At 46.1% G+C, this 144,179-nt stretch overlaps 1 protein-coding gene across 1 annotated transcript; it reads right to left on the reverse strand.

The window, feature by feature from the left end:
• Positions 1-8,889: 8,889 nt before the first annotated feature.
• Positions 8,890-99,616, reverse strand: LOC144602452 (mucin-6-like). Its single transcript, XM_078415599.1, has 31 exons — positions 99,547-99,616; positions 98,427-98,667; positions 93,128-93,254; positions 84,552-84,642; positions 83,420-83,529; positions 80,092-80,299; positions 79,023-79,145; positions 76,385-76,505; positions 74,392-74,530; positions 74,079-74,183; positions 70,579-70,651; positions 61,254-61,348; positions 56,222-56,354; positions 53,164-53,301; positions 50,699-50,863; positions 45,549-45,643; positions 43,157-43,289; positions 38,571-38,820; positions 37,095-37,147; positions 32,461-32,570; positions 31,653-31,709; positions 30,837-30,843; positions 29,314-29,383; positions 27,351-27,492; positions 27,152-27,262; positions 22,328-22,513; positions 19,631-19,870; positions 18,114-18,270; positions 10,573-10,713; positions 10,181-10,243; positions 8,890-8,894 (listed from the first exon to the last, which is right to left on the reverse strand). Exons 1-31 carry the CDS (start codon positions 99,614-99,616, stop codon positions 8,890-8,892), a joined length of 3,759 nt encoding a protein of 1,252 aa, XP_078271725.1.
• Between the last annotated feature and the right edge of the window lie 44,563 nt (positions 99,617-144,179).

Below are 144,179 nucleotides of genomic sequence, written 5' to 3' on the forward strand. Positions count from 1 at the left end.
CAGAAGTTGCAGGATCAATTTATCCCAAAGAGGAGGAAAGATTCCAAGGGGAGTAAGAGGCACCCGTGGCTGACAAGGGAAGTCAAGGACAGCATAAAAATAAAAGAGCAGAAGTACAACAAGACAAAGAAGAGTGGGAAGCCAGAGGATTGGGACTCTTTTAAAGAGCAACAGAAGATGACTAAGAAGGCAATAAGGGGAGAAAAGATGAGGTACGAGGGTAAACTAGCCAATAATATAAAGGAGGATAGTAAAAGCTTTTTTAGGTATGTAAAGAGGAAAAAATAGTCAAGGCAAATGTGGGTCCCCTGAAGACAGAAGCGGGGGAATTTATTATGGGAAACAAGGAAATGGGAGACGAGTTGAACCGGTACTTTGGATCTGTCTTCACTAAGGAGGATACAAGCAATCTCCCAGATGTTCTGGGAGCAATCTCCCAGATGTTCTAGGCCAGAGATCCTAGGGTGACGGAGGAACTGAAGGAAATCCACATTAGGCAGGAAATGGTGTTGGGTAGACTGATGGGACTGAAGGCTGATAAATCCCCAGGGCCTGATGGTCTGCATCCCAGAGTACTTAAGGAGGTAGCGCTAGAAATTGTGGATGCATTGGTGATCATTTTCCAATGTCCTATAGATTCAGGATAAGTTCCTGTGGATTGGAGGGTAGCTAATGTTGTCCCACTTTTTAAGAAAGGAGGGAGAGAGAAAACGGGAAATTATAGACCAGTTAGTCTGACATCAGTGGTGGGGAAGATGCTGGAGTCAATCATAAAAGACAAAATTGCGGAGCATTTGGATAATAGTAACAGGATTGTTCCGAGTCAGCATGGATTTATGAAGGGGAAATCATGCTTGACTAATCTTCTGGAACTCTTTGAGGATGTAACCAGGAAAATTGACAGGGGAGAGCCGGTGGATGTGATGTACCTTGACTTTCAGAAAGCCTTTGACAAGGTTCCACATAGGAGATTAGTGGGCAAAATTAGAGCACATGGTATTGGAGGTAGGGTACTGACATGGATAGAAAATTGGTTGACAGACAGAAAGCAAAGAGTGGGGATAAATGGGTCCCTTTCAGAATGGCAGGCAGTAACTAGTGGGGTACCGCAAGGCTCGGTGCTGGGACCGCAGCTATTTACAATATACATTAATGACTTGGATGAAGGGATTAAAAGTACCATTAGCAAATTTGCAGATGATACAAAGCTGGGGGGTAGTGTGAACTGTGAGGAAGATGCTATGAGGTTGCAGGGTGACTTGGACAGGTTGTGTGAGTGGGCAGATGCATGGCAGATGCAGTTTAATGTGGATAAGTGTGAGGTTATCCACTTTGGTGGTAAGAATAGGAAGGCAGAGTATAATCTGAATGGTGTCAAGTTAGGAACAGGGGATGTACAACGAGATCTGGGTGTCCTAGTGCATCAGTCACTGAAAGGAAGCATGCAGGTATAGCAGGCAGTGAAGAAAGCCAATGGAATGTTGGCCTTCATAACAAGAGGAGTTGAGTATAGGAGCAAAGAGGTCGTTCTGCAGTTGTACAGGGCCCTAGTGAGACCGCACCTGGAGTACTGTGTGCAGTTTTGGTCTCCAAATTTGAGGAAGGATATTCTTGCTATTGAGGGCGTGCAGCGTAGGTTTACTAGGTTAATTCCCGGAATGGCGGGACTATCATATGTTGAAAGACTGGAGCGACTAGGCTTGTATACACTGGAATTTATGAGAGGATGAGAGGAGATCTTATCGAAACGTATAAGATTATTAAGGGGTTGGACACGTTAGAGGCAGGAAACATGTCCCCAATGTTGGGGGAGTCCAGAACAAGGGCCCACAGTTTAAGAATAAGGGGTAGGCCATTTAGAACTGAGATGAGGAAAAACTTTTTCAGTCAGAGAGTTGTGAATCTGTGGAATTCTCTGCCTCAGAACGTAGTGCAGGCCAATTCTCTGAATGCATTCAAGAGAGAGCTAGATAGAGCTCTTAAGGATAGCAGAGTCAGGGGGTATGGGGAGAAGGCAGGAACGGGGTACTGATTGAGAATGATCAGCCATGATCACATTGAATGGCGGTGCTGGCTCGAAGGGCCGAATGGCCTCCTCCTGCACCTATTGTCTATTGTCTATTGTCTAAAGGACAGTGTTTACATTTGTACCAAGCCAATTCACCTACAAACCTGTACATCTTTGGAGTGCGGGAGGAAATTCTCGGAGAAAGCGAAGTTCTCGGAGAAAACCCACGCAGGTCACAGGGAGAACGTACAAACTCCGTACAGACAGCGCCCGTAGCCAGGATCCAACCCGGGTCTCCGGCGTGGAAAGGCAGCAACTCTACCGCTGCGCCACCATGCCATTTTTATTTACAACGACTGCAACATTAGTTCAAAGAAAAAAATGCTTTGCAACATTTCCCCAATTCAAATGTAAGATTTCAATGAATGACACATTTAATATACTGTGCAAAAAAAAAATTAGAAAATGATTTCCTACCTGCTGGTGTGATTACAGGAGGAGTTCCTGAGGAACAATGTCAGACAAGGTTTCAAATCCAAACTTTGCAGACGGATACTTACACTTTATGAAGTTTACATTATAAAAACCCTGAAGCAACACAACAGGAACTGATAGTCGTGCACACGGTATAAGGACACCACAGGAAAAAAGCATTTGCTTATTCAACTCCATACCACCTCTGTTTAGGGACTCTCCAGCTAGTCATAAGATCATAAATGATAGGAGCAGAATTAGGCCCTTCAGCCCATCAAGTCTACTCCATCATTCAATCATGGCTGATCTATCTCTCCCTCCTAACCCCATTCTTCTGCCGTCTCCCCATAACTCCAGACACCCGTATCAATCAAGAATCTATCTATCTCTGCCTTAAAAATATCCATTGACGGCACCCACAGCCATTTGTGCCAAAGAATTCCACGGATTCACCACCCTCTGACAAAAGAAATTCCTCATCTCCTTCCGAAAGAAACGTCCTTTAATTCTGAGGCTTTGACCTCTGGTCCTAGACTCTCCCACTAGTGGAAACATCCTCTCCACATCCACTCTATCCAAGCCTTTCACTTAGTCATCTAGCCCCACTCCCCTGGCATTTCCTTACATATTACCATTAGCCTGGATTGATATCTGGAAGTATGATGTTGTGGCGATCAGTGAAACATGGTTGCAGGAGGGTTGCGATTGGCAATTAAATATTCCAGGATTTCAGTGTTTCAGATGTGATAGAATCGGAGGGGCAAGAGGTGGGGGTGTTGCATTGCTTGTCAGGGAGGATATCACAGCAGTGCTTTGGCAGGACAGACTAGAAGGTTCGAATAGGGAGGCTGTTTGGGTGGAACTCAGAAATGAGAAAGGCTTAGCAACACTTATAGGGGTGTATTATAGACCGCCAAATAGGGAACGAGAATTGGAAGAGCAAATATGTAAGGAGATAGCAGATATTAGTAGTAAGCACAGAGTAGTGATTGTGGGTGATTTCAATTTTCCTTACATAGACTGGGAATCACATTCTGTTAAAGGGCTGGATGGTTTGGAGTTTGTAAAATGTGTGCAGGATAGTTTTTTGCAGCAATACGTAGAGGTACCTACCAGAGAAGGGGCAGTGTTGGACCTCCTGTTAGGAAATGAGACGGGTCAGGTGACGGAGGTATGTGTTGAGGAGCTCTTTGGGTCTAGTGATCACAATGCCATTAGTTTCAATATAATTATGGAGAAGGTCAAATCTGGACCAAGGGTTGAGATTTTGGATTGGAGAAAGGCTAATTTTGAGGAGATGAGAAAGGATTTAAAAGGAGTGAAATGGGACATTTTGTTTTATGAAAAGGATATAATAGAGAAATGGAGGATATTTAAAGGTGACATTTTGAGAGTACAGAGTCTCCTGGAAAGGAAAGAATAATAAGTTGAAAGAGCCGTGGTTTTCCAGGGAAATTGGACACTTGGTTCGGAAAAAGAGGGAGATATACAATAAATATAAGCGGCAGGGAGTAAATGAGGTTCTTGAGGAATATAAAGAATGTAAAAGGAATCTAAAAAAGGAAATTCGAAAAGCGAAAAAAAGATATGAGGTTGCTTTGGCAAGTAAAGTAAAAGTAAACCCCAAGGGGTTCTACAGATATGTCAATAGCAAAAGGATAGCGAGGGATAAAATTGGTCCATTAGAGAGTCAGAGTGGACAGCTATGTGCAGAGCCGGAAGAAATGGGGGAGATATTAAACAATTAATTTTCTTCGGTATTCACCGAGGAGAAGGATATTGAATTATGTGAGGTAAGCGAAACAAGTAGAGTAGTGATGGAAATTATGAGAATTAAAGAAGAGGAGGTACGGACACTTTTGAAAAATATAATAGTGGATAAGTCTCCAGGTCCTGATAGGATATTCCCCAGGACATTGAGGGAAGTTTGTGCAGAAATAGCAGGGGCTATGACGGAAATATTTCAAACGTCATTAGAAACGGGGATGGTGCCGGAAGATTGGCGCATTGCGCATGTTGTGCCTTTGTTTAAAAAAGGTTCTAAAAGTAAACCTAGCAATTATAGACCTGTTAGTTTGACGTTTGTGGTGGGAAAAATTAATGGAAAAGATACTTAGAGACAATATATATAATCACATGGATAAACAAGGCCTGATTAGAAACAGTCAACATGGATTTGTGCCTGGAAGGTCATGTTTGACTAATCCTCTTGAATTTTTTGAAGAGGTTACCAGGGAAATTGATAAGGGCAAGGCTGTGGATGTTGTCTATATGGACTTTAGTAAGGCATTTGACAAGGTTCCACATGGAAGGTTGATTAAGAAGGTTAAATCGTTGGGTATTAATAGTGAGGTTGCAAGATGGATTCAACAATGGCTGAATGGGAGATACCAGAGGGTAATGGTTGACAACTGTATGTCAGGTTGGAGGCCAGTGTCTAGTGGAGTACCCCAAGGATCTGTGTTGGGTCCACTGTTGTTTGTCATTTACATTAATGATCTGGATGATGGTGTGGCAAATTGGATTAGTAAGTATGCAGATGATACTAAGATAGGTGGTGTGGTTAATAATGAGGTAGATTTTCAAAGTCTACAGAGAGATTTGGGCCTTTTGGAAGGGTGGGCTGAAAGATGGCAGATGGAGTTTAATGCTGATAAGTGTGAGGTGCTGCATTTTGTAGGACAAATCAAAATAGGACGTACAGGGTAAATGGTAGGGAATTGAGGAATGCAGTGGAACAGAGGGATCTGGGAATAACTGTGCATTGTTCCCTGAAGGTGAAGACGGCGTTTGGTATGCTTGCCTTTATAAATCAGAGCATCGAGTATAGAAGTTGGGATGTAATGTTGAAATTGTACAGGGCATTGGTGAGGCCGAATCTGGGGTATGCTGTGCAGTTCTGGTCGCCAAATTATAGGAAGGATGTCGGCAAAATGGAGAGGGTACAGAGGAGATTTACTAGAATGTTGCCTTGGTTTCAGCACTTAAGCTACAGAGAGAGGTTGAACAGGTTGGGTCTTTATTCTTTGGAGCGTAGAAGGTTGAGGGGGACGATAGAGGTTTTTTAAATTTTAAGAGGGATGGACAGAGTTGACGTGGGTAGGCTTTTCCCTTTGAGAGTGGGGAAGATTCCAACAAGGGGACATAACTTCAGAATTAAGGGACAAAAGTTTAGGGGTAACATGAGGGGTAACTTCTTTACTCAGAGGGTGGTGGCTGTGTGGAATGAGCTTCCGGCGGAAGTGGTGGAGGCTGGCTCGATTTTATTATTTAAGAATAAATTAGATAGGTATATGGATGGGAGGGGATTAGAGGGTTATGGTCTGAGAGCAGGTAGATGAGACTAGGTCAGAGAAAGTGGTCGGCGTGGACTGGTAGGGCCGAACGGGCCTGTTTCCATGCTGTAATTGTTATATGGTTATATGGTTATAGTTACTTATCCAGCTTCTTCTGAATGTTACCATCGAATCTTCCTCAACTGCACTCCTGGCTGAGTTTTACTGATCCCAGCCATTTGCTGCAAATAGAAGCTTTTCCTCGTGTTATTTTTGGTCCTTTTGCAAACTACTTTTGTCCTCTGTCGTCCTGACCCTCTCTTCCTCTCACTATCCTTCGTGATTTTAAGTATTTCTTAGTTGTGCTGTGGGCTGCATGTTCTGAGGAGTTCAGCTCTCGAAAGCCTCCACAGCTTTCCTCAAACATGGCAGCCAGCTACTCCATCAGAGGGCGGGCAATGATTTGTAAAGGTTCATGTTACAGCAACGGACATTGCAAAACACGAGCAGGCCTTTTGGCTCAGCATGCTGGTACCAAACATAATATCAATCTAACTAATCTCATCAGTTTGCACGTTAATTATATCCCGATACTTCCTATTTGTTCCTGTGTCTGTCTAAAAGACTCCTGGATGTTGTCGTTGCCTTTCCCCATTACCCCTGGCACCTATTACTCTCTGTATAAAAAACCTTTCCTTGCACATTTCCTTTCAACTTTCACCTTACACTGATAGTTCGTCCAGTGAGGCCGCCAAATAAGAAAGGGATGATCACCTTGTTGGCAGTGTACTGCAGGCCCCCAAATAGTCAACGGGAATTAGAAGAGCAAATATGCCAGGAGATTGCAGGCAGCTGTAGGACTAATAAAGTTGTCATGGGGGATTTTACCTTCCCCAATATTGACTGGGAATGTCAGAGTGCAAGATGTTTAGGCGGGACAGAATTTGTCAAATGTGCTCAGGAAAGTTTCGTCAGGCAATATATAAAGGGCCCTGCAGGAGAGAGGACAATGCTTGATCTAACATTGGGAAATTGGGAGGGGCATGTGGATGAAATGTTCATGGATGAGCCTTTTGGGACCAGTGACAGGTGTTCTAGTCGGTTTAAGATAGTTATGGATGGTGAAAGAACAGGCGCACGAATTAAAGTTCTAAATTGGTTCAAGGCCAACTTTAAAGGTCTGAGACAGGAAGTTGCTCGTTGATTGGTGTGGGTAGTTTGAAGAAAAGGGAACGTGTGGAAAGTGGGATGCTTTTAAAAGTGTCAATAAGAGTCCAAGACATGCATGTTCCTGTTAGAGTGAAGAGCAAGGCAGGTGGACTTAGACAAGGGGAGAAATTGAGGCTCTGGCCAAGAGTGAGAAGGCGGCATGGGAGAGGGATAGGCAGCTGGGATCAAGTGTATTCCTGGTGGAGTTTTGGGAACTGAGGAGCAAGCCAAAAAAGTAAGTCAGGAGGACAAAAAGGAGACAGGAGATAGCTCCGGCAGATTTTAGATTTTTTTAGATTTAGAGATACAGCGCAGAAACAGGCCCTTCGGCCCACCGGGTCTGCGCTGCCCAACGATCCCCGCACATTAACACTATCCTACACCCACTAGGGACAATTTTTACATTTGCCCAGCCAATTAACCTACAAACCTGCACGTCTTTGGAGTGTGGGAGGAAACCGAAGATCTCGGAGAAAACCCACGCAGGTCACGGGGAGAACGTACAAACTCCGTACAGTACAGCACCCGTAGTCAGGATCGAACCTGAGTCTCCGGCGCTGCATTCGCTGTAAGGCAGCAACTCTACCGCTACGCCACCGTGCCGCCCGCAGGCAGTATTAAGGATAACCCCCAAGAGATTTTATGAACATGAAGGGGAAAGGGTAACCAGAAAGAGAATGTGGCCCCTCAAGAATCAAAGCGGTCAACTCTGTTGAGCCACAGGAGATGGGCAAGATTCTCAATGAGCATTTTTCCTCTGTTTTTACCGTGGAGAAATATATGACGACCAGGGAACTTGGGGCAGTCAATGGAAGTGTCTTGAGGGCAGTCAGTGTTACGGTCGAGGGGATGCAGAAGGTCCAAAAACGTAAGAAGGTAGACAAATCTGCAGGGCCTGATCAGAAATATCCGAGGACATTGTGGGAAGCTAGAGAGGAAATTGCAGGTGCCCAGGCTGAGATTTATGAGTCATCATTAAATACAGGTGAGGCGCTGGAAGACTGGAGGGTGGCAAGTGTTGTGTGTCTATCTAAGAAGGGCTGCAGGGAAAAGCCTGGGACTATAGGCCAATAGGTCTAACATCTGTGATCGGAAAGTTATCAGAGAGTGTTCTCAGGGATAAGATATATGCATTTTGATGGTCAAGGGCTTTTGTATGTGGGAGGTCATGTCTCACAAATTTGGGTTTTTCGATGATGTAACCAAAAAGGTTGATGAGGGCAGAGCTGTAGATGTTGTACATGTGGATTCCAGCAACGCATTTGACAAGGTTCCGCATGGTAGGCTGGCTGGAAGGGTAGATCGCATGCGATCCCAGGAGAGATAGCTGAATGGATAGAAAAGTAACTTCATGGAAGGTAGCAGAGGGTGAAGGTGGAAGTTTGTTTTTCGGACTGGAGGTATGTGACTAGTGTTGTGCCTCAGGGTTTGGTGCTGGGCCTATTGCTGTTTGTCATCTGTATCAATGATTAGGATGAGAATGTACATGGCATGATTAGCAAGTTTGAAGATGACACAAAAGTGGGTGGTATTTTAGATAGTGAAGATGGTAGTCAAAAATGGCAGCAGGATCTTGATCGGTTGGGTAGGTGGGCTGAGGAATCTTTGATGGAATTTAACACAGAGAAATGTGAGGGGTCGCATTTTGGTCTACCATGGGCAGGACCTACACAGTGAATGGAAGGGCGCTAGGGAGTGTTGTAGGGATCTAGAGGGATCTAGGCGTGCAGGTACATATTTATTTGAAAGTGGCGTCACAGGTAGATAGGGTAGTCAAGAAAGCTTTCTCCATATTGGCCGTCATCAGTCAGAGTATTGAGCATAGAAGTTGAGAGGTCATGTCACAGTTGTACAAGACATTGGTGAGGCCACATTTACAGTATTGTGTTCTGTTTTGGTCACCTTGTTAGATGAAAGATGTTGTTAAGCTGGAAAGGGTACAGGAAAATTTTAGGGGGATTTGCAAGGACCCAAGGGCCTGAGCTTTAGGGAGAGATTGAGCAGGCTAGGTCTTCAGTCCCTAGAGCGCAGGAGGATGAGGGGTGATTCTTATGGAGGTGTATAAGACCATGAGAGGAATAGATAGGGTAAATGCACAAAGTCTTTTACCCAGAGATGGGGAATCCAGAACCAGAGAACATCGTTTTAAGGTGAGAGGAAAAAGATTTAATAGGAACCTGACAGGTAGCTTTTTTATATAAAGGCTGTTAGGTATATGGAATGAGCTGCCAGAGGAGGTTGTTGAGCCAGGTACTATCACAGTGTTTAAAAAAGTATTAAGACAGGTACATGGATAGGATAGGTTTAGAGGGATATGGGCCAAACACAGGCTAGTAGTACTACGGTAGATGAGCATACTGATTGGCGAGGGCTGTTTCTATGCTGTGTGACTTTATGACTCTATGACCCTACTCCCATGTCCTCTAGTATTTACCATTTTCCACCATGGGAAAAGGACTCTGACATCTAGCCTACATATGCCTCTTGGAAGTTTATCAGGTCACCCCCCAGCCTCTGAAGCTCCAGAAAAACCTATCCTTAGAGCTAATATTCCATAACCCAGGCAACATCCTTATGAATCTTTTCTTCCCCCCTCTCCAAAGCGTCCACATCCTACCTGAAATGTGGTGATGGGAATTGCACATTTTACTCCAAATGTGGCCTAATGTTTTATCAAGCTAACAACATGACCTCATGACTGTTATATTCAGCACCACAACCAACCAGTAAAGAATGCCTATGCCTTTTTTACCTCTGTCTACTTGTGGCTACTTTCAGGGTGCAATGGACTTGCACCGCAAGATTTCTCTACACAATAATTGTGTTATGGGTCTGGCCATTTACTGTATAATATTCTAGCTCTTGAGCTCTATCTCTCTGTTCAAAAAGCCCAAGATGTTATCCGCTTTTATTGGACATTTCCTTTCTTTGTCCTTCAACTTTTAACGAACAAAGGACTCAAATCCCTCCCTCTATTATTTTGAGGATGGTTTCAAGTGCCAGAGGGCTGAAGGATCAGGGTTAGGGGGATTGGTTTCTAAGGTTTCAGTGGGCAGAGAATGGAAAGGCAGGGTCCTGGGGGGAGAGAGATAAGCAAGACCAGGGATCGCCAGGAGTCAAAGGATTTTGAGGATTTGATAAATAAAGGAAGCATAGGGGAGAAAATTGACAGTCACATTTTTAACCAAGAAAAATGAAAACACTCTCGACTTACCACATGATACACAATGTTTTAAGTCTTCATTAAAGTATTCATCTTTAGCACAAACATAGCAACCTTTAAAAAAAAACAAGGAGTTTCATAACTTCATGCAGACTGTTGAAAAGTTGAATCACCAGAAAGCAATTTCACTCCTTAAGTAGAAATGTATGGATCTGTATCTGACAGTACAGAAACAAAACTTTAGAAATATATGCCAAACAATTTAATTCGTATGAAATCCTCCAATTGTTGCACGTGACAAAGTTCAGTATTAACTGAAGGTTTTGATTCACGTTTATTCACAAAAATAATTTCCTTCATTAGGTCACATCTGCCTTTGTTTTAGGCCAACATTTGCGGTTCTCTAAAGTTTCTAAAAGTTGGCGCAAAATCAATGCTCTTACCCTCCATGTTGAACTTGCCGAAAATGTGAATGTTGGCGGGGCACTGGCATGGTTGGTAGTGCCACCTAGTTGCGCCAAACTGAGCAATTTTAGCCAAGGTGGAGTCCAGCTTCCCAGTGTTGAAGTAATCACAGTACACCGCTGAAATAAATTAGAAAATTGTATATCAAAAACACCGTGAATCCCTGAAGCAAAACTGTGCAACATTTTGAGTTGAGTCTTTTCCAGAACGGAAGAATTTCAGATGCGATGGAACTGTCATATCTCTTGAGAATTAAACTCTTTTATTTTAAACTTTTGTTTATTTAGTTTTCTTTTACTTTTTAGTATTTACAATTCACAGACTCTCACAGACAGATCTTCAGCATGTTCTTGTGTAGGAAAGAACTGCAGATGCTGGTTTAAACCAACGATAGCCAGAAAAGGCTGGGGTAACTCAGCAGGTCAGACAGCATTTCTGGAGAAAAGGAACAGGTGATGTTTCAGGTCGAGACCCTTTCTTCAGACTGAGAGGCAGGAGAAAGGGAAACGGGAGATATAGACGGTGATATAGCGAGATATAGAACAAATGAATGAGAGATATGCAAAAAAAGTAACAATGATAAGGGAAACAGGCCATTGTTTGCTGTGGGCTAGATGAAAATGAGTTACAGACAATGAAACTCACCAGGACGAAATTGAAACTAGTATAATAACTAGGATGGGGGAGGGACAGAGAAAGAGAGAGAGAGAGAGAGAGAGAGGGGGGAAGCAAGGGTTTCTTGAAGTTAGAGAAATCAATATTCATACCGCTGGGTTCCAGGCTCCCAAGCAAAATACAAGGTGCTGTTCCTCCAATTTGTATTTGGCCTCACTCTAACAATGGAGGAGGACCAGGACAGAAAGGTCAGTGTGGGAATGGGAAGGGGAATTAAAGTGTTTGGCAACTGGGAGATCATTCTGTTCATACTGTGTTCTTTTACTTCAAGTAAAAATTAAACGACAGGAAAGCACAAAAAGGCTCGGTCATTGAACTTCAACAGGTGGAGAGCATAATGGTTGGTCGCATCAAGGCCTGATTCAGCAACATGAACAACCAGAGATGACAGAGAATGGCATATATTGCTGGCACATCACAGGTACTGACCTAGCCACCATTGAACGGATCTACAGGAGGTACTGCCTCAAAAAGACAAGCAATATCATCAAAGAACCACACCACCCCGGCCATACTCTCATTTTCCTCCTACCATCAGGAGGAAGGTTCAGGAGCCTGAAAACCATGACCATCAGGTTCAAGAACAGTTTCTGCCCTAAAACCATCAGGCTCTTAAACACTGCACAACAATCATCTCAACATCTAAGAACTTCAATGAATTGTCTTTGCTTGCAAAATGGTCTTTGGTTTCTTGCACTACTATTACGGATATTAGTTTATTGAATTTTTTAAAATATATATATATTATCTGTGTAATGTGTTTCTGGGCCTGTTAAGCTGCTGCAGGTAAGAAATGCATTATTTTGTTGCCGTTACAAATGACAATTAAACACCGTTGACCCTGAAGCTTGTGGATGATAATGCAAATGTTTTTAAATCTTTGAAAAAAAATCGATTATTAATCAAAACACAATCTGCTTTAATTAAAGTAGAGCATAACATATCCAGGGAGTGTTGGGGAAGTCCATGGATCTATGCAGGTAGCCATGCAGGCAGGCAGGTACAGTGGTGAAGAAGGCATACACAATACTAGCCTTCATTAACTAGGGTACAGAAGAAGAGCAGGAAGGTTATGGTGCAACTTCATCAAACTTTGGTAATCTTGGTTGATAGATTGGTTAAATATTTCTTTCGTCAGAGGGTAGTTAATCTGTGAAACTCCACAGAGGGCTGTGGAGGCCACGCCAGTGGATATTTTTAAGGCAGAGATAGACAAATTCTTGATTGGAACGGGTGTCAAGGGTTATGGGGAGAAGGCAGGAAAATGGGATTAGGAGGCAGAGATCAGCCATGAATGAATGGCGAAGTAGACTCGATTGGCCGAATGGCCTCATTCTACTCCTAGCCCCACAACTGAAGTACTTACTGGACAGTTATGGTTACCGCACAGTAAGAGGATGTGATTACACGGCAGAGGAGATTTATCAGGACATCAAAAGCAAACTACTGGAGGAACTCTGGGATTAGGCAGCATCTGTAGAGGGAAAGGAATGGTCGATGTTTCAGGTTGAAACCCTGCACCAGGACTGTCTTCTCTATGGACTCTGGTCACTGTGGAAGTAGAAAGGAATGGGGATAGGAAGATGTGACTGGTGGTGAGATCACGTTGAAGGTGGTGGAAATGTCGGTGGGCAGCTTTCTGCAGAAACCATGCTCTCCGCAATGCTCACCCTTTCCCATTCAACTTGCCGGCCCCTCCCCAGGCACTTTCCTCTGCAACCACAAGGTATGTCACACCTGTCCCTATTCCTGCTCTCTCATTTCCGTCCAAGTATCCCAGCATCTCTTCCAGGTAAAACAGAGATTCACATGCACTGTTTACAATCTGGTTTAATGCAGTTGGTGCTTCCAATGTGGCCACCTGTACATCGGCGAGACGAAGAGTAGACTAGTAGACTTGGAGTCGTTCAAGAGGCAAGTCAAGTTTTATTGTCATATGTCCCCAAACGGAACAATAAAATTCTTACTCGCAGCAGCAGAACACATTTGTAAACATATAGTATAAGAAAATAACTGCAGATGCTGAAGTCTGAAGAAGGGTCTCGACCCGAAACGTCACCCATTCCTTCTCTCCCGAGATGTTGCCTGACCTGCTGAGTTACTCCAGCATTTTGTAAATAAAACATTTGTAAACATAGTACTCTGTAAAACCCATAATAAACAAGTTCAGTATACAGTATATATATGACTTGATTCGCCTCTTGAACTATTCCAAGTCCATCTAACCAATGCTGTGTAAATCTGTCCCATAACTTCACTGCTCTTGTATTCTATGCCTCAGTTAATGAAGGTATTCACTCTCCTTGAATTTACAAAATCTAGGCCTACTTGTTTCTGCTTATCATTGTTTTACTCTAAATCAATAAACCAAATGTGATGAAATCCTGACCCCAAGATATACCCACCACCCTCTTTGTGAAAACATTGTCCCTCAGTTTCTATTAAATCTTTCCCCTCTCACCTTAAACCTAAGACCCTGAGTTCTTGATTCCCCTATCCCGAGTAAAAGATTGTGTGCATTCACCCTACCCATGCCCCTCCTGATTTTACACAGCTTTGTAAGATCACTCCTCCTTTTCCAATGGTCTAAGGCACAGGTGTCAAACACAAGGCCCGCGGGCCGAATGCGGCCCGCCACGTCATTTTATGTGGCCCGCGAGAGCTTAATTGTCATTGGTCGTATATCTTTTAAGTTACAGACATTTTTAACTTTCAAACTTTCATTTCTCAACACATTTTTCCAAGTTGCTGTGCGTCTGACGGCACCACCTTCAAAATGGCGGCACTGCCCTAGCAGCTGCCGCTCACCTGCGGTCCATTTGTCTTTGTGTTTTTGTTGTTTTTTTTGGGTCTTAATTGTAGTTGTGATGTGGTGTTTTTGTGTTTGTGTACTATGTGTGTATGTGGGGGGGAGGGGGAAACTAACACTGTAAATAGATGTCCCTTCAGAACGGAGACCCGACCTTTGTTTTCTGGGCCGTGTCTCCGTTCCTGCTGCGGCCTACCATCGGCCCAACTCCTGGAGCTGTCGGCCTCCGGGGCTCTGGTTCGCGGAGCCCGCGGATCGGACTTACCACCACCGGAGCCGGCCGTCTTCGGAGGCTGCGGGAGCGGCTGCGACTGCGGCTGCGACTCGCCTTAGGCTCGGGCCGCGTGGATGCCGACATCGGGAGCTCCAGCAGCGGCAGCGTGTTCGCCCGCCCCGGATCGCGGGGCTTGGGGCGCGGACATTTCACCGTCCGGCGCGGCCTAAGATAGGCCGCGGGATATTTCTCTGCTGGGCGGGGGCTTCAATGTCGGGAGCCACGACCGCCCCGACGTGCAGCAACAGCGGCAGCAGCGTGTTCGCCCGCCCCGGATCGGACTTATCATCGGCGGAGCCGGCCGTCTTCGGAGGCTGCGGGAGCGCTGCGACGCGACGCGCCTTGGGCTTGGCCCGCTGTGGACCGTCCGGTGCGGCCTGCAACCACAACAACCTGACTGCGGGCGAGGACAGCAGGAGAAGGGAAAGACATTGTGGCCTTCCATCACAGTGAGGAGAGAGAGGACTGGAGGAGACTCACTGTGATGGATGTTTCTTTGATGGATGTTTCTTTTTTGTGTGTTTTTGGGGTTGGGTGGTTTGAGTGCCTATTTAATGCTTTTATTGTTGGACTGTGTTTTTGGGGGTTTTGGGGTGTGTGATTTGAATGCCTATTTAATGCTTTTATTGTTGGACTGTGTTTTGGGGGGTTTTTGGGGTTGGGTAATTTGGGTGCCTGTTTAGTGCTTTTATTGTTGGACTGTGGGTGATTGAATTAACATTTTGTTCAAGATGGCCGCGCCGTTGTGTTTGGCTGCCTGCCACTGTATGTTTCTTTTTTTTTCCTAGTCAGATGTGCAGCACTTTGGTCAACGTGGGTTGTTTTTAAATGTGCTATACAAATAAATTGACTTGACTTGACCACAGGCCTCTCCTCACTCGCACACACAAGATGGACGCCGTTAGCGGAGCCGCCCGTAATCACCGCCTCCCCTCTCCTCAGTCTACCACACCCGTCTACCACACTGTCTCCCGAGCAGGAGGGAGATGGTCGGACTGATGGTCCGCTCATCCGGCCCTTCAACCCACGCCACGGCGTCCTCGAGTCCCCCCTTCCACCGATGGCGGCGTCGACGAGGGCCGCTGCCACCGACGGCACGTCGCGACTTCAGACTGCGCGCCTCCCGCAGCGCCCCTCTCTCCTCTCGCTTCTCTCCCCCTCCCGACGCGCTCAGACCGGCCCCGCCCGCCCGCCTCGAGTAGTCCCACCTCCGCTGCCCGACTCCAGTAGTCCGGGGCTCCCTCCTCCATGCACGCTCGGTAAGTGCCTTTCGCCGCCAACGGGTCCACGGAGGGGAGTGGAGGGGAGTGGACGTGGGGCCGAGTGGGGGGAGGGGAGGGGAGGGTGGAGGAGAGAAAGGAATTATGGGGGGAGGGGAAGAGAGTGGGGGAAAGGGGGGGGAGTGAGAGTGGGTGAGGAGAGAGTAAGGGGAGAGTGGGACTGGGGAGGGGGACAGCGGGGGTGGTTGGGGAAGAGAGAGCGGGGGTGGTTGGGGAAGAGAGTGTGGGGGTGGGGGGAAGGGGAACAGTGGGGGGAAGGGGAACTGTGGGGGTCTGGGAAGAGGGGGGAGGGGGGGGTGGGAGGAGCAGAGAGTGGGGGTGGGAGGGAGAGTGGGACTGGGGAGGGGGGGTGGGAGGAGCAGAGAGTGGGGGTGGGAGGGAGAGTGGGACTGGGGAGGGGGGGGTGGGGAGGAAGAGTGGGGGTGGGAGGAGCAGTGAGTGGGGGTGGGGGAAGGGGACAGTGGGGGTCAGGGAAGAGTGGGGGGGGAAGGGGACAGTGAGTGAAAGGGGGAGGAGGGGGTGGGGGAAGAGGGAGGGGGTGGGGAGGAGGGAGAGGAGAGGGGGTGTGGTGATGGGGGAAGAGAGAGTGGGGGTGGGAGGGAAGGGGGCTGTGAGGGTCAGGGAAAAGGGGAGAGTGGGGGGAGGGAGGGAAAGGTGGGTGATGGGGAAGGGGACAGTGAGAGTGAAAGGAGGGGGAGGGTGGGGGGAGGAGAGAGGGAGTGTGGGGGGAAGGGGGGTGGTGGGGGGAAGGGGGACAGAGTGGGGGGAGGGGGACGGTGAGAATGCAGGTGGGGCTAGTGGGTGGAGGGGAGGGTGGGGTGGGAGGGGGTGAGGAGAGAGTGGGGAGGCGGGGGTGGGTGAGGAGGGGTGGAGGAGAGGGGCTGGGGAGGAGAGAGTGGGGCGTGAGAGGGGCTGGGGAGGAGAGAGTGGTGGAATGGGGGGTGGAGGAGAGTGCGAGTGGGGGTGGGAGGGAGAGTGCTACTGGGGAGGAGGGTGGGGTGGGGAGGAGGGAAGAGTGCAGGTGGGGAGGAGGGGTGGGGGGAAGGGGACAGCAGGGGTGGGGGGGAGGAGGGGGTGTTGGTGGGGGATGAGACAGTTGGGGTTGGGGAGAAAGGGGACAGTGGGGGTCAGGGAGAATGGGGGGTAGGGAGAGGAGAGATAAGGGGGATTGAGTAGGGGGTTGAGGCTGCTACACCAATACAGGAGAGGCTTTGGGTCCAAGGCTCCTCGGTCACACCTTCTCCCCTTCCCTGTACCGCCTTTAATTGCGCTCCCCCTCCCCTGGGGGAGCACGGCACCACAGTGAAGGAGAAAGAAGAAGGCCGCTGGCAGGACGGTGTCAGAGGCTCCCTCTCCCCTTTCCCTTCCTCACCCACCCCTCCCCTCTACCACCTCCCTTCCTCTCCCCCCCCACCCCCATTGAGATACTTTTTTTTTTTAAGAAACAATTTATTTTAAAGAAAAAACGCGATTTACCCAGGTCGCAATGGAAACCCTACGAGGAACTGGTCAATGTGCTTACATATATTTTTACATTTATGTTAATGCATGTACAATATTTGTTCATTTCAATAAATAATAATCAAATGCAGACAGTTATTTAACAATATGTTAAAGATTAGTTAAATTTATACAGTCTTACAGTTACAACCGGCCCTTTGAGGGCAACCATAATGCTGATGTGGCCCGAGGTGAAAATGAGTTTGACACCCCTGGTCTAAGGAATAAAGTCCTAGTCTGTCCCGAGAACTCAGACACTCGAGTACTGGCAACATCCTCATAAATCTCTCTGCAGTCTTTAATGGCATCTTTCTGTAGCAGGGTAACCAAAACTGAACAAAATGCTCAAAGTGCTGCCTGACCAATGTCCTGTTTCACTGTAATGTAACATCCCAACGTCGATACTGAATTCTAACTGATGAAGGCCAGCATGCCAGAAGCCTTCTTCATAACCTTATCTACCTGCGATGATACTTGTAAAGGCAGAACAAAATACACATAACATTGTAAAGGATTTGAGAAATACGTGGGACTGTGTCATTCTGTCAACATCTGAAAAGTACATCAGAAAAATGAAAAGATAGACAGATAAGTGGCATAGATAAATAAATTTAACATATAGTCAGGTGGATGGCAATATATTGTGTAGGAAGGAACTGCAGATGCTGGTTTAAACCGAAGGTAGACACAAAAAGCTGAAGTAACAGCGGGACAGGCAGCATCTCTGGAGAGAAGGAATGGATGACGTTTCGGGTCGACACCCTTCTTCAGACTGAGCCAGACAGACCACAGGCTGAAGAAGGGTCTCGACCCGAAACATCACCCATTCCTTCTCTCCAGAGGTGTTGTCTGTCCCACTGAGTTACTCCAACTTTTTGTGTCTACCTTCGGCCAGTATTAGGAAATAAATGATTTTGATCAGGAAATTTCATTTCTGTTTTGGAACTTTGGCCGATTGTTTGTGCAATGAAATTGACTTACGGCAGAAGTCTGGGGTCCTCCAGTCGATGCAGACACCAGCATCGATGCAGGCTTTAGCGTAGACAGCCACAGCATCACAGAGACACTCGCAGTCCCCAACCAGCTCACAGCCACACGCATCTCGAACGCAATTATCATAATAAGGCATTCGGTAAACCTAAACCATGAATTAACGTGCAAAAGTGTGCAAGTTAAGTATAAGTAATAACTATAGCTGGGCTTTGCTCTTTCTGACTGATTGTACACGGAAATGTTCAATTTATCAGTCAAAACTATTTGTACCAAATTTTAAAGTTGGATAATAAATTTGATGTTCATTATGAATTCCTGGCCAAACAATATTTTAAATTCTGTACTAAATCTCTATTCTGATTCAGTGTGACTGCTCCATTAAATAGCAGGACTACTTCACCCATTAAAACTCAGGGTGTTCCTTTCTCACCCAATACCCAGGGAAATTGAGCGTGAGAGTTGGCCATCATAGAGAGGAGCTTTGTTCCAGGATAGATAGTTATTGGCCTTTCCCTTGGCAGAGAAGTCTTTCTCCAGGGGGCAGAGATTTAAGGCAGAGGGCAGACCAATTAAAGACATTTGGAGAATTTTTACACTCACACAGTGGTTCAATTATGGAATGCATTTGAATGGATGGTGTTGGCAGGCACCCTCACAATTACTAATGGGTACGTCCATGAACACTTGGAATGCCATGGCATAGACGCCAATCACCAGATGCTGGAAGATGGGGTGACAATGGGTCACTACATGATGATCAGCACAGGCTGTGTGACCTTGAATCTATAGGATCCTCATATACTTCCTAAACTGTTGGGACTGAAACTAAACACTAACTCTGGTGGAACCCCAACAACTCTTCTATGAAATTTGAATGAATGAATGAATACTTTATTGTCACATGTGACGCCACTTTGCTTGCACACCCAAGGTATGCAAAGAGTCACCACATAAAGGGCGCCGACCAAGTTACAAAGCATCCCGCGCCAGGTCCTCCCTTGTTCTCACCCCCACCCCCCCACCCGCTCATGGCAGTTCCTCCACACCGGGTCCTCCTTTGTTCCCCATAAATGTCATCGTCTGACCCCTCTCACCCTGGCCACAAACTCTTTGAAGCATTTCCCTCTGGACTGTCAAAGCAGCCACAGCCAGACATAAAAACAGCTTTTTTCCACGAGTGATAGTTCTACTCAATAACCAAAGTCTGTAGTCCCTTTTTTGCTCTGGTTTATTTTCACCCACATGTTTAGACCGTAATGGTGTATCCTTATTGTTTTGATGTGTTTATGCTTTATTCTTAATTGTTAACTGTGTGTTTGTGTTGTCATTTGTGAGCGGAGCACCAAGGCACATTCCTTCTACATGCACATACTTGGCCAATAAACTTATTCATTCATTATATCCCTGCTTTTGTATTTTATTTCTGTTCCTGCATTGCCTTTATCCATAGTTAGTCTGGCACAGAAATACAGCGCAGTAATAAAGTAGACAATTAGCATACTTACCAATTTGTGACATGATTCAAACACTTTACTGTTAATTAGAGCACACATCTTTTCAGCCCTGGCAAAACGATACGGATTTTTATGACATGGAGTTGCGACTTCAGTGACATCGCTGCACATGGAATCTTCCTTCCAAGAGTTTGCGAAAACCAGTAAATTGGACACTAAATATTTGTTCTGGGTTATATATTCATCGTCCACATTACCATTGTAATTACCGCACAGCCCACACACTGCAAACTGAGAGAAAGAATTTCACTTCATCAGATATTAATTTGCTGTTACAATTATTGAAAATTTAAAATGGATAAACAAAAATGTGCTTGTGAAACTGGTTCAATATTGTGCGCTGTGAATTTGCACGCACATATTTAATGAATTTAAGATTCCAAAAAACACATTTAAACACAGGCAAGGCTATGTTTTTTGTGCTGTACATGACCTATATCCAGCAGGGAAAGTAGAGTTCTGTTTCATCAGTGTGAGCTGGATACAAATCAATATATTTTGTTGGACACAGAATGCTGGAGTAACTCAGCGGGATAGGCAGCATCTCTGGAGAGAAGGAATGGGTGATGTTTCAGGTTGAGACCTTTCTTCAGACTGAGTGCCAGGGGAGAGGGTCTAGAGATTTAGAGATACAGCGTGGAAACAGGCCTTTCGGCCCACGGGGTCCGCGCCGCCCAGCGATCCCCGCACATTAACACTATCCTACACACACTAGGGACAATTTTTAAAAAACATTTGCCCAGCCAATTAACCTATATACCTGTACGTCTTTGGAGTGTGGGAGGAAACCGAAGATCTCGGAGAAAACCCACGCAGGTCACGGGGAGAACGTACAAACTCTATACAGACGGCGCCCGTAGTCAGGATCGAACCCGAGTCTCCGGCGCTGCATTCGCTGTAAGGCAGCAACTCTACCGCTGCGCCACCGCCACCAATATGGAAGGGTAAGGTGTGAAAACGACAGATCAAAGCAGATGGTGATAAGGAAATGTAGATTGGTTTATCGTTAGCTGAGGGGAAGGTGACAACGAGGGGTACAATCAGTAATATTCGATCAGGGGGACAGTTCATCTAGTCGGAGAACTAGGATGGGGGAGGGACACAGAGAGAGGGAAAGCAAGGGTTACTTGAAGCTAGAGAAATCATGAATCCTACGGTGGGATTGTAAGCTACCCAAGCAAAATATGACGTGCTGTTCCTCCAATTTGTGCTGGGCCTCACTCTGACAGTGGAGGAGGCCCAGGATAGAAAGGTCAGTAAGGGAATGAGTGGGGGAGTTAAAGTGCTGAGCAACCAGAGAATGAAGACAGAAATAAGTTGTGCAAACTATAAAACCTGATGGCATTCACATTAAATTACACAAGCACCCGGGCGATCTGCCAGTTCACATGGGTTATCTGCAATTCTGGAAACCCTACACCAGTGGTAAAACCAAGATAGGATTAGTTAAGGAAATGAGAACTGCTGAAGAAGGAAGTGCAAGTTTACATATTATTGTCTGGATAACGCAAGTTAACTCACACTTGCTTGAGTTAATATTATCATCCAGACTTCATATGTTAACAATTGCAAATCTAATGTTGTATCCAGTTGGTTAGTTCACTCTGTATCACATGTGATCTGACATTTTAGACTGACCGACCTCACAGGACTTTGTGAATGGGCCTGTCACAGGATAAAGGCCAGCATCTACTTTAATTGAAGGAACCACCCCTTGTGCCCAAGGAATCCAGCTCCGAATCACAGAATTGTCACAATAATGGTGGAGAACACTTAGCTGATGCATCCATTGCTTCTCTGCACAGAAATTGCAATACTCTCTTTCCTCACATTTTTTCTATTGCTTTGCAAATCACTTTTGCTCAGACCAATTCTCCTGGAATGCCTGATTAATTTTGATTCCCACAATGTAGATGACACTGGATTCATGATCGGGGAACCTTCCGCTTATCTTACATCTCTGTCCAATATTCTATGCTCCATGGAGAAGAACACCCACTCCTTGTAAATGTTGTCGCTTTTCCCTGGACTGTCCTTTGGATCACTTTAGCACACTCTCTTTCAAGGTTCCTAAGATGTGGTGATCAGAATTTAAGGAGCTAGTCCAACTGTGGGGTAACTAATGCTTAATGTAATCCTCCCTGCATTCTTACCTTGTGAGCTTTTAATGAGACATCAGTTGCCGTCTTGTGCTGTCAACGACAATGAGTGTCCTCTCTGAATACCTACATGTTTGGGCGTCCTGAATGCCTGCCAAATGCCTCTTCCAGGCGTGCATGCAAAAGCTGCACATGTCAAAGGCAGAGGGTTCCCACTTGCTCCAGAGAGCCATCCTTCACACCAGCAATGTAGCCGTGAGCAATAGTGATATTTCTCCGTGGACACTGTCTGTAAGGGTTCTGAGAGTGAAGACCACCCTGACTCGAGTGCGTTTGTGATTTGCTACTTGAGGAATTTATTTGAAGGTCGTCCAGTATTCTTTTTTTTGTTGTTTTACAGCTAATCCTAGGTTCCATTCCACCCTGGCCAAATTGCCTCTCATTCCACAGAATTGACCTCTTGCCTCCTTTAAGAACCTGCCTAAGATCCTCCCTGATTCTCTGTTCATAATCTGAATGATTTACATCAACAATTTACCACTGTACATCTGTATGTTAAGAAACCCGACAATAGGTACATTTTCCTTACCTTAGAGAGCCTGGTAATGGAAATGTGTGCATTCATGTTCTTATTCCAGATAACTGTTAGTTCAAGCTTTGCCTTGATCACAAAATCAAATTTTAGATACAGTGGATTGCTGACCACTTTAAAATGCTTGACAGCATTTGGAGGTATTAATGTATAGTGTCCATCTGCCAGTTTAATTAGGACCTCCTGAAAAAAAAAGTACATAATACACATTGTTCACAAGCGACACAAACAATTTTTTGTTCAGTAAACAAACTGCCATGGAGTAATCGATTTTTACCAATGTTAATTACTTCCTTGAAGCAATAGATTACAGAAATTGGCCTTGTTATTACAGATGCAAGCACAATCTTTTATATTTAAACGATTCATTATGCTCCCCAGATAAAGCAGTGATTGCTGGAAATCCTCAGCAGACCAGGCAGCGTCTGCGGAGAAGTAAAGAACGTTAAAGCTACCGGTCGGTGACCTTGCGTCAGCTCTGACATCAACTAGAGAGGCTATTATTCACAAAATGCTGGAGTAGTAACTCAGCAGGTCAGGCAGCATCTCAGGAGAGACCCAAGGGGTCTCGAAACGTCACCCATTCCTTCTCTCCTGAGATGCTGCCTGACCTGCTGAGTTACTACTCCAGCATTTTGTGAATAAATACCTTCGATTTGTATCAGCATCTGCAGTTATTTTCTTACTCAACTAGAGAGGCTGGTTTTCTGAAATTGTTGAGTTCGCTGTCGATTCCTGAAGGCTGCCGCATACTCGGTTGGAAGATGAGACACTGCCCTTAAAGTTGGTGTTGGGTTTCATCTGAATATTATAAGAGCCCAAAGATTACAGGGCAAAGTATGAGTGAAGTGGGGAATTAAAGTGACAGGCAACTGAAGCTTAAGGTCACCGGTGTAGAGTGAATGTTCTGCAAAGCATCTGCAATGTGTACTTGGTCCCTTCAAAGTAAAGAATGGCATGTTGTGAGCACTAAACACAATACCTTAAACTGGGAAAGGTAGAAGCAAATGATTGTGTTACTTGGAAGAATGTTTGGATCCCGAGGCGGTGGGTACAGACAAAATATAAAGGCAGGATTTGCTTCTTCAAATGCTATGGGAAAGAGCACTGTGAGATGAGAAGTGGGTTAATGGGGACGGGGAACAAAGCAACAGCCATGGAGCAAGCCGTCTCTTCGGAAAACTCAGAGAGGATGGGAGAGATGTGGAATCTTCTTGAAGGTAGAAGAAATTAGAGTATTGATCCTGGTGAACGTCGACCATGAAAATTGCACATGGAGCGTAGCGGGGAGAAAGGTGAAGTCAAGGGAAACCCTCTCCTTGCTCTTGTGACAGCATGTGTGGAAGGGGCACGAAGCAGACAGTGGGGAGACGGTGTTGGAGAAAGCACAGGAAGGAAGACCTCTTGGAAGCACAAAAAATGGAAAATTTTACAATCACAATAGATGTGACAAAGATGGAGAAACTGGGACTATGGAATGGGGTTCTTATAGGAAACAGGGAGGGTTCAAATTGTTGTGGGAGTCATTGGATATTGCAATGAATAGTAATAGAAACATAGAAAATAGGTGCAGGAGTAGGCCATTCGGCCCTTCAAACCATTCAATATGATCATGGCTGATCATCCAAAATCAATACCCCGTTCCTACTTTTTCCCCATATCGATTGATTCTGTAAGCCTTAAGAGTTAAATCTAACTCTCTCTTGAAAATATTCAGTGAATTGACCTCCACTGCCTTCTGTGGCAGAGAATTCCACAGATTCACAACTCTCTGGGTGTCAATGAGTCACCTTTTCCTGGAAGATTCATACGCAGTATGGAAACAGGCCTTTTGGTCTCCCCTGTCAATAATGGACCATTAAATTCCTCTCTATACTAATCCAATTTACCGTAACCTTCTCTATCTTGGCAATTCACATGCTCATCTTAATATTTCTTAAGTTGTGAGTGTCTCTGCCCCCACCACCCCTCAGATAGTGAGTTCCTGGTTCTAATTACTGGGTGAAAATTTTCATCTGCATCAAAGGAAACAAACCCAACCATCCATCTTTTTTTAGTTTAGTTTAGTTTAGTTTAGAGATGCAGCGCGGAAACAGGCCTTTCCGCTGAATCGGGTCCGCACCGACCAGCAATCCCCGCATATTAATACTATCCTACATCCAGTAGGGACAATTTTTAACATTTACCAAGCCAATAAACCTACAAACCTGTACGTCTTTGGAGTATGGGAGGAAACCGAAGATCTCGGAGAAAACCCACGCAGAACATGGGGAGAACGTACAAACTCCGTACAGACAGCGCCCGTAGCCGGGATCGAACCCGGGTTTCCGGCGATGCATTCGCTGTAAGGCAGCAACTACCTTTATCCTTACTATTGCAATGTTGAAGAAACATTTAGACAGGTGCATGGATAGGATAAGTTTGTAGGATATAGGCCAAATGCAGGTAAGTGAGATGAGCGTAGATAGGATATGGTGGTCGGTGTGGGCAGGGAGAACATGCAAACTTCACACAGACAGTACCCAAGGACAGAATTGAACCTAGGTCTCTGGCACTGTGAGGAAGCTACTCTACCAACTACACCACTGTGCCACACCAAAGGTCTACCAGACTTTTCCTCCATTCTTTTGGCCACTTCATCAATAATCATCCTCTCTCCCATCTTACAGGACACCAGGAGATATTTACTGATGATACTGCATGGTCCAGTTCTGTTTGCAGCTCAGGAGTTGAAACAGTTCTTTGCATGTGGTAATGCCTGAACAACATTCAGACTGGACAGATGGTAAATAAAATCAATACCACTTAAATTCTGGCTCACGGCCATCTCCAAATAAAATGCTTTTAACCAATTTTTCTTGATAATAGACAACAGGTGCAGGAGGAGGCCATTCAGCCCTTTGAGCCAGCACCGCCATTCAATGTGATCATGGCTGATCATTCTCAATCAGTACCCCGTTCCTGCCTTCTCCCCATACCCCCTGACTCCGCTATCCTTAAGAGCTCTATCTAGCTCTCTCTTGAATGCATTCAGAGAATTGGCCTCTACTGCCTTCTGAGGCAGAGAATTCCACAGATTCACAACTCTCTGACTGAAAAAGTTTTTCCTCATCTCCGTTCTAAATGGCCTACCCCTTATTCTTAAACTGTGGCCCCTTGTTCTGAACTCCCCCAACATTGGGAACATGTTTCCTGCCTCTAACGTGTCCAACCCCTTAATAATCTTATACGTTTCGATAAGATCTCCTCTCATCCTGATCAATGATATATCCTCAGGCCCGAGCCAGGTTCAGGCCAGTCACGATGGGGTCAGGTTGTAATCATACACACCAGTGGATCTCAAGGATAGGCACTTTTCCCTATTACATAAACGTAATACTTAAGTTAATTAATTGGTCATCTAACCCATGTTGATTGAATTGAATATTGCAGAGAATCCTTAACTTCTTTGTTCTTAAGCATTCTGTGAGCTTTCAAATATGGACTCCATTATTGAAAATCAAAGAAGAGACTGCATATGGTGTTAATCTGAAATAAAAACAGAAAATGTTGGGAGAATCACAAGGTCAGAACATTGTCAGAACCACTGAAGGGCTTTTGACCTGAAGTGTTATCTCTGTTTCCCTCTGCACAGACACAGCCTGACCTGCTGAATGGCTCCAGCAATATTACGGTCTAATAATTGTCTGCTTTTTGAGTTAATTTTTTCTCACTTCAGCGTTGGTCACATATGCAACCCGTTAGTCCATTTGTCACAGGGAATTTGATGATATGAAGATATAAAATAAAATATTTGATTATATGAAGATATAATTTTATTATAAAATTCAGATATAATTTCACCTTTGTATGCCTGAGGAAATCGTGTTTGTTGACTTTTGGCAGTCTTATTTAATTTCTATTATTCTAAAACTATGAAATCTTGGCCAATCTTGGTAAGGCTGTGTCTGCAGAGAGAAACAGAGATAACACTTCAGGTCAAAAGCCCTTCAGTGGTTCTGACAATGTTCTGACCTTGTGATCATTTCCACTCTGCCTCTGGAGTTATCTGCTAGTAGTACCTTAAGGTTTAACTTACAGAGCGTATCATCAGTGTATAATACACCGATCAGCCAAGACATTATGACCTGATGAGCCAAAATATTATGACCACCTGCCTAATATGCTGTTGGTCCTCAGTGTGCAGCCCCATACACAGCAGGGTGCGATCCACTGTGTATTGTGACACATTCCTCCCGTGACCACCATTAAAAATTTCTGTGACTTGTGCCACAATCGACCTTCTGTCGGTTCAGACCAGACGGGATAGCCTTTGTTGCCCTCGCACATCGATGAGCCTTGGGCGCCCAACACCCTGTTGCCGGTTTGGGGTTTGTCCCTCCTCGGACCACTGTCGGCAGATACTCACCACTGCTGACTGGGAGCACCCCACAAGCCTTGCCATTTCAGAGATGCTCTGACCCAGTCATCTGGCCATAACAATTTGGCCCTTCTCAAAGTCGCTCAGGTCTTTACTCCTGCTCATTTCTCCTGCATCCAACACATGAACTTCAAGAACTGACTGTTCACTTGCTGCCTAATATATCCCACCCCTTGACAGGTGCCATTGTAACAAGATAACCAATGTTATTCACTTCGCCTGACAGTGGTCATAATGTTTTGGCTGATCGGTGTATAAAGGCTGCTACGGAAACTGGAAAGTGAGAACAGAGATCAGATAATTGATGAACATGATAGCATGCAACAAATTATTTTACACTCTAGGGTTACATATCTGAATTCAGATAGAGTAAAGCACAATTCACAGGTTGACTTCCTTACCTCAAGGTAGATCTTGATGGACTTAGTGCAGACCACACCCGTTTTACCACAAATAATATTTTCTGTCACTATCTTGAATGAAGGCAGTCTGTAATTAACAGAACAAGCATCCTAAAAGATTTGAACACACTGGTTAATAAGCAAAAGTGAAGCACAGAGAAACAATAAATTGAACACAAGAAAGATCTTTGTCTGGTACCTGAACGAGAGTATATTCACAACTGCCGTCAAACACATATTGTTTCCCATCGAAGGTCGTCACATGCCCTTCTCCATGAATCACACAGGTTGAAGGACACTTTGCATCTCCAGTGCATTCCCATTTACCTCTAAAGCAAATACTATTTAAATACAAAGCGTTAGAAAATTTAAATCCAGGTTGCTCATAAGATTTCTCATAAGATGTCCTAATTCCTAAATACGTGAAAAAGTACAATCCCAAATTGTAAATGAATCATAAAAGAAATAACACCTTATAGTTCGGGTTGAGACCCTTCTTCAGACCCGGTCTGACCCGAAATGTCACCCATTCCTTCTCTCCCGAGGACTCTGAAGAAGGGTCTTGACCCGAAATGTCACCCATTCCTTCTCTCCCGAGATGCTGCCTGACTTGCTGAGTTACTCCAGCATTTTGTGAATAAACACCTTCGATTTGTACCAGCATCTGCAGTTATTTTCTTATAACAACTTATGGTTATTTAGTAAAACAGATTGGGTAAAGCAACATGTTCAACAAGCATTGGTAAAACATTTGATTTCAAGTCACAAAGAGGCCACCAGGTCAAATGAGCAATAGCCACCTCATTAAAATTCTACAGAATTACCTAAAGGAAAGAGAAGGCTGACCATGGTGGCATGGTGGTGCAGTGGTAGAGTTGTTACATTACGGTGCTTGCAGCGCCGGAGACCCGGGTTCCATCCCGACTACAGGTGCTGACTGTATGGAGTTGGTACGTTCTCCCCGAGACCGTGTGGGTTTTCTCCAAGATCTTCGGTTTCCTCCCACACTCCAAAGATGTACAGGTTTGTAGGTTGATTGGCTTGGTATAAGTATAAATTGCCCCTAGTTGTACGTAGGATAATGTTAGTGTGCGGGGATTGCTGGTCGGTGTGGACTCGGTGGGCCAAAGGGCTTGTTTCCACGCTGTACCTCTAAACTAAAATAAATTAAAGAGTTTTGAGCGAGAATTCCAAAATACATCCCTCAGATATGGACAACAAAAGTGAATAATGGAAATATGAAATAAGTATGAAAGCTGAATTGGTAGATGGCAGAGTTCGCGAAGGTTAGCCAGAGGAAAGAGGGAACAGAGAGAAGACTCCGCAGAAAATTGAAGAAAAGAATGAGGTTTAAATTTGACCAAGAGCCAAAACAAATGAAAATCAAAGGAACTGCAGATGCACTGTAATGAAACAATGGGTCATTGCACAAGTAAGGATGCAGACAATAACTGTAGTAGAGTGTTGAAGGCCAGTTGTGGAAACATTAGGTTAAGGCAGTTACAACACACTGAATGAGGAACGAGAATGTATATTTCCACTGAAGATGTACGTGATGAAGTGTCTACCTGGCAATGCTGAGGTGTGAGAGACAGCTGGCCTTCCCTTCTCAACGGTACAGCTGGAGGTGGCATCTTATGATAAGGGTGAAGCTTTGACAAGCTATGTTGGAAGGAACTGCCGATGCTGGTTTATACCGAAGATAGACACAAAACGCTGAGTAACTCAGCGGGTCAGACAGCATCTCTGGAGAAAAGGAATAGGTGATGTTTCGGGTTAAGACCGTTCTTCAGACTGAGAGTCAGGGGAAAGGGAAACAAGACAGTGATATAGAGAGAGATCTGGAACAAATGAATGAAAGACATGCAAAAAAGTACCGAGGATAAAGGAAAACAGGCCATTGTTAGCTGTAGGTTAGGTGCAAACGAGTTGACAAGCTGCTGTGAGGTGGTGCAGACTGTTGGATAACAGCTACAGTTCAGGTGGATCATGGGCATGGCAATGTAGTGAGCTGCTGAACAAGTGATTGATCTCCTCAGTTTTCAGAACTGCGGGTACATTTTCTTGCAGCGTTAATGTGCCTTTTACGGAATAGCATTGATATAGGTAAGAATGGAGCTGAGTGTTATTTGTATCACTTGTGATTACAATGTGATCATTACCTCACGCATGACCCAGGATGATCAACTGGAGAGTAGACAAAGCCTTTCTTCTCAAGAAGCCACCTGCCATCTGGCACAGCAATGAAACATGGGTGGCAATTCGGAGTGCCTCAGGATGAACTGACCAGTTTCATGGATCTGCAGTATGTTTTTGTCCATAGTGGCCATAAGCAATTCCACTGGACCAGAAATGACTGACTTCCCTTAATGGCGAGTTGCTCCAGACGTGAAGCAATAATGTTGGCAGTAGTGGGTCTGACCATGTGAAACTATCACAGTCACCGACCATCTGAACTTGGCTTCTGGTGATGCTTTGGCCTTGACAGTTCATATCAGGACAGCGTCTGCAAGAAAGTGCTCAGTGAAGGACCTCTCATGGTAAGTGTGGCGTCAGCAAGCTTGAACAGTCCATCACCACCAGGAAATTCAGGACCTCTGGTGTTGGTTATTCACACCCAGGCACAAGTTGTCACTGGGTGAGTGCAGTCCAGGCTCAACAGAAATGGCTCCTACCTGAGGCAGAAATTTCGCACAAAAAATGGAAGCCATCCGTATGTGCTTCATGCTGCATGCATCACACATACATCAGCGCATTCAGGGGGAATCACCGCACAGAATGCTCAGAAAAGTTCAAGATGTCAGTTTGAGGGACCACACCACCAACGCCCAGCTCTAAGGGGAGATTCCACCTCTGACCGAGAAGATCAGGTCGAGAAGGATGAGGCTCGCTGGTCATTGCCACCGCTATCCAGAAATACCAGCAAACAAGGTTGTGCTGTGGGAACCCGCCCATGGAAGGCGGAACCCGGGACGGCCAAACAAGACCATGCTGGAGACGTTGATGGAAAACGCATATGTAGAGACAAAAGAGGAGCTTGCCCGCTGTGTGGAGGACAGTGATGTGTGGGGCGTCCATCACCGTGCCCGTCGGAAACCAGCACCACTGCGTCGCTAATGTTTTCAACAATTTCAATTAATTAATTGTAAGAAAATAAATGCAGATGCTGGTACAAATCGACGGTATTTATTGTCAAAATGCTGGAGTAACTCAGCAGGTCAGGCAGCATCTCAGGAGAGAAGGAATGGGTGACGTTTCGGGTCGAGACCCTTCTTCAGACTGATGTCGGGGGGGGCGCGGCAAAGGAAACAATCAATTAATTAATTAATAATCGCACACAGCACAATGTGTACTAAACGGCAATGTCCCACTCCAGCCTCATAAGCCTATAAACCACAGTTGAGATCTATAACATTATAAGAAAATATACCTCAATGAATTCTAGAGCCTTATCTTAAATAAAGTGTTCTGTGGTTCAAGGAATCATTAATATGCTTAGGCGATTCATACATATTCAGTGTACAATTGACTGATCCTTACCATTTCTGGCATTCTTTCACGATAGTCGCTTTGGGACGGTAAAACACCCCAGAGAATTCACACGGACAGTCCTGAAGAAAGACACACTGATCTCTCTCATTCAATAACATTCCTGGTGGGCACAAGCAGCCAGAAACACACTTGCCTTCCAACTAAAACAGAAGAGAAGGGAAAATTAGAATTTTGCTTGCAAAATTCGAAGCTGGTAAAAAAATTCGAACACTAATGAATGACGCGGGTCGGGATAATTAGAAAATTAGAATAAATCTTATATTTTTATTCTGACCAATAGAGGTAAATTGCAATGATTAGTAAATTGGGTTGTAAATGATAGAGAAATATAGAACAGCAGACTACGTAAAAGTAATAAATGTAATAAATGATTACTGACAGCACCAATACGTGACATGACATGCTAAGATCAGTGTGACACAGAGAAAGAAAATCAGCTGCAAAAAGAACAAAGCACTGGAGTAATTCAGCGGGTCAGGCAATATCCATGGAGGGAATGAACAGACGATGATTTAGGTCATAACCCTTCTTCAAGGGGGAAAAGCTGGAAAACCCCCTTTAACATGATGCTGCAGGCGTGAGAGTGCTGGGAAGGTGCATGAATGGAGCACAAACACACATCGAGTCATAGAGTCGTACAGCATGGAAACTGGACCTTCAGTCCAACTTGTCCACGCCAGAAAAAATGCCCCATCTACACAAGTCCCTCCTGCCTGCGTTTGGCCCTTATCCTTCAAAACCTATCCTATCCAGGGAGTTATACACAGTTTCATTGGTTCAGGGATGATTTCTGTTTTACTGGTGCATTAGCACTGGACAGAGCTGCCACATTTTTGTTTTAATGGACCTTGATCCAAATTGCATCAAAACATCCAATGCTCAGACATTGCTGATGAACCCCTGACATTTGGTCTAAATCACCTCCTTCCGAACAGGCAGGATGGGATACCTTTTCCCCCGATGTAGAGTTGCACCCACACGCTTGCATAAGCAGTATCAGCTGTGTCTGAGGAGGAATATGGACAAGGAGGATACGGACACATCAAAAGTATCCAGTCAGCAGACAAACAACAGATGATTACAATCCAGCCGTGGACAAGGAGGGCAAGTGAGCAGGTGGCACATACTGCCACAGCTGAAATACAGTCTTGCTGGAACTGAAGAATTGGAATGGGCCAGAGATCAGGACTTTGATGAACTAGCTGGTCTTGATGGTGAGGGCTGGGGAGGAAGGGACCACCAGAAAATCAGGATCGGAGACCCCTGCATTTTTGTCATTTACAAGTTTATTGGTCTACAATGCAGCTTCATCATTTTTATCATTCAGTTAGTTAGTTTCGTTTTTTGTCACGTGTGCCGAGGTACAGTGAAAAACGTTTGTTTTTTGCTATCCAGTCAGCAGAAAGACAACAGATGATTACAATTGAGCCATTGTAAGCCATTGCTGCTTAGCTGGAGATAGACACAAAAAGCTGGAGTAACTCAGCGGGTCAGAGGGCATCTCTGGGGAAAAGGAGCAGGTGACATTTTGGGGTACATGATAAGGGTATAGCGTTTAGTGCAAGGTAAAGCCAGCAAAGTCCGATCAAGGATAAGTTCGAGGGTCACCAAAGAGCTGTAAAAGTTCTGCTCTAGAAATTATTGGCATTACCTGTGCCGCAAATATAAAATATGAAGCAAAAAAACGACGTATCAATGGAACTTTTTGTATATTTCCCAGATTAAGACTTGTCGCTCTGAGCTGTTTTAGTACTCACAAAAGGTGTTTCCGTGGCATGCATCTGGCAGGTTGGTGCAAAAGCTGATCGATATTCATACTTCTTTGCATGTGCACAATCAAAGTAGACTTTAGGAGGTTCACACCAGACTAAAGGAAGAATAACACTTCATTACTAAAACATACATCAAAGAAATCTTGCGGCAAACTTAATTAAATGGCAGGGGATAGACACAAAAGGCTGGAGTAACTCAGCGGGACGGGGGGCTCTCCGGAGAGAAGGAATGGGTGATGTTTCGGGTCGAGACCCTTCTTCAGACCTTGACACAAAAAGTCACCCATTCATTCTTTGCAGAGATGCTGAGTTACTCCTGCATGTTGTGTCTGTCTTCAGTTTAAGCCAGGATCTGCAATTCCTTCCTACACTAATAGGTAGGGCAATTGTTCAAAAGCTTACTAGAGCTCCAGTTTATAGTTCTTGCAATGATATTTCACATTGCACCACTCCACATAGTCTCAGTTAATAATCAGAAACTAATTAAGATCAGAAGTTCAGTGGTGAAGCACCAATTATCTGGTCGTGAGAGGGATGATACTAACACTCACTGCTAATGCAGAGTACAGTTCATCCAGTACAATTCATCTGCACTTCCTGGGTAAACACAAAATGCTGGAGTAACTCAGCGGGTCAGGCAGCATCTCTGGAGAGAAGGAATGGGTGACGTTTCGGGTTAGGACCCTTCTTCAGACTGATGTCAGGGGAGGGGGCAGGACAAAGATAGAATGTAGTCGAAGACAGTAAGACTAGTGGGAGAACTGGGAAGGGGGAGGGGATAGAGAGGGAAAGCAGGGACTATCTGAAGTTCGAGAAGTCAATGTTCATACTGCTGGGGTGTAAACTACCCAAGCGAAATACGAGGTGCTGTTCCTCCAATTTGCGCTGGGCCTCACTCTGACAATGGAGGAGGCCCAGGACAGAAAGGTCTGATTGGGAATGAATGAATGCATAAATATTGGCCAAGTATGTGCATATACAAGGAATGTGCCTTGGTGCTCCGCTCACAAATGACAACACAAACATACAGTTAACAATTAAGAATAAAGCATAAACACATCAAAACAATAAGGATACAACATTATGGTCTAGACATGTGGGTGAAAATAAACCAGAGCAAAAAAGAGACTACAGACTTTGGTTATTGAGTAGAACTATCACTCGTGGAAAAAAATCTGTTTTTATGTCTGGCTGTGGCTGCTTTGACAGTCTGGAGTCGCCTTCCAGAGGGAAGTGCTTCAAAGAGTTTGTGGCCAGGGTGAGAGGGGTCAGAGATGATCTTGCCCGCTCACTTCCTGGCCCTTGCAGTGTACAGTTCATCAATGGGGGGAAGGTTGCAGCCAACAACCTTCTCAGCTGTGCGAACGATCCGTTGCAGCCTCCGGATGTCGTGCTTGGTGGCTGAGCCAAACCAGACCATGATGGAGAAGGTGAGGATGGACTCAATGATAGCAGTATAGAATTGGACCATCATTGCCTGTGGCAGATTGTGTTTCCTCAGTTGCCGCAGGAAGTACATCCTCTGTTGGGCCTTTTTGACTGTGGAGTCGATGGTGGCCCCCCAATTAAAGGTCCCTGGAGATGATGGTTCCAAGGAACTTAAATGACTCCACAGATGTGACTGTGGTGTTGTTGATGGTGAGTGGGGGGAGGGGAGGGAGATCTCTTCGAAAGTCTACAATTAGTTCCACTGTCTTGAGAGCATTGAGCTCCAGGTTGTTGCGATGGCACCAGGACGCCAGCTGTGTCACTTCCCCTCTGTAGGCAGATTCCTCCCCATCCTGGATCAGTCCAATCAGGGTAGTGTCATCCGCAAACTTGAGGAGCTTGACAGAGGAGTCTGTGGAGGTGCAGTTGTTGGTGTAGAGAGAGTAAAGGATAGGGGAGAGTACGCAGCCTTGCGTTGCTCCTATGCTGAGGGTCTGCGGGTCCGAGATGTGCTTTCCCAGCCTCACATGCTGCTTCCTGTCCGTCAGGAAGTTGATGATCCACTGACAGAGGGGTTCAGGCACAGTCAGCTGGGAGAGTTTGGAGTGTAGTAGCTCTGGCACAATGGTGTTAAACGTAGAGCTAAAGTCCACAAACAGAATCCTGGCATAGGTCCCCTTGCAGTCTAGGAGCTGCAGGATGAAGTGCAGGCCAGATTGGGAATGGGAGGGGGATTTGAAGTGCTGAGCCCCCAGGAGATCAGGTAGGTTAAGACAGACTGAGCAGAGGTGTTCAACAAACCTACCTGATCACCCGGTGGCTCAGCACTTCAACTCCCCCTCCCATTCCCAACCTGACCTTTCCGTCCTGGGCTTCCTCCATTGTCAGAGTGAGGCCCAGCGCAAATTGGATGAACAGATCCTCATATTTCACTTGGGCAGTTTACACCCCAGCGGTTTGAACATTGACTTCTCTAACTTCAGATAGCCCTTGCTTTCCCTCTCTATCCCCTCCCCCTTCCCAGTTCTGCTACTAGTTTTCCTGTCTCCAACTACATCCTATTTTTGTCCCGCCCCCTCCCCTGACATCAGTCTGAAGAAGGATCTTGACCCGAAACATCACCCATTCCTTCTCTCCAGAGATGCTGCCTGACCCGCTGAGTTACTCCAGCATTTTGTGTCCATCTTCGATTTAAACCAGCACCTGCAGTTCTTTCCTACACATCTGCAGTTCCTGCTTGCACATTGCTGAGCTGGAGCCAGTCATCATCTGAAGTCCTATTTGAACTTTGCTGAACGTGAGCAGCAGGAAGAATCCCCAATGCTGTTCAAAAACCAGGCTCAGGCTAATTACAGATGGATTCCCACTGGCGGTTACATCGTCATTCAGCACGGAAACATGGAAATGGTCTACCGTGTGAAGGGCAGCTCTCTGACACTTCCTCATATCTAGTCCTTCACCATCACCTCACTGAGGAACACCAGGCCACCATTTCCCAGACTGTTACTGATCTCATCACCTCTGGCAATCTCCTTTCCACAGCCTTTAACCATCTAGTTCCCCAACTCCACACTGCCTGCTTCTATTTTCTTCTCTAAATCCACAACCAGGGCTGTCCTGCAGACATATTGCTTCTGCCTGCTCCAGCCCCACCAAACTTATCCCCAAATAGCTGGATTCTACCTTCTCCGCCCTGGTCCAGTCCCTTCCGACCCACATCCAAGCCACCTTGCACTCTCTTCAACATTTCAAAAACGCTTTCAATTCCTAAGCCCCCAAATCGTAGGTATTTATTCACAAAATGCTGGAGTAACTCAGCAAGTCAGGCAGCATCTCAGGAGAGAAGGAATGGGTGACGTTTCGGATCGAGACCCTTCTTCAGACTGAAGGGTCTCGACCCGAAACGTCACCCATTCCTTCTCTCCTGAGATGCTGCCTGACCTGCTGAGTTACTCCAGCATTTTGTGAATAAATACCTTCCATTTGACTCCTCCCACTTTCTTCAAGTTAAAGGCGTAGCCATGAGCACCCGCATGGTCCTTTGCTATGCCTGCCATTTTGTTGGTTAATTGAACAGTCCATGTTGCAAAGGTACTCTGGCACTACCCCCCAACTCTTTCTCCACTACACTGACAACTGCAACAGGGCTGCCTTGCACACCCATGCTACCTTTACCTAAAACTTCCATCCTGCCCTCAAATTCGCTTGGACTGTCTCTGACACTTCTTTACCCCTTTCTCTATCTCTCTGTCTCTTCTTCTTCTTGCGTTTGAGGCAGCAGAAGTTATGTAATGCCCTCCAGGTGCTGTAGCCAGTTCAATGTGCTGTTGTCGAGGGCCGTGAGGTCTGCCCCTCCACTAGGGGGGGACGGGGGACAGTGCAGTCGAACATGCCGTGCTGTGCTGTTTGCTGGTCTGCTCCACACACGCAGGCTGCTGATGAATGCAACCCCCAACAATGCATGTTGGCGTTGAAGCGGCTGATCCCTGTGTCTCCATCACAGGGGACAAACCATCAACTGCCATCTACCATAAGCACATTGACTCCCACTGTTATCTGTACTACACTTCCTCCCACCCACCTTTTGTTTCCTTTTCATCTCTGGCCTTTGTCCACCCATCTGCCAATCCACTCCCCCTCACATGTATCCACCTATCACCCGGGCTCTGTCCCATCCCCACCTCTTTCAGCTTTCTTCCCACAACTATAATCAGTCTGAAGAAGAGTCCCAGCCTGGACCGCCGCCTATCCATGTGCTTCAGAAATGCCACCTGATCCCCTGAGTTACTCCAGCAATTTGTCTTCATAGTAAAACAGAACTGTCTTCAGCACGTGAATAACACCGCCACTCTTTAGTCAGTTCAACACTTCCAGCTCAGTCCCCTCCAAACCTGTCAGAAATTAAAAGGATGTCTATAAATAGCTCATAGTGGAGTGGGTGGAGGTGTTTCAGATAGGTTTCTATGTGCTTCACACACTGTATCAGCTGGTTTGCCTGAAGACCACAAAATCAGCATGGCACATAAAAACTGATGTTACCAATTGCTTGCAACACCTATTCACTTAGGTGTAAATAGCGCAAACCGTACTGTAATAATACCATTGCCATTCTGATCAGAAAGACATCCACACCGTGGAGAAAAGGTCTGCCTCCTTCTGCTTTATTGAAGAAGTTGAGAAAGGTTTCTTACCTTCAGGAACAAATGAACGGATAGAGCAGTCAAGTTTCCCATCCTTGCAAATGCTGGAATGAGAAATAAGATTACAGAAACAAATCTTTAGCAGTTATGAAAACATTACGCTCCCGATTGGAACCAACTTTAGATTTAACTTTATATGTACATGTTTATCAAGGGAAATTGTGCTAATAGAAGCTTGTCCTTTCCAAATCCCAAATACATTCAATTACCGACCACTTAAGATCCTGTCTGGCTCCTAGCGTGCTCCTTTGTTTCTGTTGTGGAGTTGATGAAGCAAATGCTGTGGTTTACTGGGTGTGTACTTTGTTACCAGAACCAGTGGATAAGGTGCAAAGATCTTTCTGCCAATGCCAATGGAAGGAGATGGGGGGGGGGGGGGGGGAAGAGAGTGGAGGGGGGGGGGGGAATGAGAGGGGAGGAGAGAGAGGAGGGGGGAGGGGGGAGGAGAGAGGAGAGAGGAGAGGGTGCTGCACCAATGTAGGAAAGGTTTGGGCCCAAGAGGTCCACTTGGTCTAGTGGTTTCTATTCTTCCATCTCCTGCATATTAATTTGCCCGTCGGAAAGCCTCTTAATCACCACTATTGTATGTGCTTCATCACTAACTCTGGCCACATATTCTTGGCACCACCACTGCTTCTGAAAAACGTACCCGGCCCATCTGCTTTAAACTCTTCCCCTCTCAGCTACCGTATGTCCTCTAATATTTGACATTTTCATGCTGGGAAAAACTGAGTAAAGTACTGAGCGATCGTTTGGCTAAACACCTTCGCTCAGTTCACCTGGACCTACTTCATCTCCCTGTTGCCAAATACTTTAATTCCCCTCCCCATTCCCACACTGACCTTTCTGTCCTAGGTCTCCTCCATTGTCTGAGTGAAGCTAAATGCAAATTGGAGGAACAGCATCTCACATTGTGCTTGGGCAGCTTACACCCCAGCGGTATGACGTTGATTTCTCTAATTTCAAGTAACTCTTGCATTCCCTCTCACTCCACCCCTCCCCCACCCAAGTCGCACCACCTTCTCATTCTCACCCAGCAAACAACTAACAATGGCCTTTTTCCCCTTATCATCCTTACTTTTTTGCATATCTTTCATTCATTTCTCCTATATCTAACTACTTCGTCTACGTCTCTCGTTTCCCTTTCCCCTGACTCTCAGTCTGAAGAAGGGTCTCGACCCGAAATGTCAACCATTCCTTCTCTCCAGAGATGCTGCCTGAGATACTTCAGCATTTTGTGTCTATCTTCGAAAAATATCCCAGCCCTGTCTCATCACAAGTAAAGAGCATCAGTCTGAAGAAGGGTCTCGACCCGAAACGTCACCCATTCCTTCTCTCCCGAGATGCTGCCCGGCCTGCTGAGTTACTCCAGCACTTTGTGAAGAAATACCTTCGATTTGTACCAGCATCTGCAGTTATTTTCTTATATATCATCACAAGTAAATTTCAGTCTATCATTTAACTCACCAAATGTGATCCAAAATGTCAGTACTCTTGCCAGGAAGTATCACAGCTCCATCAGGCAGAAAGCATGGACAGCTCGATGCACTGACGCACTTGTTGTTATCATCGAGGAAGGTGTCTGGTGGGCAAATGCATCCATCCACTGGAACTCCAGCCTTAGTGCATTCAAGGCTTGGATTGGACAGTGAGAAGCAGGTGTGGTTACACGCCTTGCAATCATAATCAAAAACATGATCACTGTGGCAAGTGACTCCTGAAAGCAAAACATTAAGCACAGTTTCAGATCAGGCACAATCTTTCTGCGTTTGTAACATGGCAAATGTTGCCATTATTTCAACTGGATCATTCAAGTTAATAGAAGGAAATAAATAAATGGGTTTCCTCTTTCCGGCACATTTGCTGTGCAACCGTTATCATTCTCTAAGCAATGCACAGTACATGACTGTAAACGTTTGTGGGAATTCAAGACTTTGCTCGCATAGACAAAACCTTTGAATAAATGCAGATAGTTCTTGTGATATGTGGTTCTGCAATGCCTATTGGATGTAACGTGATCGATGTATCAGGGAACACTCTTTATGTTCCATGGGCAAAAATTGGTTATTACGCTAATTCAATCGGGAACCAGTTCAAAGTTACTTTGGAAATTGACAAGAGAAAAATCTGTTTTCGGGGAAAGAAATGCGCAGAAAATAAGAAAGTTTCTATGTAACTGGCCCACAGTAATCAATGGTCGCTTCTATTGACACATGAGCTATGATGCTCTATTAAACAATATTACTTAGAGCCTTCATTATCTGTAGTTTGTAGTATCAAAGATACACATACCTATGAAAAAGATCATTACATTTGAAAATCATGTGGGAAAATAACTTTGTTATTGTAACTCTGAAACTCTACCCCCCAACTAAGAAGTCATTGTACATGGAGGGACATTTTGTGAGTAGCACAATAGGTCAGGATTAAATATTTAGGGAGGAGCTGCAGATGCTGGTTTAAGCTAAAGACAGACACAAAGGGCTGGAGTAACTCAACGGGTCAGGCGAAAAGGAATAGAAGACATCTTGGATCAAGACCCTTCATAAGGAAATGTGTGGTGGAGTGTGTTCCCACCAAAACTATCTGAGTGCTCCCTAATCAGAAGCCTTGGATGAACAAGGTCACGGTGGCGTAGCGGTAGAGTTGCTGCCTTACAGCGAATGCAGCGCTGGAGACCCGAGTTCGATCCTGACTACGGGCACTGTCTGTACGGAGTTTGTATGTTCTCCCCGTGATCTGCGTGGGTTTTCTCCCACACTCCAAAGACGTACAGGTTTGTAGGTCTTTTAATTGGCTTGGTAAAATGTAAAAAATGTCCCCAGTGGGTGTAGGATAGTGTTAAAAAATGTCCCTCGTGAGTATAGGATACTTCCAGTATAGTCCCTGGTGGACTCTTTGGAAGTGATGATCACAAGGTACAAGAGCAAGGAGGTTCACAATATACTGAGGGCCAGATCTTGGATATTGAAACCTCACCCATCCTTTTTCTCCAGAGATGCTGCCTGACCCATTGAGTCACTCCAGCACTTTGTGTCTATCTCCAGATTTCCCACCATTGACTCCATTTACACTTCACACAGCTCCTGTCTGGTAGAAGGTGGGCTGGCTTGAAAGTGCACACCACCAGACTCAGGAACAGCTTCTTCTCCTCTGTTATCTGGCTTCTTAACAGTCCTTCCATAAGCCAGGGTACTGTCCGATTCACCTCTACTCCGTTGTGAACATTTAACTTTCTCAATGCAACTGGTGCACTACAATGTTGAGAATTACATTCTGCATTCTGTATCTTCCACTTTGCTCAATCTATTGTCCTTGAGTTTGACTTGTTTATGTATGGCATATCTGCTCTGTTTGGATAGCATGCAAAACAAAGCTTAATAATACGATAATACAATAAGACAATAATAACCATAAACCTAAACCTCTCTTTGGTTGGACTAAGGACTTTGGGCTCTTCTGCTTTAGTATAGGAGTTATTAATATATGAAGTTCTGTTCATTATATGTCCATGTGTGTACTGTGTTTACTGGCCAATTATGCTGCTGCACAAAATAATGTATTTTGTTCCATTTTCAATACATAGGACAATTAAATCTTCTTGACTCTGGATCAATTTTTCCCATTGATACAATTGTTTTTCCAATGTGATTTTCTGTCACATGAGTTTTCTTTAGGAACACAACGATAGCGTTATAGCAGAAGTGGCTGCACCTTAAGAATTCCAACCAAAGCAATGTACCAAAACATGCAACCAGATGTTAGCAGCTTCAGCATACAGTCTAAACCTGAAAGCTAAGCCACATCAGAGTCTTTCCGACATGTCCTACCAATTGGAGTTTGATTGCTGGAACTTTAAGGGTGGCATGGTGGTGCAGCGGTAGAGTTGCTGCCTTACAGTGCTTGCAGCGCTGGATACCCGGGTTCAATCCCGACTACGGGCGCTGTCTGTATGCAGTTTGTACGTTCTCCCCGTGACCTGCATGGGTTTTCGCCGAGACCTTCGGTTTCCTCCCACACTCCAAAGACGTACAGGTATGTACAGTAGGTAAATTGGCTTGGTAAATGTAAAAATTGTCCCCAGTGCGTGTAGGATAGTGTTAATATGCGGGGATTGCTGGTCGGCGCGGACTCAGTGGGCCAAAGGGCCCGTTTCCATGGTGTATCCCTAAACTAAACTCCAAAGTGGAACAAAATAATGAATGCACTATAATAATAATAATAAAATATTCCTTTATTCGTCCCACACCGGGGAAATTTACAGTGTTACAGCAGCAAAGTGGATAGCAAGAGAGCAAGAGATCATTCATTATAAATAAATAAAAGATACATCAATTGTCATCAGTGTGCTGTGTGTTCTTAGCTGTTATTGTTGACTGGTCTGCTGGAAGCAGTGCTGGTTGTGCAGTCTCACAGCAGCGGGAAGGAAGGACCTCCTATATCTCTCCTTCACGCACTTGGGGTGAAGGAGTCTGTCACTGAAGGAGCTACTCAGTGCAGTGACAGTGTCCTACATGGGGTGGGAGTCGTTGTCCAGCAGCGATGTTATCTTTGCCATCATCCTCCTCCTCTCTCCCACCGCCTGCACTGAGTCGAGGGGGCAACCCAGGACAGAACTGGCCTTCCTGACCAGCTTGTCGAGTCTCTTCCCCTCCGCCGCTGAGATGCTGCTGCTCCAGCAGACCACTCCATAGAAAATGGCCGATGCAACCAACGTGTTGTAGAAGGTCCTTAGGAGTGCCCCCTGCACTGCAAAGGACCTGAGTCTCCTCAGCAGATAAAGTCTGCTCTGGCCCTTTATGTATAGCACATTGGTGTTTTCAGTCCAGTCCAGTTTATTATTGAGGTACACACCCAGGTAATTATAAAAATCCACCCTCCCGATGTCCATTCCCTGGATGTTCACCGGTGTCGGGGGGGACCTGGCTGCTCCTGCGGAAATCCACCACCATCTCCCTGGTTTTCCCCGCGTTGATCCGGAGGTGGTTCCGCTAGCACCAGTCCACAAACTCCTTGATCAGTTCTCTGTACTCCCTGTCATCGTCGACTGTGATGAGGCCGACGATGGCAGAGTCGTCAGAGAACTTCTGTAGATAGGAGTCTGCAGAGCTGTGCCTGAAGTCCGCAGTGTATAGGGTGAACAAGAATGGAGCTAGCACTGTTCCCTGCGGAACCCCAGTGCTGCAGACCACCCTGTCCGAGACCAGGTCCTTTGTCCTCACATACTGTGGTCAGTTGGTGAGGTAGTCCAGAATCCAGGATGCGAGGTGGTGATCCACTCCTGTGTGCTCCAGCTTGCCCCCCAGAAGCCCCGGCTGGATGGTGTTGAATGCACTGGAGAAATCAAATAGCATGATTCTCACAGTGCTATCCGGCCTCTTCAGGTGTGAGAGAGCTCTGTGTCGTAGGTAGATGATGGCGTCCTCCACCCCGATGCGAGTCTGGTAGGCGAACTGCAGCGGATCCATTGATGGTCTCACCAGGGGGCAGAGATGGGCAAGGACCAGACGCTCCAGTGTCTTCATCAGGTGTGATGTCAGTGCCACCGGCCTGTAGCTGTTGAGTTCCTTCGGGTGCGGCGTCTTTGGTACCGGTACCACGCAGGATGTTTTCCACAGCTGTGGAACTCTCCCCAGTTTCAGGCTCAGATTGAAGACATGCTCCACTATCCCGCACAGCTGGTCTGCACAGGACTTGAGGAGCCTCAAGCTGATGCTGTCTGGACCAGCCGCCTTCCTCACATTGATCTTCCTGAGCTCATTCCTCACCTGGTCTGTGGAGAAAGGCGGATTGGAGCACAGGGGCTGGGTGCTCAAGGGTGTGAGAGGAGGAGGGGGTGTTGGGGGGGGGGGGGGTGGTGTGGGGGGAGGAGGTGGGGTTGGGGCAAGAGAAGCAGAAGCAGTGGGTGGTGACTGTGACCCAAGTGCTGTGGGAGGGGAGGTGGGGCAACGTACTGGACGTGCAGACAAGGGGGGGCTGCAGCAGGGGTGACTGGACCGGGGGATATAGATTCATTAAGACATTTCAGCAGACATTATCCACATAATACTTACTGCATTCTTCCACAACATTTCTCCAGCCTTTCAACAATACGCCTTTAATAGCACAAGCTCGAACGTATGCACTGAGGGATGCACACATTAAATCCTGGCTTCTTTCGTAATTACAGGTTTCAAACCTACATCTCTGGAGAAAATTTAAAGAGAAATTGTGAGAAATTATTTTATCAGGAAGGTATTTAAGAATTTGCACTTGGCAATACAGGAAATGCAAGGGCAAAGCTTTGTTTATGCCACCCATAAATGCCACCCATAAATAGCAGATCATGGGGTTTTCGGAGAATCAGGCATCAGCAGCAATATTTGAAAGACACTTCACAGTTGCAGGCGAACACAGGCAGCATTGAAAGTGAAGAGGGTCGATGAACAGGACAAGAAAAATGGAAGACACTCACTAGTTCATATCATCTATATACTAAAACTCTCGTTTGTTTGTTTGTTTGTTTGTTTGTTCCTGAACTACAGCCAAAACGGCACATAACAGTATAACAGTATAACGAGCTTTATTTGTCATTCGGTACCGAAGTACCGAACGAAACTACATAGCAGTCACACAAAAAAAGAACACAAGACACATGACCCCAACACAAACGTCCATCACAGTGACTCCAAACACCCCCTCACTGTGATGGAGGCAACAAAACTTCCACTCTCTTCCCCACGCCCACGGACAGACAGCTCGTCCCCGACCGACCCGCACAGTCCCCGCAAGGGGATGGAAGTCCCCGCGGCCGAATCGCACCGGGCGCTGAAACGTCTCGCGGCCGAGCCGGGCGATGAAAGGCCATGCGACCAAGCCTTGCGCAGCTAAGTCCCGTGGCCGAGCCGCACCGGGCGATGTTAAGTCCCGCGGCCGAGCCGCACCAGCGATGAAAAGTCTCGCGGCCGATCTGCACCGGGCGATGTAAAGTCCCGCGGCAGAGCCGCACCGGGCGATGTTAGGCCCCGCAGCCGAGCTGCACCGGGCACTGTTAAGTCCAGCGGCCGAGCCGCACCAGCGATGTAAAGTCCCGCGGCCAAGCCGCACCGGGCGATGAAAAGTCCCGCGGCCGAGCCGCACCGGGCACTGTTAAGTCCAGCGGCCAAGCCGCACCAGGCGATGTAAAGTCCAGTGGCCAAGCCGCACCGGGCGATGTAAAGTCCAGCGGCCAAGCCACACCGGGCGATGTAAAGTCCAGCGGCCAAGCCGCACCGGGCGATGTAAAGTCCAGCGGCCAAGCCGCACCGGGCGATGTAAAGTCCAGCAGCCAAGCCGCACCGGGCGATGTTAGGCCCCGCAGCCGAGCCGCACCCCGCGCCGTGAGGAAGAGAAAAGTTTCCCCCACCCCCCCCCACCCACACCACCACCCCCCCACACATACACAACCCAAAAAAAAACACAAAAACCATCCCAACACCGACACACAACAAAAAAAAAGGAAAAAAGACGAACAGACTGCTAGCGAGCAGCTGCCGTTAGGCGCCGCCACTTCCGATGCGCACATGATAGCGCAACAATTTCAGGCCCACCTTACTCATCGTCGTCCCTTTGGTGCGAATGGAAGAAGTTTCATTGAAATCGGTGTTATATTTTTAAAGTTATTCACATTTTAAAGTTTAAATCTATCTCCGAGGGGTGGAGGGGGGAGGGAGGGAGGGAGGAGGAAGGATAAGTGGGGTTGAGGGAGATGATAGTGGGGGGAGGGAAGGGGGGGACGGGAAGGGGGAAGGAGGAAGGGGGAGGGGAGAGAGGGGAGGGGAGGGAGGAAGGTGGAGGGGGAAAGGGGGAGAGGGGAAAGGGGGAGAGGGGGAGGGGGAGGGAAGGGGAGGGGAAGCGGGGAGGGAGGGAGGAGGTAGGGAGGGAGGGGTGAAGAGGGAGGATAAGGGGGGTTGAGGGGGATGGAATGGGGGGAGGGGGGAGAGGGAGGGGGAGAAGGGAGGGGGGAGTGGAGGAGGAGAGGGTGCTGCACTAATGCAGGAAAGGTTTGGGCCCAACGGGTCCACTTGGTCAAGTTTTGTTTTAAGTCACAAAGAGAGATGAGAAGGATTTCCCTTCTTGGGAAAAATGCTTTGTGCATTCACTTTATCATGGCCCTTCATGATTTTATCCATCTCTATAAGGTCAAGGAGTAAAGTCCTAAGCTGTCCAGCCTCTCCCTGTAACTCAGGCCCTTGAGCCATGGCAACTTCCTTGTAAATCTCCCGGGCACTCTCTCTCTCTCTCTCTCTCTCTCTCTCTCTCTCTCTCTCTCGAGCTTAATGATATATTTTCGGTGGCAGGGTGCCTGAAACTGTACACACTTCAAGTGGGGTTACACCAATATCTCACACAACTGCAACGTAATGTCCCAACTCCTGTACTTTTTAATAAAAGTTGAATTGACCTTCAGGAAGATTTCAAATTTACCTCATAATAATCTGTAGGATCCACCATAAAATGGCACTTTCCAAATATGCCGGATTTATCCATCAATATGGAGCAGTGAGAAAGGGCATATACACCTGGCAAAGAAAAATAAACACATTATTTAGTTGGTGCATTGTTTGTAAGCCTCCACACACATACAAATGGTCTTAGGCATGAAATGTTAACTCTGCTTCTCCCTCCACAGATGTGTGGCGATGTTGGTCAAGACCCGAAACGTCACCCATTCCTTCTCTCCCAAGATGCTGCCTGACCCGCTGAGTTACTCCAGCATTTTGAGTCTACCTTCTCTCTCCATAGATGTTGATTGACCTGCTGAGAAGTTCTAGTACTTTCTATTTTCCTTTCAAATTTCGAGCCTTTTTAGGAAGATTCTTCTCTCCAAGAGATGCTTGAATATAGTTTGAACAAATATGCTGGAATGGTAAACTTCATTAATAAACAAAGTTGCTGGGAAGTACAGCACAACTCCAGGCCCTTCGGCCCACCTTGTCAACAAAGTTGGTATACTGGGCTTTCTTTCCTGTATTTGCCCAAACCCCTTCCTATCCAAAATAGATAGGGTAGACAGTCAGAATCTTAAGTCCAGTGTGAAAATGTCAATGACTGGAGGCCATAACTTTAAGGTCAGAGGGGAATGTTTAAAGGAGACCTGGATGGCACAAACTCCAGCAAAGCAAATGTCAGAGGCTTCTCTGAATTATAATGTGCTAAACATCTGTTTTTCAAAAGTCGATGCTTGCATTTAAGAAAAGCCTCTTCACACTGTGGGGATCAATTCAAGCGAGCATCTTGTGAGGAAGCATCCAAAAAGGCCCTGATTGTCAAAAGTATTAACTGTAGCATGTTAACAGTGGCATCTACTCTCCTCTGAATCAGGCCTTGCTCAAATAATCCAATATAGGAATATGCATTTTGCAGTTTCATTCTGATTTTGCTTAAAACATAGAAAATAGGTGCAGGAGTAGGCCATTCAGCCCTTTGAGCCACCACCGCCATTCAATATGATCATGGCTGATCATCCTAAATCTGTACCCCGTTCCTGCTTTCTCCCCATATCCCTTGATTGTGTTAGCCTCTGGAATGACTGGAATGCTTCACTGGAATCTGGACACGATCTTCTCCAGGGTTGTCAGATGCTGTTTTGCTGAAATGAAACTAAGACCATGAAGCATGTGTCATGGTCTAGCCCATGTAGAACTGGGTGCATGGCGTGCTGTTGAAACTCTGTGGCCTGGTCGTGGCATCTGCACTGCCCCTTGTGGGCATTAATGTTTCAGTTTCTGTTTCAGTTTAGTTTATTGTCACGTGTACCGAGGTACAGTGAACAGCCCTTTGTTGCATGCTAATCAGTTAGCAGAAAGACAATACATGATCACAATCAATCCAGTTACAGTGTATAGATTATATGATAAGGGAATAACATTTAGTGCAGGGTAAAGCCAGCAAAGTCTGATCAAGGATAGTCCGAGGGTCACCAAAGAGGTAGATAGTAGTTCAGCACTGCTCTCTCGTTGTGGTAAGATGATTCAGTTGCCTGATAACAGCTGAGAAGAAAATATCCCTGAATCTGCAGGTGTGCGTTTTCACACTTCTATACCTTTTGCCTGATGGGAGAGGGGAGTAGAGGGAGTGGCCAGGGTGCAACTCGTCCTTGATGATTCTGCTGGCCTTGAGGCCTGAGGTATAAATGGAGTCAATGGAAGGGAGGTTGATTTGTGTGAAGTTCTGGGCTGCATCCACAATTCGCTGCAATTTCGTACGGTCCTTGTTGGAGTTGTTCCCAAACCAAGCTGTGATGCATCCTGATAAAATGCTTTCTATCGTGCATCTGTAGAAGTTGGTGGGGACGTGCCAAACGTCCTAAGCCTTCAAAGGAGGTAGAGGCGTTGGTGTGCCTTCCGGTCATTGCTTCAATATGGCTGGTCCAGGAGAAGTTGTTGGTGATATTGACTCAGAGAAATTGGAAGTTATCGACCATCTCTACTTTGGGGCCATCAATGCAAACTGAGGTATGTGCACCACTTGCCTTCCTGAAGTTGATCACTACTTTGTCTTTCTGACGTTGAGAGAAAGGTTGTTGCCTCGATACCAGAACACGAGGTTCTCAATCTCCTCCCTGTACTCCGTCTCATCATTATTGGAGTCTGACGTAGGTGTTTCTCTTATCCAGGTGTTCCAGGGATGAGTGTCGGGCTAGGGCGATGGCATCGTCTGTGCACCTGTTGTAGTGGTTGGTGAACTGCAGTGGGTCAAGGCCGCTGGGTAGACTGGATTTAATGCGTTCCATAACTAGCCTCTCAAAACATGTCATGATGGTGGATGTCAAGGCCACTGGATGGTAGTCGTTTAGGCACAAGGTCTTGCTTTTCCTCGGCACTGGGATGATGGTGGTCTTCTTCAAACAGGTGGGTACCTCAGAACGGAGTGGGGAGAGATTACAGATGTCTGCGGATACAACCGCGAGCTGGTCCACGCAGCTACTAAGGACACGACCACGAACTCCGGCTGTCCAGTTGCTTTCCGTGGGTTTACCTTCAAGAAGGCCGATCTGCTACAGTCGCCCTGGAGTCTGAAGGGGCAGGTGTCACCGCCCTGATGGCCTTCTGCTCAAAGCGAGCATTGAAAGCATTCAGTTCGTTGGCTAGGGTCGCACTATCACCAATTATGTTGCCTTTGCAGTCAGTTATCACGTTCACAATGTCATTACTACAATGGTGAGGAGGACCTCACATCCTGCATTCAACTCCATTGCTGGCATCAATCCTGTACTGCTTACGAGCAGGGTATTCTGAACCTGTGTACACTCCCTGTCATGACATATGTAACATTGAGAACAGAACAGAGAAATGTACAGCTCAGCAACAGGCCCTTTGGCTCACAATGTCTGTGTCGAATATAATGCCAAGGTAAAATAATCTCTCCTACCTACACATGACATTATATAATCCCTTCCACCTACTCATAACTCCACAATTCAGAATGCACTGCTATGCATAAAACATGCAGGATATGGAATTACATGGGATCCAGGGAGAGCCACTCGACTAGATAGAGAATTGACTTCATGGAAGGAAGCAGAGGGTGATGGGGGAAGGCTCTTGTTTGGACTGGAGGCCTGTGACTATTGCTGTTTGTGGTATATATCAACAATTTGGATGAGGATGTACAAGGCATGATTAGTAAGTTTGCACTTGACACTAAAGTGGATGGTCATGTAGGCAGCGAAGATGGTTATCAAACATTGCAGGGGATCTTGACCAGCTGGGCAAATGGGAAGGATGATTGATGGAGTTTAATGCAGACAAGTGCAAGGTGTTGCATTTTGGAAAGTCAACCATGGTAGGACCTTCACAGTGAATGGCAGGGTCCTGGCAACTCCTCGGCAATCTAATGGGGACAACTAATAAAAACGTTCTTCCCAACAACATTGTTGGCATATCTGCACCTAAAGTACAGGATTTGAAGAAGGTTGCTCACTATGTCCTTCTTCAGGGCAATTTGCCAGTGGCACCCTCGTCCGACAAAATTAACAACGTTTTTGCAGAAGTTCACAAGAAGGTGCACTAACATCCTTTGATGGCAGTTGAAAATAGGTGAATACAACCTTTGTGAACACAACCCACATTCTGTGAACAGATACATAAAATATCCAAAACACAGACAACTGAGCAATCAACGAAACTCGGGACGGTGGCGCAGTGGGAGATTTTCTGCCTTAGAACGCCGGGGAGACCTGGGTTCCATGCCGAGTACGGGTGCCGTTTGTACGTTCTCCCTGTGACTGCCTAGGTTTTCTCCGAGATTTTTGGTTTCCTCCCCCACTCCAAAGACGTACAGGTTTGTAGGTTAATTGGCTTGGTTTAAGTGTAAATTGTCCCTAGTGTAGGTTAGTGTTAATGTGTGGGGATCGCTGGTCGGTGTGAACTCGGTGGGCCGAAGGGCCTGTTTCCGCACTGTATCTCTAAACTACACTACGTTAGAACCCTGCAGAGAAATGCAGCAATGATGCATGCATGAGAATGCCATGCAACATTTCACACATCGCAATTACATGCAAAGAAGAATTGAAATTTAAAAAAAGACAAGCAACTGTAGTAGCAATGGACATATGGATATGGGGACTGGATTCCTGAGCGTTAATTTTGTTGGCGCCTCTGCAGAAAATTCTGCACATACACAGTAAGTCAGGCCACATTCGTACGTAGAGAAGCAAAGTTAACGCTTCAAGCCAATAGACAATAGACAATAGGTGCAGGAGGAGGCCATTTGGCCCTTCGAGCCAGCACCGCCATTCAATGTGATCATGGCTGATCATTCACAATCAGTACCCCGTTCCTGCCTTCTCCCCGTACCCCCTGACTCTGCTATCATTAAGAGCTCTATCTAGCTCTCTCTTGAAAGCATTCAGAGAATTGGCCTCCACTGCCTTCTGAGGCAGAGAATTCCACAGATTCACAACTCTGAGTGAAAAAGTTTTTCCTCATCTCCGTTCTAAATGGCTTACCCCTTATTCTTAAACTGTGGCCCCTGGTTCTGGACTCCACCAACATTGGGAACATGTTTCCTGCCTCTAGCGTGTCCAATCCCTTAATAATCTTATATGTTTCGATAAGATCCCCTCTCATCCTTCTAAATTCCAGCGTATACAAGCCTAGTCGCTCCAGTCTTTCAACATACGACAGTCCTGCCATTCCGGGAATTAACCTAGTAAACCTATGCTGCACGCCCTCAATAGCAAGAATATCCTTACTGAAATTTGGAGACCAAAACTGCACACAGTACTCCAGGTGCGGTCTCACTAGGGCCCTGTACAACTGCAGAAGGGCCTCTTTGCTCCTATACTCAACTCATATTGTCATCGTTTTCTTCACTGCCTGCTGTACCTGCATGCTAACTCTACGTGACTGATGAAGTCGAAGTCGAAGTCTTTGCCAGAACTAGACCAGCATCCGCCATGTTTTTGATTTTCTTTTTGCATCTCTGTTTATAACAAGCACAACCTCAAGGCATCTTTATTAATTGTACCTCAAAATAAGCATCAGCTTTATAATGATAACTGTTAGGATGCGTGACTGTTCAATTGTAGCTGATCATTATATGGCAACATCACATTGAATTTTCCGACCTACCATTGGACTGGCTTAGTGAGCAGGGGTCGCAGTCTTTATCATGAGCAAGCTTGCAATGTTCGATAAGTCTCCAGGAGTCTACAAAACTGCCAGCAGTCCCCTCCTCGATTCCCATACTGCTGTTGAAGTCATTCAGAGAAAGCCTGTCAAAGTTGCCGCATAGTCCTGAAAGAAAACAAAGTATGTCACAACTTGTTATTCATGAAGGAACATTTGAAATTAAGTTAAATTAATCAAATTATTTACAATCTACCAAATCCGTCTGCCTTGTAAAACAAATCGATTTCTTCAGAACATTGTGTCGGAGGGAACTGCAGATGCTGGTTTACACCAAAAGATAGACACAAAATGCTGGAGTAACTCAGCTGGACAGGCAGCATCTCTGGAGAGAAGGAATGGGTGACGTTTCAGGTCAGAATCTGAAGAATGGTCTCGACCTGAAATGTCACCCATTCCTTCTCTCCAGAGATGCTGCCTGTTCCGCTGAGTTACTCCAGCATTTTGTGTCTATCTTCAGAACTATTGTTTTAATGAAAATAAATGATTAATCCTCTGATATGAATATGCTGACAATATTGAAATATGCAGACAAGGTGTTTTTATTTCTGCTTCACCACTGTACCGAGACAGATGATTTAAAACTGTTTGCAATACACAAAGTTGTGGATGAACTCAGCGGGTCAGGCAGTATTTGTGGAGGGAATGGACAGACTAAATGTTGGGTCTGGATCCTTCTTCAGACTGATTTAAACTGTTACAATAGTTCCTCAATGCTAAAAGTGATCTTATTTCTCCTAATGCAGGGAGCTTCGTAGATGCTAGCTGCTTTCCAGGTGTGTCACCAAAAAACAAACCGCAGTAAATCTTTAATAACCGGACATACATGCATGTTATTTGTACCAGCATCTGCAGTTATTTTCTTACAATACATGCATGGGAGGTGCATTTGTGGCAGATTGTACAGACTGTGAGATGTTATTCCTGTTAATTCATTAAGGCAGTATGGGAAACTGGACCTTGGTCAGTTTGGAAGGAGTGTGGGAAATGGGCGGCAGTGGGTTAAATTCGAGTGATACACTGGTGAGTTACGAGAGACTGTGGCAAACAGGACTCCGGAAAATAGTCAACAGGAATTAGAAGAGCAAATGTGCCAGGGAATTGCAGGCAGCTGCTGGACTAACGAGGTTGAGATAGAAGGGGATTTTACCTTTCAGAATATTGACTGGGATCGTCACAGTGTGAAAGGTTTATACGGGGCAGAATTTCCGCTCAGGAAAGTTTCCACCGGCAATATGTCGAGGGCCCAACATGAGAGAGGGCAAGGCTTGTTCTCTTCATGGGAGATTGGGAAGAGCAAGGAGATGACGTGTTTATGGATGAACTTTATGTGACCAGTGACCACCGTTGTATTGGGTGCCAGATCGTTATGGATAGAGGCAGGTTGGACCCACGAGTTAAAATTCAGAATCAGGGCATGGCCGACTTTGAAGGGATTAGATAGAAACTCACTCACATTGATTGGGGCAGGTTGCCAAGGAAAAGGAATGCCAATGAAAGTGGGATGTTTTTAAGTGTTGTGACTAGAGTGCAGGACATGCGTGTTCCTGCCAGAGTGAAGGTCGAGGCAGATGGGCGTACGGAAGCTTGGACGACGAGGGAAACTGAGGCTCTGGTCAAGAGTAAGAATGAGGCATGGGGTAGGTATAGGCAGCCGGGGTCAAATGTATTCCTGGAGGAGTTTTGGAAACTAGGGAGCAGGCTAAAAAAGGAAGTAAGGAGGGCAAGAAAGGGGACAGGAGATAGCTCTGGCAGATAATATTAAGGATAATCCCTAGGGACTTTTGCGGAGGGAACGGAAAAAGAAGCAGAGACCCTTCCATCCGCAACTCCCTGGTTCACTCATCCCTTCCCACCCAAACCATCCCCTCACCAGGTACCTTCCCCTGCAACCGCAGGAGATGCAACACTCAGCCAGATGCATCTCAATGGGTTTTCTCCAAGATGCTTGGTTTCCTCCCTCGCTCCAAAGACGTACAGGTTTGTAGGTTAATTGGCTTGGTATAAGTGTAAATTGTTCCTAGTGTGTTGGATGGTATTATTGTGCGGTGGTCGCTGGTCGGTGCCGACTCGGTGGGCCAAAGGGCCTGATTCCGCACTCCATCTCCAAAACTAAAACAAAACTAAGTCTCCATTTCCATCGTCCTTGCAGAACATCCTGTCCCATTTACAGTGAAATATTCCTCCCAATCTCTTCACTGCCCAGTTCTCCAACACTACCAATAATTTTTCCAATCAGCTGTGTAGAGTTCCTGTTCTAAGACTTGCCGACCCCATCCTCTTTGTTACAGCATCAGTACACAAAATAATTTAATTGCCATTCACTAAGCACCTGTATTATAATCTTCCACGGTACAATTCAAAGGTTATGTACTAATTGTGCCCCAATATCATCAAATCCTGCTTACCGTGAGTAGTTCTGCCGAAGCTTTCGTCTACAATGATGTACAATTGCAAGAGTGGACGAATTTGAACTTGCATCTCCAGACCGAAAGTAGATTCTACTTGAATGTAGCTGGAAGATTGCCAGTAAATGACAATATTTCCTAAAAAAACAAAGTTCATTGAGAATTCATGTTGCATTTCAAAGATAAAATAAAAAATCAATGCACAAAACTGAAATGTAACGCCTAATATTATTCAAAAGAATTTGTTAAATTCACTGATATATTGTAGAAAAAATGACTTGGAATTAAAATGCAGATGGGCTGATTAATAAGTTTGCAGATTACACCATCATTGATGGGATTTTAGTGGTGAAGAAGGCTGTCAAAGGATGCAGCACGAGAAAGGTGAGTGGCAGATGTGGGTTGATAAATGGCAGATGGAGTTTCATCTGTGCAGTGTTGCACTTTAGGGCATCGAACGTAAGGGGAAAGTATACAGTCAGTGGCAGGAACCTTGAGGAGCATTGATGTACAGAGGAATCATGCGATCGATCCAAGTGCATAACTCACTGAAAATAACAACGCAGGTAAATAATTTCTCTCCATTGTGACAGAGACCCTTCTTTAGATGTTGCTCTGATCCCTGTCCTTGGCTGCCAGCCTGGAGTGGCCAACCCCCAGCATCTTTGGTAACTGCTGGCTCCAAATACCTGCTGTTGGTTGGCCACTTCAACTTGTCTGCCTGCTCTCTATAAAACCCTGGCAATCGAGCCAGAGGGACAGACTGAGAGGACATGTGTCCCCTCCTAGTCACAGGTTTGTAGAAAACTGGGACAGTCCCAAGACCACCAGCGCCAATGTGTGGTCAAGACTGGACTGCCAAGAAGGAAGCCCTAGATGGCCAGTGCCTCTCGTTTAGGCTAAGACTGAATGGCTGGGCAATGCTGAGATGCCAGAACCTCTTGCTACCCACAGACAATGAGGGACTGTGCCCACACAGAGGCAAAGACAGGTGCCATGATAATCCAGAGACTGCCAATGTCGCCTCATCAAGCCGTAAGCTGAGCTGCCAGGAAGAAATAGTCGTAGAGTCATACAGTTTGGAAACAGGACCTTTGGCAGAACCTACCCACACTGGTCAACATGTCCCACCTATACTGGTCCCAAGATAGACACAAAAAGCTGGAGGAACTCAGTGGGACAGGCAGCACCTCTGGAGAGAAGGTGACGTTTCGGAGCGAGACCTTTCTAGTCCCAACAGCCTACAAATGGCCCATTTCCCTCTAAATCTGTCCGATCCAATACCCGTCTAATGTTGTGTTGTGTCTATACTGTCAGCACCTCCGGAGGCAAGGATGAACTGCAGGAAGAAGAGATTGCCATGCAGGAGATGGCCATGCCTCCTCCTTCAAAGACCAGGACGAAGCAACTGGGAGAAGACTGAGATCGCCAACGTCATTGCACATGTGGTCTGGTGCGGGACAGTGTGGACTGGATGTTCCTGCCACTGTGAAGAGAATAAACCATGTGGATACACCCAGCTGTGAGTGTTGGTGTGATCACTGCTGTGCCCAATGTTCCCTGACGCTGTACGATAAAAGGCATGTGATATGTTTGCCTTCATCAGTCGCGGCATTTACTCAAAGCGACAGGAAGTCATGTTGCAGCTGTATACCATTTTGGTTACCCTGCAATTGTGAATGTTTAGCTAGAAGGTGAGGTTGGCCAAACTTGAATTGTTCACCCTGAAACATTAGAGGCTAAGAGGAGACCTGATAGAAGTATAAGGTAGACACACAATGCTGGAGTAACTCAGTGGGACAGGCAGCATCTCAGGAGAGAAGGAATGGGTGACGTTTCAGGTCGAGACCCTTCTTCAGTCTGAAGATGCTGAAGAAGTCTGAAGTCCGAGATGCTGCATGACCTGCTGAGTTACTCCAGCATTGTGTGTCTATTATCGATTTTAACCAGCATCTGTTTTTTTTCCTACTGATAGAAATATACATCCATATCCATATATAAAAATATATCTATATACTAAAACTCTCATTTGTTTGTTTGTTTGTTCCTGAACTACAGGCAAAACGGTACACGATAGCGCGACAATCTTAGGCCCACCTTACTCACCGTCATCCCTTTGGTGCTAATGGAAGAAGTTTCATTGAAATCGATGTTATATTTTTAAAGTTATTCACATTTTAAAGTTTAAATCTATCTCCTAGGGAAGGAGGGGGAGGGAGGGAGGGGGAGGAGGAAGAATAAGTGGGGTTGAGGGAGATGGAGTGGGGGGGAGGGAAGGGGGGGAGGGGAAGGGGAGGGAGGAAGGGGGAGCGGGAGGGGAGAAAGGGGAGGGAGGAAGTGGGAGGGGGAAAGGGGGAGAGGGGGAGAGGGGAAGGGGAGGGAGGGGGAGGGGAAGCAGGGGAGGGAAGGAGGGTTATATTTTTAAAGTTATTCACATTTTAAAGTTTAAATCTATCTCCAAGGGAGGGAGGGGAGAGGGAGGGAGGGAGGGAGGGAGGGGGTGGAGGGAGGGGGGAGGGAGAGGGCAGGAGGGTGGATAAAGGCGGTTAAGGGAGATGGAGTGAGGGAGATGGAGTGGGGGGGATGGAGTGGGGGGGAAGGGAAGGGAGAGGGGGAGGGGGGGGAAGAGAGGGTGCTGCACCAATGCAGTAGAGGTTTGGGCCCAACGGGTCCACTTGGTCCAATATCTGATATATATCATCTATCTAAATACACACAAATGTGAGGAATAGATAGTTGGTGTCCTTTTCCCAGTGTAGGAATGTCAAATACAAGAGGGCAAAACTTTAAGTAGAGATGGAGAAATGTTAAAGATGATGTTGGGCATGCTTTCTACACAGAGAGCCTGGGTGCCGGGAATGGAATGCCAGTGGAATGTTGGAAGGAGATGTGATGGGAACATTTAAGAAGTGCTGGATATGTACATGTAAAGACCAGGAATGGTGGGATATGGATCATGTGCAGTCTGAAAGGTTTAGTATAATTAAATTCACTCTCGGTGTGTGACGGTGGCATTTTAATCAGTCTTTTCATCATTTTAATCATTATTTAAACCTACCCAAGCGAGGGACAGAACTGGCTGCGTAATTTTCCAGGGTGCAGGCGTTGCACGTGAAGTTGGGACATTGTGTTACATTTGTACAAGACGTTGGTGAGGTCGCAATTCGATCTTTGTGTCCAGTTTCGGCCATCTTGTTATAGCAAAGAAGATTCACGAGGGTTTACCAGGACTTGAGGGCCTGAGCTCTCCGGGGAGGTTGGGCAGTCCAGGACATTGTTTGGAGCTGAGGAGTGATCTTATAGAGAAGTAGATGGGGTGAATGCACAGTTTCCATAAAATTTAATAGGAACCTGAGAGGCAACTTTTTCACACAGAGGATGGCAAGTATATGGAACAAGCTGCCAAATGGGAGTTGAGTATAGGACCAAACAGGTCCTTCTGCAGTTGTACAGGGCCGTAGTGAGACCGCACCTGGAGTACTGTGTGCAGTTGTGGTCTCCAAATTTGAGGAAGGATATTCTTGCTATTGAGGGCGTGCAGCGTAGGTTTACTAGGTTAATTCCCGGAATGACGGGACTGTCGTATGTTGAAAGACTGGAGCGACTAGGCTTGTATACACTGGAATTTAGAAGGATGAAAGGGGATCTTATCGAAACGTATAAGATTGTTAAGGGGTTGGGCACCTTAGAGGCAGGAAACATGTTCCCAATGTTGGGGGAGTCCAGAACAAGGGGCCACAGTTTAAGAATAAGGGGTAGGCCATATAGAACTGAGATGAGGAAAAACATTTTCAGTCAGAGAGTTGTGAATCTGTGGAATTCTCTGCCTCAGAGGGCAGTGGAGGCCAATTCTCTGAATGCATTCAAGAGAGAGCAGCTAGATAGAGCTCTTAAGGATAGCGGAGTCAGAGGGTATGGGGAGAAGGCAGGAACGGGGTACTGATTGAGAATGATCACATTGAATGGCGGTACTGGCTCGAAGGGCTGAATGGCCTCCTCCTGCACCTATTGTCTATTGTCTATTGTTGTGACAGGTACAATAACAACATTTAAAATACATTTGGACAGGTACATGGATAGGAAAGGTTTAAAGGGATATGAGCCAGACACTGGAAAATGGGACTAGCTTAGATAGAGCATCTTGGATGTTATAGACGAAGTGAGCTGAAGGGCCAGTTTCCCTGGTGACTGTTTTCTTTGAAAAAGGTTATCAATTTAAACCTTTTTGAAAGAAAAGTAATTTGACCAATCTAGTAGTTTTCCCCCTCTTCCCCATTTCCCTTGTTCGGTCAGAAAGTGATAAAGTGAGTTTAGTAAACATTGCTTGATCATACAAGATGAGAACCACATCCATGATACACTGCTCCGGATGAACTAGAAGATGGCTTTTGTTCCATACAGAAAAGTGATGGTCCGCTGAGCACAGGTGCAGAAAACTGAGATCAGGGTGACCTGTCCTGGGCCAAACACAAATGTAACCACAAAGCTCTCTGACATTACGTTTGAAAAGATTGGACATGTCACTGAATACTCGAACAAACTTCCATCACTACTTGCACCATGGCCTGGTATGACAATTCCAATGCCCAGCAATGCAAGAGGCTGCAGAGAGCAATGGACTCAGCCTAATCCAACAGGGACACAGTCCTCCTCACCATCTATAGCATTTGCATCTAACATTATTCCACTTTGTACTTCATGGAGAATCAGAAAAGGAGAAGAATCTTCCTAGTAGCTGTAGGATGAGAAGAAGACAGGCACGACTCATTGCATTGAAGGCTGCAGCACTGACAGTACTTTTACACCACTGTTTGGACTGGCTGCTTGTAGATTTTATTTATTTATTATTTTTTAGATTTAAAGATACAGTGCAGAAACAGGCCCTTCGGCCCACCGGGTCCGCGCCGCCCAGCGATCCCCGCACATTGACACTATCCTACACCCACTAGGGACAATTTTTACATTTGCCCAGCCAATTAACCTACAAACCTGTACGTCTTTGGAGTGTGGGAGGAAACCGAAGATCTCGGAGAAAACCCACACAGGTCACGGGGAGAACGTACAAACTCCATACAGTACAGCACCCGTAGTCAGGATCGAACCTGAGTCTCCGGCATTCGCTGTAAGGCAGCAACTCTACCGCTGCGCCACCATGCCGCCCTTGTAGTACTGAACCTAGGAAGCCAGACTCTGTGCTGACCCCTCTGTGAAAATGGCATGCTTCCTGAACTTGTATGGGGGAGGGGGGGAGCAAAAACCACATGAACATTTAATTGCTTCCGCCTCACAGTAATTCATTTCGGTGAAAATGTGCAAATCCTTTGAAAGGGCAAAAATTATGTATTCAGCAAGAACATGGCTAGGAAGGGGTCATGGTCTGGATCATTGGTGTAGAAATACTCATATGGAGCCTTCTGAAAAGGAATGCTTTCACTCAGGAGTCACGGATGACCTCCATATCACCAACTGTTCATATTAAGGTGCAGATTCACTTCACTTTGGACTTTGAATGTACAATGTGGAAACAGGCACTTTGGCCCACCGAGTCCATGCAGACCAGCAATCCCCGCCATACACTGACACTATTCTACACAGCTTAATATTCACAGAAGCCAATTAAGCTACATCTCTGGAGTGCGGCATCTCTGGAGTGCGGCAGGAATCCAGAGCACTTGGGGAAAACACACGACGTACAAACTTTGTACAGACGGCACCCGTAGAACCCAGGTCTCTGGCGCTATAAGGCAACATCGCTACTGCTGTGCCAATGTGCCGCCAACAAATAGGCAGAAGGACTCAAATTAAGTCTTCAGAAGTACATCTGGGTGCTCTACTGATTGAGTGCATTGACAGGTTGCTGTCAGAAGGGGAGATCAGATTTCAGGAAGCTGGATGAAACACTTTCCAGAGTACATTCTCAGCACGGAAGTGAAAATGGTCCATTGCTTTAGGTTCTGAGGCATAAATATCACCAATGATTTGTCCTGACCCAACCACTTTGGTGAATCAACTAAGAAAGCACAACCCTGCCTTCGCTTTGGAAGACTAAGGAAATTAGTCATGTCTCAAATCACACTGACCAATTTCTACAGACGCTCAATGGAAAGTAAACTATCTGGATGCATCACAGCTCGGTATGGCAACTGTTCTCCCCAAGCTTGGCAGAAATTGCAGAGTTGTAGACACAGCCAAGTGTATCACACAAACTAGCCTCTCCCCTTCAACTCCATCTACGCTTCATGCTGCCTCAGGAAAATAGCCAGCATACCTAAAGGCCCTTCACAACCTGGTCACTTTAGATTTAGATTTAGATTTAGAGATCCACCGAGTCCGCGCCGCCCAGCGATCCCCGCACATTAACACTATCCTACACACACTAGGGACAATTTTTACATTTACCCAGTCAATTAACCTGTACGTCTTTGGAGTGTGGGAAGAAACCGAAGATCTCGGAGAAAACCCACGTAGGTCACGGGGAGAACGTACAGACTCCGTACAGACGGCGCCCGTAGTCAGGATGGAACCTGAGTCTCCGGCGCTGCATTCGCTGTAAGGCAGCAACTCTACCGCTGCGCCACCGTGCTGCCACTTCTTTCCTCTCCCATCGGGCAAAAGGTACAAAAGGTTGAAAGCAGGATTCTTCTCATTGTTAACAGGCTCTTGACTGGACCTCTCACAAGCCAAGAGATGCATTCTTGACACCCAAAGCTACCTCAATGTAGCCCTTGCATTTTTTAAATCTGCACCTCTGCTGCAGTAACACTACATTCTGCATTCTATTTCCTTTCTTTTCTGCACTACCTGTTGTATTCACGTGTGGAACAATCGTACTCATGTGATGATTTACCTGGATCACACACAAAACAAATTTTCCACTGTATTTCGGACAACATGACAATAATAAAAGAATACTGACACTAGTCAAGCAGCATCCATTCTTTCATAACACCACATAGAGTCATAGAGTGATACAGTGTGGAAACAGGCCCTTCGGCCCAACTTGCTCACACCGGCCAACAATGTCCCAGCTACACTAGTCCCACTTGCCTGCGCTTGGTCCATATACCTCCAAACCTGTCCTATCCATGTACCTGTCTAACTGTTTCTTAAACATTGGGATAGTCCCAGCCTCAACTACCTCCTCTGACAGCTTGTTTCATACACCCACCACCCTTTGTGTGAAAAGGTTACCCCTCGGATGACCCCACTTGTCATATCCCAGTCAAAAAATAATCTTTGCAGGAAAATCTAGTTTCTATATTTACCATTGTGGAACTGAGAATGGTAAAGCAGACCCATTTGAGAAGGTCTTCTCAGAGTTCTGGGTGCCTGCCTTTGAGTAAAGTATATGCTACTACATATATGTAGTTCTTATATATGCTGCTACATATATGTAGCCTTAATGAAGTTCTAACCTTCATGGGCAGGCATATCTCTGAAGATCTGAGATAGACACAAAATGCTGGAATAACTCAGCGGGTCAGGCAGCATCTCGGGAGAGAAGGAACGTGTGACCCTTCTCTGAAGTTCTGTCCTGGACTAGCACATTAATCGTAAAGAAAGCCCATGAATGCCTCCATTTCCTCAGAATATTGAAGAGATTCGGTCTGTCGACAAATACTCTCTTGAGCTTCTACAGGTGTACAGCAGAGAACATATTGACTGGTTGCATCACGCCCTGGTTCGGCAACCTAACCGCCCAGGAATGAAGAAGACTGCAAAAAGTAGTGAACACTGCCGTCCATAATGGGTCCTGTCCTCCCCACCATCGATGGGATCTACAAGAGTCACTGCCTCAAGATGGCAGCCAGCAACACCAGCGACCCACACCACCCTGGCCACACTCTCATTTCACACCTCTTCAGAGTCCTGCACCAGCACTCCCAAGTCCCTTTGCACCTCTGATTTCTGAATCCTCTTCCCATTTAAAAAATAGTCTGTGCCTTTATTCCTACAACCGAAGTGTATGACTGCGCACTTTGCTACGCTGTATTTCACCTGCCGCGCCACTTCTTTGTCCACTTCCACAACCTGTTCAAGTCCTTCTTCAGACCCCCTGCTTCCTCTCCACTACCTACCCCTCCACCTACCTTTGTATCATCCACAAACCTGGCCGCAAAGCCATCTATTCCATCATCCAAATCATTAACATACAACGTGAGAAGTTGGGGACCCAGCACTAACCCTGTGGAACATCACCACTCACTGGCAGCCAACCAGAAAAAAAACCCTTTATTCCCACACTTTTCCATCTGCCATTTAGCCACTCATCTATCCATGCAAATACCTTCACCAAAATACCATGGCCTGACATCTCATTTAGCAGCCTCACGTGCAGCACCTCATCAAAGGTCTTCAAAGGTGTACCTTGGTACATCGCGGGAAGCTAAGGAAGAAATTGCAGGGAGCTTGGCAGTGATATGTTATCAACATTACCCGTGGGTTAGATACCAGAAGACTGGAGGGTGGCTAATGTGGTGCCTTTATTTGAGAAATGGCTGCAAGGACACAGCAGGGAATGCAGGCCATTGAGGCTAACAGCAAGAGTTGGGTAGTTGCTGGAGGTGTTTCTGAGGGACAGAAATGACCAGCATTTGGAAAGCAGGGAACGATTAGAGATAGTCAGCACGGCTTTGTGTGCGGGGAATCACGCAACGCAAGTTTTGTTTGAGTTTTTTGAAGTGGCGACAAAGTGGATCAACCAGGGAAGGGTGGTAGATCTTTGACTAGGCCCCACAGGGTAGGCAAGTCTGGAAGGTTAGACTGAGATGGGAGTCAAGTGAGCTTGTGAACTGGTACAAAATTGGCTTAGTAGCAGTCAGAGGGTGGCAGTGGAGAGCTGATGTTCATATTGAAAGACTGTGATCAGTGACGTGCCACAAGGATCAGGGCTGGTTTCACTGTTTGTCATCTGTATTAATGATTTGGATGAGAGTAAAGTTGGCATGGTTAGAACGTTTGCAGATGACATCAAAATTGATGGTGCAGTTAAGAGTCGTGAAGGTTATCCAAGGTTACAAAGGGATCTAGGGGAAGTAGCCTAGAAATGGCAGGTGAAATTTAACTTGAAGGTGTGAGGTGTAGCATTTTGGCAACTTAAACTGGGGTACGACTTACACAATGTATGGTAGGGCCCTGGAGAGTGCTGTAGAATAGGAAGACCTGGGTTACAGGTACATAGTTCCTTGAAAGTGGTGACACAGGTTGGCAGAGTGGTGAAGAAGGCACCAGGCACATAGAATCATATTCCTTCAGCCAAACTTGCCCATACCGACCAAGATGCCCATCTACACTAGTCCAATATGTCTAAGTTTGGGTCATAATTCTCTAAACCTTTCCTATCCATGTATGTGTCTAAATATTTTTTAAATGTTGTTATAGTATCTCCTCTGGCAGCTCGTTCCATATACCCACTACACTCTGTGTGAATAAGTTGCCCCTCGAGTATCTATTGCATTTTTCCTCACTCACTTTAAACCCATGTCCTCTGGTTCTTGATTTATCTACTGTGGGTAAAAGACTGTGTATCCACTTTAGCGATCCCCTCATGATCTTATACACCTCTATGCGATCACCCTACACCCTCCTGCACTCCAAGGAATATGGTCCTAGCCTGCCCAACATCTCCCGATAGCACAGGCCTTCAAGTCCTGGCAACATCCTGTAAATCTTCTCTACCTTCTTTCCAGCTTATCAAGATCTTTTCTTCCTGTAGCAGGGTGATCGAAACTGAACACAATACTCCAAAGACGGCCTCACCAACATCTTGTACAACGGTGGCATAACATCACAACTTCTATATTCAATACTCAGACTGATGAAGGCCAATGTACCGAAAGCCTCCTTGACCACCTGTAATATTACTTTCAAGGAGCTGTGTACCTACAATATATGACCCACCCTATCCCACCCTTGCCCACCCTATCTGTCTGAAATGCCATTTGCAGGAAATGATATACCTGCCCTCCTAGATTCCTCTGCACTACAGCATTCCCCAGGGCCCTGGCAATCACTGTGAAGGTGTTGCCCTTGACTTCCCAAAGTTAAACACCTTGTGCTTATATGCATTAAACTCCATGAACTACTCCTCGGACCGCTCATCGAACTGATCAAGATTCTCCTGTAATTTTGGATAACCATCTTCGTTACCTCTGTAACCACCCACATCATAGTCGTCTGCAAACTTACTAATCATGCTTTCTACATTCTAATCCAAGTCGTTGATCTAAACCACAAACAGTAATGGGCCAGGCACCAACACTCATCACAGGTAACGTCATAAAAATAACAACCTTCCAGCGTCACCTATTCCTTTTCTCCAGAGATGCTGCCTGACCCGCTGAGTTACTCCAGCTTTTTGTGTCTATCTCCAGCTAAGCAGCAATGGATTACAATTAGACACTGTTAACTATGGAGGAAAGACATGTTTGGTGGATCAGCAGAAGAATCTGTCGGAGTTGATCTGACAGGGTGAAAGGATGGCTGATGAGGGTAATTGCAGAGAGTTGTGGATGTACCCAACAGTGTGTACAGTGGCTTTCTCAGGACAAACATCGGTTCCCTATACTTCCGTGAAATAAATTAATGCAACAGACCGCACTGAGGGCCAGCTAATAACCATACAGATGACCAGCTAATGATCATGCTATAGACTTGTAAATGACCACACTAATGGCCAGCTAATGATCATGCTATAGACTTGTAAATGACCACACTAATGGCCAGCTAATGACAATGCGATAGGCTAGACACACTGATGGCCAGCTCATGACCATGTTATAGACTAGGCAATGACCACACTGATGGCCAGCTAATGATCATGCGATGCACTGTGTAATGACCACACTGATGGCCAGCTAATGACCATGCTGTAGACCAGGCAATGACTACACTGATGGCCAGCTAATGACCATGTTATGGACTAGGCACACCGATGGCCGGCTAATCTGCAGGTCAGCCAATGGCCATGTTTCAGGCTAGCTAATGACCACTAAGGGCCGGCCAATGACCACTTAGGGCCAGCCAATGACCATGCTTCAGCCAATGACCATGCTGTGAGCCAGCCCGTGACCAATAATGGACTGGTCAATGACCCACATGGCAGGCCAGCCAATGGCCATGCTGCAGACTAACCAATACTCCGCAAATGGCTGAAGTATTTTCTAGACCTGCACCTGTCAACTGCAGAGCGACTGAAGGGAACATGTGTGCACTTGATTGGCACAGAATGCTGGAGTAACTCAGCGGGTCAGGCAGCATCCCTGGGGAGAAGGAATGGGTGACGTTTCGGGTCGAGACTCATCTTCGTCTGAAGAAGGGTCTCGTCCTCGAAACGTCATCTATTCCTTCTCTCTAGAGAAGCTACCTATCCCGCTGAGTTACTCCAGCATTCTGTGTCTATCTTCGGATTCGGTTTAAACCAGCATCTGCAGTTCCTTCCTACACATGTGTGCACTCGACCTTGTGCTCTTCCCCGACCTGACTTCTCAGTGGTGCGGACTCAATAGGATGAATGACCTGCTTCCACAATGTAGCTATTCTATGAGTAGGAAGGAACTGCAGATGCTGGTTTCCACCGGAGGCAGACACAAAATGCTGGAGTAACTCAGCGGGACAGGCAGCATCTCCAGATGGAAGGAACTCCAGCATTTTGTGTCTATCTGAGCTATTCTATGATTCTGTTTCTCCATATTCACAGGGAAGAAAATTGAGAAATTGGTGGCTTGCTCCCTTCTTAAAGAGATTGTCAAGGCATCTCCTTTGGGCACTGGAGCATGCAAAGTAATTGGGGAGAAATGTTTATTTCTGATGCCTTTGGCATTTACCAGTGCTGCTGAATGGGTGTTGAGAGATGTAATCACAATGTGAAGTGCTTGAGCCCAAGGGAACTTGCTGCCATGGCAACAGCACGCTTTGGTCATTCCAGCCTAAAGCCAGTTCCAAAGTTCTCTCCCTCCCCAGTGTGTGCTCATAAATAACATGTCTGAATATTTTCAGGCTCCAATTCGGTGTAACATTGCTGATCAACAAACCATTGAAATCTGAAGCCTGAAGAAGGGTCTTGACCTGAAACGTCACCCATTCCTTCTATCCAGAGATGCTGCTTGTCCCGCTAAGTTACTCCAGCATTTTGTGTCTACCTTCGGTTTAAACCAGCATCTGCAGTTTCTTACACCTTTCTATACCATTAAAATTGTCAGGTACTGAAAAGCTGCAAAATTGCTGAAAATGCTGTACTCAGCAGGAGAGGTGCGTGTGTGGAAAATGTAAAGGAGTAAAAATTTCAAACAACCCGAATTATTAACTCCGTTCCTTCCTCGACAGATTCTGCCTGATCTGATGAAGATTTTCAACATTTTCTGTGATAGTTGTCATTCAATAAGTATGGACAAGTGAATGACTTTGCCTAGAGAAAAGAATACAAAAGGTTTGGACTGAAGATAGACTCAAAATGCTGGAGTAACTCAGCGGGACAGGCAGCATCTCTGGATAGAAGAAATGGGTGACATTTAGGGTCCAGGCCCTTCTTCGACCCGAAAGGTCACCCATTCCTTCTATCCAGAGATGCTGCCTGTCCCGCTGAGTTACTACAGCATTTTGTGCCGATCTTCAGTGTAAACCAGCATCTGCAGTTCCTTCCTACACAAAAGGTTTGGAAGTGTGTTAATGAGTCACTGCGCTGGTTGTTAGAATTCTGATTAGTCTGTCGAGCTTTGGTGAGAAGTGGAGTGGGAGTGGTGGGATGGTAAAACCTATTGGGGTGGATTGTTCCTGTCTTAAACCCCTTCCCAGCAGGCATCCCACCACCCAGGGTGGAGGATGGTGATACTGAAGGATCAGGGCAAGCATATCCACATGATTGATATAGTGTGAGGGCACAACAACATAGAGGCAACAAGGCCCCGATAGCAAGGAAATACATGTGTAGGAAGGAACTGCAGATGACATGTGTAAGAAGGAACTGCAGACGCTGGTTTAAACCGAAGATTGACACAAACAGCTGGAGTAACTCAGCAGGTCAGACAGCATCTCTGGAGAAAAGGAATGGGTGACGTTTCGGGTCTGAAGAAGGGTCTCGACCCGAAATGTCACCCATTCCTTTTCTCCAGCTTTTTGCTTCTTGCAAGGAGATGCATGTCTCCCCAGCTCATTAAGCTAGGCTCAACTAAGCTTATTTCTCAAACTAAGTTCAAATAAGGGTGGTTGCAAAATAAACAGCCTGGTGTCCGACTTGAAGAGTCTGATATTCAGTGTGACTGGACTAACAGACACGCCCTATTCTGCATCAATGGTGCCAAAGTGGATATCGTAGAGAGCTTCAGGTTCCCAGGTGTAAATATCAGCAACAATTTATCCTAGTCCAACCATATCAACACTGCAGCCATGAAAGCACACGCCACTGCCTCTATTTCCTCAGTGCACTAAGGAAATTCAGCTGAAGATAGACACAAAATGCTGGAGTAACTCAGGCAGCATCTCCGAAGAGAAGGAATGGGTGACATTTCGGGTCAAGACCCTTTTTCAGACTGGGGGGTCAGGGGGAAAGGGAAATTAGTGATATAGATGTAGATATAGAGAGATATAGAACAAATGAATGAAAGATATGCAAAAAAGTAACGATGATCAAGGAAACACCAAATTCAGCGAATTAATTCCTTGTAGCGACCATAGGGATTGGTCCTGAGAGTCGAACCCTCGGATTGGCCAGCTAGGTCAGGTGGTGGTTTTGGCGCCCAAAACCAGTCAGTGGGAAGAGAACTTCGAAGTGAACAGTTTGATTTAATGGTTGTCTGTAATTTCGTTTGTTATACTTTGTAATCAAATATTGCTGCAGCAATAAACTTCTTTAACAAAGAACAAGCCTCCAGACTCGCCATATTGGTGACCCCGACATGATCTAGCCGATCATCTACTATGGAGGGATAAAACGCCCCTTCTTTGGTTCCAATGCCCGGCGTACCACAGCTAAACGCGGTCAGCGTTCATCTTCCTCCGTTTTGGGCACATCAACCTCACCTTTGGTTTGCCCATGCAGAAGCTCAGTTCCACCTAAGAAACATCTCGGTGGACGAGACAAAGTATTATTACCTGGTCAGCGCCCTACTGCCGGAGACGTCCGCGCGGGTGATGCAGTTCATCACCTCCCCTCCTGCAGACGGCAAGTACGAGGCGCTGAAGGTACTCATGCTTCGAACCTTCGGGTTCAGTAGGCATGATCGAGCTGAGAGGCTTATGCACCTGCCGGATCTCGGAGATCGGCTGCCGTCCGCCCTCATGGCTGAAATGTTGGCGCTGGCAGGTGAGCACAAAGATTGCCTCATGTTCGAGCAGGCATTCCGAGAGCAACATCCAGAAGATGTTAGGCTTATGCTCACGGATTGTTCTTTTAAGGATCCCGTGGCATATGCGGAGAAAGCCGATGCGCTCATGGCGTCCAAATCAAAAAAAACATAGTTCGATCAACAGGGTCTCGGCTCCATCGGGCAGCCCGCAACGACACCAAGATGGCGCCGCAACTCCCACCATTTGTCCAACCCCTTAATAATCTTATATGTTTCGATAAGATCCCCTCTCATCCTTCTAAATTCCAGTGTATACAAGCCTAGTCGCTCCAGTCTTTCAACATACGACAGTCCCGCCATTCCGGGAATTAACCTAGTAAACCTACGCTGCACGCCCTCAATAGCAAGAATATCCTTCCTCAAATTTGGAGACCAAAACTGCACACAGTACTCCAGGTGCGGTCTCACTAGGGTCCTGTACAACTGCAGAAGGACCTCTTTGCTCCTATACTTAACTCCTTTTGTTATGAAGGCCAACATTCCATTGGCTTTATTCACTGCCTGCTGTACCTGCATGCTTCCTTTCAGTGACTGATGCACTAGGACACCCAGATCTCATTGTAGGCTGCACAGGAAATGAGACTTATCCAGAGGAGGTTTACAAGAATGAATCTGGGGATGATTGGGTTAACGTAGGAGGAGTGTTTAACGGCTCTGGGCCTGTACTCGCTGCAGTTTGCAGGATGAGGGGTGTATCTCATTGAAACACTGAATAATGAAAGGCCTGGACAAAGTGGATGTGGAGGGGATGTGTCCACTAGTGGGAGAATCTAGGACCAGAGCGCACAGCCTCAGAATTAAAGAATGTATAATTAGAAAGGAGATGGGGAAGAATTTATTTAGCTAGGTGGCGGTGAATTCCCTGGAATTCATTGCCACAGTGTTTGGGTAGTTTTAAGGTGGGGATTGATAGGTTCTTGATTAGTATTGGGACAAAGGTTATGGAGTGAAGACAGAAGAATGGGTTTGAGAGGGAAAGATAAATCAGACATGATTGAATGGTGGAGTAGATTTGATGGGCCACAAGGTCTGATTCTGCTCCTGTGTCTTATGAACTCTTATAAAGATTTAATAGGAACTTGAGGGGCAGCTTTTTCACTCAGAGGGAGGTGGGTATATGGAATGTGCTGGTGGAGGAGGTAGTTGAGGCAGTTACTATAAGAGCATTTTAGTCCATGTAGGCTGCACAGGAAATGAGACTTATCCAGACTATTGTAATCAGAGTGAATTGCCTGCACAGAGTGCTGGCCTGTGTGGGAAGGAGCTGCAGATGCTGGGTGACACAGCAGATGGATACAAAATGCTGGAGTAACTGAGTGGGACAGGCAGCATCTCTGGAGAGAAGGAATGGGTGACGTTTCGGGTCGAGACCCTTCTTCAGGGTCTGAAGATGGGTGTCGACCCGAAATGTCGCCCATTCCTTCTGTCCAGAGCAACTGCTGGCCTTATTGGTTAGAGGCGAGCAGGAACAGGCAACAAAGGGCTCCTCCTCTTTCAGTGCCCATGGCAACAATTGGAGCACCCAGCAAGAACTGCAGCCTAGGTTAAATATCTCAGGAGAGTTGTGCTTCATGGCTACAAGTGTTGTTGCAAACTATTGTGCTTGTAAATTCACTCTCGCCCAACTTTGGAGATTGCTCACAATCATGTGTATCTGTGAAGACGCAGGATTTGTGCGGAAATGATCTAGCCCGCAGGGACAATGAGGGGGTGGACTATTAACCTGTAATGGGAGGCTTTGCCAGTGATACCCAGTTCTTGATGAATGAAATACACAAATGCAGAGAAGGAGAAGGACACAAACTTACAAGCACAACCTCTCACACTGGCAGAAGCCCTCCAAGGTGTAACTCTCAATGAGGTCATCAGAAGTAGTCATGGGCCTAAACGAGCACTGGCAGTGCCAAAGTGGACACAAGACACTAACAGTGCAGAAAGTGGACACAGGACATGTCAGTGGAGAGAGGCACCGGAGAGGCCTGTTTAAAAGACCAACAACCTTTTTCATAAAAAGGTGGAAGGCCTTTCCTTGATCATTGGTGAAATCTAGTTTGAACTGAACCACCCTTCCACAATTAGAGAGCAGACCTGAACTACAGTCCTCCAGTTCTTTGGAGACCCTCGGACTATCTTTGATCGGACTTTACTGACTTTATCTTACACCAAACGTTATTCACGTTATTCCCATTATCATCTATCTGTACACTGTAGATGGCTCAATTGCAATCATGTCTTTCCGTTGACTGGTTAGTACACAACAAAAGCTTTTCACTGTACCACGTGATAATAAACTAAACTAGTTCATGGGAGAAAATTGTATGGGTGCTTTCAGTTGTGGACTCCTCCCATTACAGGTCACCTTTCCATTCCAACCCCAGTTCCATTTCACCCACGAACATCAGTGTGTGTCGGAAGGAACTGCAGATGCTGGTTTAAACCAAAGATGGACACAAGAAGCTGGAGTAGCCCACTGAGTTACTCCAGCTGTTTGTGCCTACATCCCATCGTTGCAGTTGTGACGCCAGATGTGGGCCTGCACCAGATGCGTCATTACTGCTCACCCTGCAGCCTCTTTGCAGGGAACCTTCGTGCGCAAGAGGACGGCCCTGCAATGTCACAGCGTGACCATGAAACAGGCCTCCTGCAGTGGCAGTCGACTTTCAGCTTTAAATATGTTAAAGATGCTCAAGATGGGTGTGGTGAGAGAGATTTTCTTAGCCCTTAGACTTCATCCAAAACAAAAATAATATGATCAGGGAGGTTGAAGAGAACAGGGAGCAAGGAAATTAGAGTTGCCGGGTACACTCAGTGGGTCAGGAAGCATCTGTGGAGAGAAATGGACAGTTGGCCACTTGGGTTGGGGCCCTTCATGTACACAGGAAGAGAAGAGAGGAGATGGCCAGTGTAAAGAGGTGGGGAGAGGGGTGGGGGCAAGATTAAACAAGTGATAGGTGGATGTGGCAGGGGAATCTGATTAGCAGATGAGAATCATGTGGGGGAGGGGAAATAACAACTTCTGCCACCAAAGCCAATTACAGGCTCAGAGTTGAGACGATAACAATGTTTTCTTTACCATCTTGATACGGTAGCTTCTTGACTTCGTTGTCAACTTCCACTGTGCCTTTCTGGCAAATTACGATCTTTCTCTGTGTAAAAGAATAAATCAATCAACCTCAAGCGAAATGTTAACCAATCTTGAAGTGACATGTTGCCCAGATTAAACATGGAACAACCCCCCAAAAAAACAACACAAAGAGCTGGAGTAGCTCAGCAGATCAGGCAGCATCTCCGGAGAATGTGGACAGGGATGAAAGCAGGGTGAGAGGAGGGACGGGATAAAGCCTGGCAGGCAATCGGTTGGCAGTGTGAGGGGAGGGATTGAACGGCAGGTGGTGGACAAAGGCCAGAGATGAAAAGTGAGATAAAAGGATTGAAAAGTTATGAATTGTGAGGGGAGAGGATGGATTGTAGTGGAAGGTGAGGTGGAAGGGAGAACCTGGTGTAAGCCAGGTGGTGCACAAGGTATGGGGGGGGGGGGGGGGGTAGGAGGGTTCTGTAGTTACCTAAAATTAGAGAATCCAATGTCCATACCCTTGGGTTGTGAGCTGAGCATATTGGATGTGAAGTGCTGTTCCTCCACTTTGCATGTCCTCACTCTGGCAAGGGAGGAGGCCCGAGACTTTAGATAGTTCCTCTGTCCCTCCCGTCCACTCCTCCTTCCCAGATCTCCCTCTATCTTCCTGTCTCCACCTATATCCTTCCTTTGTCCCGCCCCCCTGACATCAGTCTGAAGAAGGGTCTCGACCCGAAACGTCACCCATTCCTTCTCTCCCGAGATGCTGCCTGACCTGCTGAGTTACTCCAGCATTTTGTGAATAAATACCCGAGACAGAAAGGTCAGTATGGAAATGGGGAGAGTTCAAATGGTCAGTAACCAGGAGATCCAGTCCACGCTTGTTCTTGCCGATGTACAGGAAGCCACGTTGGGAACAACGGATGCAGTGGATGAGGTTGGAGGAGGAGCACGCAAAGGCTGTCTCACCTGGAAGGATCGCTGGGGTGCCCGGATGGAGGCATAGGGACAGGTGTTACACCTCCTGCGGTTGCAGGGGAAAGGAAATGGGGAGGAGGTGGCTTGGGTGGGCAGAGATGGCGACTCACGAGTTGCAGAGGGAGCGGTCTCTGCAGAAGGTGGAAAGGGGCGGGGATGGGAGGATGTGACTGGTGCTGTGATCACTTTGGAGGTGACTGCAATGAGATCAGTATATTGACCATTGTATGGATTTATATTCAAGGCGAAAGGGATTTCGGGAGACAATATTGTAAACAACATCAAGAATCAGTCTTGGATTACTTATCTCAGTATTTGTAAATATATTAGACTTGAGCAGAGTGTTTTGTTTCAGTATTGTAAAAGAATAGAACCATGGAAGAGTGACTATGAAGACAAATGCATTTTACTAAGGGATGCAGTAGACTGGACAGATAAATGACATATTGTGGAGATATGTGAGGGTTTTTCTAAGGTGCAAGAAGCGAGGAGAGTCATAAAGTGATACAGCATGGAAACAGGCCCTTCGGCCCAACTTGCCCACACCGGCCAACATGTTCCAGCTACACTAGTCCCACCTGCCTGTGTTTGGTCCAAATCCCTCCAAACCTTTCCTATCCATGTACCTTGTCTAACTGTTTCTTAAACTTTGGGATAGTCCCTGCCTCATCCACCTCCTATGGCAGCCTGTTCCATACAGCCACCACTCTGAGGGGTAACAAAAGTCACTCCTCAGATTCCTATTAAATCTTTCCCCCTTCACTTTAAACCTATGTCCTCTGGTCCTCAATTCACCTACCCTGGGAAAGAGACTCTGTGCGTCTACCCGATCTATTCCTCTCATGATCTTGTACAGCTCTATAAGATCGCCCCGCATCCTCCTGCACTTCAAGGAATAGAGACCCAGCCTACTCAACCTCTGCCTCAAGCTCAGACCCTCAAGTCCTGGCGACATCCTCGTAAATCTTCTCTGTACCCTTTCCAATCAAACTAAACGGTAATTGCCAAATCCTTGTAGGAGGGAGAAAAAGTGCTCATGAAAGAATTGGAAAATCCCAACTAGTTTACCAATCTGTTTCACTTGACAACTGTTGAAAATGCATTCACTGAAAAATCAAATGTAAAACTCGGCAAATTTGCTGTTTATAGTGACAGCTCAGAGAGTTCATCTCAAATACCTGTAGTAATTTAGTTATGCCTGCCCACCAACATCTAAAATCAGTACCCAGTTCCTGCTTTTTCTCCATATCCCTTGATTCCTTTAGCCCTAAGAGCTAAAACTAACTCTCTCTTGAAAACATCCAGTCAATTGGCCTCCACTGCCTTCTGTGGCAGTGAATTCCACAGATTCACAGCTCTCTGGGTGAAGAGGTTTTTCCTCATCTCAGTCCTAAATGGCCTACCCCTTATTCTTAAACTGTAACCCCTGGTTCTGGAATCCCCCAACATCGGGAACATTTTTCCTGCATCTAGCCTATCCAATCCTTTAAGAATTTTATGTTTCTACTGTTTAAGATCCCCTCTCATCCTTCTAAATTCCAGTGAATATAAGCCCAGTCGATCCATTCTTTCATCATATGTCAGTCCCGCCATTCCGGGAATTAATCTTGTGAACCTACGCTGCACTCCCTCAATAGCAATAATGTCCTTCCTCAAATTAGGAGCCCAAAACTGCACATAATACTCCAGGTGTGGTCTCACCAGGGCCCTGTACAACTGCAGTAGGATCTCCCTGATCCTAAACTGAAATCCTCTCGCAATGAAGACCAACCTGCCATTAGCTTTCTTCACTGCCTGCTGTACCTGCATGCTTACTTTCAGTGACTGATGTGCAAGCACACCCAGGTCTCGTTGCACCTCCCCTTTTCCTAATCTGACACCATTCAGCTAACAATCTGCCTTCCTGTTCTATTCCTTCTCTCCCGAGATGCTGCCTGACCTGCTGAGTTACTCCAGCATTTTGTGAATAAATCACATTTATCCATATTATATTGCAGCTGCCATCATCTGCCCACCCACCCAACCTATCCAAGTCACTCTGCAGCCTCATAGCATCCTCATCGCAGCTCACACTGCCACCCAGCTTTGTGTCATCCGCAAACTTGGAGATGTTACGTTTAATTCCCTCAATCGTTAATAATATATTGTAAATAACTGGGGTCCCAGCACCGAGCCTTGCGGCATCCCACTAGTCACTGCCTCCCATTCTGAAAAGGACCTGTTAATTCCTACTCTTTGCTTCCTGTCTGCCAACCAGTTCTCTATCCATGTCAATACCCTACCCCCAATACCATGTGTGCTAATTTTGCACACTAATTTCTTGTGTGGGACCTTGTCAAAGGCTTTTTGAATGTCCAGATACACCACATCCACCGGCTCTCCCTTATCCATTCTACTTGTTACATCCACAAAAAATTCCAGAAGATTAGTCAAGCATGATTTCCCCTTCATAAATCCATGCTGACTTTGACTGATCCTCACAACAAATTTTGTTCGAAGTGAAATAGCGCTGAAAAACCCACCCGATTCGTGGCGTAGATTATCTTCGTCAGCTGGGTTTCTGAATATCTAACTCCCGATTTCTCAAAAACTGCTTCGATTGTGCCGTCACCAGGCATTTTACGACTCTGCAAAACAGAAAGGCAATAACTAGTGATTTCAGTGGAGGTTTAGGATGTGCAGTGGAGTAGATGCCAGAGCTCTGGAGCATTGGACGGAGAACAATACAGATGTGAAAATACACAAATACCTTGTTCAACCAACTCTGAATTGCACATTTATTTTCTAATCTCCCGACAGCTTAAAACGATTTGGTTTAAAAGAGTAAAATCTTACTTTGACAAGGAGGTAAGTGCAGACTCCATGGAATCTGTATTGTCTGAAATCAAATGTGGTGACAAATGAGCCCCCTTCGATGGAACAGCGGCCTGGACAGGGCAGATTGATGCAGTTCCATTTCCCCATGCTGCATTTGCTGTACAGACAATGGTAACATTCGTTTAATATTCACATGAGCAGTTTCATTATGTGACAATAATGATTAACTGTACAGCATACTCCTGTCTGCTTGACTTGCAGGAAGGAAGGTCAATACAGGATTAGCATAGTGCACGAAGGAACTGCAGATCCTGGTTTAAACAGAAGATAGACACAAAAATCTGGAGCAACTCAACGGGTCAGGCAGCATCTCTGGAGAAAAGGAATAGATGACGTTTCAGGTCGAGACCCTTCATCAGACTGATCTTCACCTAGTCCTTTTCTCCACAGATGCTGTCTGACCCGCTGAGCTACTCCAGCTTCTTGTGTCTGTTATAGGATTAGCATTCCCATGTATTTCTTGAGGTACCAGATACTGAGATGAAAACCACTGGCAGTGCAGGTATCGCCAGTGGTCATCCCCCCCACCATAGATGGTCATGGAGAATATTTGGAGGATGGCTTTTTTAGGAGTGTGGGCGGAAACCGGAGATCTCGGAGAAAACCCATGTGGTCACGGGGAGAACGTGCAAACACCGTACAGACAGCACCCATAGATTTAGATTTAGAGATACAGTGCAGAAACAGGCCCTTCGGTCCATCGGGTCTGCGCCGCCCAGCGATCCCCGCACACTAACACTATCCTACACACACTAGGGACAATTTTTACATTTGCCCATCCAATTAACCTACAAACCTGTACGTCTTTGGAGTGTGGGTGGAAACCGAAGATCTCGGAGAAAACCCACGCAGGTCAAGGGGAGAACGTACAAACTCCATACAGACGGCGCCCGTAGTCAGGATCGAACCTGAGTCTCCGGCGCTGCATGGCAGCAACTCTATCGCTGCGCCACCATGCCGCCCACAGTTGTGTTTGGTTTTGGTAGATACAACATGGAAAAAGCTCCTTCGGCCCACCATCAACATTGACTGATCACCCATTCACACTAGTTCTATCTTTATCCCACTTTCTCATTCACACTCTACACCCTCCACACATTGCGGGAGGCCAATTGACCCACAAACCCCCACGTCTTTGGGATGCGAGAGTAAACTGGAGCACCCTTGGAAGACTCACGTGATCGCAGGGAGAACATGCAAACTCCACACAGACAGCACCCAGGGTCAGGATGGAATGCCTCATTAAATTATCAGCATGGACCTCTGGTACTGTGAGGCAGCAGTTCTACCTGCTGCACCACGGTGTTCTCCAGAGGAAGAGCAATCAATAAAAACACAGCAACTACTCAAAAATAAAACTATGCAAGCTGAATAAAGACAATAAAAGGGGTTTTACTCTTCCAATTATCCACAGCAAATGTCATGGACAATTCTTGGTTAATGTGCATCACATTCCTTCCCAGTTGAAGCAATAATTTGGCAATGACAGCTGCATAACTAGAAGGATTTTACAGTATAGAAAACAGAGAAAATAGGTGCAGGAGTAGGCTATTCGGCCCTTCGAGCCAGCACCGGCATTCAATATGATCATGGCTGATTATCCAGAATCAGTACCCTGTTCCTGCTTTCTTCACATATCTCTTGATTCCGTTAGCCCGAAGAGCAAAATCTAACTCTCTCTTGAATACATCCAGTGAATTGGCCTCCACTGCTCTCTGTGGCAGAGAATCCCACAGATTCACAACTCTTATCTCAATCGTATCTTAATAATATGATGTAGCTGGAGCAGGTGGAGAATGTGTTTATTAAGACCAAGCTTTTGACAATAGCAGATAAAGAGAAGGTAGACCGATGCAAACCTCTGTTCCATTTATGTTATCAAAAGGTCCTCCTCCCCAACCCAAGAACATGATGAAGAGAGAGTGCTAATTATTTTGCAAGTGTTTTTTACCAGGTTTTGCACGGTGAATTGACCGAACCTCCGGAAGCGAAGACTTGCCCATTCAGGGTACAAGGACAGTGACTCAGAGGAACACATCTGTTGTTGGCAGTAATATCATCAAGAACAGTCCCTGTGAGAAACAGAGCAAAGGGCCAGTTAGTCCTCGGTCACATTTCACAATTCCCCAGTGCGTGTTGTGGCAGTGAGTTATTGTGATGTGCTTGGGCTCTTTTCACAGAGCTAACCCAAGCGGTCACTTTGAACATAATTACACAGGTAACAATGAGACGACCAGCCTCGTTATTTATTTTCTGGAGGCACGGTGGCGCAGCAGTAGAGTTGTGCCTCACTGCACTTGCAGCGCCGGAGACCCAGGTTTGATCCCGACTACGGGTGCTGCCTGTACGGACTTTGTACGTTCTCCTCGTGACAGCCTGGATTATCTCAGAGATCTTCGGTATCCACCACACTCCAAAGATGTACAGGTTTGTAGGTTAATTGGATTGCTATTAGTATAAATTGTCCCTAGTGTGTATGGGATAGTGTTAATGTGCAGGGATCGCGGGTCAGCACGGACTCTGTGGGCCGAAGGGCCTGTTTCTGCGCTGTATCTCTAAACTAAACTAAACTCCAAAGACGTACAGGTTTGCAGGTTAATTGGCCTGGTATAAATGTCAATTGTCCCTAGTGTGTGTAGGATAGTGTTAATGTGCGGGGATTGTGGGTCAGTACGGGCTTGGTGGGCCGAAGGGCTCTGTATTTTTAAACTAAACTAATTATGAAGCTAACCTTGGATCTTCTTCCAATCAAGCTGTTTGAGCACACAAACTGCTTAGATTCTAAAGCTGATCCCATATAATCATCAGGTCAGGCAGCATCTGAAGTTCAGTCTGAAGAAGGGTCTTGACCCGAAACGTCACCCATTCCTTCTCTCCCGAGATGCTGCCTGACCTGCTGAGTTACTCCAGCATTTTGTGAATAAATCGATTTGTACCAGCATCTGCAGTTATCTTCTTATACCCCATATAATCATCGGTCAACAGCCCCATTTCCAGCACCTATAATGAAGAAAAGTTCAGAAGAAGGAACTAAAGATACTTAGGCCTGACCTGCTGCCCTACATAACCAATGCAGCAATATCCTGGGTTGGAAATGTATGAAATATAACTCCAGGCATGGAAAAAAATGTTTGCCCTGTTTTCTATTGTAGCTCAGTGCACGAGACAATAAACTATTGATCTTACTTTTACTTCTACTGAAACTTTCTTACTTGTCGGAAACTCATTGATCAAAAAGGATACGAGTATCTAAATCTTCAATAACTGAGGCTTCAGGTAATGTTACTGCACTGCTCACACTGATTTAAGCACATATTTATTCCCATTTGCGTGAAACATATCACATGAATCTCAACCCATTGAACATAGATCAGGGAACCAAATACCCTGGAGCACAGGAACAAGCCCTAAGGCCCATAATATCTGTGCCAAAGAAGATGCCAAGTTAAATTAATCTCCTATGCCAGCACAGAATCCATTTCCAGCCTATCCATGTGCCACTCAAAAAGCCTCTTAATAGACAATAGACAATAGGTGCAGGAGGAGGCCATTCGGCCCTTCGAGCCAGCACCGCCATTCAATGTGATCATGGCTGATCATTCTCAATCAGTACCCCGTTCCTGCCTTCTCCCCATACCCCCTGACTCCGCTATCCTTAAGAGCTCTATCCAGCTCTCTCTTGAATGTATTCAGAGAATTGGCCTCCACTGCCCTCTGAGGCAGAGAATTCCACAGATTCACAACTCTCTGACTGAAAAAGTTTTAGAATTTTGTAAGTTTCTATTAGATCCCCCCTCAATCTTCTAAATTCCAGCGAGTACAAGCCGAGTCTATCCAGTCTTTCTTCATATGAAAGTTCTGTCATCCCAGGAATCAATCTGGTGAACCTTTTCTGTACTCCCTCTAAGGCAAGAATGTCTTTCCTCAGATTAGGAGGAAAGAGAGAGAGAGAGAGAGAGAGAGACTTTTCCCCAGGACTTCACATCCTTCCTGCAACTGTGCAAGCAGAACTGCACACAATACTCCAAATGCAGCCAGCCATCAATTTATGAATTTGCAGCGTGACTTCCTGATTCTTTTACTTGATGCCCAGGCTGATGAATGCAACCATACCAGACTCCTTCACCACTTCACTCACCCGAGCCACCACTTACAGGAAGCAATGGACTTGGACACCAAGATCTCTCTGTATATCAATGCAATGAATGGTCTTGCCATTAATTGCACACTTTTCCCTTACAATTCGTCCTGCCAAAGTAAAATGCCAAAGTAAAACTTTCTCAGATTAAACTCCATCCACAATTCCCTTACCCACATCTATAACGGGTCCATCTCACTTCGACAGCCTTCCTCACTGTCCACAACTCCACCAATTTGGTGTCATGCACAAATTTACCAGCCAACCCATCAACAGTTACGTCCAAGTCATTGACAGCTATCACGGAGAACAGAGGTCGCACAGCAGATCAGTGCCGGACTCCACTGGCCTGAGACTCCAGCCAGAATAACATTCTTCCACCGTTCCCTCACTGTGTGCTGTGAATAAGCCAGCTCTGACTCCGAACTACCACTGAGGTCAGTGTGCCTACCTGCGGGGCAGAAGCAGCCGTATGTGCCATAACTGTCGCACGTGGTCTGTGGATTGGAGCAAGTCGATAAGCAGGGAGATCCACATTCCTGGTATAATTGATCGCCTGGACAAAGTATGGGAGCTGAAATAAAAGAGGAGCCAGTTATCACTGGGAAAAGCATTCTATTTGTTACCTCACCACATTTGTCACTCCAACACACTTTAAACTCTCCTGGTACCCATTCCATTAATCTAATGCCCAACTATCTCTTCCATGAATTTCACACTCCCCCTCCACTTATATCCCTGGTGAATTCAGGGATACTGATGGTGTCTCTGTTGACTACACCAGTGGGAATTGTGTCCAGATGCAGCTCCTTAAAGACTGCGTTAGGGTGCATCTGCCTTGTTTACTCTCACCCACCTCTGGCTCTCAGCCCCCCCCTCCAACCCACCTGTTTCCCCTGCCCCTCATTGCTCTCCCTTCCTCATGGTCCTGATGCAGAGTGTCGGCCTGAAATGCTGATACTTCCTCTCCCACTACAGCTGCTCGACCCGCTGAGTGTGCGTGTCAATATTGCTTTTTTCTATGTGCAACTAGAAATAGATAGAATCATAGTCACAGTGATACAGCATGGAAACAGGCCCTTCTTAGAGTCACAGATTGACACAGTGTGGAAACAGGCCCTTTATAGAATCACAGTGATACAGTGTGGAAACAGGCCCTTCATTGAGTGACACAGTGTGGAAACAGGCCCTTCATAGAGTCATAGAGTGATTCAGTGTGGAAACAGGCCCTTCATAGAGTCATATAATGATTCAGTGTGGAAACAGGCCCTTTGGTCCAACTTGCCCACACCGACCAACGTCCCAGCTACACTAGTCCCACCTTCCAGCATTTGGTCCATATCCCTCCAAACATGTCCTACCCATGTACCTGTCTAACTGCTTGTTAAACATTGGGATAGTCCCTGCCTCAACTAGCTCCTCTGGCAGCTTGTTCCAGACACCCACCACCCTTTGTGTGGATGAGAGGCTATCTGCAAATTGCATCACAAAGTCCTGACAACAATAGACATCACACTTACGGCAGAATGAGATGTTTCTCCAGTTGCACACTGGCTCCAGCAGCCTGGCACATTGCCGGGAGTATTCTGACAAAGTCTGACAGCTGCACCTTGAGTTGCCTTTGGGCCCGCACTTGTACATATCGCGCTGACACTCTGTAATGTAATTCTTCTTGGGTAATTTGCAAAGAGGTGCCACTTTATTGAGCATGCCGGAGCAGTCAGACACCTGAAAATAAATAGGATCGTATTTTCATGATAATGTTCAATGTGGAAGAGGAAATGATCGAAACAAAATGAAGGTATCACAAAATGCTGGAGTAACTCAACGGGTCAGGCAGTATCTCAGGAGGGAAGGAATGGGTGACGTTTTGGGTCGACACCCTTCTTCAAACAAAATGAATTGCATTTGGATTGGTTTCTCTGGAACGTCAGAGGATGAGGGGTAGGGGGACCTCACAGAAGTTCATAAGACTTTAAGAAGCTTCTTCTTCTGTCGTATGTCTTTTAGACCTGCAGCTCCGTTGAGGCGAGCCAGGCCAACGTGTCATCGTCCATGTCAATCAGACCTCGTTCACCATTCGGTGGGCGGTATTTGGGGCAACTGTTGACTGTGTGCTCCACTGTCTGTGTTGGGTCCCCACAATCACAGAAGGCACTGTCCACGAGACCCCACCTCTTCATCGCTACTCCATAGCGTCCTTTTAAGAAGCATGGTCAGGGTACACAGCCAGAACCTATTTCCTTGGGTGGGAATGTCAAATACTGGAGGCCTTAGCTTTAAGGTCAGATGGGCCTTTGTTTAAAGGAGATGTGCAGGACAAGTTTTTTTAACACAGAGAGTGGTGGGTGGGATACGTTGCTGGGGGTGTGATAGTGGAGGCGTATATGATAGCGGCATTTAAGAAGGCTTTTAGATATACATGTGGATATGTAGGGATATGGAGAGATTGTGGAAATTTGTTGAGCCTGGCATCATGGTCAGCACAGACACCGTGGGCGGGAGAGCCAGTTTCTGTGCTGCACTGTTCTTTTTGTTTAGTTTAGTTTAGTTTAGAGATACAGCGTTGAAACAGACCCTTTCGGCCAACCGGGTCCGCGCCGACCAGTGATCCCTGCACATTAACACTATCCTATACCCACTAGGGACAATTTTTACATTTAACAAGCCAATTAACCTACAAATCTGAGCGACTAGGCTTGTATAAAAGACTGGAGCGACTAGGCTTGTATACACTGGAATTTAGAAGGATGAAAGGGGATCTTATCGAAACATATAAGATTATTAAGGGGTTGGACATATTAGAGGCAGGAAACATGTTCCCAATGTTGGGGGAGTCCAGAACCAGGGGCCACAGTTTAAGAATAAGGGGTAGGCCATTTAGAACGGAGATGAGGAAAAACTTTTTCAGTCAGAGAGTTGTAAATCTGTGGAATTCTCTGCCTCAGAAGGCAGTGGAGGCCAATTCTCTGAATGCATTCAAGAGAGAGCCAAATAGAGCTCTTAAAGATAGCGGAGTCAGGGGGTATGGGGTGAAGGCAGGAACGGGGTACTGATTGTGAATGATCAGCCATGATCACATTGAATGGCGGTGCTGGCTCGAAGGGCCGAATGGCCTACTCCTGCACCTATTGTCTATTGTCTTTGCAGTGTGGGCGGAAACCGAAGATCTCTTGGACGGGTGCAATTTAACCATGTTGCCGCTTTGGGATGGTGCTTACCACACAATGAAGTGTCATAAAATGTACATGGGACATGCATCAATTCTTTTATCAAAACTTTCACAGATAGCCATGCTTTTCCATAAATGTACAAAACATTTTAGAAATCTCCATGAACCACACTGCATAGCGTGAACAATATGAAATCACAGTTAAACCACAGGAGTTGACTTTCAGAATATTCATATTTTATGACTATGTACTGCCAGAAATAAAAGATTTATTAGTATTTTTGCTGTGTCATTGTCATTGGAATATCAATAGTCAATAGTCGTTTATTTGTTACATACACATAAATGTGTAGTAAAATGAAACATTACCCGCAGTTGAACAATAAGACCAATAAGATTAATCAATAAAAATGCAATAACACATACAATCACAACTAACACCAAACAAAAAGAAACATCCATCACAGTGAGTCTCCTCCAGTCCCTCCTCACTGTGATGGAAGGCCAAAATGTCTTTTTCTCAACCATCTGGACAATTTGAACTGCCGGGCAAAAGGTTGATATTACCACTTCATTTGAAAAGTAGTTCCATTCTACTTAACATCTCATTAACCTCTTATTGGTTGATTAGTAGGGCTGGATGTTACAATCCTTAGGGTTTTGCACTACAATTGACTGGTGTTGTTCTCGGGTATGACCACCAGGTGCTACCATTCAGACACATCTTCACTTGTGTACCTCAACGTCACTGGGTGTTTCGGCCTTTTATCACAAGACACCCTCAGTCGAGGCAAGCCCACCGCACGGTGATCAGACCTGGGCGTGTGTCTTATGGTTAGCCTCTAGATGGTCATGTGGCAGCCCAGACAGCATCTCTTCTTTTAATTCTTATTCTATCTAAGAATGGCAAACCACATAATATTTTTGCTATCCATCAAACGTATTCATTACCTGCTTAATGTACACCTGCAGTTTACATGATGTGCAGCCCAAATAAAATACATAACCTATTAAATACGCCCAGTCCATATAATGTTCAAATAGTCCAGATGATATGCTCAATGTACGCAACACATTGTTCATGAAGCTTAGTTTAGTTAAATCTACTTCAGGGACAAAGGACCTTGGTGTGCAAGTCTATTGCTCTCTCAAAGAACAATAAAAGTGGATTGGGTTGTAAAGAAGACCTATGATTGACCTTCATTGGTTAGGATACGGGTATGAAAGTCAGGATGTTAGTTTAGTTTAGTTTTGAGATACAGCGCAGAAACAGGCCCTTCGTCCCAGCGAGTCCACACCGACCAGAATCCCCGCACATTAACCCTGCCCTACACACACTAGGGACAATTTTACATTTATAACCAAGCCAATTAACCTACAAACCTATACATCTTTGGAGTGTGGGGGGAAACTGAAGATCTCGGAGAAAACTCACGCAGGTCACGGGGAAGAAGGGTCTCGACCCGAAACATCAAGCATTCCTTCTATCCAGAGATGCTGCCTGTCCCGCTGAGTTACTCCAGCATTTTGTGTCGCTCTTCTGTGTAAATCAGCATCTGCAATTCACTTCCTACACAAGCTTTAGTCAGGATCAAACTCGGGTCTCTGGCGCTGCCACTTAAACATCCTTGCCTAGTCCAGGTTGTATGTTCAAATATCTCATGTAATATACTCACATATTCAGTAAGACCATCTTTTAAACTTGGTTGGTTCATGAGTTGACACATTTCTGAAGGATCATCTAATTGATATTTACTGGCAAACTCGTAGATTGGAATTTTCTTCCCTAAAAACAATGATAGGTTCATTACATGTAATGATATATGATGATGACAATTGAAAACCTGACAAGAATTCTACAGATGTTGACCAGTAATTCATATATAGTGAAAGAAATAAAATTGCAACTGAGTTCACATGTTGCAGTCTGGTTAGGAACAACAGCTGAACAGAACATAGTACATCGCTCAGCCAAAACATTATGACCACTGACAGGCGAAATGAATAACATTGATTATCTTGTTACAATGGCACCTGTCAAGGGGTGGGATATATTAGGCAGCAAGTGAACAGTCAGTTCTTGAAGTTGATGTGTTGGATGCAGGAGAAATGGACAGGAGTAAAGACCTCAGCGACTTTGACAAGGGCCAAATTGTTATGGCCGGACGATTGGGTCAGAGCATCTCTGAAACGGCAAGGCTTGTGGGGTGCTCCCAGTCAGCAGTGGTGAGTACCTGCCGACAGTGGTCGGAGGAGGGACAAACCACAAACAGGGTGTTGGGCGCCCAAGGCTCATCGATGCGCGAGGGCAACGAAGGCTATCCCGTCTGGTCCGAACCGACAGAAGGTCTACTGTGGCACAAGACACAGAAAATTTTAATGGTGGTCACGGGAAGAATGTGTCGCAATACACAGTGCATCGCACCCTGCTGCGTATGGGGCTGCACACGGAGGACCAACAGCATATTAGGCAGGTGGTCATAATGTTTTGGCTCATCAGGTCATAATGTTTTGGCTGAACGGTGTGTATTTGTGCAAGCTTTTCTAACACTACTTGCCTACCTTTATGGACAATTGTGAATGTACTTCACTATTGCAACAATAAGAAGTTCTATATCACAGATAGTGGTACAAATCATAAAAGTTAAAGTAAGTTAACTGCAATGCAGTAAACATTTGATGTCTGACTCTCACAAAAATGAACAGTTCAGACAGTAATTCTAGGTCATTACTTTTACAAACTTTTTTTAACCATTGTGAAATATCAGATTATCTTCATTTCAAGGACAAATTAAGACAAGCACCTACTTCCCTGGGTGAACTCATTTAGCCGAGGGTGGCCATTGAAATCTCCACAAAGTCCACATGTTTTTTCTCTGTAGTCATTTCCAAGTTCAACCTTCAAGCAAAAGTAGAAACAATTACTTTACAATTTCCAGTTAAATATACATCCGACAGATGGCTTGGAGACGACATTGTGACCATCTTCCAGATAAATCCAATTAAAACAAATATTTCAGATTGAGAAAGGCGATAGAATTCCAGATTCCAGACAGAATTCCAGATTCTGGGACAGTTTCTTCCCATCTATGATCAGACAACTGAACCATCCTGACAAGAGAACAGTCATGAACTCCTATTTCCCTCATTGGAGACATTGGACTATCTTTGATTGGACTTTACTGGCTTTATCTTGCACTAAATGTTATTCCCCTTATCATGTAGAGATTAGTATGCAAACTTAAAGCACACGGTATTGTGGGTTCAGTATTGATGTGGATAGAGAACTGGCTGGCAGACAGGAAGCAAAGAGTAGGAATAAACGGGTCCTTTTCAGAATGGCAGGCAGTGACTAGTGGGGTACCGCAAGGCTCAGTGCTGGGACCCCAGCTATTTACAATATATATTAATGATTTGGACGAGGGAATTGATTGCAACATCTCCAAGTTTGCAGATGACACGAAGCTGGGAGGCAGTGTTAGCTGTGAGGAGGATGCTAGGAGGCTGCAAGGTGACTTGGATAGGTTAGGTGAGTGGGCAAATGCATGACAGATGCAGTATAATGTGGATAAATGTGAGGTTATCCACTTTGGTGGCAAGAACAGGAAAGCAGACTATTATCTGAATGGTGGCCGATTAGGAGAAGGGGAGATGCAACGAGACCTGGGTGTCGTGGTGCACCAGTCATTGAAAGTAGGCATGCAGGTGCAGCAGGCAGTGAAGAAAGCGAATGGTATGTTGGCATTCATAGCGAGGGGATTTGAGTATAGGAGCAGGGAGGTTCTGCTGCAGTTGTACAGGGCATTGGTGAGACCACACCTGGAGTATTGCGTACAGTTTTGGTCTCCTAATCTGAGGAAAGACATTCTTGCCTTAGAGGGAGTACAGAGAAGGTTCACCAGATTGATTCCTGGGATGACAGAACTTTCATATGAAGAAAGACTGGATAGACTCGGCTTGTACTCGCTGGAATTTAGAAGATTGAGGGGGGATCTTATAGAAACTTACAAAATTCTAAAACTTTTTCAGTCAGAGTTGTGAATCTGTGGAATTCTCTGCCTCAGAAGGCAGTGGAGGCCAATTCTCTGAATGCATTCAAGAGAGAGCTAGATAGAGCTCTGAAGGATAGCGGAGTCAGGGGGTATGGGGAGAAGGCAGGAACGGGGTACTGATTGAGAATGATCAGCCATGATCACATTGAATGGCGGTGCTGGCTCGAAGGGCCGAATGGCCTACTCCTGCACCTATTGTCTATTGTCTAAATAGATAGGAAATGTTTAGTGAGATTTGGATCAAATGTGGGCAAATGAGTCTAGCGTACATGGTCGACATGGCCAAGATGGGCCGAAGGGCCTGTTTCCATCCAGTATATCTCCATGACTTAGCTTCACTCCCAATGTTTTCATGCAGGCAGACCATAGAACCATTTACTCTTCTTCTGCTGCTCATAATCAGTTCACCCCCAAGGTAATCTCAACAAAAGTACATTGGTAGAGACACCAGTATTTGGTTAGTCAAATGATAAAAGGATTAAAACAGACACAAAAATCTTTCCGTTTCGCTCTGTGGCTTGAGAACCTTCAACAGCACCTGGGTTGGGTCAATACACATTAACCCAGAATCATTTTAAGTTAGTCCGTTTTGAACATTTCTGACCTACACAAACCCACACAAGCTCACTCTGGCACCACAAGAGAGCTTTTAAACAGCTTGCCCACATTCCATTGTTGGCTTTAATGATGATATATTTTTGGCACGTCTACCAAGATACAATGAAAAACTTTGCATGCTATCCAGTCAAATCAAATTACAAGAATACAATAAAGCCATTGCATAAAAAGTAAGCGTAAAGAGAAAAATCCCAGCGTGCAGAATATTTTGTTGCAGCACTACTGTCTCAGAGAAAGTGCAGCTATAAATATATGCAGTGCAATGGATTAGGGTGGGAGATAAGCAGTGTTGCAGTGCTAAATGTTTTAGGCGCCGGAGCTGTCACTGGTGCCAGAGCGGCTGCTGGAAAATTCCCCGCTGTTTATTTAGGCTTTTGTTTTTACAGAGGCGCTGGACAGGCGCTCCAGTGAGCTCTGGCAGCACTACACCCCTGGAGATTAGGACTACACCTTTAGGTATGACAGGACCACTCAATAGTCCAATAACAGTGGGAAAGAAGCTGTTTCTGAATATCCTTGCTGACAGCACAGTGGCGTAGCGGTAGAGCTACTGCCTTACATTGCCAGAGACCTGGGTTCAATCATGACTGCATACTGACTGTATGGAGTTCAGTACATTCTCCCCGTGACCTGAGTGGGTTTTCTCCGAGATCTTCCGTTTCCTCCCACACTCCAAAGATGTACAGGTTTGTAGGTTATCAGCTTGGTATAAATGTAAAATTGTCCCTCGTGTGTGTAGGGTAGCGTTAATATGTGGGGATCGCTGGTCGGCGCGGACTCGGTGGGCACAAGGGCCTGTTTCCGCGCTGTATCTCTAAACTAAACTAAAAAAACTAAAGACTGTGCAGGGGGCAGGGATTTCGATTTTTGGACCATTGGGACATCTTCTGGGGCAGAGGTGACCTGTGCAAGAGTGATGGGCTGCACCTGAACCATCGGGGCAATAATATCCTGCCAGGCAGGTGCTGCACAGGTGTGTTTAAATTAGACTAGCAGGAGGGGCAGAATCCAATGTAGCACTGAAGGCAGGTTGTGGCTGGAAGTCAGTATGGATGGTGATGAAAGAAAGTTGTGTGGAGAGAATAGGCAGGAGCACAGTTGAGAGCAAGGAAGGACTGATGATTGAATTGCACTTATTTTAATGCGAGAGGCCTAACAGGTAAGGCAGATGAACTCTCAGTGTGGATAGGAACGTACGACTTGGACATTGAAGTCATTACAGAAACCTAGTTAAGAGAGGGGGCAGGACTGGCAGATTAATGTCCCAGGGTACAGGTGCTACAGAAGAGATAGAGGCGGGGGTAAAAGATCAAGGAGAATGTTGCGGCAGTAGACTGAACTGAGATTACTGAATGTTTGTCCAGTGAGGCCATGTGGGTGGAGCTGAGAAATAAAAAGGGGATGATCGCATTGTTGGCAGTGTACCACAGGCCCATAAACAGTCAAAGGCAATTAGAAGAGTAAATATGCCAGGAGATTGCAGGCAGCTGCATGGCTGATATGGTTGCCATAGTAGGGGATTTTAGCTTTCCCTGTGTGGACTGGGACTGTCATAGTGCAAAACGTTTAGACGGTATGGAATTTGTTAAATTTGTTCTGCAAGTATGTAGAGAGCCCGACATTGGAGAGGGCAAAGCGTGATCTACTCTTAGGACATTGGGAAGGGCAAGTGGCTGAAATGCTTGTCGATGAGTCCTTTGGGACCAGTGACCACTGTTCTATTAGCTTTAAGATAGTTTTGGTTAAGGAGAGGGCAGGCCCGGGCCAACTTTAATAGCATTAGGCAGGAGCTCGCTCAAGTTGATTGGTGTAGGTTGTTTGGAGGCAAAGGAATGTCTGGAAAGTGCGATGCTTTTAAAAGTGTGATGGCCGTAGTTCAGGGCATGCGTGTTCCCGTTAGAGTGAAGGGCTCAGTAGGTGTGCGTCAGATAGCTTGGATGATGGGAGAAATTGAGGCTCCGGTCAGGAGGGAAAAAAAGGAGGCATGAAACCAATAGAGGCAGCTGGGATAAAGTGTACCCCTGGAGGAATTTCAGGGAACACAGAAGGAAATTAGGAGAGCAAAAAGGGGGCAGGAGAAAGTTCTGGCAGTTAATATTAAGGAAAATCCCAAGATTTTATGTACATTAAGGGAAAGAGGGTAACTAGAGAGAGAGAATAGCCCCCCCTCAGATGCCAAACCAGTTATGTATGTGTGGACAAACAAGAGGTGGGCAAGATCCTCAAGGCTATTTCTCTTCTGTTTTTACCATAGAGAAAGACATGAAGACTAGAGAACTTGGGACAGTCAATGGAAGTGTCTTGAGGAAAGTCAGTATTACGGTCAAGGAGATGCTGAACGGCCTCAGGAGTCTGAAGGCAAACAAATCTCTCGAGCCTGATCAGATATATCCGAGCACATTGTGGGAGGCTAGCGAGGAAATTGCAGGTGCCCTAGCTGAATTAGACGAATCATCATTAGATACGGGTGAGGTGCCTGAAGACTGGAGGATGGCTAATGTTATGCTTCAATTTAAGAAGGGCTGCAAGGAAATGCCTAGGAACTATGGACCAGTGAGCCTAACTGTATGGTAGGCAAGTTACTAGGGAGTATTCTGAGGGGTAAGATATATATGCATTTGGATAGACCGGGGGGGTGATTAGGAATAGTCACACATCTGATTGAGTTTCCTCATATATCTGATTGAGTTTTTTTAAAGATGTAAGCAGAAACGTTGATGAGGCCAGAGAGGTGGACGTTGTGGAATGCAGCAAGGCATTTTATCTGGTTTGCATGGTAGGCTGCCCTGGAAGGTTGGATCGCATCTGATCCAGGGACAGCTAACCAATTGGATAGAACATTAGTTTCATGGAAGTAAGCAGAGGGTGATGGTGGCAGGTTGTTTTTTGGATTGGAGGCCTTGTGTCTCATGTTACGCTTCAGGGATCTATAGGTGCTAGATCCATTGCCGTTTGTGGTTTATGTCAATGATTTGGATGCAAATGTATGGCAAGATTTGTAAATTTGCATCCACCACCTACTAAAGTGGGTGGTATTGTAGATGGTGAAAATGGTTGTCAAAGAATAAGACAGGACCTTGATAAGTCGGGCAAGTGGGCTGAGGAATGGTTAATGGAGTTTAATGCAGATATGTGCAAGCCGTTACAATTTGGGAAGTCAAACCAGGGCAGGACCTTCACAGTGAATGACAGGGCACTGGGGAATGTTGTAGCACAGAGGGATCTAGAAGTCCCGGTACATTGTTCCTTGAAAGTGGCGACACAGGCAGATAGGGTAGTCAAGAAGGCTTACGGCATATTGGCCTCCATCAATCAGGGTATTGGTTATAGAAGGTGGACACAAACTGCTGGAGTAACTCAGCAGGTCAGGCAGCATCTCATGAGAAAAAAGGATTGATGATGTTTTGCGCCAGTCATCAGTCTCAAGATGGTTCCCGACCCAAAACGCCACCTACCTTATTTTGCCAGAGATGCTGCCTGACCTGCTGAGTTACTCCAGCACTTTGTGTCTATCTTTGGTACAGTTCTTCGTTTCGACATATTGAGTACAGAAGTTGGGACCGTTATACAAGACATCGGAGAGGCCTTGTGTTCATTTTTGGTAACCCAGCTTTAGGTACGATATTATAAGCTGGAAAGAGTGCAGAGAAGATTTACAAAGATGTTGCCAGGACTTGAGGGTCTGGGTTAAAGGGAGAGGTTGGGCAGGCTAGAACTTTATTCCTTGGACTGCAAGGGAATGAGGGGTGATCTTATAGTGGTGTATAAGATCATGAGGGGAATAGACAGAGTAGGCGAGTCTTTCAAACAGAGCAGAGGAATCCAGAACCAAAGGACATGGGTTTAGGGAGAGAGGGGAAAGATTTAATAGGAATCTGAGGGACAACTCTTTCCACACAGAGAGTGGTTGGTATATGGAATGAGTTGCCAGAGAAGGTAGTTGAGGCAGATACAAAAACAGTATTTAAAAGACATTTGGACAGGTACATTGTTAGAAAAGATTTAGAGGGATAGGGGCCAAATAGTCGGCATGACTTGGTTTGTCCTCAATCAATCAGGATAGGTGACAACCCCTCCTCCATAATAATTCTCAACAGCAGCGCCCCGCAAGGATGCACTCAGAGTCCCCTACTATACTCCCTATACATGATTGTATGGCCACATTTGGCTCTAATTACATTTACAAGTTTGCAGATGACATCATCGTGATGGGTTGAATCACGAACAATGACAAGATGGAGTACAGGATGGAGATACACAACTCAGTGACACAGTGTCAGGACAATGGCCTCTCCCTCAATGGCAGCAAGATGAAGGTGCTAGTTATTGACTTCAAGGACCATTGCTTCAGGAAGCAAGTGCATGCCTCAATCAGCATCAGTGGTGTGGATATGGAGATGGTTGGGAGTTTCAAGTTCCTTGGCATTAATATTGCTAATGATATGTGATGGACCAACCACATTGGTGCAATAGCCGGAAGGCACAACGATACCCCTGCTTCCTGAAGAGGTTGAGGAAATTGGCATGTCTCGAGTGACCCTTACAAACTTCCACAAATGCACCATAGCACGCATACAGTCGGCCCGCATCATAACTTGGTTTGGGAACAGCTCTGCCCAAGACTGCTAGGAATTGCAGAGAGTTGTAGATGTTGCCTGGTCCATCACACAGACCACACAGACCAGGCATCCAACCAATGTGTGGTGTACACTTCACACTACCTTGGAAAAGCAGCCAAAAAGATCAATGATCTGTCTCACCCTGCTCATTACTTCTTCTCCCTGCTCCTGTTTGGCAGAAGGTACAGAAACATAGAAACATAGAAAATAGGTGCAGGAGGAGGCCATTCGGCCCTTCGAGCCAGGACCGCCATCCATTGTGATCATGGCAGATCGTCCACAATCAATAACCCGTGCCTGCCTTCTCCCCATATCCCTTGATTCCACTGGCCCCTAGAGCTCTATCTAACTCTCTCTTAAATCCATCCAGTGATTTGACTTCCACTGCCCTCTGTGGCAGAGAATTCCACAAATTCACAACTCTCTGGGTGAAAAAGTTCCATCTCAACTCAGTTTTAGAAGCTTGAAATTGCGCATCACTAGACTCGGGAACCCCTTCTTCCCCTGTTATCAGGCATCTGAACAGTCCTTCCATACCTTGGGATACTGTCCTATTCACCTCTACCCCATTGAGCATTGTAGCGCACTGCAGTGCATTGTAGCATTGTAGAATGTGGAAGTAATGCGTTACAATGTGCTAGGATGCTGAGAACTATATTCTGCACTCTGCATTCACTCCTTTGCTACATCTATTGTACTTGTTTGACGATGGTATTAGTATATCTGATCTGTTTGGATAGAATACAACACAAAACATTTCACTAAGTATTATTTATGTGACAATAATAAACCTAAACCTCAGTGGACTAACCCTCAAGTAAGTCTTCTTAGAATGCTGCCATAATATTTGACCTCCCTCTCTATCACATCTGAAATATCAAAACCCTGGAACGTTGAGCTGCCAGACCTGTCCCTCTTGCAACCAAGTCTCCAAAATGGCCACAACAACATATTTCCAAGAACTCATCCAGGCTCCAAGTTCATCTGCTTTAACACAGGAAGTATTGCATTGAAGTGAACACATCTCAGCTCATTATCTTCACCATATTCCTTAACCTCTCCCTGCCTATCGTTCCTTTGAGTCATGCCTCAGAATTGGTCTTCATGAGGGAGTCGTTTCCACCATGCATCAAGATTTTATTGTTGTTAAACAGTGGTGGGAGATCCTTGTGCTCAACTGCATGCAGATGATCAATTGTAACTTGCTCAATGTGCAGAGGAATATTAGGCGAGGTTCAAGGGAAAAGAGACTGGCAGAATCCAACAGAAGTCACAGATCATTTCCAAAAGTTCCCAATTTGCCTAGTCAGCAGGATAAATCATCTTTCTATTTAAAATACATAAATCCATGGTCTGAAGAATGAGCGGATGAGTGAGATACAATGGTGGGCTTCACCTGGTCCATCACGATCACAGCCTTCCCCTCCATCAACATGAGGTGCTGCCTCAAGAAGATGGTGTTTATCATGTGCCCATAATGCTGCTGCAGGCAAGATTTGTATTAAACCTGTATCTCACTGGGGACAATTTACAATTTTACCAAAATTTTACCAAAGCCAATTAACCTACAAACCTGTTTATTCACAAAATGCTGGAGTAACTCAGCAGGTCAGGCAGCATCTCGGGAGAGAAGGAATGGGTGACGTTTCGGGTCGAGACCCTTCTTCAGACGTCTTTGGAATGTGGGACGAAACTGGAGCACCCAGAGAAAACCCTGCAGTCAAGGGAAGGATGTACAAACTCCATACAAACAGCACCCGTAGTCAGGATTGAACCCAGACGCTGAGTCTCTGGCGCTATAAGGCAGCATCTCTACCGTTGTGCCACCATGCCGTTTTACGATACATGAAAAATGGCTCAATTGATGCTGTTGATTTTACAAGGTCAAAATTAGCCAATACTTTTAATTTAATGCTGAGAATTTTCTTTCATACAATCTATCTTCGTGCTCTCTAGCTTGAACAAGCCATATCCCTTAGCATTAAACATCAGAAACACTGAGCGCCAAAGTATTGAATTCAAAGGCAATATTCAACCTTTATGTTAGAAATGTTTAAGTTATGATGTACGATTGAGCTTATAAAGTATTACCCACCATCAGGTAGTCGATGTTATTCCAGGTAACAATGAGATCCAAACCTTTCTGCTTGGTAGCCAGTCTGGTGCCATCTCCAAACGACTTGATCTGTATTCCATTTAAACAGTACGGTAGCTTAATAAAGCTGATGGAAAGAAGAACTTTGTATTAACCATAATTTCCAACATGTGTGTTTATAATTTGCAACATTTATTTTGTAGATGAAGCCTATAAGTTCAAATCTTCCTTATCTGCACACCTACAATTATTAATTCGTATTTTGTTCAATTATGTGAATCTCAAAAAACGATCTAAAAGGGATTTGAAATTCTGATTAAATATGCAGCCCCGCTTCTGCTTATAGCCTACTGCAGGGCAGCGCAGAGCATGGCTATTATACATAAGTACAATAAATACGCTGTAAAATTATGCATAATTCATGTATTATTTATGTAGAATGTATGTTTTTGTTTGTTGTCTGAGTCTATATGTCTGTACTGCATCTGCAAATCTGATTTTTATTGTACCTGTGGCTCATCTTACTTCTGCACTTGAGAGCTAGCAATAAATTTCACTCGATTTAGAGTCATTGAGTCAAAGATATCATGGAGATAGATTATCTATGCCAACCAAGATGCCCATCTAAGCTAGACCCATTTGTCTGTGTTTGGTCCTTATCTGTCTAATCTTATCCATGTACCTGTTCAGGTGTCTTTTAAATGCTGTTTTGATACCTGCCTCAATAACCTCCTCTGGCAGTTCATTCCATATACCCACCACTCCCTAAGTGAAAAAGTTGCCCTACAGGTTGCTATTAAATTTGCCCCTCTCACCTTAAAATTCTAGTTTTTGATTCCCTTACCCTGGGTAAAAGACTGTGCATTTACCCTGCTTATTCTCCTCATGATTTAATAAGATTCCCTCTCAGCCTTCTTTACGTCAAAGAATAAGGACCTAGCCTGCCCAACCTCTCACTATAGATCAGACCCCCAAATCCTGGCAACATCCTTGTAAATCTTCTCTGCATTCTTTCCAGCTTAATGACATTCTTCCTCCAGCAGGATGACCAAAACTGAACACAATACTCTTAATGTGGCCTCACCAACGTCTTATACAACTGTAACATTATGTCCTATTTTATATTTTCAACATCCTGACTGATGAAGGTCAATGTATCAAAAGCCTTCTTTACAAGTGACACTACTTTCAGGAGAACTAGATACCTGTACTGACAGAACCCTCTCCTCTACTCCACTCCCCACCGCCCGAACAATTCACTGTGAAGGTTCAACCTGATTTGACTTCCTCAAATGCAACACTACTTTCAGGAGAACTAGATACCATGAATACAGGAGAGGTGCCGGAAGACTGGAGGGTGGCAAATGTTGCGCCTCTAATCAAGAAGGGCTGCAGGAAAAATACTGGGAACTATAGCCTGGTGAGCTTGACATCTGTGGTTGGAAAGTTACTAGAGAGTATTCTGAAGGATAGGTAATACAGGCACTTAGATGGGCAAGGGCTGATTAGGGATAGTCAGCATGGTTTTGTACGTGGGAGGTCATGTCTCACAAATCTGATTGTTTTTTGAAGACGTGACCAAAAAGGTCGATGTGGGCAGAGCTGTAGATATTGTGTACATGGATTTCAGTAAGGCGTTCGACAAAGTTCCGCATGGTGGGCTGCTCTGGAAGGTTAGATCGCATGGGATCCAAGGAGAGATAGCTGAATGGATAGCAAATTGGCTTCATGGAAGGAAGCAGAGGGTGATTGTGGAAGGTTGCTTCTCAGAATGGAGGCCTGAGACTAGTGGTGTGCCTCAGAACCTGTACTGACAGAACCCTCTCCTCTACTCCACTCCCCACGGCCCTACAATTCACTGTGAAGGTTCAACCTGATTTGACTTCCTCAAATGCAACACTACTTTCAGGAGAACTAGATACCATGAATACAGGAGAGGTGCCGGAAGACTGGAGGGTGGCAAATGTTGCGCCTCTAATCAAGAAGGGCTGCAGGAAAAATACTGGGAACTATAGCCTGGTGCTGGGCCCATTATTGTTTGTCATCTACATTGATGATTTGGATGAGAACATACAGGGCAAGATTAGCAAGTTTGCAGATGATACAAAAGTGAGTGGTTTTACAAATAGTGAAGATGGTTGTGAAAGATTGCAGCAGGATCTGGATTGATTGGCCAAGTGGGCTGATGAATGGTTGATGGAATTTAATACAGAGAAGTGTGAGGTGTTGCATTTTGGGATATCTAACAAGGACAGGACATGCACAGTGAATGGTAGGCCTCTGTGGAGTGTTGTGGAGCAGAGGGATCTAGGAGTGCAGGTGCATGGTTCCTTGAAGGATGAGTCTCAGGTAGATAAGGTGGTCAAAAAGGCTTTTGGCACATTGACCTTCATCAGCCAGAGTATTGAGTCTAGACGTGAGGAGGTCATGTTGCAGTTGTGTAAGACGTTGGTGAGACCGCATTAAGAGTATTGTGTTCAAACTGGGCTCCATGTTATAGGAAAGATATTGTCAAGCTTGAAAGGGTTCAGAGAAGATTTGCGAGGATGTTGCCTGGACTAGAGTCTGAGATATAGGGAGAAGTTGAGTAGGCTGGGTCTCTATTTCTTGGAGCGCAGGAAGCTTATAAAGGTGTATAAAATCATGAGGAATAGATCGGGTAGATGCAAAGATTCTCTTGCCCAGAGTAGGGGAATCGAGGACTAGCTGAGGTAGGTTCAAGATTTAATAGGAATCTGAGAGTTAGCTTTTTCACACTAAGGGTGGTGGGTGTATGGAACAAGCTGCCAGGAGAGGGAGTGGAGGCTGGGACTATCCCAACATTTAATAAACAGTTAAACAGATACATGGATTAGACAAGTTTGGAGGGATGTGGACCGCAGGCAGGTGGGACTAGTGTAGCTGGGACATGTTGGCCAGTGTGGGCAAGTTGGGCCTAAGGGCCTGTTTCCACACTGTATCACTATGCCTCTCATTTATCTGCATAAAACTCAATTAGCCATTCCTCAGCCGACTGATCCAGCTGATTAAAAGCCTGCTGTAATTTTTGATAACCAACTTCACTGTCTATGATTGTGTCATCTGCAAACTGACTAATCATGCCTTGTACATTCACATCCAAATTATTATAGACAATACACAATAGGTGCAGGAGGAGGCCATTCGGCCCTTCGAGCCAGCACCGCCATTCAATGTGATCATGGCTGATCATTGTCAATCAGTACCCCGTTCCTGCCTTCTCCCCATACCCTCTGACTCCGCTATCCTTAAGAGCTCTATCTAGCTCTCTCTTGAATGCATTCAGAGAATTGGCCCGCACTGCCTTCTGAGGCAGAGAATTCCACAGATTCACAACTCTCTGACTGAAAAAGTTTTTCCTCATCTCAGTTCTAAATGGCCTACCCCTTATTCTTAAACTGTGGCCCCTTGCTCTGGACTCCCCCAACATTGGGAACATGTTTCCTGCCTCTAACGTGTCCAACCCCTTAATAATCTTATACGTTTCCATAAGATCTCCTCTGATCCTTCCATCTCCTACCATCATATATGCTTCCACCACCAACCCTGGTTCCAACATTCCATTGGCTTTCTTCACTGCCTGCTGTACCTGCATGCTTCCTTTCAGTGACTGATGCACTAGGACACCCAGATCCCGTTGTTCGTCCCCTTTTCCTAACTTGACACCATTCAAATAATACTCTGCCTTCCTATTCTTACCACCAAAGTGGATAACCTCACACTTATCCACATTAAACTGCATCTGCTATGCATCCGCCAACTCACACAACCTGTCCAAGTCACCCTGCAACCTCATAGTTCACACTACCGCCCAACTTTGTATCATCTGCAAATTTGCTAATGGTACTTTTAATCTCTTCATCCAAGTCATTAATGTATATTGTAAATAGCTGCGGTCCCAGCACCGAGCCTTGCGGTACCCCACTGGTTACTGCCTGCCATTCTGAAAGGGACCCATTTATCCCCACTCTTTGCTTTCTGTCTGTCAACCAATTTTCTATCCATGTCAGTACCCTACCTCCAATACCATGTGCTCTAATTTTGCCCACTAATCTCCTATGTGGAACCTTGTCAAAGGCTTTCTGAAAGTCAAGGTACACCACATCCACCGGCTCTCCCCTGTCAATTGGTATAACCCATAACGGGCACAGCACCAATCCCTGATTTACGCAGAAAGTGCTGAGTGCCAGAGGTGCTGATGGAAGCAGATATCATAGTGGCGTCAGAGGATTTTAGATGGTTACATGGATAAGCAAGAAATAGACGGATGTTGATCACATGCAGGGAGAGGAGATTAGTTTAACTTGTTTGGCACAGATATTATGAGCCAAAGCTCCTGTTCCCATGCTGTACTGTTCTATGTTCCCTGTTAAACTGCTGGGAGAACTCAGCGGGTTAGGCAGCATTGCGGAGGGAAATGAGCAGTTGATTTCTTGGTTTGGGTCCCTTCTTACCGTGGAAGAGTCTTAACCCAAAAGATGGTCTGTCCATTTCCCTCCACAGATGCTGTCTGACCTACTGAGTTGCTCCAGTGCTTTCTTTTTACTCAAGATTTGTACATATGCAGCTTCTTGTGCCTCGACCAATCTGCAGCAGAGCACTGAACCACACAGGTTCAAGTTCACATGTTATAGGAGTAGAATTAGGCCATTCGGCCCATCGAGTTTACTCCACCATTCAATCATGGCTGATCTCTGCCTCTCAATCCCATTTTGATGCCTTCTCCCCATAACTGTTGACACCCGTTCTAATCAAGAACGTGTCTATCTCTGCCTTAAAAATATCCAATGTCTTGGCCTCCACAGCCCTCTGTGGCAATGAGTTCCACAGATTAACTACCCTCTGACTAAAGAAGTTCCTCCTCACCTCCTTTCTAAAAGAGCACCCTCTAATTCTGAGGCTAAGACCTGTGGTCCTAGACTCTCCCACCAGTGGAAACATTTTTTGCACATCCACTCCATCTATGCCTTTCATTATCCATCAATTTCAATGTGGTCCCCCCTCAACCTTCTAACCTCCAGCGAGTACAGGCCCAGTGCTGTCAAATGCTCATCATATGTTAACCCACTCATTCCTGGAATCATTCTTGTAAACCTAAGGTATAACAACTGCATTTCTGCTGTGATCCTTAAGAGGCAAACCTGAGGCATTTCAGTACAGTTGAGTCACGAGCCACAAAACTGATGCAACTGGACAGATATGTTCAGCTTGGCACATGAATAGAGTTAATTAAAACAGTAATGATTCCATCCTCCTTAAATTAAACAGAATGCAAACATACCCATTGTCATTTACAGTGATCTTTGCATCCTTGATTACGATCAAGATGCCCCAGATATTGATTGAAATTATTTTTAACAATCCTAGCTTGTCTCTCCGGATCTGAATGTTGAAAGCTCCAAGGGTTTCTGAGCAGTCACTGACAAAGATATAGTTGCAGGTTGATGAGAATCCATAAATGAAATTGTCAAAGGTTCTGAAATGTTCAGAACCCCAAGTGGTACAGGTTGTCCTTGTTGGAGCTGAAAAGGAAGGAATTGAAGACCATGTTACCCACTAGGATCCACATATCATCAACTCGAGTTAGTAACATGTACACTGACACAGGTAGATAGGTTCTTGATTTGTAAGGGCATTAAAAATTATGGAGAGAAATTGGGAGAATGGGGTTGAGAGGGAAAAATAACTCAGCCATGAATGAATGGTGGAAAAAACTTCATGGGCCAAATGACCCAATTCTGATCCTATGTTTTATGGTATTATCATATCATATCATATATATATACAGCCGGAAACAGGCCTTTTCGGCCCTCCAAGTCCGTGCCGCCCAGTGATCCCCGTACATTAACACTATCCTACACCCACTAGGGACAATTTTTACATTTACCCAGCCAATTAACCTACATACCTGTACGTCTTTGGAGTATACGTATTATGGCCTTATGGTCTGAAACTCTATCCACTATTCTGGAGTCATTGATTTAAGTAAGGTGAGTTTCATGAACACTGAAAGTTTTCAGTTGTGCCAGCCAATTATCCATTCCTACTCTCTTTGATTGACACAAAATGCTGGAGTAACTCAGTGTGACAGGCAGCTTCCTTCTCTCCAGAGGTGCTGCCTGGCCCGTTGAGTCATTCCAGTTTTTTCTACCTATCTTCGGTGTAACTACAGTTCCTTCCTACACATAAACGCTCTTTGAGGCAGTTTACTGCCCATGTAATCCATTTTGTTTGGGGAGTGAGGGAAAAGCCAATTATATTTATCACCAGACATCTTCTGTCAAAAGTAATATCTATCGGAAAGGCCAACATCAATCTACCCAACATCACCTCAGTGTAGAGGCAAATAGCAGAATTACCATTTTCACATCAGCTGATGGGCAAATATTTTTTTTTCCTACCATAGGCCACAGTCAAGCTCAATAATAGCCCATCATTACACAGTTCGCCCATCAACAGTTCGCCCACCATCACACGAAAATGACAATGGCAGTCTCCCAACAGTCATAGATTCATGGAGTTACAGAATATTACAACAAATAAACAGGCCCTTCAGCTAAATGTCCGTAAAACTGCATCAGCTGAGATGTTGGGACAGCACAGGCTTTCACTGAAAGGTCCAAGACATTTTTGGTTTTGTGCGGGTGTCAGGGCTTATGGGGAGAAGGCAGGAGAATGGGTTAAGAGGGAAAGATAGATCAGCCATGATTGAATGACGGAGACTTGATGGGCTGAATGGCCTAATTCTGCTTCTATCACTTGTGAATTTATGAACTTATCAATCCAACCCCGATTGTATGGGGAAGTGGGGAATCTCAGTGAGGTGTGCAAGCATTGAACCATTGACCAGTGACAGAAGCTCCCAGAGCACCAGGGACTACAGGGGGAAGCTGCTGAGCCGGTCCCCTGTGGCAAGTCTGGTGGACAACGACCTGGAAGGGGGAGCCCACCGTGTCGGCCCCCACTGGGAGAACCGAGGACCAGAGACCGTGAGCATGGAGCTGGCGACAACGACGGACACGACTGGCGAGTGGCGAGGCCGCTGGGAGAGGAGAGGGAACCGGGGTGTGGCCTACAGAGGCCCACGGGGCCTGGCTTAGCTCCATGTCTGCTGCAGGGGACTGCCCCGGGGCACAAAGGTGGCCGGGCGACGAGAAGGACATCGATTCGCAGATAGACCCGCATGTCCAAAGGGAAAGTGATGGCTGGAGGTGTGCAGAAGCCTGGGGCTTGCCTGGAATGGGCACCGCTCATCATTACTAGAGCGGGGACTGGACTTTGAAAATAGTGCCAAAACATGGCATCTCTTGCATGCGGATCGGAAGACAATTTCTGTACAATATGCTATCGGGGATATGCTTAGTTATGGCAATGCTCTCCTAGACTGCTTGTAAGAAAAGAATTGAACTCTGCATTTGCACTTTGTACATGTGACAATAAAAGCACCATTGAACCATTAAAACTAGTCCAGGGGCTTCACAATGTCGTGCTCTGCCTTCATTTGTCAGGGCATGAGGCAGCCTTCTGGACCCCAGAGAAATGTCCAGGCAGAGAGCTATGTTTGCCCTTTTGCCCAACTCGTCCATGCCAACCAACTTGCCTAACCGAGGTCGGTCCACTTACCTGCAGTTGTCCCCTATCCTTTCAAACCTTTCTTATCCAACAATTAATTTAGTTAACCTGCTTCGGAACTGGGCACTTCTGCCTGACTCAATTTTTAAAAATTCTGGATATGTCCCATAACCTCATCATTTACCACACATTACACATACAAAGGAGTTGAACTATTCCATTGCTCTTACTCTATCTGGGGTAGCGGTAGAGCTACTGCCTTACAGCTCCAGAGACCAGGGTTCGATCCTGACAATGGATGCCTGTCTGTACAGAGTTTGTACGTTCTCCCCGTGACCTGCGTGGGTTTTCTCCGAGATCTTTGGTTTCCTCCCACACTCCAAAGATGTACAGGTTTGTAGGTTAATTGACTTGGTATAAATGTAAAATTGTCCCTAACGCATGTAGGATAGTGTTGGTGTGCGGGGATCACTGGTCGGTGCAGACTCGATGGGCTGAAGGGCCTGTTTCCTCGCTCTATCTATAAAACTTAAACTAAAACAAAGAGACTCCATTAGATTACACATTCCTCTACAATCATCTCTCTTGCTGAAGACTAACTTGTTCATCTCCCTTTCTCAGTCCCAGATCTGAAATATGAAGTTTCTCTTTCCATCAATGCTATCTGACCAGAATGAGTGTTTCTGGCATTTTACATTTTAATTCAGATTTCCAGCAACTGTAATTGTTCTGTTTTTAATTTTCACTAACTAGCAAACTGTAATTGATCTGTAATTAAGCATGCCCAATCAAAAATTGGCCATGGAAGTTAGTAGTCAGAAAGCTCAGTAAGTTGTTATTCATGGATTCCACACACTGAAGAAATCATAGTGAGTGAAACTGGCAGCGGGGAAATTCACTCAAAATTATTATAGTTAGAACACAGATCATAGAATATAGAGCAGTGGAATGCAGGAACAGGCCTAGTTAAACTGATCCCACCTGCCTGCACATGATCCATATCCCCCTATTCCCTGCACTTCCATGTTCCTATCTAAAAGCCTCATAAACGCCACTATCGTATCTGCCTCCCCCGCCAACCCTGGCAATGCGTTCCAGGTCCCCACCTCTGTGTGTAAAAAAACAAGCCCGGCACACCTCCATTAAATTGTCCCCCTCTCACCTTAGAGCTGCGCCCTCTAGTGTTCTCTGCCTCAGAAGGCAGTGGAGGCCAATTCTCTGCCTCAGAATGCATTCAAGAGAGCTAGAGCTCTTAAGGATAGTGGAGTCAGGGGGTATGGGGAGAAGGCAGGAACGGGGTACTGATAGAGAATGATCAGCCATGATCACATTGATAGGTATATGGATAGGAGGGGATTGGAGGGTTATGGTCTGAGTGCAGGTAGATGAGACTAGGTCAGGGAGAATGGTCGGCGTGGACTGGTAGGGCCGGACAGGCCTGTTTCCATGCTGTAGTTGTTATATGTTATATGTTATATGAATGGTGGTGCTGGCTCGAAGGGCCAAATGGCCTCCTCCTGCACCTATTGTCTATTGTTGGACATTTCCACCCTGGGAGAAACGCTCTGACTATCTACTTTATCTATGGCTCTCATTCATTTTTAGTTGTTTTTATTAAATCAAGGAGTTCAAATGCTCTTCGTAAATGAGCTCTTTACTGTGAAATTCTCGCAGCATAATTGAAGATATAATATCACTGATAGGGTAAGAGCAACTTTAGTTATTATTACTCCTTGTGTACTTTAAACACATTTACTCTCCGTATTTTAGCACAACACAGTTGCAACTTTGGCACCATTTGGCTGCATTCAGAATCAGATCCTATCTTATAGCTTAATTTTTCTGCAAGCAATTTACAGTTTAGAGAAATCTCTCTCGGCTTTATGAATACTTACAATAGTAAAGACGCTGTCCTTGAACAGGGAGAGTTGTCAGAGGGTCATGGCCTACAAGGAAACAAAATGCTTTAAATTTGAAAACTATTAATTATTTCCAGTGTTGTATTTGGTGAAAAATTCTCCAGATGGAGCTTCTCGGTGCCATTTCTGTGCATCTTTTACAATCTTTCTTGTAAAAATATAAACCAAATTTCTCTTGGAATAATTTTTCAATTCCATCAGTAAATTATACAAAAGCTTCATGATATTTTTGCACAATTTTATACTTAAATGAAACTGCAATCCTTGTTTACAGCAATCGAGAGGTGCACCCTCAACTCCACAATAATTCAATCACTTGCATTTAAATTCATCACCATCATAGTGAGATGCCTTGTATCTCAATCAATGGCCCTGATCTCTGTGTGGCAAAACCCTCCAGAACTCTCCCATTATTGTGTAAGCCCTGTCCTGGATTGACATATCAAAGTGCAACACCTCACACTTGTCAGTGTTAAACTCCATTTGCCATTCCTTGGCCCATCTTTCTCTTGTCCAGGTGGGGCAGAAGACATTTGGCTGGGAAGACAGTCTGGAGAAGGATCTCAACCCCAAATGTCACGTACTCCTTTCATCCAGAGATGCTGCCTGACCTGTTGAGTTACTCGATCTTTTGTGTCTATCTTCGGTTTAAACCAGCATCCTCAGTTCCTTTCTGCAAAAGATAGCTGGATTGATTGGACAGTTGCCTGCTCCTTCCAATTCTGTAATTTGCACTTGTCCTACTCTGGCTTCTGTTGGAGAGACTTGGTGCTCATTGCTTTCCCACGTGCTACTCTGCCATTTTGAATGGTCCTTGGACAGCACCATCCGTAGATCCGATCAGTATGTTCCATTTGGAGGCTTAGAGGACAGTCGAGAGACAGCTACTCTCTCTCTTCCTGGAAACCATGCCGGTTTAACCAAGGGAATGGCGGTCTGGGCCTGGGATCAGCCAGGGAGGCGGCCAGGGTTGTCTGAACGTTAGTGCTGCTTCTTGTGGCAGTGATGGCGTCCTGGGTCTCGGCCTCGTGGTGGTCGGGCAGGCGACACGGTCCAGAAATCCTTCCTCAGGTACTTTCCCCTGCAACTGAAGGAGGTCCCTACACCTCCTCTCTCGACATCCAGGGACCCCAGCACTCCTTTCAAAGGAGGCAGTGGTTCACTTGTACCTCCTCCAACCTCATCTACTGTATCCGCTGTTCTCGGTGTGAAGTCCTAGATATTGGTGAGACAGTGTGTCGACTGGGCCTCTTCCATTGTCAGAGTGAGGCCCAATGCAAATGGGATGTCTCATATTTCAATTGGGCAGCTTAAAACCCAGTGGTATCAACCCAGTGGCTCCAATTTCAGGTGACCCTTGCATTCCCTCTTTCTGCGTCCCGCCCTTACCCGAGTCGTCCTGCTAGTTTCACTGTACGTATCCCTTCTATATCACCTCTTCCACAGCCAACAATGGAGCATTGTGGGCTCCACCTTCCCTTGGTCATCGGTGCTGACTCTGATTTGTTCCGTACCCCTAGTTTCTATCTCCCCTGACTCTCAGTCTGAAGAAAGGTCTCGATCCGAAACGTCACCTATTCCTTTTCTCCAGAGATGCTGCCTGACCTGCTGAGTTACTTCAGCATTTTGTGTCTTTCATCGGTATTAATGTCGTCACAATTTCACATGTTCAACGAACAATGAGCAGGAACATGCTTTGTTAATGATCTTACCATGTGGGTTATCCAAGTAGTCCTTACGTTTTTCTGATTTACCTGAAACCAAAGGAAAATACTCATTACTACAAAATCAGCTTAGGTTATTTAGAGATTAAGTTAGACTACGTTACTGTACCTTTGACTGCAGGTTGAATTGTACTTATAACTAAGAGTGTCTCTGCGGAATAAGTTAGGATACTTTTCGCTCTATTGCAAAATCTCCTCAAAGTTACCCAAGCTCTCCTTCACTCTGATGAGGCTTCTGTGAGACCCTCTCTCAATGCTCCCCCTCTGTGATTTCTGATGCTCTCCAGCTGTTCAACCATGTTGCACCTATCACGTGTGTAGGAGGGAACTGCAGGTGCTGGTTTAAGCCGGAGATAGACACAAAATGCTGGAGTAACTCAGCGGGACTGGCAGCATCTCTGGAGAGAAGGTATGAATGACGTTTCAGGTTGAGACCCATCTTAAAGGACCTGATTAGTTAAACAGGCTGAAGATGGGTCTCGACCCTTAAACATCACCTTAACCTTCTATCCAGAGATGCTGCCTGTCCTGTTGAGTTACTCCAGCATTTTGTGCCTGTCCACCTATCACTTGCCAGGCTTTGTCCTGCTCCACTTCCCTCTTCCAGCTTTCTCCATCCTCACTCCCCAGTCTGTGGAAGGGCCCCAACCCAAAATGTCGCCTGTCCATTTCCTCCACAGATGCTGCCTGACCTGCTGAGTTCCTCCAGCATTTTGTTTTTGGCTCAAGATTTCAGCATCTGCAGTTCCTACATTTCATTGGAATATGTCTTTACATTACGTAGAGTACTTGTCACTCGAAGTATCTCTGAAGGTAAGTTAGATGAGATTTTGTTAGGGAACATTGCAGGAAGGGCTGTTGTAGCGTAAGTTACAGTATTTGATATTGCCTGTGTAAGTTTAAGGTTTAGATAACTTAAGGTTAAGTTAGAGTACTTGTAATGGAAGTGTAACTCTAGATTAAGTTATCGTTGCTGGGAGAGTTGGCTTTAGGCTGTTAGGAAATGTGACTGGATGTGTCACTGGAGGTTGTTAAGAACTTGTTACTAGCAGTTTAACTGTGGTCGAAGTTAGAATACTTGTTTCTTGAAATGTCTGTCTGGGTTAAGTTAGAGTTCGGGTTATCTGTAGAGCACTTGTTTCTCTGCTTCCACCACTCTTTAAAGAAGAGGATTCCAACCACTCACCCTCTCTGAGAGGAAAAATGTGCCCTCTCTACTTAAGGTCTCTTATTGTTAAACAGAGACCCCCTCATTCTAGCTTCTCCAACTAGGGAAATGTTTCCTCCAAATCCACCATGTCAAGACACCTCAGGGCCAGACTAGTTGGGCCTGACGCTGCCAGTTCCAACCTCTCCTTTGGAACAGAGTTCAGGTGCCAGTGCTTGCTCTTGAAAGTCAACAACCATAAAGTCAAACTGCACGAAATAGGCCCTTTGGCCCACCGAGCTTGCCGCAACCATAAACCACCACTTTACACCTATTCTACACTGATACCATTTTATTCTCCCCACATAAACCACCACTTTACACCTATTCTACACTGATACCATTTTATTCTCCCCACAGTCCCCTCAGTTCCCCCCAGATTCCACTCGCTTGCTCACTTGGGACACCTGATAGCAACCAATTAACCTAGCAACCTGCCCATCTTTGGGATATGGGAGAAAGCCCGAGCACGCCCAGGTAATCCACATCATCCTGGAGACTGTGCAAACCTCACACAGCACTTGGGGTCATGATAAGTTCTTGTTCATAAGTGATAGGAGCAGAACTAGGCCATTCAGCCCATCAAGTCTACTCTGCCATTCAATCATGGCTGATCTATCTATCCCTCTCAACCCCATTCTCTGCCTTCTCCCCATAATCCCTGATACCTATACTAATCAACTATCTATCTATCTTTGCCTAAAAAATCTCCATTGATTTGGCCTCCACACCCTTCCACAGATAATGAATTCCACAGATTCGTCACCCTCCGACTAAAGAAATTCCTCCTCATCTTCCGAAAGGAACGTTCTTTTATTCTGAGCCTATGATCTCTGGACCTAGACTCTCCCACTAGTGGAAATATCCTCTCCACATCCACTCTATCCGAGCCTTTAACTATTCGGTAAGTTTCAATCAGGTCCCCCCTCATCCTTCTAAAGTCCAGCGAGTACAGGCCCAATGTCATCAAACGCTCATCATATGTTAACCCAATCATTCCTGGGATCATTCTCATAAATGTCCACAGGACCCTCTCCAACGCCAGCTCATCCTTCCTCAGATAATGGGCCCAAAATCGCTCGCAATACTCCGAATGATCAAACCTGTGTCATTGGTGCTCCGATACAGTAATTCCTCCTGCGTTGCCACTGTGCCAACCTAACATCAAATGCTCCAGGTCATTTCTGCCCTTTCACGTAGCAAAGCGTGGGCTGAGAAATGAGGGTCAGTTGAGCTTTGGCGTGAAGTTCACTAGTTGTGATCTGGTCCAGTGCTCTACATGTCTATACATGCTGTCAAAGTGGGTAACTTCACTTTTCGCTCCAGAACCAGGGGCCACAGTCTTAGAATAAAGGGGAGGCCATTTAAAACTGAGGTGTGAAGGGACTTTTTCACCCAGAGAGTTGTGAATTTGTGGAATTCTCTGCCACAGAGGGCAGTGGAGGCCAAATCATTGGATGGATTTAAGAGAGAGTTAGATGGAGCTCTAGGGCAAGTGGAATCAAGGGATATGGGGAGAAGGCAGGCACGGGTTACTGATTGTGGATGATCAGCCATGATCACAATGAATGGCGGTGCTGGCTCAAAGGGCCGAATGGCCTCCTCCTGCACCTATTTTCTATGTTTCTAAGTAGCCACCTTACTATTCACTCACTTACACACTCTGTAGACTTACACCAATCTAAAGATGATCCATTTATTCCTCCCTCTGTTTTATCTGCCAGTTAGTCAATCTTCTTTCTGAGCCCAACACCATGAGCCACCTATCCCATGAGCCACCTATCCCATGAGCCACCTATCCCATGAGCCACCTATCCCATGAGCCACCTATCCCATGAGCCACCTATCCCATGAGCCACATATCCCATGAGCCACCTATCCCATGAGCCACCTATCCCATGAGCCACCTATCCCATGAGCCACCTATCCCATGAGCCACCTATCCCATGAGCCACCTATCCCATGAGCCACCTATCCCATGAGCCACCTATCCCATGAGCCACCTATCCCATGAGCCACCTATCCCATGAGCCACCTATCCCATGCAATGACCTTCTCCGTATCTTTTGGAAATCTGACTGCACTACAGTGGCACAAGTTTTGCTCCCACATCCCAAAGCTACGTAGGTTCATGGGTCATGGCCAGCTTCCATTGTCTCGAGTGTAGATGAGCAGTCAAGTCCAATGGGAGTTGATGGGAAAACAAGGGGAATAATTATGATTCATGTAGCTTGGCACAGAATCACTGGCCAAAGATCCTGTTCCCTTGCATTATAACTATGATTACTTCTTCTAGTTTCCCATTGTCCAATCTGCTACTTACATCTTTAAAGAACTATAATAAATGTCACGCATGAGAATTCAATTTCGAAAAGCTATGTTTATTCTGCCTAAACATATAATGAGTTTCTAAGCGGCCTTTATCTTAATTGGATTTCAACATCTTTCCAATCTTTGATGTTAGGGCCATTGCCTTGTCCGGGGTTATGGGGAGAAGACAGGCATATGGGGTTGAGAGGGAGAGATAGATCAGCCAAGATTTAATGGCAGAGTAGACTTGATAGGTTGAATAGCAAAGATTGGATTGATGGGCCGAATGCCCTAATTCTGCTCCTACAACTTATGATTTTATGAACTTATGAACTACTTCTCTGCTTTTCCTTTCCCGAGTCCACTCAGGATTTCGAGAGTGTTGGAAAGTTTGAAGACTCACTTCTAGAACCGCAGGATGTAACGAGGTAGCTCCGTGGAATTTGGCACCATTTGTTTTCCTCTTACATTTTTAATCTAGGGTTAATGCCTGTTTAAAATCCCTCCCTCCAGAAACTTCTTTTCTGACTATTTCTGATGTGGTTTTGGTGACTTACACTTTTTTTAGAAAGTTGCAAGTAGTTTGTTTAACGTCTTTGCCATTTCTCATTACTAATTCCTTGATTTGACCAACCTTTTGCTATTCTTTTCACTTATAAAAGCTCTGAACACCTGGGTTTGTGTTCCTTGTTAGTTTGCTCGTTTATTGGATTCTCTGCCTCAGCTTCTTGCTCATCTTTGGTCGGTTTATGAGATGCTTCCATCCTCGGGCCTAAGGTTCGAATAGACCTGACCTGACAGCTTGTCTCATTTCTTGACTATATTTCTCGTTTACCACTGGCACAGAATTCCTGGAGCTTTGCTTTGTCTACAGAGGCTTCAGTGTAATGCATTTTTGAACTGCTCTTTGGGACAATCAGAAAGCTTCATTTTGAGAGTCAGGTGAGTCACGCACTGCAGGATATCCAGTCTCTTAGAGCCGCAGTCTTTATGTGTCGTAGAGTCATAGAGTTGTACAGCGTGGAAACAAGCCTAACCTGCCCACACGGACGAACGTGCCCCATCTACACTCATCCCATCTGCCTGCATTTGGCCCATATATCCCTCTAAACCTGTCCTATCCATGTATGTGCCTAAATACTTTTTAAACTTTGCAACAGTACATAGGGCCACTTTTACATTTATGCCAAGCCAATTAACCGACAAACCTGTCTGCCTTTGGAGTGTTCTACGTTCTCTATGTACCTCAGAGTTTGTGCAACCTCATTATTAAAAGCAGGCATAACTCTGGCAAAGCCAGATTCCATTGCTAATGTTGATTTACGTTTCCTGAGATTCGGTGCTTAAAATAAAATGAATTTGTCAGGTGTGGCCTGACCACGGTGTTGTAAGCCTGGAGTAGCACCACCTCCCTTCTTCATTCCCAGCACACAAGGTAGGGAGGCAAAAACAAAATATCATCAAGTTGGCAATCAAAAAAATAGAAGAAACAATGCAAGCTAAATTTCCGTAATTCAATGCCATCTGCAAATTTTTAAATAATAATAATAATAATAATAAGCATTTATTTTATATAGCGCCTTATCAGGTGCTCAAAGCGCTTTACATAAACAATCAAACATAAAAACAAACAGACAAACTATCCTAACGGAGAAGCGGCGAATAAACAACGCCAGCGTCCTCTCACGTCAGGGTCCGGCAGTAGAGAACAAAAAGCACAGGACACACAGATACAATTTTTACACAATTTTTTACACAAACAGCCATCACAGTGATTGCTCTAGGCACACCCTCACTGTGATGGAAGGCAAAGTCTTATCTCCTCCTGATTTCTTCTCCCGTGGTGCCACGAGGTGATCGAGGCTCCCAAACTTTTTGAAGCCCCCACTGGGCGATGGTAAGTCCCAGGGCCGAGCCAAGCAGGCCGATGAAGGTCCTGAGCCCCCACCGGGCGATGGTAAGTCCCAGGGCCGAGCCAAGCAGGCCGATGAAGGTCCTGAGCCTGCTCCTGAATCCACAATGTTTGTGTAAATGATGATAACTGTGGTGCCAGTTCCTACCTTGGTGCTGCTTCACTGTCTATGTCCCCTGACTGGTTAATGCTTCTATCACTTGCCTTGCTGTAAGTTAATGCCACCTACAAATCCCCCTGTTCCTTTATCCATTATCAACCCTCAAGAAAAAGCTAAAGGATCTGAATCATTTCCCACATCTTGTCAAAGAGCAAGCAAACTCCTCACACATGTCTTCAAGCATGTAGCACATGCTGGGCATCAAAACCTGACTTCTAGCACTCACCCACTTTCCTCCACTCCACTCCACTTCCCTCCACTCCACTCCACTTCCCTCCACTCCACTCCACTCCTTTCCTTCGCAAATATCAGAGTAAATTAAAAACAAAAAGATATCCAGAATTCTCTTGCCGAAATTCCTGAACTTATTGCAGTTCTGAGAAAGGTCTCGACCCATAACGTCACCCATTCCTTCTATCCAGAGATGCTGCCTGTCCCACTGAGTTATTCCGGTATTTTCATATCATATCATCATATCATATATATACAGCCGGAAACAGGCCTTTTCGGCCTTCCAAGTCCGTGCCGCCCAGCGATCCCCGTACATTAACACTATCCTACACCCACTAGGGACAATTTTTACATTTTACCCAGCCAATTAACCTACATACCTGTACGTCTTTGGAGTGTGGGAGGAAACCGAAGATCTCGGAGAAAACCCACGCAGGTCACGGGGAGAACGTACAAACTCCTTACAGTGCAGCACCCGTAGTCAGGATCGAACCTGAGTCTCCGGCGCTGCATTCGCTGTAAAGCAGCAACTCTACCGCTGCGCTACCGTGCCGTTTTGTGTCTGGAGTAAAAGATAATTAATCCACAATCTTTTTATAATGGAATCATTGCATGATCAAATAGTCCACTGCCCTCTAGAAGACTCTGTCTCCAGCCTTACAATCAATTATAGACCAGGGTTAGGTCCAGTTTCATGTGCTTTCAGTTTAGCTAACAATGTTTCGTTTGAAACCTTATCAAATGCCACCATTGTCCATACTAGCAACACAAGAAGCTATTCTTCTTTCTTCTTTAATAGCCCATACCAGATCCAAACTTGTAATCAGTTGAATAAATCTAGCAAGACCGCACTTTTATGGCATAGCAATCAAAAGTATGTTTTCTCTTGTCAATTTGATGAGTTGTATGAATATTTCAGATTTTAGTCTGAGTGAATCAATGGAGGAATATTGGCTTAAGTCTGCCTTTGGTCCTTTGCATAAACAAGGAGACGTGGCGGATTTATGTTAGGGGTAAGACATTTTGAAACATATTGTTGCCAATATTGCCCTCAGTTCATTTTACTGAACATCCATGAATTGCTCATTTCACTTCTACAAATGTTTGTGCTCAACTCGGCAACATCAAAACTATTTGCGTTAAATGCAAAATTAAGGACCGAGCAGTATAAATCAACCCTTGCTTCTCCACGATTAATCGGTATAATCACATATTCGTACCGAGAAGCTACGTGTTAGCAAATTATCTCAGATGAAGATGTTTCATTACATATATATTTTCTTTGATTTATTCTATAGTTAGAATACAAATCCCACATCCAAGCCAAAGACACAGCATTATTTTTAAGCATTCTGCGAAAACGTTTCAGTAGAAGCAACGGTTTTCTTCATTATTGACAACCTGATAGTTTTGCTTTAAAAGAACGGGGTCAAAAATAGTAAGAAATCAGAGCTAAAACATGGGCTAGATAAGCCCATTGTAAGAAAGAAAACAGAAATGGCTTAAAAGACATCCATAAACGGGGAAGATTTAAATGAATAAAGGTCAGGTGAATATCAAAATGGGGTGTGGGTAAGAAGGCATCAATGAGTTACTGTTGAATATACATTAGGCAATATTTATGGAGGGGAGGGGAGGGGGGGGGAGGAAAAGGTAGCAAGAATGGATGAGATGATACTTGGAATTCCACAACTAAAAGCATGCAAAATGCTGAAAAAACATCAAGAACATTAACTGTTAAAAATCAACCAAATCACATTTGAAGCAGCAAGCAATGAAATGATGTATGAACAGAACCTACCCGGGCTAATCAGGAAGCCAAAGATCAATATATTCAATAATATAAACATTGCGAATATGCTCGAGCCACATAAGGGCTCCCCGTTAGAGCTGCTCTGAGCTGCCGATCAATCACTGGTCATGATACTAAATTGTAACTTTATATATAGGACAGCTGTCACACTCTCTGCACCATAGATTGAATGAACTGATAAGCCAGATCCTGTTTGGCCCATTCTCCCCATTAAGATTAGCAGCATTCACTTTAAAATCCTTTATTTGTCAAAATGTATAACTTTCCAGTTTATGCCATTACGTTTCTTAAAGATTGTTTTTTTGTGTGGTCGGTATTCATCGCAAAGCCCGCACTGATTAAGCATCGGCAGTCAGTTGTGAGAATGTGGTAGTGGGCTTCCTCCTTGCACCTTGTAGTCAATGTGGCCCAAACACTCCAGTAGATCTGGCAAGGACAGAACATACCCAACAACAGCCACATCCAGCCACAGTTACTGTTTACTTTTTATTATCTAAACACAACATGCATGGTTCAGCAAGTATTTTGTTGAATAACACATTTAAACAGTTATTTATAATTATTATAACTAGTTATTTATAGTAAGATATCTATCTATCTATCTATCTATCTATCTATCTATCTATCTATCTATCTATCTATCTATCTATCTATCTATCTATCTATCTATCTATCTATCTATTATTAAATTACTAAAACTCTCGGTTTGTGTGTATGTGTGTATGTGTGCACCATAATTTTGTGGTTCGCACAGCCAAATCGGTACACCATAGCGCCACAAATTTGGCCCACGTTTCTCACCATTACCCTGGGCATAACATGAAACAACTCTCATTCAAATTGAAGCTACATTTTTAAAGCTAGAGATTTTAAAGTTAAAAAAATTCCTTTCTAACCGATTTCTTGAAAGTGCTCAGCATATGACGACACAATGGGACATGTACCACTTCATTTGCCTTTCTCTCCTCACTTGCCAAAACAAGATGGCCGCCAGCAGCGGGGCCGCCCGCCCGGGGTCAGTGGCTTCCTCGCCCCTCTCCCCTCGCCCCTCTCCTCTCTCCCCTCTCCCCTCGCCCGGCCCCAGGGGAGACTCGCACATCGGCAGTCAGCCTTGAACGCACGGGCACTGGTAAGTGGTTTTCACTGCCAACAGCTCCTCGGAGGGGAGTGGGCGTGGCTGCCGAGTGGGTAGGGGGAGTGGGGGTGGGGGGAGGAGGGAGTGGGGGAGGAGTGGGGGTGTGGGGGAGGAGTGGGGGTGGGGGGAGGGGGGAGGAGGGAGAGGAGGGAGGGAGGGGGAGGGGAGGGGAGGGGTGGGAGAGGAGAGAGAGGGAGGGAGGGAGGGAGGGAGGGAGGGAGGGAGGGAGGGAGGGAGGGAGGGAGGGAGGGAGGGAGGGAGGGAGGGAGGGAGGGAGGGAGGGAGGGGAGGGAAGGGAAGGGAAGGGGTGGAGGAGGGAGGGAGGGGAGGGTGAAGAGGGTGGGGAGAGGGGAGGGAGGGGTGAAGGGGATGGGGAGGGGGGATGGGTGAGGGGGACGGGTGAAGGGGGGGATGGGTGAGGGGGACGGGTGAAGGGGAGGAGGGGGTCGGGGGATGGGTGAGGGGGACGGGTGAAGGGGAGGAGAGGGTGCTGCACCAATGCAGGAGAGGTTTGGCCCAACGGGTCCACTTGGTCTAGTATACATCAAAGCCCTCACCTAACAAAAACCTTTTAAAACTGTTTTACAATTATATTTAACTCAACATTCACAGCATGAACTGTAGTTCCAAGAAGGAGTGTTTTGTTTTCGATAACGAATGGAATGTAGATAGATGCTGGTCCAACCCCATTAGTCCAGTGACTTTGTCTAAGGATTGTTTGTATCTGCAAAGAGTGGCTTTTATCTGGAGATGATCAAAACAAGAAAGTACTGGAAATACTAAGCAAGTCCGACAGCATCAACAAGAGAAGCAGATCATGTTTCGGGTCAATGATCGTTTTATCAGAACTCAACTTGTGCTAGTTGCATGTGTTAGTTTGTAGAATAACAACAACAATTAATTTTGGACAGGAAACATAAGTCGTAATGCTTGGCGATTCACCTGTGAGGAGGAATGGGAACCATTGGGGACTAAAAGGAACACTTTGTATCTTTGTTGGTGCCCTATATGTGGTGATTCTTTGCACGCCTTAGCGTGCAAAACCAATAATCTCACGGTGACGTGTCACGTGTGATAATAAAGTATCATTCATTCATTCATAAATGTATAGCCCAAAGTGTAATGCTTGTGAAATTAGAGTTTTGAAATGCAAACATTTCCAGTAAAATTGAGGAATGACATTCTTAATGTGTTTCCCTCTGGCAGCCAGGCACACAGAGGACCAATGGTAATGAGGATTTTTCAACTGCTGACAAGACATGTCCAAACCAAGTGAGATCAATACAGCTTCACCAGGAGTTAAAAGGTCATAAGGTCATGTGATAGGAGTAGAATTAGGCCATTCGGCCCATCAAGTCTACGGCATTCAATCATGCCCGATCTATCTCTCCCTCCTAACCCCATTCTCCTGCCTTCTCCCCATAACCTCTGACACCCGTACTAATCAAAAATCTATCTCTGCCTTATTAATATCCACTGACTTGGCCTCTTCAGCCTTCTGTGGCAAAGAATTGCACAGATTCACCACCCTCTGATGAAATTAATTTCTCCGCATCTTCCTAAAAGAACACCCTTTTATTCTGAGGCTATGACCTCTAGTCCTAGACTCTCCCACTAGTGGAAACATCCTCTCCACATCCACTCTATCCAAGCCTTTCACTATTCTGTATGTTTCAATGAGGTCCGCCCTCATTCTTCTAAACTCCAGCGAGTACAGGCCCAGTGCCGACAAACGCTCATCACAGGTTAACCCACTCACTCCTGGGATCGTTCTTGTGAACCTCCTCTAGATCCTCTCCAGCACCAGCACATCCTTCCTCAGATATGGGGCCCAAAACTGCTCACAATGGTTTGCAGATCTTTCCCAAAGCTGGAGTAGCTATTCAGAGGTTGCAATGGGTTGTTGATGTACTGTTGTGGATTGAGGGTGTGCTATGTTGCAGCAGGGAATCAGCCAAGTGCCGTGTCAGCAGTCAGATATTGCCGCTGCTTACTCTCCCTAACATGCTCGTCAACTCTCCAGTGATTCTTTTACCATTTACTTACAACAAGGGGCAATTCACAGTTGCCAATTCACCTGCCTGTGCAATTTATGGAGGTGGGACAAAACCAGATTATTTGGAGAAGATTCATGTGGGGGGGGGAAGGAAAGGGATGTAATTTTCACTCATATTCACAAATAAAACCCGGAGAAGACCCAGTTGATCTTTCATAAGTTCATAAATTCATAAGCGATAGGAGCAGAATGAAGCCACTCGGCCCATCAAGCCTACTTCATTCAATCATGCCTGATCCATCTTTCCCTCTTAACCCCATTCTCCTGCATTCTCCCCGTAACCCCTGACACCTGTACTAATCAAGAATCTATCTATCTCTGCCTTAAAAATATCCACTGACTTGTCCTCCACAGCCTTCTGTGGCAATTAAATCTACAGATTCACCACCCCCTGACTAAAGAAATTCCTTCTCATCTCCTTCCTAAAGGAACGTCCTTTAATTCTGAGGCTACGACCTCTGGTCCAAGACTTTCCCACTCGTGGAAGCATCATCTCCACATTCACTTTATCCAGGCCTTTTACTATTCGGTTCATTTTCAATGAGCAAGTTTTAATCTGAGTGAATGTGAGGGATCTATTCAGGTAGCAGGCTATTCCTCAATCAGGTGAAATCTGCTTTGAGGCTTTTGCCTCTTCTGCCTGATGGGAGAGGGAGGAAGAGAGATTGACCCCGATGCAAGTGGTCCTGGATTATGTTGAATGCTTTTCAAGGCAATGTGAAGAATAGATGGAGTCAATAGGAGGGAGGCTGGTATTTGTGTTGGAAAGGGCTGCATTGATAATTCTCTGCAAGTTCTTGCGGTCTTGGGTAGAGCAGTTGCCAAGTCAGTTGCTGATGCATCAGGCACTGATGTATATAGCATGCGATGCTATCTACAATGGCTGCAAGATTCTTGTCGCAAGTTTCTCTCTGGCAGGGCTTCCTTCTTAATTGATGGCTGCATATCACCAGGTGGTGCTGTCAGCGATGGCAGCCTTGCCAACAGCCTTGTCTGTTTTTTCGTCTTTTTTGTTATTTTTTGTATGTTTTATAAGTTTGTGTTAATGTTCTCTAGTTTGTTTTATGTTCGGGGCGGGGGAGGGGGTCGGGGGAAACTGTTTTTCAATCTCTTACCTTGCCAGAGATGTGATTGTTTTCCGGATCGTATCTCCGGTCGCTCTGCGGCCTAACATCGTGGAGCTGGCGGCCTTGCTCGGGACTGACTTTGAGCCCCACCGTGGGGCCGTGGACTTACCATCGGAGCCTGCAATCCCTTGCCTGGGATCGACGCTCCAACCGCGGCCTGCGGACTTTAACATCAGGGAGCTCGCAGTCACGGGTAGAGACCAACTTCGGGAGCTCCAAATCACAGAAGGTTTTCCACCAGCCCCGGTCCGGGTCAGATCGCCCGGCACGGGGGAGCTGAGATTCCCCCCCGATGCAGGAGCTTGATTGCCCCGACATGGAGGGCCCGACCTCCGGCTATGGGAGTAAGGTTGTCCTGTTAACTGAAGGCTCGAGGCCCCCGACCGCGGGAGGACAAAGAAGGGAAGAGATTGAACTTTTTTCGCCTTCCATCACAGTGAGGAATGCGGAGGAGTCACTGTGCTGGATGTTCATGTTAACATGTATTCCGGGTGTTCTGTTGCTTTTAATTAGTATGACTGTATGGCAAAACATACTTGGCTAATAAAGTATGATCATGATTATGATTATAATTATGATAATAAGCCTGATCTTTGAAGTAATAGAGTGATTCACCATGGAAACGTGCCTTTCAGCCCTTGGACTCTGACGACCATCTGATCCATGCATTGTTACCCATATATACCCCATACCCATGCATTGTTACCCATATATACCCCATACCCAATACATTGTTACCCATATATACCCCATACCCATGCATTGTTACCCATATACACCCCATACCCATGCACAGTGACATAATTATCCCACCTTGTGTAGGAAGGAACTGCAGATGTTGGTTTAAACCGAAGATAGACACAAAAAGCTGGCGTAACTCAGTGGGTCAGACAGCATTCTCTGGAGAAACGGAAGAGGTCATTTTGAAGAAGGGTCTCGACCCGAAACGTCACCTATTCCTTTTCTCCAGAGATACTCTCTGACCCGCTGAGTTACTCCAGCTTTTTGCGTCTATAATTAACTCACCTACCAACAAGTCTTCAGGGTGTGGGAAGAAACCGAAGCATGTGCAAACTCCACACAGACAGGGGTCAGGATTGAATCTGGATCACCAGGTCACTCTACTAGTTGAGCCACTTCCCACCCCACTCTCACAATGTTTCACACAAGGCCGCCATGATTCATGAAGGATTGAGACAATTGGGATAGAAAGAGGCAGAGCTGATTAAACCATGTTCAATGCATAGATTAACCATATGCAGGAAGGAAGTGCAGATGCTGGTTTAAACCAGACTGAAGAACGGTCCAGACCCGAAACGTCACCCATTCCTTCTCTCCAGAGATGCTGCCTGTCCCGCTGAGTTACTCCAGCATTTTGCGTCTCTCACAGATTAACCATGTTCTGTAACAGGAAAGTGTTTTAGCCTGTTTCCCTGCTAAACCTTTAACAACTGAGGCTCTGTCAACAGCAAAGCCTTCCCAACATGGGCAGGGATGCTGCCAAGAAGGCACAAAATACTTAGTTCATACTGAGCCCAGAAAACCGGGCTGAGCCAAATGGTGAGTGAGTCAGGCCTACTGCTGTCATTGCACACCCAGACTGCAGACTGCACCAGCACCGAGCTGTACTGTTTAGTTCTTTGTAGAGTACACGTCTGCCAGCAGAAGCAAAATCTTGAAAAGACTGAGCTACACTGGAAGGCCGTTCTCGTGCAAAAAGAAATTATAGCCCAGAGCTTGTTGATTAAATGCCTTATCATTTGAATCTATACATAATGTAGCTGGGCATGGAGACAGTGCCAAGAGTTTGCACAGCCAGTTACTGCTTTTGCAAACAGGTCACGCTGACAGTTTTGTCTTCAAGCTCTGTGACATCACTCTTTAGGTCATCAATGCCCGGGAGTTTCTGTCCATCTAACTCTCAGCCGATGTGGTTCCTGTCGACTCCAACATCCATGGGAGATTTAATTTAATTTAACATGTGCTGCCATGTAGAAACATAGAAACATAGAAAATAGGTGCAGGAGTAGGCCATTCAGCCCTTCGAGCCTGCACCGCCATTCAATATGATCATGGCTGATCATCCAGCTCAGTAACCTGTACCTGCCTTCTCTCCATACCCCCTGATCCCTTTAGCAAAAAGGGCCACATCTAACTCCCTCTTAAATATAGCCAATGAACTGGCCTCAACTACCTTCTGTGGCAGAGAATTCCACAGACTCACCAGTCTCTGTGTGAAGAAATGTTTTCTCATCTCGATCCTAAAAGACTTCCCCCTTATCCTTAAGCTGTGACCCCTGGTTCTGGACTCCCCCAACATCGGGAACAATCTTCCCGCATCTAGCCTCTCCAACCCCTTAAGAATTTTATATGTTTCTATAAGATCCCCCCTCAGTCTTCCAAATTCCAGCGAGTACAAGCCCAGTCTATCCAGTCTTTCCTCATATGAAAGTCCCGCCATCCCAGGGATCAATCTGGTGAACCTTCTCTGTACTCCCTCTAAGGCAAGAAAGTCTTTCCTCAGGTTAGGAGACCAAAACTGCACACAATACTCTAGGTGCGGTCTCACCAAGGCCCTGTACAACTGCAGCAGAACCTCCCTGCTCCTAAACTCAAATCCTCTTGCTATGAATGCCAACATACCATTCGCTTTCTTCACTGCCTGCTGCACCTGCATGCTTGCTTTCAATGACTGGTGCACCATGACACCCAGGTCACGTTGCATTTCCCCTTCTCCCAATCGGTCACCATTCAGGTAATACTCTGCTTTCCTGTTCTTGCCGCCAAAGTGGATAACCTCACATTTATCCACATTATATTGCATCTGCCATGCATTTGCCTACTCGCCTAATCTATCCAAGTCACTCTGCAGCCTCCTAGCATCCTCCTCGCAGCTAACACTGCCACCCAGCTTCGTGTCATCCGCAAACTTAGAGATGTTGCATTCAATTCCCTCGTTCAAATCATTAATATACACTGTAAATAACTGGGGTCCCAGCACTGAGCCTTGCGGTACCCCACTAGTCACTGCCTGCCATTCCGAAAAGGACCCGTTTATTCCTACTCTTTCCTTCCTGTCCGCCAACCAATTTTCTATCCACCTCAACACTGAACCCTCAATACCGTGTGCTTTAAGTTTGTACACCAATCTCCTATGTGGGACCTTGTCGAAGGCCTTCTGAAAGTCCAGATATAACACATCGACTGGTTCTCCCTTATCCACTCTACTAGTTACATCCTCAAAAAATTCTATAAGATTCGTCAGACGTGATTTGCCTTTGGTAAATCCATGCTGACTTTGTCCGATGATTTCACTACTTTCCAAATGTGATGCTATCACATCTTTAATAACTGACTCTAGCATTTTCCCCACTACCGATGTTAGGCTAACTGGTCTATAATTCCCCGTTTTCTCTCTCCCTCCCTTTTTAAAAAGTGGGGTTACATTAGCTACCCTCCAGTCCTCAGGAACTACTCCAGAATCTAAAGAGTTTTGAAAAATTATCACTAATGCATCCACTATTTCTGAGGCTACTTCCTTAAGCACTCTGGGATGCAGCCTATATGGCCCTGGGGATTTATCTGCCTTTAATCCATTTAATTTACCTAACACCACTTCCCGACTAACCTGGATTTCCCTCAGTTCCTCCATCTCATTAGACCCCCGGGCCCCCCGCTATTTCCGGCAGATGGTTTATGTCTTCCTTAGTGAAGACAGAACCAAAGCATTTGTTCAATTGGTCTGCCATCTCCTTGTTCCCTATGATCAATTCACCTGTTTCCGACTGCAAGGGACCTACATTTGTCTTAACTAATCTTTTTCTCTTGACATATCTATAAAAGCTTTTGCAGTCAGTTTTTATGTTCCTTGCCAGTTTTCCCTCATAATCTATTTTCCCTTTCCTAATTAAGCCCTTTGTCCTCCTCTGCTGGACTCTGAATTTCTCCCAGTCCTCTGATATGCTACTTTTTCTGGCTAATCTGTATGCTTCATCTTTTGTTTTAATACTATCCTTGATTTCCCTTGTTAGCCACGGATGCACTACCTTTCCTGGTTTGTTCTTTTGCCAAACTGGGATGAACACTTGTTGTAGTTCAGCCATGCGACCTTTAAATGCCTTCCATTGCATGTCCACCGTCAACCCTTTCAGCATCAATCGCCAGTCTATCTTGGACAATTCACGCCTCATACCCTCAAAGTTACCTTTCTTTAAGTTCAGAACACTTGTTTCTGTATTGACTTTGTCACTCTCCATCCTAATGAAGAACTCCACCAACACTCTCCTCCGCCTAGCAGAGCTGGTTCTTACCCTCAACAACTTCTCCTTTGACTCCTCCCACTTCCTCCAAACCAGAGGCGTAGCTATGGGCACTCGCATGGGCCCTAGCTACGCCTGCCTCTTTGTCGGGTACGTCGAACAATCCCTGTTCCAGACGTACACCGGCCCCATCCCCGAACTCTACCTCCGTTACATCGACGACTGCATTGGTGCTACCTCTTGCACCCATGCAGAACTCACTGACTTCATACACTTCACCTCCAATTTCCATCCTGCCCTTAAATATACCTGGACTATCTCTGACATCTCCCTCCCGTTTCTGGACCTCACCATCTCCATCACATGAGACAGACTAGTGACGGACATTTACTACAAACCCACCGACTCGCACAGCTATCTGGACTACACTTCTTCCCACCCTGTCTCCTGCAAAAAGTCTATCCCCTACTCCCAATTCCTCCGTCTATGCCGCATCTGCGCCCGGGATGAGGTGTTTCACACTAGTGCTTCCGAGATGTCCTCGTTCTTCAGGAAACGGGGCTTCCCCTCCTCCATTATGGATGAGGCTCTCACTAGGGTCTCTTCTACATCCCGCAGCTCCGCTCTTGCTCCCCCTCCCCCCACTCGCAACAAGGACAGGATCCCCCTCGTTCTCACCTTCCACCCCACCAGCCAGCGGATCCAACATATCATCCACCAACATTTCCGTCACCTACAACGGGACCCTACCACTGGCCATATCTTCCCATCCCCTCCCCTCTCTGCGTTCCGCAGACACCGTTCCCTCCCTAACTCCCTGGTCCACTCGTCCCTTCCTACCCAAACCACCCCAACCCCGGGCACTTTCCCCTGCAACCGCACGAGATGCAACACCTGTCCCTTTACCTAGCCCCTCAACTCCATCCAAGGACCCAAACAGTCTTTCCAGGTGAGACAGAGGTTCACCTGCACCTCCTCCAACCTCATCTATTGCATCCGCTGCTCTAGATGTCAACTTATTTATATCGGCGAAACCAAGCGCAGGCTCGGCGATCGCTTCGCTGAACACCTGCGCTCGGTCCGCATTAACAAAACTGATCTCCCGGTGGCCAAGCACTTTAACTCCCCCTCCCATTCCCAGTCTGACCTTTCTGTCATGGGCCTCCTCCAGTGCCATAGTGAAGCCCGCCGGAAATTGGAGGAGCAGCACCTCATATTTCGCCTGGGCAGTTTGCAGCCCGGTGGTATGAACGTCGACTTCTCCAACTTCAGATAGCTCCTCTGTCCCTCCCTTCCCCTCCTCCTTCCCAGATCTCCCTCTATCTTCCTGTCTGCACCTATATCCTTCCTTTGTCGTCGTCCCCTGACATCAGTCTGAAGAAGGGTCTCGACCCGAAACGTCACCCATTCCTTCTCTCCCGAGATGCTGCCTGACCTGCTGAGTTACTCCAGCATTTTGTGAATAAATCGATTTGTACCAGCATCTGCAGTTATTTTCTTATTCCATCATATTATGATCACTTTTGCCCAAGGGGCCTCGCACAACAAGACTGCTAACTAACCCTTCCTCATTACTCAATACCCAGTCTAGAATGGCCTGTTCTCTCGTTGGTTCCTCGACATGTTGGTTTAGAAAACCATCTCTCAAACATTCCAAGAAATCCTCTTCCTCAGCACCCCTGCCAGTTTGGTTCACCCAATCTATATGTAGATTGAAGTCACTGCTGCACCTTTAGTGCACGCATTTCTAATTTCCTGCTTGATGCCATCCCCAACCTCACTACAGCTGTTAGGTGGCCTGTACACAACTCCCACTAGCGTTTTCTGCCCCTTAGTGTTTCGTAGCTCTACCCATATCGATTCCACTTCCCCCAAGCTAATGTCCTTCCTTTCCACTGCTTTAATCTCCTCTCTAACCAGTAACGCTACCCCACCTCCTTTTCCTTTCTGCCTATCCCGCCTGAATATAGAATATCCCTGGATGTTGAGCTCCCAGCCTTGGTCACCCTGGAGCCATGTCTCCGTAATCCCAACTATATCATAATCATTAATAACTATCTCCACATTTAATTCATCCACCTTATTACGTATACTCCTTGCATTGAGACACAAAGCCTTCAGGCTTGTTTTTACAACTCTCTTACCCCTTATACAATTATGTTGAAAAGTGGCCCTTTTTGATTTTTGCCCTGGATTTGTCTGCCTGCCACTTTTACTTATCACCTTGCTACCTGTTGCTTCTACCCTCATTTTACACCCCTCTGTCTCTCTGCTCCTGCTCCCATCCCCCTGCCACATTAGTTTAAATCCTCCCCGACAGCACTAGCAAACACTCCCCCTAGGACATTAGTTCCATTCCAGCTCAGGTGCAGACCGTCCTGTTTGTACTGGTCCCACCTCTCCCAGAACTGGTTCCAATGTCCTAAAAATTTGAATCCCTCCCCCTTGCACCATTTTTCAAGCCACGTATTCATCTGAAATATCCTCCTATTCCTACTCTGACTAGCACGTGGCACTGGTAGTAATCCAGAGATTATTACCTTTGAGGTCCTACTTTTAAGTTTATCTCCTAGCTCTCTAAATTCACCTTGTAGGACCTCATCCCGTTTTTTACCTAAATCGTTGGTGCCAATGTGCACCACGACAACTGGCTGCTCACCCTCCCCCTCCAGAATGTCCTGCAGCCGCTCAGAGATATCCCTGACCCTTGCACCAGGGAGGCAACATACCATACTGGAGTCTCGTTTGCGGCCGCAGAAACGCCTATCTATTCCCCTTACAATTGAATCCCCTATCACTATAGCCCTTCCACTCTTTTTCCTCCCCTCTTTTGCCGCAGAGCCACCCACGGTGCCATGAACTTGGCTGCTGCTGCCTTCCCCTGATGAGCCATCTCCCCCAATAGTATCCAAAATGGCATATCTGTTTAGGAGGGCGATGACCGCAGGGGACTCCTGCACTACCTGCCTACTGCTACGCTGGCTAGTGGCCACCCGTTTCCTTTCTGTCCGCTTATCTTTTACCTGTGGTGTGGCCAACTCACTATACGTGCTATCCATGACCTTCTCAGCATCGTGGATGCTCCAGAATGAGTCCAACCGCAGCTCCAACCGTTCAATGCGGTTTGCCAGGAGCTGCAGCTGGACACACTTCCTGCACACGTAGTCATCAGGGACACCGACAATATCCCTGATCTCCCACATGTTGCAGGATGAGCATTCCACGGGGCCGATCTCATCTGACATGTCTTACCCCCAAATTAAATCAAATCCCTCTTAATCCTTTAAACTGTACCTTTACTAAAAAGCACTGAACCCTTAACTCACTGAACGCTTAACTCACTGAACCCTTAACTCACTGAACCCTTAACTCACTGAACCCTTAACTCACTGAACCCTTAACTCACTGAACTCTTAACTCACTGAACCCTGAACTCACTGAACCCTTAACTCACTGAACCCTTAACTCACTGAACCCTTAACTCACTGAACCCTGAACTCACTGAACCCTGAACTCACTGAACCCTTAACTCACTGAACCCTTAACTAAAAGTACGAACAAAAAGCAGAAATACAACCCCGGGGTTACGCCCAATCAGCTGCTTCCTCAGGTCCACTTCCAACAATCAGCGGCTTCCTCCAGACCACTTCTTTTAAAGTGTGTGGGAACGTTTTTATCTCCAACCGCCTCCAACCGCTCCTGGGCCTCTGTGTGAACAAGCTCCACGCTGGGTTTTTAAACCTACTGCCCGGACGCTGCTCCAACCGCCTCCAACCGCTCCTGGGCCTGTACACGCACATACAAAACAAATGCACACGCAGAGAGTGGTAGACATTGACCAACCCACCATCTACAGGAAACGCAGAGGAAGGAACTGCAGATGCTGGTTTAAACCGAAGACAGACACAAAATGCTGGAGTGACTCAGCGGGACAGGCAGCATCTCTGGAGAGAAGGAAGGGGTGACGTTTCTGGTCGAGACCCTTCTTCAGACTGAAAGTCACGGGACCCCAGTCTGTTAGATTAGACGACACCTCCTCAACCATCACCCTGAACACCGGCGTTCCACAGGGCTGTGTGCTGAGCCCTCTCCTCTACTCCCTTTTCACCTACAACTGCACACCTGTACATGGTTCTAACACCATTATTAAGTTTGCAGATGATACAACGGTGATTGGCCTCATCAGCGACAACGATGAGTCGGCCTGTAGGGAGGAGGTCCAGCTACTTGCAATGTGGTGCGCTGACAACAACCTGGTCCTTAACACTAAGAAGACCAAGGAGCTCATTGTGGACTACAGAAGGACTAGGGATGGTACGCACACCCCCATCCATATTAACGGGATGGAGGTGGAGACGTGTTTCCAGTTTCAGGTTCTTGGGTGTCAACATTTCTGATGACCTCTCTTGGACCCACAATACCTCAACACTGATCAAGAAGGCTCACCAGCATCTCTTCTTCCTGAGGAGACTAAAGAAGGTCCATCTGTCTCCTCAGATTCTGGTGAACTTCTACTGCTGCACTATCGAGAGCATCCTTACTAACTGTATCACAGTATGGTATGGCAACTGCTCTGTCTCCGACCGGAAAGCACTGCAGAGGGTGGTGAAAACTGCCCAAAGCATCACCGGTTCCTCACTCCCCTCCATTAAGTCTATCCAGAGTAGGCGATGTCTGCGAAGGGCGCGCTGCATCGTCAAGGACAGCTCTCACCCCAACCACAGATTGTTTACCCTCCTCCCATCTGGGGGGCGCTACAGGTCTCTCCGTTCCCGGACCTGCAGGTTCAGGAACAGCTTCTTTCCTGCGGTCGTTACCTTACTCTGCGCTTCCGTGATTGCTGCCACCCCCCCCCCCCCCACCCCCCCCCACCCCCCCCCCCCCCCTCCACACCCCCCTCGGGCACTCCTCCCATCAGTGACTGATCTCGCTCACCGGAATTTCCACTACCGCTACTGTGCATATATGTATATATTATATGTTTTACTATTCCATCGCATGCACTCTAGTTAAGATGCTAACTGCATTTCGTTGTCTCTGTACTTGTACACTGCACAATGACAATAAAGTTTGTATTGTATTGTAAAGGGAAACGAGAGATAGAGACGATGGACAGATGTCGTTTCCCTTTCCGTGACTTTCAGACTGAAGGAGGGTCCAGACCCGAAACGTCACCCATTCCTTCTCTCCAGAGATGCTGCCTGCCCTGCCTGAGTTACTCCAGCAATTTGCGTCTCTCACAGATTAACCATGTTCTGTAACAGGAAAGTGTTTTAGCCTGTTTCCCTGCTAAACCTTTAACAACTGAGGCTGTCAACAGCAAAGCCTTCCCAACATGGACAGGGATGCTGCCAAGAAGGCACAAAATACTTAGTTCATACTGAGCCCAGAAAACCGGGCTGAGCCAAATGGTGAGTGAGTCAGGCCCACTACTGCCATTGCACACCCAGACTGCAGACTGCACCAGCACCGAGTTCACAACCATTGCTGCACGAGCTGTACTGTTTCGTTCTTTGTAGAGTACACGTCTGCCAGCAGAAGCAAAATCTTGAAAAGACTGAGCTACACTGGAAGGCCGTTCTCGTGCAAAAAGAAATTATAGCCCAGAGCTTGTTGATTAAATGCCTTATCATTTGAATCTATACATAATTTAGCTGGGCATGGAGACAGTGCCAAGAGTTTGCACAGCCAGTTACTGCTTTTGCAAACAGGTCACGATGACAGTTTTGTCTCCAAGCTCTGTGACATCACTCTTTAGGTCATCAATGCCCGGTAGATTCTGTCGATCTAACTCCCAGAGTTGGCCTACTCTCAGAGGCTCTGATTTGCGGTTGCACAAGGATTTCTTTACCCACGCAGCCTACCAATATCTCACTAGCCACAACCTCACCTTTTTACCGTTTGACCGGTGTTTATTGTTGTTTACATTGTCGCAGATGTTCCAGCGACCTGTCACATTGCCACAACTGCATCACAAGGCTTTAGCAAGAAGGACTGACGTAAAATGCAGCCTGTAACTCATGCATAAATGTAACCCGCATCCTAGGGAGCCTGCATGAGACAGATTGGACCTGTTGGAATTTACAGAGAATTTATGTTGGTGTTTACAGAGCAAAAGTACTTGAGACCAATGAAGTTACAATCCCAATAAATCAAGTGGAATTAAATACGGTCGCTGCACAAAATAAAGTTTGGGTGTAGTGACCAAACACACAATCAGCCATCTCTGTAGCAGATATCTCCTTCTTATTCCTTAGAAATAAGAGGCTTTCAGGTCCACTGGGAATATTTCAATTTCTTTGCATTTCCCACAAATTTTCCGTGCATTAACTGTTCCTAGACTATACCACCCACCATTGGACTCAGGGCATTGTGCAGTAGCCATTTCCCTATCAATTCCCATGTCCTTGAGCAATGGAAGGAAAGTTCAGTTGAGTTTACTTCATAGACATGTGTAAGGAGGTACAGTGAAAAGCTTTTGTGGCGTGCAAACCAGTCAGCGGAAAGACAATACATGATTACAATCGAGCCATTCACAGTGTACAGATACATGATTAGGGAATAAAGTTTAGTGATCATAGTTAAAGTAAGAATTGTTGCGGTAGGAGTAGAGATTTAAGAGTGTGGAGTGTGGATTGTAATATGTGATTGTAGATCTGCTTCTGTGGCTGGCACGCAAATAGTGGCCTGGGTTGGGCACCAGAACGCCCAGGGCTCACAGAAAGGAATTGCAAACTGCACACAGACACTGCCAAAGGTCAGGATCGAACCTGGGTGGCTGGGGCTATCGATGCAGCAGCTCAACCAGACCTGAGTGCGTTAGAGTTACATGTGAGATTGGCTCAGATAAACTGGCCCAGAAATTTGATTCATCTAATGTACGAAGCAAAGAGAAAATTTATGTCTAATCTGACATATCGGATCAGGCGAGTTTGCAGTGTCCAAACAGATTGCAGTGCTGTTAAGAAGTCTAGTAATATTTAAATACATTTTGCTGATTGTAGCAGTAACCATTTGTGAATTTGCAAGCCCCATTGCTCACAGTGTGATCAACTTGCTTAGTGGTGCTGCAAACCAGTGACAATTCCACACCAGGGAGTATCCATGGATAAGGGAGCCCCGTCAACAAGAATTATTGTGTCAGAAGGAACGGTAGATGCTGGTTTACATTGAAGATAGACACAAAACTATTTTAACTGCCGCCTAGACACATAGACTATTTTCTAAATGGGGAGAGAATTCAGAAATCGGAGGTGCAAAGGGACTTGGAAAGCTGGTGCAGGATTCTCAAAAAGTTAATCTGCAAGTCGAATTGGTAGAAAGGAAGGCAAACACAATGCTAGCATTCATTTCAAGAGGAATAGAATACAAAAATAGTGATGTAATGCTGAGGCTCTATAAGACGCTGGACAGGCCGCATTTGGAGTATTGAGAGCAGTTTTGGGCACCATATCTGAGGGAGGATGTGCTGGCTCTGGAGAGGGTCCAGAGGAGGTTTACAAGAATGATCCCAGGAATGAGTGGGTTAACATATAATGAGCTTTTGACTGCACTGGACCTGTACACGCTGGAGTTTAGAAGGATGAGGGGGGACCTCATTGAAACTTGCTGACCAGACGTCATAGCCTCAGAATTAAAGGATATTCCTTTAGGAAGGAGATGAGGAGGAATTTCTTTAGTCAGAGGGTGGTGAATCTGTGGAATTCATTGCCACAGAAGGCTGCAGAGGCCAAGTCAGTGGATATTTTTAAGAGAGAGATAGATTCTTGATTAGTACAGGTGCCAGTGGTTATGGAGAGAAGGCAGGAGAATGGGGTTAAGAGAGAAAGATAGATCAGTCATGATTGAATGGTGGAGTAGACTTGATGGGCCAAATGCTTCTATCTCTTATCAACGTATGAACTTAAGAACTTATGAACATCATGATACACCTTTGCTACAGGTGCTTATTTTGGAATTTGTGGAAGAATGTATTTGGGTCCTCTGTTGTTTGTCATATATATGAATGATTTGGATCAGAATGTAGGAGGTGTGATTAGTAAGTTTGCAGATGACACCAAAATGGGAGGTGTGGTGGACAGTGAAGCAAGTTGTCTGAGGTTATCACAGGATCCGGATTAACTGGGAAACCTGTCAAAGGAATGGTAGATTCAATTTAATTCATACGTGAAGTGATACCTTTTGTCAAGTTAAAGCAGGGCATGACTTGCATAATGCATGGCATGGTCGTTGGTAAGTGAAGAGAGTAGGTACGTCAAATGCTGGAGTAACTCAGTGGAACAGGCAGCATCTCTGGATAGAAATAATGGGTAACATTTTAGGTTGAAACCCTTCAGACCTCGACCTGAAATATCCCCCATTCCTTCTATCCAGAAACGCTGCCTGTTCCGCTGAGTTATTCCAGCATTTTGTGTCTGCCTTCAGTGTAAACCAGCATCTGCAGCTCCTTCCTATACAGGGTAAAGTACATACTTCCCTGAAAGTGCCTTCTCAGGTAGACAGGTTGGTGAAGAAGCTGTATGGCATCTTGCCTTCATCAGATACGCATTGAGTGCAAGAACTACGTCATGTTAAAGTTGTACAATATGTTGGTGAGACCACGTTCGGAGTATTGTGTACAGTTCTGGTTGGGCAGCTGTAGGAATGATGTGATGTCAAACCTGAACAAAGGTATTAAAAGGGCCAAAGACACCCACAGGCAACGGGTGGAAGACCACTTCAACACCACGGACACCAGAAGCAAGTGGTAGGGTGTCAGGGACACCACTGGCTACAAGAGCAGCCCTGCCTGCCCCCACAGCGATATGGCACTGACCAACGAGCTTAATACCTTCTTTGCCCGCTTTGAAACTGGCAAAACCACCTTGAGTGAAAGAACCCCAGCAGAGGCGGTGGGACAGGTCTTGCAACTGAACACACAGGAGGTACAACGCGCTCTGCAAAGGGTCAACCCACGCAAGGCTGCAGGACCGGATGGAGTTCAAGGAAGGGTACTGAAGGACTGTGCTGAACAGCTGGCTGAGGTATTCACCAGGATCTTTAACCTGTCATTATCTCTAGCTATGGTCCCCAAGTGCCTGAAGTCGGCTATCATAGTTCCGGTGCCGAAAAAAGCAAAGATCTCCAACCTGAACGACTACCGCCCGGTTGCCCTAACGCCGATAGTCATGAAGTGCTTTGAGAGGCTGGTCCTCTTACACATCAAATACAGCATCCCTGACTCACTGGACCCACATCAATTTGCATACAGGGCAAATAGATCCACAGAGGACGCCATCTCTCTGGCTCTTCACACTGTCCTGACTCACCTAGAGAGACAGGGCACGTACGTGAGGATGCTATTCATAGACTATAGCTCCGCCTTCAACACGGTCATCCCCACCAAGCTCATCACCAAACTCCATCAGCTAGGCCTCAGCTCGTCATTATGTGACTGGATCCTGGACTTCCTGCTGGAACGACCGCAGGCAGTGAGAATGGGCCCGCACCTGTCCTCCACTATCACCCTGAGTACCGGCACACCACAGGGCTGTGTTCTGAGCCCCATGCTCTACTCCCTCTTCACACACGACTGTGTTCCTGCATTCGACACCAACACCATTGTCAAGTTTGCAGACGACACAACGGTGATCGGGCTTATCACCAACGGGGATGAAACAAACTATAGAGCGGAGGTGCAGAACCTGGCGGACTGGTGCTCGGATAACAACCTGTCCCTAAATACCACCAAGGAGCTGATCATCAACTTCCGTAGGTCACATAACGGGGAATATGCCCCGATCTCTATCAACAGGGACAGTGTGGAGAGAGTGTCCAGCTTCAAGTTTCTGGGCACTCACATTTCGGAGGACCTAACATGGTCCAATAACACTGCTGCGCTGGTCAAGAAGGCACAACAAAGACTGTTCTACTTAAGAACACTGAAAAAGTCTGGTCTACCCCAACAGCTGCTGACGACCTTCTACTGCTGCACCATAGAGAGCATCCTAACGCATGGCATCCCTGTGTGGTACCTCAGCTGCACGGAGACAGAAAGGAAAGCTCTACAGCGGGTAGTCCATAGAGCTCAGAGGGCCATCGGAACACAGCTACCAGACTTGGAGGGCATCTACAACACACGATGCCTCAGAAAAGCCACCAGCATCCACAAAGACTCTTCACACCCCTGCAACAGTCTGTTCGAACTCCTTCCATCGGGCAGACGATACAAGGCCTTCTACGCCCGCACCTCCAGACTCAGGAACAGCTTCATCCCCAGGGCCATAGCTGCTATGAACCGGTCCTGCTGAGCCGGATGGCCACAACGCATAGATCAACTTGCACTTTACCCTGTCTAAAAAACTGTTACAATTGTTTCGTTTCGTTGGGTTGCTGTTAATTACTTAAATTATTGCATCGTATGGGAGGCGCATTCCCAATCTCGTTGTACCCCTGGGTACAATGACAATAAAGATATATTGTATTGTATTGTATTGTATTGTATTGTATTGTATGCAGCTAGAAATGGTGCAGAAAAGATTCACAAAGATGTTGCTGAGACTGGAGGACTAGAGATACAAGGACGGACAGAATAGGATGGGATTGTTTTCCCTGAAGCGAAGGTGGCTGACAGATGATCTCACCGAGCGAGGTTCAACGAATCAAAGGGGTGTCCATCAGATTAATGGTCAGCATTTTTCCAGGGTACAGGAGTCTAAAACTACAAAGCATTGGTTTAAGTTAAAATGGGAAAAAGATAAAGGGACCCAAGGAGCAAGTTTTCACAAAGAAGGATAGAGAGAGTGGTAGGCATTTGGAATGAGTTGTGATTCACGTGAGACAATGTGAGTAGGTAGGAACCACACATGCTGGACTTAACCGAAGATGGACACAAATTGCCGGAGTAACTCAGCGGGACAGGCAGCATCTCTGGAGAGAAGGAATGGGTGACATTTTGGGTCGAGACCTTTCTTCAGACTGAGAGTCAGGGGAGAGGGAGGGGGAGTTACAGAAATAAGGAAGTGTCATGTGTGAGAACGAGACGCCAAAGTGGGTGGAGATCACAAAGAATGGAGAATAGATAATTGTTAACTTGGAGAAGGTAAGAACAAAGCAAACTGAGATAAAATGTAATCAGGGACAGTCAGACAGGTTGGAGAACTGGGAAGGGGGAGGATGGAGAGAGAGAGGGAAAGCAAGGGTTACTTGAAGTTAGAGAAGTCAATATTCATACCGCTGGGGTGTAAGCTGTGATAGAGACATATACAATTACAACATTTGTAAAACATTTGAGCAGGTTCATGAATCAGACAGGTTAAACTTTCCGACCTTGGATTTTCCCAAACCATCTGCCAATGGATCAAGGACTTCCTGACCAACCGCCCCCAGACCGTCAAAATAGGCCCTCACCTCTCCTCCACCATTACACTGAGCACCGGCTCACCACAGGGCTGTGTGTTGAGCCCCATCCTTTACTCCCTCTACACTCACGACTGCGCCCCCACCCATCCCACCAACACCATCATCAAGTTCGCGGATGACACGACTGTGGTTGGACTCATCTCAGAAGGAGATGAGACAGCCTATAGGGATGAAATCCAAAGGCTGGCAGCATGGTGTTCAGTGAACAATCTGGTCCTGAACTCCTCCAAAACAAAGGAACTTATAATTGACTTTAGAAAAACCAGTGGAGATTACGACCCACTCTACATCAATGGGGTCTGTGTGGAAAGGGTACCAGCTTTCAGGTTCCTGGGTACGCACATCGCAGAGGATCTTACCTGGTCTACCAACACCATCACCACAGTAAAGAAGGCACAGCAGAGACTCCACTTCCTGAGGATCCTCAGGAAAACCAACCTGCAGGAGAAGCTCATGTTGTCCTTCTATCGCTGCTCCATCGAGAGTGTGCTGGCATACTGTATAACCACATGGTATGCCAGCTGCTCAGAAAAGGACAGGAAGGCCCTTCAGAGGGTCATCACGACGGCCCAGAAGATCATCGGCTGCTCACTGCCCTCCCTGGAGCACCTGTTCAGCCTACGCTGCCTCAGTAGAGCAGGCAAAATAATAAAAGACCCATCCCACCCCGGCCACCGTCTGTTTGTTCATCTGCCCTCTGGTCGACGTTTCAGGTCGATCAAATCCCGAACAAACAGACTTAAGAACAGTTTTTACCCCAGGGCCATACGAGAACTGAACACTACCTTTGCACTAGGCAACACCGTTAAAAAATCTTGTACTTAATATAATTGTATTTAATTGTATTTATGTATTTATTTGTTTTTGCATTTATTGCATATATGTTTGTACGCACCGTCAGGATTGGCTATTTTTTAATTTCGTTGTACTCGTTGCAATGACAATAAATGAATATTATTATTATTATTATTATTATTATATGGGTCAAATGGGACTAGAAAATTAACTTTGCCAGTATAGACGAGTTGGACCAAAAAGCCTGTTTCCATGCTGTTTAACTCTATGAATTTGTTATGGAATAATGTTTCTGAATTGTTGTGTCTGAAAAAGGATAAGGTTGTTCAGTCTTCCATTGAAAGGCGATGACGTGATTGCTGCCAATCTCCAGTCAGCAGCTACTCTCCCATCTCATTACCTTCTCGGAACTGTGAATGGAACAGCTCTGTTACACAGGAGCAATGAAGACTCTGGCTCAGCACGATCGTGCGCTAGCTTACTTGGAAATAACTGCTCAGTTCACAGGTTCGCAAGTTATAGGAGTAGAATTAGGCCATTCGGCCCATCGAGTCTGCTCCACCATTCAATCATGGCTGATCTCTGCCTCCTAATCCTATTTAAACTCCAGCGAGTACAGGCCCAATGCTGGCAAGCGCTCATCCTATGCTAACCCACTCATTCCTGGAATCATTCTTGTGAATCTAAGGTATGGCAACTGCATTTCTGCTGTTATCCTTAAGAGGCAAACCTGAGGCACCCTCGACACACGATCGATCTCTGCCTTAAAAATATCCGCTGACTTGGCCTCCACAGCCCTCTGTGACATTGCGTTCCACAGATTAACTACCTAAAGTTATTCTATATTTATTTGTGATGTTATGTTAATGTGCAGCAAGTAAGAACACCATTGTTCTTATTCATATCATGTGCAGATGTCAAATCAACACTCTGGACTTTGGCACCAGGGCAGGGGAAAGATGGAGAATGTCACAGTGTTAACAGTGTTGGGAAACTAATTATAAATGAGTGCAAATTGGAGTTTGGCTTAATTAGTGTATGGACAGATGGGGTGATGAATGGTTTTATGCTACAGTTTAAAGTACATCCGAAACACATTGTATAAGTTAGTTGAGTTAACTCAAGTGAACAGTGAAGGAAATCAAAACTTTAAAATTGAGATTGAGTAAAAATGGAAGTGGGTGTTAATTAATTGATTCAATTAATTAATAATTCGACATTAATTAATTAATTGAACAATTTAATTTCCCATCACCGTTTACACCGGGTCTGCTTTAAATCTTCCTCATTTAAACTTAAACATGCTTCCTAGTCTTAGCCTAGTGTACTTAACGCATATCTATATAGTCCCGGCTTGCCCGTCGCAAACACTGGACCACGGATTGTTCGGTAGGCGCAGCATGTCCACTGAGGACAGCAGTTGGAGAAGCCGTCGGTGGGCCCAGCTTACCCGCTGCAGACCGAGCGAGGGCTAGCTCACTGGGGACGGAGGATAGGCCTGGTACACCTGGCTCACCCACCGCCCACTCTGAACTCGGCCCCGAGCCACCGGCATCGACGGAACCCGCGCCGGCCGAGGAGGGACCCGCGAGCAACCGTCGAGAACCGGGAGGGCGGCTGAGAGCAAGTGCCCAGAGAGTAGGTGGGCCGCTGAAAGTGAGCAGACCATCAAGTGCGCATGGACCATCGAGAGCGTGGTGGACCATCGAAAATGAGGGTACAGTCCAGAGCAAGGTGGACTGTCGAGAGTGGGGAGGGTCACCGAGAGCGTAGGGAGACCATCAAGAGCGAGGGTCTCCGAGAATGATCTGGCCAGGGGCTGCTGAGAACAATGGGGGGACCCGAAGGGGGGGCCACCAAGTATGAAGGGGGGGGGGCAGCGGGGGGCCGCCGAGAGCGAAGGCCTTGGTGGACCAAACCCAAACGTTTAGCGAAACAGTCACCGAGTCTATGCTTGGTCTCGCCATATACAGGAGGCCACATCAGGAACAACACAACACAACACCCTGCTATAGAAAGGATGTCCTTAGTTGAAAATAGTGCAGAGAAGATATACGAAGATGTTACCAGATGATGGCCTTCGCTATAACCTGAGGTTGTGCAGGCTAGGACTTTATTCCTTGGAGCACAGGAGGATGAGGGGTGATCTTATAGAGTATAAGATCAAGAGGGGAATAGATAGTGTAAAGGCACAGAATTTTTAACCCAAAGACGTACAGGTATGTAGGTTAATTGGCTGGGTAAATGTAAAAATTGTCCCTAGTGGGTGTAGGATAGTGTTAATGTGCGGGGATCGCTGGGCGGCACGGACTTGGAGGGCCGAAAAGGCCTGTTTCCGGCTGTATATATATGATATGATATGATAATGAAGAACATAGGCTTAAGGTGAAAGGGGAAAAGTTTAATGGGAACCTGAGGGGCAACTTTTTTCACACAGAAGATGGTGGGTATATGGTACGAGCTGCCAGAGGAGGTAGTCGTTGCAGGTAGTCTATAGCAACATTTAATAGATATTTAGACAAGTACATGGATAGGAAAGGTTGAGAGGGATATGGGCCAAGCACAAACAGGTGGGACTAGTGTAGAACCTGGTCAGCACAGACAAGTTGGACCGGAGGCCTTGTTACTGTGCTGTATGACTCTAGGAGTCTATAACAGGGATATAATTCCCCTGGTCTTCACCCCACTGGCCTTCACATCCAGCACACCATTGCCCATCATTTCTGTCAACTGCAACGGGATCCCTGCCCCCTTCCAGCTTTCCACAGGGACCACTCCCTCCATGGAACCCTGCTTCTCTCATCCTTTGTAACCCATCCCTCCCCATTCCCACTCATCCTTTGTAACCCATCCCTCCCCATTCCCACTCATCCTTTGTAACCCATCCCTCCCTATTCCCAGACCCTTCTCTGAAATCGCAGGCAGTCTCACTCACCTCCATCCATGGACCAAAAAAGCATTCTTGTTGAGACAAATATTCAGACCTAACATCTCCTCCAACGTAAGATGGACACAAAATGCTAGAGTAACTCAGCAGGACGGGCAGCATCTCTGGAGAGAACGAATGGGTGTCAAGACCCTTCTTCAGACCAGTCTCGAAGAACTGTCTCGACCCGAAACGTCACCTATTCCTTCTCTCTAGGGACGCTGCCTGTCCCACTGAGTTATTCCAGCTTTTTGTGTCTATCTTCGGTTTAAACCGGCATCTGCAGTTCTTTCCAGCATATCTCCTCCAACTTCATCGAATGCATTTGCTGCTCTCAATGTGGCCTCATTGTGTCCACATCATTGCCGAGTACCTGTGTCCAGCTTGCCTCCTGCTTGTGAGGCATTTTAATTCCCTTTCCCGTTCCCAACCTGCCTGTCCTCCACTGCCAGTGTGAGGCCAATCACAAACTAGAGGAACACCACCTCATTTTCTTCCTGGGTAGTCTGCAACCCAATGGCATGAACATTGAATCCTCTAATTTTAATTAACACACACCCCCTCAGATCCTTTCTCTCTCCTTCTCATGTACCCAAGTCCTCTCACACACTCCTTGATTCGAACCCCTCCCTTTCAGCCCCATGTTACCCCGTTCCTTCTCCCTCCCCCATGTAGTTGACTATCAGTGACCACTATGCTTCTGGGGGACAAGCTGGAGCACACAGGAGTGGATCACCACGTCACATCCTGGATTCTGGACTACCTCACCAACCGCCCACTGTATGTGAGGACAAGGAATTGCGTTCCTGACAGGGTGGTCTGCAGCACAGGGGCTCCGCAGAGAACAGTTTTGGCTCCTTTCCTGTTCACCCTGTACACTGCGGACTTCAGGCACAGCTCAGCCAACTCCTATCTGCAAAAGTTCGCTGACGACTCTGCCATCGTCGGCCTCATCACGGGCGACGAGGACAGGGCGTACAGAGAACTGATCAAGGAGTTTGTGGACTGGTGCCAGCGGAACTGCCTCCGGATCAACGCAGGGAAAACCAGGGGGATGGTGGTGGATTTCCGCAGGCGCAGCCACGTCCCCCCGACACCGGTGAACATCCAGGGAATGGACATTGAGAGAGTGGACTCTTATAAGTACCTGGGTGTTTACCTGAACAATAAATTGGACTGGACTGATAATATTAATGCACTGTATAAGAAAGGCCAGAGCAGACTGTACCTGCTGAGGAAACTCAGGTCCTTTGGAGTGCAGGGGGCACTCCTGAGGACCTTCTTCCACACTGTGGTTGCATCGGCCATTTTCTATGGAGTGGTCTGCTGGACTAGCAGCATCTCAACTGCTGACAGGAAGGGACTTGATAAACTGATCAAGAAGGCCAGCTCTGTCCTGGGTTGCCCCCTCGACACAGTGCAGGCGGTGGGAGAGAGGAGGATGATGGCAAAGATAACATCGTTGCTGGACAACGACTCCCACCCCATGTAGGACACTGTCACTGCACTGAGTAGCTCCTTCAGTGACAGACTTCTTCACCCCAAGTGCGTGAAGGAGAGATATAGGAGATCCTTCCTTCCTGCTGCTGTCAGACTGCACAACCAGCACTGCTCCCAGCAGTCCAGTAAATAAAGATAATTACCATTATTTTATTTTTTAATGAATGCCTATTTATTTTTATCTGTCCACTTTGTTGCTGTAACCCTGCAAATTTCCCTGTTGTGGGACAAATAAAGGATTATATATATATTGGTGCAGCACCCTGTCCCCTTCCTCCAAAGATCTCACCTGCCCACCACTGCTCCCTTATCGGGTTCCACTTATCAACTTTTCTTATCGAATTCCGCAATCTGTTGCTCTTTGTTGCCTCCATTTGCCACCTCCCCCATCCCAACCCCAGTCATTATCGCCACCCCTCACTCTCTCAACTCTCCATTACCCTCTCCTCACCTGAATTTGCCTGTCAGCCGCCAGTCCCTCCCTCGCCCCTCTCTCTCACCTCTGTATAGAGGGGCCATCTCCCCTCTACACTCTCAGGCCTGATACAGGGTTTCGAAACATCGACTAACCCTCTACTTCCATTGGTATCGAACAAAGTATCGAACATACTTGTGTATGAAAAACAAAGAATCTCACTGTGACATGCCACAATGATAATAAAGTATCATTCATGATCTGCTGAGTTCCTTCTCTTTTTGCTAATCTATATACTAAAACTCTCGTTTGTGACTGAACTTCAGCCAAAACGGTACATGATAGTGCGACAATTTTAGGCCCACCGTACTCACCATTGTCACTTTAGTGATAATGCAAGTAGTTTTATTGAAATCGGTGTTATATTTTTTAAGTTATTTACATTTTTGTTTAAAAGGAGGGGAGGGGGAGGGGAGGAGGGAGGGAGAGCGGAAGGGGGAGTGGAGGAGAAGGGAGAGGGGAGGGGGGGTTGAGGAGAGAGGGGAGGGGTGGGGGAGGACAGGGTGCTGCACCAATGCAGGAGAGGGTTGGGGCCAGTGTCACTTGGTCTAGTGTCTTATAAAGTTGTACCAAGACCTCCCAGGGCATCACGTACGCATTCCTCACCACCTTATGGCAGCACGGTGACTCTCAGCTCCATTGTCTCTCAGCTCCAGAGACCTAGGTTCAATCCTGACTGTGGACTGTGTGGATGTTGAACACTCTCCCTATGACCGCATCCCAGTGATGTGCAGTTCGATTGACTATTTGGTCGCTGTAAATTGCAGGTGGGCAGGAGAATCTGGTGGCGTTGATGGGAATACCAAACAGGATCGGTGAAGGATGGGTGATTGATGGTCAGCATGCACTTAGTGGGCAAAAAGACCTGTTGCCATGCTGAATCTTTCTATGTCTGTAACTTGGCTAACTGTGCTGCCACCTTCAGGGATCTTTGAAATTGTGCACCAAGGTCCCCCTGTTCCTAAGTTCATACGTTCCAGGAGCAGAATCAGGCCATTCAGCCCATCAAATCTACTCAGCCATGCAATCATGGCCGATCTATCTTTCCCTCGCAACCCCATTCTCCTCCTCACAACCCCCGACACCCTTACTAATCAAGAATCTACACCTTAAAAATATCCATCGACTTGATCCCCACAGCCGTTTTGCTGGCAAAGAATTCCACAGATTCACCACCCTCTAACTAAAGAAATTCCTCCTCATCTCCTTTTTGAAGGTACGTCCTTTTATTCTGAGGCTATGGCCTCTGGTCTTAAACTCGTCCATGAGTGAAAACATCCTCTCCACTTCCACTCTATTCAGGCCTTTCACGATTCGGTAGGTTTCAATGGCGTCCCCCCTCATCCTTCTAAACTCCAGCAAGTACAGGTCCAGTCCAGTCAAATGCTCATCATATGTTATCCCACTCATTGCTAGGTTCATTCTCGTGAATTTCTTCTGGACCCTCTCCAGTGCCAGCACATCCTTCCCTAGATATGGTGTCAAAAATTGCTCGCAATACTCCAAATGCAGTCTGACCAGTGCCGCATAAAGACTCAGCACTACATCCATGTTTTTATATTCTAGTCCTCTCGAAATAAATGCTACCATTTCATTTTCCTTCCTTACCACGGATTCAACTTGCAAAGTAACGTTTTGGGAATCCTGAACAAGCACTCCAAAGTCCATTTGCACCCCTGATTTCTGAATTCTCTCCCCATTTAGAAAATAGCCTATGCTTTTACTGCTATGACTAAACTGCATGACTTCACACTTTGCTACGCTGTATTCTACTTCTTAACTCACTCTCCAACCTGTCCAAGTCCTTCTGGAGAGTCCCTGCCTCTCCATGCCACCTGCCCCTCCACCTATCTTCATATCAACTGCAAACCTGGCCACAAAGCCTTTGATTTCCTCATCCGAATCATTGATGGACACCGTGAAGAGTAGCGACTCCAGCACCGACCCCTGAGAAACACTGCCAGTCACTGGCAGCCAACCAGAAGCAGCCCCCTCCCCACCCCCTTATTGCGACTCTTTGTCTTCTGCCACCCAGCCAAACCGCTATCCATGCTATCCATGCTAGTATCTTCCCTTTGATACCATGGGCCACCATCATCTTTAGCAGCCTCACATGCGGCACCTTATCAAAGTCCTTCCGAAAATCCATTCCTCAATATGTCCTCAGGCCCCACCGTTCATTGAACATGCCCACCCTTTTTAGTGCATCACCTCGCACTTGTGAATCTGTGGAATTCTCTGCCTCAGAAGGCAGTGGAGGCCAGTTCTCTGAATGCATTCAAGAGAGAGCTGGATAGAGCTCTTAAGGATAGCGGAGTCAGGGGGTATGGGGAGAAGGCAGGAACGGGGTACTGATTGAGAATGATCAGCCATGATCACATTGAATGGCGGTGCTGGCTCGAAGGGCCGAATGGCCTCCTCCTGCACCTATTGTCTATTGTCTATTGTCAGGATCTGCCCGTCTCACAAATGGATCCGCATCTCTGTGGAGCTGATAACAGACCTGATTTTAGTGCCACGTTTGATTTCCTCATCTTTAAACACAATATTCCTCCGTCGAACGAAGGCCGCCATGGTGCATTGGCGGTGGATTTCATCTTCAATAAATGTCTATGCTCAGAGGTGGGAATGTGATTTGGGAAGAGGTCCATTTTCCCATGGTATTGCCACAGCTTTTGTTGTCTGCTGGAAGTGCATTGCAAGGGGGGGGGGGGGGGGTGGTGGCAGGTCCAGAGAGCACCGTTGTCCAGCAGATGGTCAGTGTGAGCACTTGCATCTTGAATGCTCACACACAAGAGATGTCAGCACATCTATTGGGGCTCAAATAACCGTGATAGACACAAAAAGCCGGAGCAACTCAACGGGTCAGACAGCATCTCTGGAGAAAAGGAACAGGTGACGTTTCGGGTCGAGGCCTTCTTCAGATTCAAATAACCTTGATTCTGGCATGCAGTCACTGTAGACTGAACAGGTGTCCATTAGTTCTGAAGATTAGTCACACTCCTGGAGGTTGTTGGTTTGAAGTGAGATGCAACTTTGCAGCAAAAAAGATTGATGTGAGTGTTTGGGCAATGGCTCTGCCAAGTTTGACATCAGTCTTTGTGGAGAATGGAGAATGGAGTTGACACACTGGTTAACATTATGTCCATCATGGAACGAGCGAAAATGGAGAGGGAATTCAGTGGGCAACTGCGTTTGAAGAGGGTGTTCCATGGTCTTTCCTGACCAATGGAGTCAAACACATCAGAGTGGCAAGAACACCCCTAAATGGTGAAACAAGATGCTGGAATGGTGAAGTATTGAAGGAACACCTGCATCTGGACAGGGAATGAACAGATGACATTATGGAACGAGACCCTTCCACAGACTGATAGTCAGTTGGTCAATCAATCTGAAGAAGGGTAGAAGGGTCCTGATCTAGAATCTTTCCTGTCCATTCCCTCCCCAGATACCTCCTGACACCTTGAGTTCCTCCAGCAGTTTATCATTTGCCTGTAGATGATGGCTGCAGCTGCTCCTGCATCTTTCCTGGAGCTTTCTAGTGGTGAAGATCACATCCACTCTGCCCCCAATGGGTGGGATTCACATTGCGATATGGAGAACATCTCCACAGCTACTGGGAGGAGATGGTTCAGGAAACCCTAGTGATGATCTCCAGTGGTGAGACCCCGGTGAGATCTCTCTATAGTTAGCACCCGTCTGTAGTTTGGAGATACAGCACGGAAACAGGCCCTTTAGCCCAGCGAGCCCATGCTGACCAGCGATCCCTGCACACTAACACTTTCCTACACACACTAGATTAGTACGGGTGTCAGGGGTTGTGGGAAGAAGGCAGGAGAATGGGGTTAGGAGGAAGAGATAGATCAGCTACGATTGAATGGCAGAGTAGACTTGATGGGCCAAATGGCCTCATTCTGCTCCTATCACATATGACTTTACACATGACACTAGGGACAATTTTACCGAAGTCAATTAACTGACAAACCTGTACGTCTTTGGAGCGTGGGAGGAAACCGGAGCATCCGGTGAAAACCCACGCAGGTCACGGGGAGAACGTACAAACTCTGTACAGACGGCACCCGCAGTCACGATTGAACCCGGATCTCTGGCGCTGTAAGGCAGCAGCTCTACCGCTGTGCCACCGTGCCCAACCCTCCGCCTTTCTTGAAGATGGTCATGATTATAGGATCGCCACTGCCGGCCGGAATGTCCTCACTCCCCTTCCCAGATGTGGTCGGTGAGGCGGTGGATTCCTGACCAGCTCTTCACCCCAAAGCTTTATCGTTTCAGTGGGTCCGTGTAGAGACAGATTTCAGAGCTTCAACGTTGATCTTCTTGAAGCTAATGTTGATCCCTATGTTTTGGTTTCAGGTTCATGGAGGTAATGGAGTGGAATTATCAAGGGTCAGTCAGCTGGTCATGTGTTCCCAGGATGAGGTGATGTGGACCCCTTTGCTGCCCCTCACCTGGATAGTCCAGCAAGTGCCAGTGTTTGGACTGGGGGTATGGTCCTGATATCTTCGCCTTGTCCCTCTAATGGTGGTCCCTCTCAAGGGCAGCACAGTGGTGCAGCAGTAGAGTTGCTGCCTTACAGCGCTTACTGTGCCAGAGACCCGGGTTCGATCCTGACTTTGGGTGCTGTCTGTACAGAGTTTGTACGTTCTCCCCGTGACCACATGGGTTTTCTCTGAGATCTTCAGTTTCCCCCAACACTCCAAAGATGTACAGATTTATAGGTTAATTGGCTTGGTATAAATGTAAATGATCCCATAGGATAGCGTTAATATGTGGGGATCGTGGGTCGGTGCGGACTCGGTGGGCCGAAGGGCCTGTATCCGTGCTATATCTCTAAACTAAACTGAACTAGATTAAACAGAGTTCTTTGTGACGAGGCTGTTCTCTGAGCACCTCATCAAGAGAAGGACCTCACTAGAGAGACACAAAATGCTGGAGTAACTCAGCGTGTCAGGCAGCATCTCTGGAGAGAAGGAATGGGTGACGTTTCGGGTTGAGACCCTTCTTCAGTTCTTTCCTTAGGACCTCACTAGAGGTGGTCTTTCTTACTTCATCCTTGCTGACCTGACACTGCCAGAGGGATGTGGCCATTCCCACCATTTAGAACGGAGATGAGGAAGAACTTTTTCAGTCAGAGAGTGGTGAAGGTGTGGAATTCTCTGCCTCAGAAGGCAGTGGAGGCCAGTTTGTTGGATGCTTTCAAGAGAGAGCTGGATAGAGCTCTTAAGGATAGCGGAGTGAGGGGGTATGGGGAGAAGTCAGGAACGGGGTACTGATTGAGAGTGATCAGCCATGATCGCATTGAATGGCGGTGCTGGCTCGAAGGGCTGTATGGCCTCCTCCTGCACCTATTGTCTATTGTCTAATGTTGAAGCCACCCAAGATAATCAGGCCATCTCCCTTTGGGTTGTGGACCAGTAAGTCCTCAATGGCTTTTCTGCATGTTCCAGGGTTGGGGAGCATGCACTGATGTGCAATGTGTTTTGGCTCTGTGTCAGGCTATGCTGAGGGGGTCACTAGTTATGCAAGGAATTGGTGGGATTCTCGATTTGGTCACTCTCAACAGTGAAGCATTCTGCATGAAGACACTGTTCTTCTGGCTAACACCTCCACAAGGTGTGCCCATCAACACTTTCTTGAAATGGACCATCTCCTGTTGGGGCTCCCTCTCGTGCTGTGACAATGGCAGGGTGTTCACTCATTCTTCTCTTCCTCATCTATAGAGTCGTTCTGCTGACCTGCACATCGGGCATCGTGTTTGAGGTGGGCTGATTACTCAGTGCCCTTCCTTCCCGTCCCTCCATTCCAAGCTTGTGTCACCATGTTTAGGGACAACGCCTGCTTCAATCTCTCTCTGTGTTTAGAGAAAGCTTTCCTTGTTGTGCTGCCATCTTGCTGCCAACACCATTGGCTGATGCCCAATAGTCAGCTGTGCTCAGTTGAAGTTATTTCGCAATAAGAAGCAGAAGATTTAAATAAGGGATACCACACTCGTGCTTTCATTGGTCTGAGCATTGAGTATAAAAGGCAGGAGGTTTTGTTACAGCTTTGTAAAACTTTATAGATAGACACAAAATGCTGGAATAACTCAGCAGGTCAGGTAGCAACTCTGGAGAAAAAGAATAGGCGATGTTTTGTGGCTCCAAAATTCAGTATCTGCAGTCTCTTGTGTCTCCATTTTGAGTCTGATTCCATTTAAAACATATTCTGCTTTTCTGATTTGTGCACCAAAGTGGTTAACCTCACCTTTCCCCACAATATGTCCCATCCACCATGTTCTCACCAACTCACCAATAGAAGGGCCTCGACCCCATTCCTTCTCTCCAGAGAGGCTGCCTGTCCCGCTGAGTTACTCCAGCATTTTGTGTCTATCTTCTTGTCCATGATTCCTCTGATCTATTAGATCGTGCACGTCGGGTTGATTACATTAGTCAAAAGAGGGTGGACCAGGTGAAGGTTGCAAGCCCTGCTTGCGACTGCGGATATCCAGACCAGACT

Source organism: Rhinoraja longicauda, chromosome 18 (genome assembly GCF_053455715.1).
Source record: "Rhinoraja longicauda isolate Sanriku21f chromosome 18, sRhiLon1.1, whole genome shotgun sequence".
In the NCBI taxonomy this organism is placed as follows: Eukaryota; Metazoa; Chordata; class Chondrichthyes; order Rajiformes; family Arhynchobatidae; genus Rhinoraja; species Rhinoraja longicauda.

Bases quoted from the DNA above. Each gene is read 5' to 3' on its own strand.
- LOC144602452 (XM_078415599.1), bottom strand. From the start codon at position 99,616: ATGGTGGGCGAACTGTTGATGGGCGAACTGTGTAATGATGGGCTATTA. The intron at 50,864-53,163 runs GTAAGCAGGATT...GTTTTCTTTCAG, and splicing joins CTTCGGCAGAACTACTCACG to GACTATGCGGCAACTTTGAC. The intron at 10,714-18,113 runs GTAAGTCAATTT...AATTTATTTCAG, and splicing joins GAGGACCCCAGACTTCTGCC to CGGTGTACTGTGATTACTTC.